The 110,885-nt window shown below is 43.8% G+C and overlaps 4 protein-coding genes and 2 non-coding genes across 7 annotated transcripts in view; 3 read left to right on the forward strand and 3 right to left on the reverse strand.

Moving 5' to 3' along the window:
• The first annotated feature begins 4,853 nt into the window (after window positions 1-4,853).
• On the forward strand, window positions 4,854-24,031 carry Garem2 (GRB2 associated regulator of MAPK1 subtype 2). Of its 2 annotated transcripts, XR_012439627.1 has the most exons (7): window positions 4,854-5,039; window positions 7,829-7,969; window positions 12,859-12,989; window positions 13,663-14,724; window positions 15,943-16,112; window positions 16,541-21,802; window positions 21,921-24,031. XR_012439627.1 is itself a non-coding variant. In XM_074049328.1 (6 exons), exons 1-6 carry the CDS (start codon window positions 4,928-4,930, stop codon window positions 17,517-17,519), a joined length of 2,595 nt encoding a protein of 864 aa, XP_073905429.1. In that variant the 5' UTR covers window positions 4,854-4,927; the 3' UTR covers window positions 17,520-24,031. The 2 variants fall into 2 exon arrangements, 1 of the variants encoding a protein (XP_073905429.1); XM_074049328.1 differs by having other exon boundaries at window positions 16,541-24,031.
• Window positions 20,049-64,400, reverse strand: Hadha (hydroxyacyl-CoA dehydrogenase trifunctional multienzyme complex subunit alpha). The gene is made up of 20 exons (XM_020162878.2): window positions 64,245-64,400; window positions 56,987-57,028; window positions 56,834-56,904; window positions 55,086-55,219; window positions 52,812-52,950; window positions 50,456-50,575; window positions 48,882-48,984; window positions 39,532-39,654; window positions 38,970-39,088; window positions 35,966-36,022; window positions 33,380-33,489; window positions 30,295-30,429; window positions 28,846-29,017; window positions 25,975-26,061; window positions 23,852-23,992; window positions 23,369-23,437; window positions 22,438-22,633; window positions 21,554-21,668; window positions 20,635-20,780; window positions 20,049-20,547 (listed from the first exon to the last, which is right to left on the reverse strand). Exons 1-20 carry the CDS (start codon window positions 64,309-64,311, stop codon window positions 20,402-20,404), a joined length of 2,292 nt encoding a protein of 763 aa, XP_020018467.1. The 5' UTR covers window positions 64,312-64,400; the 3' UTR covers window positions 20,049-20,401.
• On the forward strand, window positions 47,427-47,530 carry LOC141415184 (U6 spliceosomal RNA). The gene has a single exon (XR_012440200.1). It is a non-coding gene; the product is annotated as a U6 spliceosomal RNA (small nuclear RNA).
• Window positions 64,401-64,494: 94 nt separating the features above from the next.
• On the forward strand, window positions 64,495-99,433 carry Hadhb (hydroxyacyl-CoA dehydrogenase trifunctional multienzyme complex subunit beta). Its single transcript, XM_020162880.2, has 16 exons — window positions 64,495-64,644; window positions 70,706-70,780; window positions 70,891-70,935; window positions 74,370-74,469; window positions 79,939-79,983; window positions 83,998-84,097; window positions 88,024-88,111; window positions 89,136-89,323; window positions 90,129-90,309; window positions 90,800-90,921; window positions 92,969-93,048; window positions 93,124-93,171; window positions 95,069-95,156; window positions 95,493-95,567; window positions 96,022-96,186; window positions 98,881-99,433. Exons 2-16 carry the CDS (start codon window positions 70,714-70,716, stop codon window positions 98,914-98,916), a joined length of 1,428 nt encoding a protein of 475 aa, XP_020018469.1. The 5' UTR covers window positions 64,495-64,644; window positions 70,706-70,713; the 3' UTR covers window positions 98,917-99,433.
• Trnat-agu (transfer RNA threonine (anticodon AGU)) lies at window positions 91,045-91,117 on the reverse strand. Its single transcript has one exon. It is a non-coding gene; the product is annotated as a tRNA-Thr (tRNA).
• Window positions 99,434-108,310: 8,877 nt separating the features above from the next.
• Window positions 108,311-110,885, reverse strand: part of Adgrf3 (adhesion G protein-coupled receptor F3) — a 9,614-nt gene continuing 7,039 nt past the window's right edge. Inside the window, exons 10-13 of the mRNA XM_020162879.2 lie at window positions 109,151-110,536; window positions 108,640-108,681; window positions 108,490-108,552; window positions 108,311-108,340 (exon numbers count right to left, since the gene is read on the reverse strand). Of these exons, the coding sequence (XP_020018468.2) occupies window positions 108,311-108,340; window positions 108,490-108,552; window positions 108,640-108,681; window positions 109,151-110,536 (1,521 nt within the window). The remainder of the gene's footprint in view (window positions 108,341-108,489; window positions 108,553-108,639; window positions 108,682-109,150; window positions 110,537-110,885) is intronic.

Below are 110,885 nucleotides of genomic sequence, written 5' to 3' on the forward strand. Positions count from 1 at the left end.
TTGGAATGATTTCTGTGTAAAGAAAAAGTAAAGTGTCCACCTATAAGAACTTAAAAAAAAGAAGAAGAAAGAAAAGAAAAAAGACGACTCATGGGACAGGAGTAAATATTTGAAAGTCTTCTCTCTGATGAGGGACGTCAGCCAGAATATATAAAGAACTTTTGCAACTCAACAATAACCCAACTTAAAAATGGCAAAGTATGAGCTGGCAGAGTGGCTCAAGTGGTAGGGGTGCTTAGAAAGCACAATGTCCTGAGTTCAAACCCCAGTACTGAAAAAAACCCAGCCAATCAGACACAGCCAATGATAGCGCTGCCGAGGAGGAGGAAGAATTGAAACCATGATGTACGTACTGTTGATGAGAATATTACACGGTCCCATCACTTTGGAGAACGTTTGGTAGTCCTTCGGAAAGTTAGGCACAGAGTTACCTTGAGGCCCAGCAAGTCTACCCGTTGGCAGAAAAATGAAAACATGACTTCACAAATGTTCAGAGCAGTGTTAGTCACCACAGGCAAAAAACTCCATCCGTTCATCAACTGATGAGCAGATTAAATTTGGTACTTCCATATTACAGGATGTTCTGGGCAACAGAAAGGAGTGAAGTACTGACACTTGCGTGGACTTTAAAGACAGGCTAAGTGAGAAAAGCCAGCCACAAAAGACCCCAGGGGGCTGGAGCTATAGCTCAGCGGGAGACTGCTTGCCTTACAAGTGTTGGGACCTAGGGTTCAATTTCCAGCACCCCACACATACAAAAAATAAAAAACAAAGGCTGGTGGAGGGGCTCAAGTGGTAGAGCACCTGCTTAGCAAGTGTGAGGCCCTGAGTTCAAACTCCAGTACCACCAAAAAAATAAAATAAACTTCAAAAAAAAAATATAAAAACTCTGCATGTTGATCATTCCATTTATATAAAAATATACAGAATCAGCAAACTCACAGAAACAGCAGTTGGTGGTTGTTTAGGGCTTGGGCAAGGGGTGGGGAATGGGGAAAAGAACTATTTATGGATTCTTTTTTTTTTTTTTGTAGTACTGGGGTTTGAACTCAGGGCATATACCTTAAGCCACTCCACCAACCCTTTTTTGTAATGGGTACTTTCAAGATGGGGTCTCATGGACTATTTGCCCAGGTTGGCTTTGAACCAAGATCCTCCTGATCTCTGCTTCCTGAATAGCTAGGATTACAGACATGAGCCATAGGCGCCCTACTAGATATGGATTTTCTTTTAGGGGAGGACTAACATACTTGAAAATTAGATTGTTGTACAATACAAGGAATATCCTAAAAACACTTTGAGTTTCTTTTTGAGATAGGGTGTTGCTTATAGCTCAGGTTGGTCTCAAACTTACAATCCTCCTGATCTCTGCTTCCTGAGCGCAGGGACTACAAGCAAATGTCACAAGTCCGGCTTGAATTGTACACTTTATTTATTTTGATTTTTTGAGATGTGGTCTTGCTATGTAGACCAAGCTGGCTACATGATCCTCCTGCCTCAGCCTTCTGAGTGTGGGGATTACAGGCATGAACCGCTGCACGCAGTGAACTGTATACTTTAGTTGGATGAATTGCATACTGTGTGAATTATATCTCAACTAAAGTTATTTTTTAAAAAGTTCTGTGAGGAGGGGAAGTAAACAGGCACATAGAAATAAAAGTCAGCCATGTTGAGAAGTGCTGAAGCTGTCACCTTTGCTTTTGTTTACGTGTAGTGCTTTCTGAAATAAAATAAATAAATAAATACAATGTTCCCTAGAATTCTGAGAGGTGCTTACAAAACTGTTCCCTGGCTTTCCCCAGTTAATAGGGCCAGGAAAGACATGTAACCTCTGACTGGGTGGGTTTTTTTTTTTTTTTTTTTGGTGGCACCGGGGTTTGAACTCAGGGCCACACACTTGCTAGACAGGTGCTCTAGCACTTGAGCCATTCCACTAGCCCCGTGGGGTGGGTTTTGACATACAACACGGGCCTGCTGATGGCTTCTGCTGTCCTCTACTCTACTGAACACTGTGTGCCATCCTTGGGCAGCTTAGCCACCTCTGCCACAGCCTGGCCTGTGGGCCATCAAAAGCTCTGCCAGGGCTGTGACCGCGTCCTGCTCCTCCTGCAGACCACTGACTTGGCTAGTCTCCTACTCTTTGGTCAGCAGGGAACTACCTTGTCCTTGTCACTGCCCCCCTGTCAGAGGGAGCTCACATAGAGCAGCTGGGATCTTGGTGGCTTAACCCTTTCCTCTGCTTTCAGTCCTTCCTGTCCCCCACAGACCCTCTTGGAGGGACAAGGATGGGCACAGCTTATCACACTGAGGTCCCTAGATCTCTCACTGCCACACCTGGCTGCTCAGTCCAGCCTCTCTGCCAGCTCCTTCCTCCCTCATGGAGCTCCCCAGGTCTCCCCTCCTGCCAGTGGAAGTCTTCCTGACTCCTTCCTGGGCTCCTGGGGCTCGAGTGAATCAAGGGCTGCACATGTTTGAGCTCTTGTGTCAGGGCCCCGGAGATTCTCCAATAGCCAAAAAGCCCTAGAGAGACTCTGGAATGTTCCACAATAGTGAGGCAGCATAGATCTGCCTTGATGTCTCACACCTGTGTCCCTAACTCAGCTGGCAAACAGGGTCAGGGCCCTGGTATGAGACATAAAGGGGGTGGCCTGGGGAGAGGACCGAAGCCAGGATGGGACTCAACGTTGAGGCAGGGGCTAGTTGTGACTAGCTGGGTGTAGGGTTTGTGAGGAAATATCCAGGTTGCGGGAGCAGGGCAAAGGTGATGCCCTATCCATTGGAATAGGAAACAAGAGGTGGGAGCTCAGGTGCGATTGCTGTATTGGAGGCATCTGGGATGCTTTGGTGGCATGGCTGGAGTTGGAATCTAGTGCTGAGGCCAGTGATGTTGAGTAAGAAAGGCCACACGGTTGTGGTGCCAGCATCCAGGGGTCACAGATAAGGGAACCACATGGCCAGTCCTGGTTTACACCTGCTGCTGTCTGGAGTGCGGGTTATTCCTGTTCTGATCTGGCAGGGAGGCAGGGAGCTGGTGAGCACCTTCTTCACCTGCTTCTTTCATTCCTTCACCCTCCTTCCATTCCTCTCCCTCCCTCGCTCCCTCCCTTCCTTCCTTAGTAGGAGTTAAGCGCAAGTCCTTGTGCTGGCTAGGCAGGCAGCTGTCCACTGGAGCCCCAGCCTCTACTCCTTTCTTAGATGCCTACATTTCTTTCCCCCTTTCTCTTTTTTTGTAAAATAAATTTTTTATTAGGATGTATTCGTTACACGGGGGATTCATAGTCACGATTCTGATTAGACTTATGTTGTACCTTAGTTCACTCCCCTCATCTCCCCTGTCAATCTCTTCTCCACTCCATCTCTGTTTTCTTTGTCTTTGCTGCGGTGTTTCTCCTTCCCACTTTCCCTGGAAGGAGCCCACCCACCCCCAGACCAGGAAGCTTTCCATCTCTTGGGTACCCAGGCTGACTGAAGGGGGAGAAAGACTTCCCCTGTCCCCGCAGGCAAGGGCAGGTATCCACTGGCCCTGGCTGGGGGCAGGAAGTGGCTAGTTAGGCTCTGCTCCCTTTACATGTGACCTTGTTTTTGGAGTCTCAGTTTCTTCCTATGACAGATAGAGATTTTTTTTTTTGGTGGAACTGGGGTTTGAACTCAGGGCCTCCCGGTTGCTAGGCACTCTACCACTTGAGCTATTCCACCAGTCCTGTTTTTGTGTGGGCATTTTCGAGACAGGGTCTCTCGAACTATTTGCCTGGGTTGATCTCAAACTGCGATCCTCCTGATCTCTGCCTCCTGAGTAGCTAGGATTACAGGCGTGAGCCACCCGTTTCCACTACATAGAGATTTTGGACAAGTGACCGGGAAAAGTTGTGTTCATCACATCTGGTGCCATTTCTCAGAGTTCAGACCAGATGGCAGTCACCTCAGAAAAGAGGATTTTGTGTGTACGCATGAGGGGTACTGTTTCCCGAGAACACCGAGGATGGGGACTAGAGTCAACCCTTCAAGGACCAGCCTAGCGGCCAAGGCCCACCTCTTGGTGGCCACGTATGGTCGGCCGGTCCCGCGACAGGCCTGCACCAGCCCCTGCCACCTGCAGAGGGCGCCGCAGGCACACCGAGGGCGGAGGGGGTCTCCGGGTGGGTGCGAGGTCAAGGCGACTGCAGCTTCTGGGAAGGTCTTCCCATGGGGAGCGCCGGAGCCGAGGCGGGGGTGGAAGGAAGGAGGCGATGGGGAAGGGCAGAAAAGAAGTGCAAATGAAAAGGCGAGCATGAGAGAGAAAGGACAGAGGGTCCTGGGACCACCTGAGAGGATGCCGCCGCCACCGGTCACGTGCCGAACCTCAGTTTCCTCATTGATAGAATGCACGCAAGGGTTGGTAGAACCCGGGTAACGTGGTGCCGAGAACTTGGAAAGGCGCAGGAGGGCGGAGGGGGTGGCATGGCAGTAGGTTCAAATCCTGGCTGCCACCTGTCCTCTCTGCGCCTCCAAGGGATGCGGGTTAGCGAGGCACCTTCGCTCCGCACAACTGGACACCTGGAGGCCACGGCCACTGCTAGGATCGCAGCGCTCCGGGCGACAGAGCTGGATCGGGTCCCGGGACTCGGGGAGGCCGCCGCACGCGGGGCGCCCCCAGACTCACTTGGCGGGGCAGAGGAGGCTGAGCCCCGCCGAGCCCGCGGATGTCGCTCCGGGGCTCCGTTTTCTTTCCGGTCCCCGTCCTCCGTGGCGGGCTGTCACCTGGGCGCTCCCGGGGCGCCGCGGGCGGGGGGCGGGCCTAGGAGGCGGGCGGGGCGAGGGGCGGGAGGCCGGCCACGTGACCCGCGGCGGGGTCGGGCTGCCGGGCGGAGGTGGCGGCGGCCGCGGAGCCCCGGCCGCGCGGGACTGGCCGTCGGGGCCCCGGGACGGAGGCCCCGGGGGCGCCCATGCCATGGAGAAGTTGGCGGCCGGGCTGGCCGGCTTGCGCTGGAGCATGGGCGCCTTCCCGCTCGACCTCATCGTCAGCCGCTGCCGCTTGCCCACGCTCGCCTGCCTGGGGCCAGGTACGGGGGTGTCTGGGGGAGGGGGACTGGGGTCTGCGGGGAAACCAGGACCTCCCCAGGCAGGTGCTGCGGGACCGCGGGAGGCTTCGATCCCCGCTGCCCAGCGCTGCGGGCTCCGCGCGGCTCCCGGCGCGCCTCCCCCGGGACACCCGGGGCCCACGAGCCCAGGGGCCGCCTCCTGGGCCCCGCGGACGGGGACAGGGACAGAAACCCCGGACAGGGCCCGGGACAGAGTTTTCCGGCCCCTCTGGAGGCCGCAGCGCTGCCGAGCCACGGCGCCCGCCCCGTCGGTGCGCCCCTTTCCCGCTGCCCCGCAGCCCCCGCCCGGCCGCGCCCCCCTCGGTCCCTTTGTCTCCAGCCTCTCACCTAGATCCTCCCGCGTCCCTTAGGGCTCGGTAGGTCTTCCCCCCACCGCCGCCCCCTAGTCTCTTTTGGGGACTCTTCCAGCACCCTCCTTGGGCGTCCCGGGGAGCAGTCTCCGCTGCTCAGGGCCGGGCTGGCTTCTTTCCGGAGAGGCCCGAGTGAGCGGGCCCTGTCGCCAGCCGTCCCCTCCAGGACTCCCGGCTGTCCCCCACCTCTCGTCCTACTTCTGTGCGGGGCCCAGGGGGCTCGGCTGTTCTGATGGGACCGTGCACGGGGGCCGGAAAGGGGACGCCTGGAGGCGGCGTGGAGCGAGGGGACCGCTTGGGGGAAGGGGGGCTGCTTGGCTGGGGGAGGGGCGGGAGCCGGGGCTGGCAGCCAAGCCGGGGGTTTTGTGTGTGAGAAGAATAGGGGTTTGGCCCGCGTTGGCACACTTGCTTCCCTGAATGCTAATGGGGCTCCTCTCTGCGCGGGCCGCCGGCCCCTCCTCCGACCCGCCGTGGCAAGGACTGGGCACCGCGGGCGTCAGCCGGGCCCGAGCACGCTCCGTGGGAGCATCTGTGCCCGGGCCGAAGGGCTGGGGTACCTGGCGGCTCAACTCTTGTCCCCTGGATCGTCATCGGACAGTAGGCGTGTGGCCCCAAGACTGTGCGAGTCAGCAGCAAGGCTGTGCGTCTGCTTGAGAACAAGATGTACCGCCCTAGGGTCTCCTGGCTGCTTTTCACACATCCTCTTTGACACCCCCTCTCCTGCGGGGTCTTTTCAGGGCTCTCTTTGGGTTCCCTTGACACCTTTGCCACCTCTAGCTTGTCTCCTGTTGTGCACATCATTGAAATGGTCACTTTTTTTGTCTTTCCACGGGGCACCCTTGCCTAACAAAGATTATGGACTGAATGAATGAATGAAGAATGAACGAATGAACAATGGTGAGAGGGCCCAGCTGTCTGTTTGACAGTGTGTGCCTGTGGCTCAACATCATTGGAGTGCAAATGTGTGATGAAGGCCGTGTGTCCTTGAAGGTCCCTCTGTGCCTATGCGTTTGGGAGGGACCCCTTGGTGAGACTGTGCTGTTTGGGTGACAGGCACCTGTCTCCGCTGGCTGTTTTTGGACCATTGGTGGTGACCCATAGCTGTTGGAGTGCATCTGTGTGGCTTTGTCCTGTGTCCCTATGGAAGAATGGGTGGGGCTTAGGCAAGTTATAGAGTGCAGAGTTGGGGAGAGCTTCCTTTGCCCCAGGAAGTGAGGACAGGAAGAAGGCTCAGATAACACCCTCCCTAAACACACACACACACACACACACACACACACACACACACACACACACACACACACACACTCTTCATGGAGCTCCAAACCTCAAAGTAAACCATTTCCCATTTGGTCGGCTGTCAGAAAAATTTAGTAAGTTGTGTGTTGAGGGGCTCCCAACCCCCACCCCACCACCAGCTGCAGCCAGGAGACGCCCATCAGCCTGCTGGAGGCTGGGTTGCGCCCCCCCCCCTCGCTCCCCTGGAAACCGTTGCTGGGGTTGGAGCCTCCAGCACCTCTACCCCAGCCCAGCTTTCTCCAGACTGAGCTCCCCTGCCTGTCTTCAAACCCAGCACTTCCATCCCCAGCTACTGTCACCATGACCTGAGGATGAAGGGAGGGGAGGGAAAGCCCAGGGGCAACTTTCTCCAAAATGGGGTTAGAGGTATCTGGGGGCTCTTCCCCAGTCCTTTGAGGTCCCCTGAATGCAAGAGACTGACTATGGCAGTGGGTGGAGAGGAAAAGCTCCTATAAGCCATTCTCCTGACCAGCACCACCCATGGCTCTGTGGGAGGAGTCACAGATGGGACTCACAAGAAGCGCTGCCTGTTCATTCGTCTTTGCTCCAACAAGGCCCTCCTTGCCTGGCCTGAATACTAACTTGGGGCTGAGGTTTCTGCTGGTATGACTTCACCTGGTCCTGAGGCCTAGCCCCTGTCAAGAGTAAAGTCTCCCTCACGTGACCTGGCCTGCTGCCCCCTCCCCTTGTGTGTCCCCAGATGTCCTCTGCTCAGTGCCTCAAACTTGCTCTCCCTACATCTCCAGGGGCCTGAGGGCGCCTGGAGTGCAGAGAGAGGCTGGCTGGGCTCATCCGCTGGGAGTCCCTAGCCCTAGCTTAGGCCAAGACAGCAAGTGCTCCAGCAGAAAGATGAATGAGGGTCAAGCTATGCTGCTTGCTGAGCCCCATTGGGAGTCCCAGCCCTAACAGGCACCAGTCTGACTCATAGCCCAAAGGCCACAGCTGGCAGCCTGTTTGTCCCTTGGGTATCACTGGCCTGGACAGGGATCATGGGAAGCTGTCCCCAGGCGGGGTCTTGGTGAGGAGGTCCCTCAGTCTGTTCTTTGTGTCCCTCCTGACCTTCCCCTTCCTTTCGCTCCCCTGGCCCCCTTTCCCCTCCAGGAGAGTACGCTGAGGGCGTCAGTGAACGAGACATCCTGCTCATCCACTCCTGCCGCCAGTGGACAACTGTGACAGCCCACACCCTGGAGGAGGGCCACTATGTCATCGGGCCCAAGATCGACATCCCCTTACAGTACCCAGGTGTGTCCAGCCCGGACCAGATGGCACAGAGCCTGAGGGGGCGGAGGCAGGGGGTGCTGGGGCCACAGGTAGAGATGGGGTGTGTAGGGGAAGCTGTTGGTGATCACCTTTGCTTGGAGCTGCAGGGATGAGTGAGGGAAGACATGGTTGGCAGGGTGGTGGTTACGGTTAGAGTTAGGGCCCAGTGGTCCATACCGTTCTGTGGAGCCTTAGGCTTCTGTACCTTGAGCTGGCTCATTAAGTTATTTTGTGCAAAGGGAACATCTACCGGAATCTTCTCAGTAGTGTGCATTTAAAAAATCATCGGGCATGGTGATTCATGCCTGTAATCCCAGCACTAGAGAGGCGGGAGGATTGTGAGTTCAAGGCCAGCCTGGCTACATAGCAAGATCCTGTCTCAAAAAAGAAACAAAACAAAACCCTAAAAACAAAAAATCAAAAAACCATCACTACCACCACCACCACCAAAAAACCCTTCAGAAACCAAGGAATGCTCAGGTTGATTTGTGGCTACCCACTCAGTTCTAATCCTGTTTTCCCATTTTTGTGTTAAACTCATTTTCATTCATTGACCTTATAAGTGGATGTTAAAGTTTTCGGCTTTTAAAGACTATTCTAAATGACCTACTTTTATGGTTTTCAAATGGTGTTGACAAAGGAAATTTTGTTTGAAGAAAGGCTCTGTGGATCATTTCATTTTGCACCTGATAAAACCCAGGGCCTAAGAAGGGCAGTACCTGCCCTCTGGTTGCACAGGGAAGCATGAGGGCGGGAACCCAGGTGTCTTGGGTATTCCTGTGGTATGCTAGGCATACCAGGGCTGTCCCCCACCAGGGGGAGTCTGGTGGCCCAATCCTAGAGATGCCTCCATGCAAGCCCAGGAGATACAGCTAGTGCATTCCAGACATTGGGATGGGCCTCACCATCTCCTCAACTGTGAAAACTTCCAGAGTGAGGGCTTCCAGAGCTAGCCCAGTCCTGTGGTTTTCACTGCTGTGAGACACTCCATCCCTTGGATGGGAACCCTTGGAGCTGGGGAGGCTCAAGTCTCTTCTTTGCAGGTGCCACTGCCCACCCTGGCCTGGGGTTCCCTTGAGTCAGTGGGACAAGGCTGAGGCCTTTCACAGGCTTGGGCTGTTTACAACACTCTGTGGAGTTGGTACCTCCATCTCTCCCACAGGCCATGGAAGCAGAGCAAACTGCCCCAGGCGGCTTCCTGACCTGGGGGTCTATCCTGCTTTACAAAGGCCAGGATTTCCCACTGAGAGTCTGGCATTGGCACGGGGAGAGGACCATGGGTTGGGGAAAGCTTGCGATGATAGAAATGTGACTTTGGGGACTGCAGGGGACCATTTCAACCGTGTCATTAAAACTCTGGGAAACCAAGACACAGAGTCCCCCAGGGAGCTATGTGTCCAGAGTCTCCCAGCCCTTCCCCACCCCCCTTTTTTTTTTGGTGGCCCCTGTGTGAGTGTGTACGGTGGGAGCAATGGGGCGACAGCTGGCCGGTTGGGGGTGGATGTCTTCCGCTGGGCAACTCGGCGGCCTGCGTGGGGGCGGGGAGGACCAGGGCTCGGGTTAGAGAGGAGGATCTGAGCGCAGGCTCCAGGCCGAGCGCTCCCGATGAATTAATAATGGCGCTGGGGGTGCGGCTGCCGACTGCAGACCACCGAGAGAGCCAGCGCGGCCAGGCGGGGGAGGGGAGGTCAGGGGAGGGCGGGCCCGCGCTGGGTGGGGCTGGGGCGCTGGCCGGTGACAAGAGTCTGCAGACGGCGGCCTAGCTAGCGCTCCGGGGTACCTGTCTCCTTTAAGACAGTCCCCGCGGGTACTGCTCGGGGCCCAGCGTCTTCCCCTAGCGCAGTGCCACTTCCCCAGCGCTTGGCAGGTGCGCCCTGAGCCAGCCACATAGGATGCTTCCATTTTACAGATGGGAAACCAAAGCTCAGCGATTGAATAATCAGCCCAGGGGCACAAGGCTGGTTGGTGGCAGAGCTGGGATTCATCCAGGTCTATCCGTCTCTAAAGCCTATGCGCCTATCCCCCATTTTTACAATCTTTTTTTTTCACCCCTCGCCCCCGGCGCTGGGTACCGAACTCGGGGCCTTGTGCACGCAAGGAAAGCACCCGGCCCCTGAGCGCGCTCGCCGCTCTTTGCCGAGGTCTGCTGTGGTCAGGTGTTGAGAACGACCTGCTGCAGCCCTCCCCCTCCCCCACGTTCAGGCTGAAAAGGAGATGGGCGCAGCGCATGTGTGTTCTGGGACGGCAAGGGTGGGGAAGGTCGGGAGCCAGTCCCTAGAACCATGGGGGCCCCTGCGTCTCACACTGGGGGAGGCAGGAGAGAGAGAAACATCACTCCCGGGAGGTCTCCCTTCCTTCCTCCCAGCCGTAATGACCAGCGCTGGGCGCTGAGGGGGGCGGTGCTGGGTGCCATGGTTACATCGATCTTCTCAGCCACAGCCTCCCTCCCCCCCTTAGGCCCTGACTTGGCTCCAAATCTCCCCACAGGGGGCAGCAGGCATTTCCACCCCGTGCTGGCTGCTTGTGGTTGGTGGGAGGGGGAGGGGGGATGCTCACAGTCAGATGATGGCAGATCTGGGACTCCTGCTTCCTGACTCTCTTCCCTCCCCATTTGATTCCAGCTGCCCTCTGGGCTGAAGCTTCTTCCTCCTAATGTCCCAGGAAGGTTAGGGCAGGACCAGGACTCCCCTCCCTCTCTGCTCCCAGACATGTCCCTTCCCTTTCTTGGCTCTCATTTCTCTCCCTGTTCCTAGATGTGTTCCAGTTGTGCCCTTGGCCCTCTACCTGCCTGTACCAGGGGTGTCTAAGCCATATCCTCAGGCTTTGGAGGCTCTAGGGCCCCGTCCTCCACATACAGAATTGCATGTGTTCATGCTGGGAGCACAGTGTGGGGATTTTTCCTCGGATGTGGGTCCCCAAAAGGCTGAGACCCTTGGCTTTTCTTCCTCCCTAAGCCGTTATACCTGCCCCAAAGCTGCTGAGCAGGTGTCCCTAAGATCTGGGTCCACACTAGTGGAATGTCCTGGGAGCAGCACCTAGAGGCTCTACCCTTGACCTCCCAGAATCTGCCCTACTGCACAGAATATTCTCCCTAGTTCCCGGTGTGGGTGAACACCTCTGCCATCTCCACTCTGACCGGTGTGCCATCCTCAGTCTTTCCTTCTCTACCTCCCCTCCTTCAGTCATTGAGTCTGAGGAGTCTCTCTTCCAAATGTCCCTGGCTCTGCTGAGTTTTTGCTGTTCCCTGGCTCTTCTCCAGCATTTGCTACTGCACTGTTTACCAACTGGTCTCCCTGTGTCTTAATAGAACTCAACCTGGATCAAGGTGTTTCCTTGCTCAAAACCCTCCACAGGGTCTTGTTTCTTTTCTTTTCTCTTTTGGGGGTACTGGGATTTGAACTCAGGACCCGAAACTTACTGAGCAGGTGACCTACCATTGCAGCCATGCCCCCATCCCTTTTGCTTTTAGTTTATTTTTCAGATAGGGTCTGGAACTTTTGCCTGGACCTGCCTCAAACCAAGATCCTCCTACCTCCACTTACCCAGTAGCTGGGATTATAGGCAAGTGCCACCACTCCTGGCAAGGGTCTTGTTTCCTGTAGAAAAAAGCCCTATGTTTTAGTATGGTATTGGGTATTGAGAGCTTTTCCAAACCCAGTTGTTGTCTGCTCCTCTTCCTGCAGGCAGTCATGATCTTGGGAAGGCCATCTGCTTCTGTATCCTTAAGGTGCCCAGTGATGTCCGCACACTCTGCCAGGCAGGCTTCTCCTGACCTAGAGGTCCTCTACTTCTTGTCATGAGTCTGCCTTAGCACCTGTCACATCCTGCCATCATTGGGTACTCAGTCGTACCCACTGTAAGTCTGCCTGAAGGGCAGACTGTTTACACAGTTGTCCCCTCTGAAGGGCTTTGTATAGCATACTGCTATGTAAATGTCTGTGGAATAAATAAGAGTGAGCTGTGAGGGGGTAAGCACTAGGAAGGCCACAGAAGCTGAAGTGTCACTTGCCTTTTCTCCAACTGTTCTCGCTGATCCCAGGCTCTTGCTACTGTCTGAAGCCTGGGAAGAGACCATCGCTTCTATGCCACGGTGATTCTCAGCCTGGCTTTGTGCTCACACATGGCCAGTGAGGTGAGGCGGTTTACATTCAGTGTCCGCTTCATGGCTCACCCTCACTTCTGTAAAGTCTGTGTTTGCTGAATCAGCCAAACCATGGCTGGTCCCAGGTTAGGAAGCCTCTTCTGACACAGGTGGCTTTGTGGGATCAGGTCAGAGGCAAAGTGGAATTGGATGTTGGCCCATGGTAAGGTCTGGGAACAGAACTGGAGGCAGAGAGGCTCTACCTGGTCCTTGGAGGCTTGGGGCTGGGCCCTTCTCTGCCTAGGGCATCGATGTGGATCAGTTGCACAGAAGGCCAGAGCCAGGCAGGGCCCAAGCTTACCTGTCCTGGCCTCCTCTTTCCCAGGGAGGAAAGAGACTTGTCTGGGGTCCCAGCTCATGAAGGGCTGAGCTGCAACCAAGCTAGGAGCCAGCATCCCTGACACTACACCCATGCTTGAGCAGCGGCCAGCTGTGTGTCCAAGCACTTGGGGCCAAGCTGTCGTAGGGTGTCTCTGGACAGGCAGCGCAGCCTCACTGCATAAGCTGTCTGTAGGGTGATGGCTGGCTGCGTTGCTCCCTTCCATGAGGCCTGAGCCAGATAGCCAGTCCTTGCACCCATGTGAGTGCACACCTGCCCTTCTGCCCACCTGAGTTCCAGAGGGGTTGGCTGAGATGAGGGTAGCAAGAAGTCAAGCCATGGGGGCCCTTGAGCTGCAAGCTAGGCCCACAGCATGCAGGCCCTCCCAGCATCCCATGTCCCCCTGTGCAGGGAAGTTCAAGCTCCTGGAACAGGCCCGGGACGTGCGGGAGCCAGTGAGGTACTTCAGCAGTGTGGAGGAGGTGGCCAGTGTCTTCCCTGACCGGATCTTTGTGATGGAAGCCATCACCTTCAGTGTCAAGGTCAGTCCTTCCAGCACCAGACACCGTGTCCTTAAACAGCCCCTTCTCTCAGTAACCCTCAGGGTCCAGAATGAGAAGTCTCTAGAAGGAATCCCTTGAGGGCCTTTGGTACAATCAGCCAAGGTCAGAAGAGCAGGGGTGTAGGACCTACTGGGCTGAAGGACTTTCTGGGTAAGGCCCTGATTGGAGACCATTCTGAGTGGCCTATCCTGGCACTCTCACTGCCCCAGCATGCATTGGTGTGTGTTGGGGGGATGGGGGAGTGAGCTCAAGGTGTAACATAGTGCCTTACTGTTTACAAGCCCTTTTATTTATTTATTTAGCATCAGTTCATTTCTTTTCACAGTAGATGCGGATGGGTGGGGCATTTTCATCACTCAAGTAGTCGTCGATGTAATAAAATTTATCATTGTTGAATGCTTTCACAGCACCTCCCTACGAATCACCTATCACATAACCAAGGCCCAGAGGCAACCCACTGAGGGCTGCACAACTGTCACAGGGCCTTTCCAGGTTGAGTGTCCTGGCTCGCAGTTCAGCACTCTTGACCTGGTGTCAGGCCTGGGAGGGCTGAAGAGGGCTGCCCATCTGCCCTGGACAGCCCGGCGGGACCGGTGTGTGGCGTTCCTTGGGACTTCCTGGCTGAGGCGTCCCCTGTCTCTGGGATCTCCAGGTGGTGTCGGGCGAGTTCAGCGAGGACAGCGAGGTGTACAACTTCACGCTGCACGCGGGCGATGAGCTCACGCTCATGGGCCAGGCGGAGATTTTGTGCGCCAAGACCACCAAGGAGCGCTCGCGCTTCACCACGCTGCTGCGCAAGCTGGGCCGCGCGGGGGCGCTGGCCGGGGTGGGCGGCCCCGGGGCGGCGGGGACCGCGGGTGGCGGCGGCGGGGGCGCCCGGCCCATCAAAGGCAAGATGCCGTGCCTCATCTGCATGAACCACCGCACCAACGAGAGCCTGAGCCTGCCCTTCCAGTGCCAGGGCCGCTTCAGCACGCGGAGCCCGCTGGAGCTGCAGATGCAGGAGGGCGAGCACACGGTGCGCGCCATCATCGAGCGCGTGCGGCTGCCGGTGAACGTGCTGGTGCCCAGCCGGCCGCCGCGCAACCCCTACGACCTGCACCCGGTGCGGGAGGGCCACTGCTACAAGCTGGTCAGCATCATCTCCAAGACCGTGGTGCTTGGGCTGGCGCTGCGTCGCGAGGGTCCCGCGCCGCTGCACTTCCTGCTGCTCACCGACACGCCGCGCTTCGCGCTGCCGCAGGGCCTGCTGGCCGGGGACCCGCGCGTCGAGCGCCTGGTGCGCGACAGCGCCTCCTACTGCCGCGAGCGCTTCGACCCGGACGAGTACTCCACGGCCGTGCGCGAGGCGCCCGCCGAGCTCGCCGACGACTGTGCCAGCCCGCGCCGCGCGCGCCTCTGCCTGCCGGCGCCGCGCGCCCCCGCGCCTGGTCCGCTTGGCCTGGCCCTGCCCGCGCCCGCGCCCGCGCTCGCGCCCGCCAGCGACGGCGATCAGGAGTACGTGAGCCCCGACTGGGCCGGCGCGCCCGAGCCCGCCGCGCCGCCCGCCGAGATCCCCTACGAGGAGCTGTGGGCGCACCAGGCGCCCGAGAGCGTCGCCGAGGCCCGCGCCCGGCGGTCGCCAGGGCCCGACCTCATCTCCTTTGCGGCAGCCGGGCCACCGCGGCGCGAGCCCGAGGCGCCACCACCTCCCGTCCCTCCCAAATCCGAGGCGGTGAGTGGGCGCGCTGGGGCTCCATCCTCAGGGGAAAATGGCCCGCTGTTAGGGGGTTCGTAAAGCCCCGGCGCCTGGTACGTCTGGCAGCCGTTGGCAGAGGAAGCGGAGAGGGAAAAGGGCAAACACACAAGAGCACTTATAGGGGTACCCGTGGGGGTGGCGGCATAGGCAGTTCTGAGGGCACAGAATTTGGGGTGAGCGCAGATCCAGCGTTACCCACAGTTCCACAGAAGTCCTGTAAGTTGTCCAGTGAAAAGAAGGTTCCGTGGTAAGTTTAGAAGATGGTGAGTGTGATTCCAGCGCTCCCTCTCCTATTTTGGAGTTAGAGCCCTGGTTCTTAAAGGCGCTGAGAAATCCTGCACTAAGGACACCTGCCCATATTTAAATTTTTTTTTTCTCAAAGCATTTTTGTTGTCGGGCACCGGTGGCTCACGCTTGTAATTCTAGCTACTCAGGAGATCGGATTAGGAGGATCACAGTTTGAAACCAGTTTGGGAGACCCTATCTAGAAAAAAGCCCATCACATAAAAGGGATGGAGTGGCTCAAGGTGTAGGCCCTGAGTTAAAGCCCCAGTACCACACACACACACACACACACACACACACACAACGAAAAGAAAAAAAAAGCATTTTTATTGGCACACATTAGTTTACCGGAATTCATTGTGGCATTTCTGAATGTGCTTACATCGTCCATTGATTAGGTTCGCACCTCCACCATCTCCCCCCATCCTCTCTACCCACCAAGAAGCTGTTTATCTTTAACCGTTATATTCATCCACGGGACACTTCCCCTCCCCACAACACTATTAACACCCCAGGGAGCCCATTTTGGGGTCCTTGACCTATAAGGAAGGGATCCAGGTAACAAATCCTGTTCCTTCTTTGTCCCCTCTGTCACACCGTTTTCCTCTTCTTTCCTTTTCCTTGGGGGAAGGAAGATTCCTGCTTGTCTGATTGTTTTTGATCCACTTAATTCATAATGGATTTCCAGGGGAATAGGAGACTGTGTTGTAGGCAGAGTGCAGTGGGTGAAACAAGCTGGAGAAGGGGTGGGGAGTGGTTGGGTGGACAGTTAGGGTGTCAGGCCAGGCAACCTCCTAGCAAAGTGGGGCAAAGTGGCTGTCACAGGGACCTCTTGCCTAGCTGCTTAGGACGGGAAGCAGCTGGACAAGAGCTGCCCTGGACAGTGGAGTCATGGCCCTCTGCCTGCAGGTGAAGGAGGAGTGCCGCCTGCTCAACGCCCCTCCAGTGCCTCCCCGGGGTGGTAGTGGTGGTGGCATGCTCTCAGGCAGCCCCCCTGTGCCACCCCGCTTCCCCAAGCTGCAGCCTGTCCACTCTCCCAGCTCCAGCCTCTCCTACTACTCCTCTGGGCTTCAGGATGGGTGAGTCTCTCCCTGGTCCTGGTTGTGCAATTGCACCAGGGGGTGGGTGTTGAAGATGAGGGTTCCAGTCTGGAAGGTCCCCAGGGTGCAGACCCTGTGCGGTCCTTCCTTACCTCTCCTGACTTCCTAAGGGATGAGGATGGAGTGGGAGCCTGGCACTGGCTCCGTCTGCACTGGGACTGGCTGTAGAACAGGCAGCTCTTACTGAATTTAGGGTAGCTTGTTTCCTCCTTGTGTTTTCTGACCTGGATCAGGGAGGCAGAAAGAAAGAACAGGGCTGCCATAGAGCATCTCGGGCCTCGGAGCTGGCATACTGGCTAGTATTGTCGAGACAAGAGTGGTGGCCTCCCGGTCCTGACTGAGCCATGCGGTGCTGCTCTGTCCCTTCCCAGGCTCTGCCTTACCTGTCTGTCTGTCTGTGTTCACAGGGCAGGTTCCCGCAGTGGCAGTGGGTCCCCGTCACCAGACGCCTACTCCCTCTACTGCTATCCCTGCACCTGGGGAGACTGTAAGGCAGTTGAGTCCTCTAGTCGCCCGCCGCCGGGACCCCTGCCCTCCACAACCACACAGCCCAGCCAGGCCTCTCGGGCCCTTGCAGAGCCCCTGAGCGGTCGGGCCACTTCCCTCTTGGGGGCTGACACCCCAGTCAAGACCTACCATGGCTGCCCGCCCCTGTTCAAGCCCTCCCACCCCCAGAAACGCTTTGCTCCCTTTGGGGCTCTGAACCCCTTCTCTGGGCCTGCCTACCCTTCTGGCTGTCCTGTGGCCTCCTCTTCTGGGCCCCCACCCTCCTCAGGTGCCCTGGCTACCTCTAGCCCCACACATTCCCCAGGCCCGGCCTTGCAGGCCCAGGCCTGCTCAGCTGCTCCACCCTCCTCTCCATTGTCCTCTGAGTGGCAGGAGCCAGCACTGGAACCCTTGGACCCCTCTGAGCTGGGGCAGGCCAGTTCTCCTGAACCAGAGCTGCTGCGCTGTCAGGAGCCCAGAGCCATGGGGGCGCCTGGGCCTGGACCCCACCTTTCACCACTTGGTCCCCCCAAGGCCTTTGAGCCCGAAGGTTTGGTGCTGAGGCAGGTCCCCACTCCTCTGTCACCAGCTGCCCTGCAGGGGCCTGAGGCAGGAGGAGGCCGAGTCTTTCTCACCCAAGGGCCTCCTGCTAGTCCCCGGGACACCTGCTCCTGGCAGCCCCCCGCGGACCTGTCTGCACTCTCCCTGGAGGAGGTCTCTCGCAGTCTGCGCTTCATCGGGCTCTCAGAGGATGTGGTGAGCTTCTTTGCCCGGGAGCGCATAGATGGCAGCATCTTTGTGCAGCTCAGTGAGGACATCCTGGCCGACGACTTCCACCTCACCAAGCTGCAGGTCAAGAAGATCATGCAGTTCATCAAGGGCTGGCGGCCCAAGATCTGAACCTCCCAGCCTGCAGCTGCCCAACTGGCACAGCCGCGGCGCCGCCTCAGAGGCCCCGGGGACCATGGGTGGGTCTGCTGGGGGCAGCACTCTGAGAGTGGCAGGTCCTGCTTGTGGGAGGACCTGCTGAGACTGAGGCTCAGCAGCCACTCAGATCCAGAGGAGACAAGCTGGGAAATGTGGTCCTCCGGGCTTGGACCCTGCAGGGGGACGTCTTGCCTTCAAGCAGAACACCTGAGGAGGGGCTGGAGGCACGGCTGTGCACCTGGCCTGGTCAGGGGTTTGCTGCGATTCCCACAGAGGGGTGGTGGTGTGTATGTCTAAAGGTGTCCTTTGGGGTGGCAGAACACCTTCCTGTCTCACTGAAGCCCTTCACAGACACCCACATTTCTCAACCCTGTAGGCTCAGGTTAGTGACAGGGAAGATGGCCTGTGACTTACGCACAAATTCCCCAAGTGCCCTCTCTTTTGTGCTCTGTGGGCTTTGGGCCTGCAGCTGCCCAGGGTCAGGGGTACTGTTCGTGTCAGAGGGATACCCTTCCTTCCTTCTGCTCCCCCGTGATTAGGTGCCTGGACCCTAGCACAGCTGAATCGATTGTAGACCCTTGTCACACAGCACCTTAGAGGATCCACCTCTGGGCTCTGGTTGGTGGGTGGTGACTTAGGAAGCACAGCTTTTCTGTTGGCCTAGAGAGTTAGGAAGGCGGGGGCTCCCCAGCGTCACCAGGGCCTAGCTTCTGCTCAGACTTTGTCACATCTAGCCATCTGACCTGTCCAGTGGGGTGCAGTCTCCGAAGATAGGGAGAGCAGGTAGATTTAGGTCACCTGCTCCTTATTCTAGAAGCAAACAGTGGTCAGTCGCCCTCGCCGAGCCAGTCTCCTGGCCTCAGCATTTGGCTGTGATGGACATTTGATGGCCTTGGATTCTGGCACTGGCACAGGAGGACGCAGGTGGGAGACGGGAGGGAAAACCACCTTTGGATCCTGAGCGCAGTCCTGCAAAGTTCCTTGTTTCAGAGCAGATCTGTGTGTCCTTCAGTCCTGAACACGGCATCCTGGGTGGCACCCGGAGCTCTGGTCATTGTGTATAAGCCCCACCCCACCAATCTTCCCCAAGGCCCCAAACTAGAGCCACACCACCTCTCATGCCCACCGGTGTAGGGCCCAGAGGTGGCAGCCTTCTCTTTTGCCTTACCTGGTCTGCCTAGATATTTATTTCCCGTGGTTTTCTTATGAGTTGCTAAGCCTTGCTTGTGCCTGGGCCCCAATCAGGGAGGGAATCAAGAGTCGAGCACAAAAACTGATGCTGCGACATTTGTTTTTCTCACTGGTCATTTAATGAATCTCCAAGGACTAGGGAAATAAACACTAGGCCACTGAAGAATCATGCGAGTGGAATTCTGGATGTCACCAGCATTCATTTGGAGGGCTATGAGGACCAGGGGCACAGTATGTATGTCTCCAAGAAGGAGAGGGCTTTGGGATGGTCTCCGGAGGCAGATGGCAGCAGCCCTCCCTTGTGAGAGCCCTCACTAGCCCCAACCCTAGAAGTCAAAGCTCAGTGCCACCAGCTGGGGTGCAGGCTTAACTTATGCACTGTACATGCCTGACTTGAGGCACTTCGGTTCCCCACATGTAGACACCTGGTCATGGCCATGGTGCAGAAATCAGATCTCTGCCTTCTCCTATCTGAAAAGCCCAACTCCAGAGCAAAGCCTTCTGCCTGCCAGTCCCAAACCAGAGCTGGGGCCAGGGAGATACCTGAAAGTACCTGCAAGTGGAGCAGAGGCATGAGTCACGGGTACTATCTGAATTTGCCATGCAAAGTGTGATGGGACTTGAATTAGGATTCCACACACACTCGGTGACTCAATGTGGATCTTTCTGCCAGACCCAGTTAGGAGCCCAGTGCTGTTTTACTGGATGGGCACTGCTTCTGTCAGAACAAGTAGGAGAACTCTGCACACCAGGGGCTGGGGGTTGGGAAAGGCTGAGGTCACAGCAGAGTGTGGGGGTTAGGGCTGGATCCCAGGCTTTGCATGCTTCTCACCGCCTCGTCCCCTCATCACCTTCATCCCCTCATTCTGGCACAGGAACCCTTCCTTCATCTCCTTGCTCTGGGGCAGGCACGATGTGCTGGATTCCAGAGCATCAGAGAAATGTTACCCCTCTGCTTAACACCACTGTTCCCACGAACATCCCGAGAAGCACACATGCACAAGGACCGCCAAGAAAACATCGGGTACAGTGGAGCAGTGAGGAAAGCCAGTTTGGGGAGAAATGTCTTTCAGCCCTGTCTCTTGGTTCTTACTGCTCTCAGTCACCAGGCCCACTTCCCCGTGGTAAGCAGTCCAGCCAAAGCACATGAGCCATTACGCTTAAGAGGGCACAGAAAGTCCCACTTTCTGGCATCACAGTCTCTCTGAAGCTGCTGCTTACAGCTTTCCCAACATGTTCCTCCAAGGGCCCGGGGCTTTACTCCTGAAGGAGGGACTTAAACCAGAAGGGCAAAGATGGAAGAGAACGAACTAAGCGGCAGACGATAGTTTTGTTTTTATTGTTAATCCTGTGTTTGGCTGGGTGTTTTCCTGGGAGGAACAGGCAACAGAGCCAGGTGGCTCTTAGCTGCTGCTTTGGGCCTTGAGGCTTATTAAAGGAGCAACAGTGGGTTCTACCTTCCATCATGAAGTACAAACTAATTCACAGTCAGACTTCACCAAAAGGGAGAAATGGTCAGGGCTGAAGGCACTTTAGTCAAGTAGCAAACCCAAGGCCAGACTTGGTCTTCCTCTGCTTCCTGATACACATAGGCAGCACTGAGGGAGAAGCAGCGCTGCCAGCAGCGGGTTAGTGCATGGATGGGGCAGTGTGCGAGGGCCTATTCACTGGTAGAACTTCTTGCTGGAGCTGTTCGCATGGTCAAGGAGCAGCTGGCATGGGGTGAACTGTTTTCCATAGACAGCCTCATACTTCCGGAGCCGGTCCACTACCTTCTGAGCTCCATACAGGTCCACAAAGCGGAAGGGTCCTGAGTGGAGAAACAGGACTTTGTTGAAGAAGACAGCAACAAGAGCACTAGGACAAAGCAAGCTGACCTCCCAGCCCGCAGACCAACCTCCAAGACAAGGTGGGAAGCCGAGCCCAAAGACTGCTCCGATGTCTCCCTCTGCAGGTGTGGCCAAGATCCCTTCTTGCAGGCACAGGACTGCCTCATTCACAAATCTTGTCACCACGCGGTACTGAATGTCTTCATCAGAGGAGCTGCCAACAGGAAGGGAAACTTAGCAAGGGGGAGAACAGGGAAGCAAGTGGGCTGAGGTGCAGGAATGTGGCGAGGTAGGGCTGGGGAGCCCCACGGCCCTTCTCCCGGTTTGCAGAGAAGAGGTAGCCCAGGAGGCCCAGCATTTCCCTTGGACTCGGGGTGTTACTTGTTCTAAGTGACGTGAAGCTGAACACCCACAGCAAGGCCTAGCACAGAATTTTTCTTTTTTCTGCAGCACTGGGGCTTGAACTCAGGGCCTCATGCTTGCTAGGCAGGGGCTCTACTGCTTGAGCCCCTCTGACAGCCGTAAAGGCCCAGTATTTCTTGACGTTACCAACTGCTAGGGGCACACAAATGGCCATAAAGAGCTGGGAGAGAGAAGAGGCCGGGATAATGTGTCCTCCAGCTGCTCTCTGGGAAGTTCACAGGCCCTGCCCTCGTTCACCTTGATGCCTGCAAGACGAAGGGCAAAGCAAGGGATTCAGGATCAGAAAGAAAATGGAAAGAAGCTGGGCGCTGGTGGCTCATGCCTGTAATCCTAGCTGCTCAGGGGGCAGAGATCAGAAAGATCATGGCTCAAAGCCAGCTTGGGCAAATAGTTCATGAGACCCTATCTGGAAAACACCCTTCACAAAAACAGGGGTGGTGGAGTGGCTCAAGGTGAAGGCCCTGAGTTCAAGCCCCAGTACCACAAAAAAAAAAAGAGGCCAGGGAGTTTGGGCTTCCACAAAAACATCCATTTCCATACCACTGGCTACTCAAATTGACTTACACTTCAGGCTTAACAGGCAGCTTCAGACTTGCCAAGATACTGTCCATGTCAGAATTCAAACTCTTGTTCTTTGAGCCCTCCTGATAGATGTAAAAGCCCTTCCCAGACTTGCGACCTAAAAGAAGCAAGAAGAAGCAGAGTTACTACTTGTTCTTTCAGTCCTGGTGAAGTCCTGTCTCCACTGGCTGCTGTGAAGCTCTCGTCTCTGCTCTGCACTCCTGAGCACGTGGATCTAGTCAACTTGAGCAGGTTAGTCCTCATCAGAAGAGATGGCAGAGAACGAATGAAGCTCTTGTGCTTTCGGTGCTTGGGAGTCTGAGTGTCTGGATGAGAAAGGTCACTCTGGTGAATTTTAATGTCCACACAGGCAACACCAGGCCCTAAGAGTGATTTTGCTGCTATTCTGCTGTGAGAGAAAGCCATCTCTCTGTGCCTTCAATTGTGTGCTCTGAATGGAAGTGCAGGCAACATGGTAAAGTTGGGGGTATAGAACTTGTCTTTACAGTTTCAGGACTTAGGCAGGATGGACAGGCTTGTCTATATGGCATAATTTGAACTTGGTAATGGTAGAAGCTCAAAAGCCTAGAGCTCTGCCTTTGTCTATAAACCATAGGCCTAGTCTGAGGATGGTCTTATGAAACCTTATTGTTTTTGTTTTGAGACAAGATCTTGCTGTATAGTCCAGGCTGGCCTCAAACTTATATTCCTCATTCCTTGGCCTCCCAAATGCTGTGATTACAGTCATGTACCACCATGCTTGGCTGAAATCCTTTTTGAAACTCTCTGTTACTAGGGCTCTGTGTTTAGGAAGCACTCTGGTTCTAGGAAGCTGCTCAGAACTTTGTAATAACGGTGCTTAGTCATGTCTTCTTGTGGCTACTCACCCAGAAAGCCCTTGGACACCATCTGTTTTAGCAGTTCTACATTTCCACCTCCAAACCGCTCCCCAAAGGCTTTGCCTAGGTCTTCTGCCACGTGTTGTGCTACGTCCACACCAACTTCATCTGCTAGGGTTGCAGCACCCACAGGAAAGCCAAAGCCTGTGGTCAGGGAATCCAGCTTCTTAGGGTCAACTCCTTCCTGAACAGGAAGTGAAGCAGGGGCTTCAGGGAAAGGCCATCAGACACCCCCCATCCCAGAATGGCTCCCATACTAGCCCCCAGACATTTCTCTTCTGGGCACCCCCTGGCCAGGCCCAGCACAAATGGAAGGTCTGAAACTTCTTTATAGCACTCTGAGGAAGTCAGAATGAACAAATTATTCATTTCCTTCTTGTTTACAACTCTGAATCTCAGTACTAAGGAGATGCCCTGGCTGACAGGGCTGAGAGCACCATGTCTGAAAGAAGAGCCACCAGTAGCCAAGGAACAGTGCTGCAGAGTGCTAGGATCGCTGCGTCAGGGAAAGTGCCCAGCAAGGAGGATCCCCCTTCTTTCCCACAAGGGAATGGCCTGGATGGCCACAGGAAGGGTCTGCATGGCAGAGCAGATGCAGCACCAGTCAGACCAAGTGGGCTCTATCCTGGAAGGTCCCTACCCAAGAGGGGATATGCAGAGCAGCCTATGGAGCTTGCTGGGGCTCAGGCTCACTGAGCAGTGAGGCGCTAAGAGAGAAGAGTTAACATTTTGCCAGCCAGTGCAGCTCCAGCTCCATGACTTCCCATTCCTGTGCAGGGAGGGAGGCACACAAGGGCCCTTCTCGAAGGAGTTAATTGTATTTGGTGGAGGCTTAGTTCTTCCTTGTCTTGATGCCTTCAGTTTGGAGGACCAAGTAAAAGATTCAAAGAGGCCTCATACTCCACACAGCAACACCCACCTGGAGGATTCGTATGACTTCAGACATCATGGGTGCAAGACACCGGGTGGTGTAGAAGCCAGGTCCATCCTGCCAATGGAGAGAAGATGAGCTCACTGGCTCCTTTGGCTGGTTCTACCTGTGTCTGAAACCAGCTTCCTTTTCTAGACGTCATTTCAAAGTTTGAGATGATTTAATAGCTTGATCAGAATGCATTATATTAAAATGCAGAGGAAGCCTTCCTGGCTAGTCTGGCACAGCAGACAAGCTCATAATCACCTCCAAGGTCTGGAAATGGTGAGGAGAACCCTGCCATATCCCCAACGCTCCCCATGCCCACTTCAACACAGTGGTAGAGTCAATACCAGTGCCCAACCTAGAGATGGCCAATGGACAGCATCATCAGAAGTTGATGTATTTGCCCCAGAAGAGTTATAAATGAGCCAGGAGGTTCAAGGAGTCTCTTTAGAACGTTTTGAAATCCATTGCTGTTGTGGCTCTTACCTTAACCACAATGATGACCTTCCCCTGCTTGAGACCAATGGCTACAGCGGAAGCAGTCGTGTCCTTGGATGTCTTCTCTGTTGTGATGATTTCCAGCAGCTGCATCTTGTCCACAGGAGAGAAGTAGTGCATGCCAATCACCTGGCAAGGGGAGCCAAAACCGGCAGATTTATGAATGCTCATGAAGGAACCTAATACCTTCATCTCTTTTGCTAGGAAACAATGCTGAGAAAGGCAGCCGGGACACAGCAGCACTGCTGACACAGTCTAGTGTCTAGTGGTTTGGCTCTGTGGATCTCTGATGACAAGCTCATTATGTTCAGGGTGAATCCTCTTCCATTTGCTTCTAAGGACACTGGACCCTGCTAACAATCAGTGCCAAAGTCACAGCTAAAGGACAAACTAGATTTATTGGGGAAGAACAAATGAAGATTCTATTCATAGTAATGATGCTGATGGTTTAGGTGAAACAGTCCACTTTTTTGGGGGAAGGGAAAGGCAGGAGAATTAGTTAATGTGCTGGCTGACAGAGCTGTATTGGCATCTTGCACAGATTGGTCTCACCAACAGAATACCAGGTTGAAAGAACACTTTCCAGCACTCAAATGCACTGAAGACAGCAAATTACAGATTCTCACAGTGTGACTCCTGGACCCGTCAGCGTCAGCATCACCTGGGAATGAGGGAACTATGGATTCTTAGGCCCACCCAGCCCACATACCATTGGGTAATACACAGACCAACTAAGTGTTATATTTAACTTACCAACCCAAAGGTGGCTGTAACCCCTCCACTGTACTTTTACCTAGGTCTGAAGCATTTAGCACCTGGTTCAGACTCAGTAACCCCAAGCAACAAGAACTTGCCTTTGCTGATGTTTAACTTCTACACAATAAAATGTCTCACTGTGCCCAGTGAGTTCTGATACACCCTGTGACCACTACCCCAAGCACAATGCATTAGATTGCTCAGAAAGTTGTGCCGAAGGTGACCACTCAACCTGGACTTTTGGACTTCCCTAGTTATAGCACCAAATGTCCTGTGTTCTAGGAGAGCCCTCAATCCAGGGGAAACTGAGACAGCTGGTCCTCCTACTCATGTCCCGTGTCCTTACTTTGATATGAACAACCTAGGGCACAGGAGGCTTAGGCTGCAGTGTGCTGCTTGCTGAACTGCATGAGGACCAGGGGAGCTTGGATCAAATCAACACTGGATTCTCCTGTGCTGAGCAGTGTGACAGGGAAGACTGTCCTACAGTCTGAAAATAGCCTTTATACTGTTTTGGTTCTTCCCTCAGGGTCTGACTACAGGCTGCCACCTCTCCCTTTGACCTTTCTGCTGTCATCCCTGAACTGACCCTATTACCTCGACTCTGCTGTGAGCTAGGAGACTAGATTATCCCGTAGTAGCTAGCGTAGAGTAGGAAGAAACAGGCTTGAGTGTTTTTGGTCTAGAATGATTAGCAATTTCAGCTGCTTAAAGTTCGTTTTTCATTTTCTGCCTACGTCTGGCTGGTTCTGGTTAGCTGAGGCAACTTGTCTTCTCCAGATAAGTGAGGTGTTTTATTTCTCCTTATGATTGCACTTTCCTTCAATTACTCTGACTGAGCAAAGGCAGCTTTCTGGGCATCATTCCAAATGCTCACTGGAAATGCTTCTGCACCCAGCCCTTGCATGCTGTGGTTGCAGTAGCAGGTCTAAGCGAGTCCCTAGGTTCCTCACCCCCGATCCTCTACTCCTGGATCTGGAGTTGGAACTTTACCCATTCTAGACAGCCACCAGACTCTGCTCTGAGCCGAACAGATATTCTGAAGCAGCTCTTCTTGTTTTAGGCCCTCTCCTTTAATAATACGTAATTGTAGGATAAAGGTAGGTTTTATACTGTGCACTTGAAAAGTAATACCCAGTGGGGATACACATCACCTAGCAAAGTGCATTTGAGTTTGATCCCACTTATTCTTGCATTTATGGGTTATGGTAGTGGCTTTCCTGTGCCAGTTTCTGGGGATCACACCTATCTACTTCACATACCATACTGGTCCTTTCTTTCTTGGTATTCTAAGCTTTCCTCAGTGAGCCTGAAGCAGTAAAACATTTTGGGGTTTTTCTCTGTTCAGAGTTTACCTTCTCAGGTCTTTTGCTGACAGCAGCGATTTCATTGATTGGGAGAGCAGATGTGTTGCTGGCAAAGACACAGTGATCTGGAGCCACCTGCAGGGAAAACACTCAACAATGTGCCAAGAGTGACACCTGGCCCAGCCCACCCTCCCCACAACAGCACACCACACATTTATGGGTCACCTCAGTGCTTCTTGCTGGGGAATGTCCTGACCTTGTTCTCTTTCCAATTCAGCCTTCCTCTAGTTTGGTCTATCATAAGGGCAGCTAATCCAGGCACTTGGTGAAACACCAGGCCTTAGTAAACACGGAAAAGATGGAGCGGAATCATGTTGCATTTCAAAACCCAGCCTGGGTATCAACCCTGCTTCTTGTTTGGATGTGCCCTCAAGTCTGACAGCCTATGAGCCCCACAGCCCTACCCTTCACCTTTGAAGGAATGACCTGTACCATGTGTGCTTATCTCCTTCTATACAGCATTACTAAAAGGCAGTATACCACCATCATTACATCTATAGCCTGTGAATCGGACTATTAGCTTTCTCAGCCTAGGGAATAGCCTCCACTGCAGACTGTGGCAGCATTCTGTCTGTGATTCCAACTTATTGATGTGTTTTTTCAGATGTGAGGGTAAAAAACACAGAACGCACAAATCTGGGACAGGCCAAAGCAAAACGCCAGATACAAAAATCAAGGCTGAAAATACATTCAACACACTGAAAAACTGAGTATAAAATGCCATCAATTATGCTGGAGATAAGCTAAAGCAATGCATTCCTCCCTCCTGTACTTCCACACTGGGGTTTGAACACAGGGCCTCACACTTGCTGTTACTGCTCAAGCCACTGTGTCAGCTCTCCACACAGTTTTTCATTTTCTAAATACAGATCTGTTCTGGACTTTACTCTTCCTCCTCTTTGGAATGACTTTGTGGACTACTTCCTGGCTTCCACGATGTCACTAGTTTCAATAGAGGCATCTTAGGTGCTGTGTAAACATCTTTCTACCTGAAGCTGGTATTTCTCTCCTAATGTCTGCTAAGATTCCACGATTCCCTGCGTGCTTTCTCCTGGTTCTTCCCCTTGCCATACCACAGGCTCATACAGTCCCTGGTCTTTTTCCTGCTGTTTCCCTCCAGCTCTGCCTCTTCTCTCTGCAGCTTTTGTCTTCACCGGACCTGTCCTTAGCCACCTTCTCTATGATTCTTCTCTTTTCCTTGACCCTGGCTTCCTGGCTTCTAAAACGAACACACTTTTCTCCATTCTGAAGCTCTTCAATCCGGATTTCATCAGGCTATATCCTGTCCTGGTCGGTTAAGTGCTCTTGGCTTCACCATGGCTTAGCCATGCCCTCCGAGCCCTGGGAACATCATCTGAGTCTCTAACTTGAGGAGCCATTTAGCACTGATGGGACACAAATCTACCAAGCTCTTCTGAATTTTCTGCCTAGAGAAAAAGACTCTGGATGTGTCTCCCATGGAGGATCTGCCCCCAGTGTGGCAACTTCTCTTTAGCTTCTAAACCTCCATAGGTCTGTCTTTAGCTGACCAGGGCTGTCCCCACATGGAAGGGCTTTGTCACAGTCAGCTGCTGCAGACACCAGCATATGGCCACATTAGGACCACTTCCTGCCACCATGCTTGGATCTCCTTTGTGTGGATCTTTCTTTTTGGCACCCACTTTTATGTGCTGGCTTTGTTCATGTTGTCACATCTCAAGAACTGGCTGTACAGCAGTTGGGAGCAGATCAAAGCATTTCCACAGAACAAGCATCTGAATCCTGCTCAGAGAAGCCATCTTACTGCCTTCCTCTGCTGTCTAGACCTGCAGAGTTTGCTCATGGCTTGAAGCCAACCAAAAAAATCCCAACACACCTGGATCTCCCATGTTTGGTGGCTGACCTCCCACAGGGGTAAGGCTAATGAATGCTGCACTTAGGGGAGTAAGCTACTACTTTTCTCCACTTAGGATTTACACTTGACCTTTCTAGCATATATAGTATACATGAGCTCACATAAACTTACGTTTGGAAATGAACAGTCCTGGACAAACAACTACAGTTGCCTTTCTTTTTCTTTATCCTTCTTTCTTTTCTTTTTTGTTTTATTTTATTTATTTATTCACTTATTTTAGTGGTATTCAGGGTTGATTAGGGCCTTGTGTTTGCTTTTAGTTATTCTTCACATAGCATCACACAATGGACCACGAGCATCCTGTTTATACTTCTTGTGTAGCTAGGAAGACAGGCACACACCAACATTCCCAGCTATTGGTTGAGAAGAGGTCTCAGTAACTTTTTTGTCCAGGCTGGCCTCAAACTATGAGCCTCCCAATCACTGCCTCCTGAGTAGCTGTGATTAACAGGCATGAGCCACCACACCTGGCTTTCTTCCTTTCTTTTTTCCCTCTCCTCCCCTCTATCCTTTCCTTCCTTCCTTTGTCCCTCCCTCCCTCCCTTCTTTCCTCCCTTCCTTACAGCAGGGTCTCACTACACAGCCCACTTTCAATCCTCCTTTCTTTGCCTCCTGAGTGCTGGGATTATAAGTATGCACCACCACACCTGGCAGAACCATGAATTTCCTATCATTCCTTTAAAAAAACCCTATCTTAGCTGGGTGCTGGTGGCTCAAACCTGTATTCCTAGCTACTTGAGAGACTACTGGGAGGATCTCTAAGTTCAACCTGGGCAAATAATTCCAGAGCAAAATAATGATAGCAAAATGGACTGGAGGTATTGCTCAAGAGGTAGAGAGCCTGCTTTGCAAGGGCTTCGAGCTTTAAACCCCAGTCCTGCCAAGAGCAAAACAAATACCCCTGCCCCAATGTCCTCTATTTACTCCTCTAGGATTCAAGCACAACAGATCCCTTACGTGCGTACCGCTTCTACTTCCTTTAGCACTTTATGCTTAATGTTAATGTCTTCAAAAACAGCTTCGATCACCATGTCGGCCTTTTCAAAACCCTGGTAATCAATCTGCCCAATCAAGTTGCTGAAAATGGTGTCCCTTTCAAATGATGTCAGCGCTTTCTTCTTCACTTTGTCATTCAATCTAGAAAAAACACGTTGCTGGTCAGAGGGGAGGAGGAGACCAGCACTGAGTGTCCAGGGATCGTCAGTTGCTATATGGTTTTCACCTCCTCTGCAAGGTGGTCTTTACTCACGTTCTAAGGGGCTGAGTTGCTCAAAGGGGCTCCGAGGGGCTCTGGTCAAACAGCTGGTTAAGGGAGGGCATCAACAGTCAAACACAGGCGGACCCCCAAATACACATGCTTTCTACTACAAAATGCCTCTAAATGTCTGACTTACATCGCTGTACCCCTCAGAAAACAGTTCAACTTGCCAAGAGGGGTAGCATAAGTAACTCAAGTTATAACTCTGCAATTCTTTACCTGCTCCAGGGGAAACAGCCACAGTGTGTCCTGCACCAAATGGTGTTACACTTGCCTGTGTATCTATCACTTTATGGTGTTCTCTAACTGTGATCTTTCTCCTCTCCCACCCCCAGGGCCTCTCCTGGGTAAGCCACATCACAGTCCAGCATCATAGTATTAATCCAGCTCTCACTTGGCCCCCAAAAACACAGTGCAATGATCACATGAAGCATGAATTCAAGCTTTCTCTTTTCCCACAAGGAGCTAGAAAGGATTCTTGTTGCTCAGTTAACTGAGTCATTTTTATCATCAGGGTAAAAGACTCTCTTAGCCACTTTCAGAATAACCAAGCGTTTTCCTCTAAATAAAAAATGAAATTAAACACCATTCATTAATTTCCTTAACCACCAAAAAATAAAAAATAAAAATCTAAAGCCACAGGTAAGTTCACAGAAGTATCCAATAAAGGTCTTCAAGCTTGGGTTCAAACCTCTTCATTTTTGACAACCATAATAGCAGCCGGCAGCGAAGAGACTTGTCACAGTGCAAAAGATTGTTAGTTGCTCTAATGAAACCAATGCTTCCAAGATGAAAAGGGAAACCCACACCCCAGCATTTCCAGTCTTTTACCAAAGCATGAAGTAAATGGCGCTAACATATCTACTAAGGAAGAAAAAAAAAATCTACTAAGAACATAAACAACAAAACACATTCTTTACTAGAAGAGGTCTTCCCTTCTGGACTCAAAGACTCCAATGCTAGAACAGTCTATGATACATACTACAAAAAGAAGTGAAAGAAGGTATTAGTGTTCTAAAAATCAAAGGAAACCTGGCTTAACTTTGGAGTATCCAGGTACTCATCATGTTCAGATAAAAGTAGTCTATGGTGGCAAAAAACCCAACCAAAACAAAACCACCAAAAAACCTCCTGGCAAAAACACCAAGCAGCTTACCCTTTGAACACTTGTTGCTGACCCCTGCCCAGCCCGGCTACTGTAGTATCTTTAAGTAGAGTCTTCAGCCCCTTATCCACAGAGACTTGGGCAATGCCGGCTCCCATCAGCCCTGCACCAAGAATAGCTAGATGCCTAAAAAGGAAGGAGGAAATGATTTTCATGAACTCTTACTCATTTCAATAACCATGGGAGATTGCCAAGTTAACATTCAATAAACCAACAAAAGCAGGCACAGCTGTAAGGTGCCTTCAATTATTTCTGTCCCTACAAATATAGCTTTAATTAATGATTGATTTATAAAATAAAATGCAAAAATCTATTGGGTCGAAAAGAACTGGTCTTCTCATGAAGGCAGAACTGCAGTAATTTTCAGTCATGCCTGGAGATCTGGAAGAACACAACTGGCCAGCCTAAGCTTAAGTCAACACGAGCACTTCTGCTTTCGAATGAAAGCCACCTGACTAACCTCTCTCCTTACCTGTTAGTGGCTTTACCATTTTCTAGTCATCTTTCTTTTCTCCTGAAATCTTTGTCTCTATTGCCCCTCATCTAGAGTGTTCAAGTCTCCCTGATGGTCACTTTGCTCCAGGCCTCACCTTCCCTCAAACTTTCCACACATGCACATCTCTGCTTTTTTCAAAACAAAACAAAAGGAAAAGCCCAAGTTTACAGCACTGTAGACCTGAGCTAGAGCTAAGTTAGAGGTGTAATGAGGAGTCAAGTTTCAGACTCGTGATCCTCCTGCCTCATCCTCTTTGCCATCAAAACCATCTAGTTTCATTCCTAACTGTTCTGAGATTATAATGTTCAGGAGTCATGTCAGCCTGGCAGCAGCAACCAAGTACAGCTTTGTAATAACACAGACTCATCTGTTGCCCTCTCCTTCCTTTTCCTACCCCCCACAACATTTAGTTCTAAGTTTCTAAATCTTTGATTCTTGGTGATTTCTGTCTTAACTGCAAATGCTTATTAAGGATATTTAATTCAAGTCTGAGAGTGTTCTGGTATAGTTTTCTTCTGCACTGTGGTTGTTTAGGGGAGAAGTTTCATAATTCAAAGTACTTTGATATTCATTTTTCTTTTCTCTTTTTGTATGAGCTTTTCTGGATGGTGCCTCTCCTTTTTTGTGTGTAATACATGCATAGAACAGTAAGAGCTATATGCACGCAGGAGTAGCAGTCTACAGTGGCTAACTAGGTCTCTCTTCCTCCCCCCTCCCCACTTTTTCCCTCCCCTCCCTCTCTCCCACTCTTTCTTTTTTGGCAGTACTGGGGTTTGAACTCAGGGCTTGAGCTTGGTAGGCGAGTGCTCTATCACTTGAGCCACACCCCCAGCTCTAACCAGGTTTCTAAATTTAAAGGTACTCTCTTCTGTACAAGGACCGTTTTGTTTTCTTCCCTCCCTCCTCCTCCCTTCCTTTCTTTTTTGAGATTCTGAGAATCTAATCTAGGGCCCTGCACATGCTAGGCAAATACTCTTAACACTGAACTACTCCCCCAACCCTTGGTTTTTTTGAGTCAGGGTCTTGCTACATAGCCCAGGCTGGCCTCAAACTTGCCTCAGTCTCCTGAGTGCTGGGATTATAGGCATGCTCAGTGCTGAGTTTCTTTAATTGGCAACATTCTTTGTATACATGGAAGGATGGTGAGGAAAAGGATGAGGTGGGGTAGGGGTAGGAGCTGGTTGTCTTAAGAGTCTTGTGATTTTGTAGTACTTTCTTTTCTTTTTTTTATTTTTTATTGAAGCAGGGTCCTACTGTGAAGCTCTGGCGTCAAACTTGTGACTCCCCTACCTCAGCCTCCCAAGTGTTGTAAGAGTGCTAGGATTATAGGCCTGGCTTGCGGTACTCCTAGTATTTTTGTCTCTTGCTTCTTTTCTCTCCGCAAAAATAAAGGCCCCCTCTTAGAAGTTAGCCACACTCTTTGCTTTCTATTTATGCTATATGTGGGGAATAGGGCCTTGTTTTCTTGGTTAATATGTCTGATCTTTGTAGACTATGTGAAGAGATGCATATTTTAGCAGCCATCATTATTCTACTGCAACATGGGAGTAATTTATCCCACTCATTAAATGCAACGTACAGTCAATGTTAGGTGGAACAAGCAGTTGGGGCTGACAGCGATCACTAGATCGCTAGAGAAGGAGTTCAGGTTGTAGTTGAGATTATACTGGAAATCAGCTCTCCTAGCTAGAATCTTATCTACCTCACCCAGGCTTCTTATCCATTTTATTTTCTGTTTTGAGTTACAATCTCATCAAAGATCAGAGGATACAAAAAGCACTAACATTAACTCTTAAATCCCTCACAGTAATTCAGCTAGAAAAGGGTTTTTCACCTACCACGCCATTGATATTCTGGACTGGATAATTCTTATGGGGCTGTACTGTGCATTGTAGGATATTAACAGCACCTCTAGCCTCTAACCACTCGCTGTCAATAACATTCTTTCCTTCCCAGTTGTGACAACCGAAAATGTTCTTAGACACTCAGATGTTCCCAGGAGAGGGCAAAATTGCCCAAATTGAGAAGCACTGAGCTAGAAGGTGAGTGTAGAGACAATGTCAAACTTAAGATGCTAAAAGACTGCCATGCAGCAGAACACTGAAAAGGCTTCTGATGAGACAGACATGAAAGAGATGAGTACAGTGTCCGCTGCTTGTGTTTAAGCTCAAAGAAGAAGGAGACTTTAACAATTACAACGAGGCTTCCCATGTTTACTAGGAAGAAGTATATGTTCCAAGGTGGCATCTTATGCCAGAGGGAGAGGAAGACCACTGAACAGAGAAGAGTGCGTGTTAGGTTCAGGAAGGGGACACTCAGCCAGACTGCTAGGGGACATCAACATGAGACAAAAAGCTGTATAGGAGTCACTAGAAGGACCTAGAGAAAACTCAGGATAGGCAGAACTCTGAAAGCCAAAATATTCTTGGAAAAATTAGTAGGCTGTAATGTGCTCAAGACAGAAGAGGTAGAGGACAGGACCAAATGAAGACACCAATCTAGCTCTGTAGCTCTTCAAAGACATCTCTAAGCTCAGTACACAGTCAAATTCACAAGGGCTTCCCGGGCAGTTCAGCTTACTTAACATCATTCTGCGGAGCTCCGAACTTATTTTTCTTGCATAGGACCTGGCCATTGTAAAGTCCCATCAAGGCCTTAGATTCTCTGGACATTGCAAGCTCTCCAAATTTCTGAAAAGGAAAGGAAAATCAGGTGTCCAGTGCTGTGGATTCCTTCATTTTTCTCTGCAGAGAAGAGGTCATGCACACCATGCCTTGGTTCCTCAGGGCCCTCAGCAGGGCCTGTGTGGCATAAGTCTGTGTTTCTTTTTTTACTGTAGTGGACCGCTTTCTCACTACTGCTGTTAAAGTGCCTGGCTTGCAAATTCTTTACAGCAGAGGGCTGGTAACCTTTGTCAAAGAACTAGCCAAATGGGCCTTTACAACAGTTTCCAATCCCCTGCCTGGGTTAGAGCCTGAGAAGAGGCCCAGAGACACCAACTGCCTCAAAGTGGGAGAACTGGAACTTTAGTGGCTCACAGCATAAGATTAGAGTTGAATTTGACACAATGGGTTTGAATCCTGGGTTTGAACCATTTCCTTATTGTCACGCTTTCCTCACCCTCTAAATGGGAACAAATAATACCTACTTTGCAGTGCTATTGTAGGGATTAAATGGGAAGACTAGTAAAATGACTAGACTGTTAGTTATTATCAACAGTAGTACAGTGTACTGGTAAGATTACACGGCTACAAGTAACATTTCAAGGAAGGAGTCCCTTTAATTATGTTTTGCTGTGCCCTGACAGAACACGAAATGACATTCCACAGAAGCCCTGCTTTACTGATTTGATAGCATGCTCTACCCAATAGTCCAGTTGGTTTTCAAACCACGGGTAAAGACCCCTCAGTGGTCATGAATTTCATGGGCTGTGATAGCATTACATACACAAAAGATGAAGAGCAGCACAGCTGCCCCTTCTTGGTATGTGTTGGGGATTGGTTTCAGGATCCTGAGAATGCCAAATCCATGAGTGCTCAGATCTCGTGGTATAGTACTGCACATCCTTCTACATACTTTAAATTCTCTCTACAGTGCTTATAATACCTAATCAAGGCAAACACTAGGCAAATTTTCTTGTTATCCTGTATCGCCTAGAGAACAGTAACAAGAAAAAAGTCTCTATATATTCAGTACAGGTACATTATGTTTTTCCTAAATATTTTTGATTTCTGATTGGTTGGATTCCGGGACATAGGACCTGCAGATATAGAGGACTGACTGTATGTAGAAAATACTGAGTACAAAGTACACAGCGAGGGCAATTATTGACCTGTGAAAAGTATACTTCAATTGTTTTATACATATGTTATGTGTACCTGATTGTGTTTATTTTTTTTTTTATTATTCATATGTGCATACAAGCCTTGGGTCATTTCTCCCCCCTGCTCCCACCCCCCTGGTTGTGTTTAAAAAAATCAGAAATGTACAATAAATAATCCAGCATAGGAAATGTTTTTCTAGAACCAGTCCTGAGCTCTTCAGATATCTTTTGTCTTATTATCAAATTCTGTGATGACTGCTAAAAACTTAAAAACAACCCAAATCACCAATTTAAATCTGGAACATCACCAACTTGCTAGAAAAGCAAAAGGGGTGCCACTAGCTCACACACTCTTCCTGTCTGTCTTTTGCTGAGTACAAGAAGACACTTTTCATTTTCTGCAGTATTGTTTTTTTTTTTTTTTTTTGTGGTACTGGGGTTTGAACTCAGAACCTCCTATTTAGTAGGTAGGTGCTCTACCACTTGAGCCACACCTTTAGCCCTGAAACCTTTAATTTTCTAATTAACCAAAAAGAGGCTGGGCTTCAATGTTTCATTTCTAGGCCCTAACAAGTAAAAATATTTCTCTATCAATATATGCATTTTATCACAACAAAATCAGCCCAAGTGCAGTAGAAAACAATCCAAATGATTCATTTTAAAAAAATTATGAGAGGCTGGGGATATAGCTCAGTGGTGGAGCACTTGCCTAACTTGTGTAGGCCCTGGGTTCAATTCCTAGCACTGAAAAAAGAGAAAACAAAAAAGACAAAGTAAAAGAGCCAGATGTAGTAGCTCACTGTTATAATCCCAGCTACCTGGGAGGTGGACATCAGGATGATCTTGGTTTGAGGCCAGCCAGGGCAAAAAGTTAGTGAGACCCCATCTCAACCAATAGCTGGGAGTGGTGGCAAGCATCTATTACCCCAGCCACGTGGGGAAGCATAAATAGGAGGATTGTAGTCCAGGCTGGCCCAGGCAAAAATGCAAGACCCTATCCCCAAAATAACTAAAGCAAAAAAGGCCTGGAGACATGGCTCAAGTGACAGAGTGCCTGCCTTGCAAGCACAAGGTCCTGAGTTCAACCCCCAGTACTACCAAAAAAAGAATTATGATTCTGTGCCTGCTCTTCCTAGTTACAACCTCATTGTTGAGAACAAGTTCAAACATCTACAGACCACCATCTTTTTTTCAGCATTTACTTGTTCACTGGTATTAATCATAAGAAATAATATCCACTGGAAGAAAAAAAGGTTTGGGCCATATTTTTTCTGGCTTTAAACAGAGCATTGGGTCTTTAGTTTTCCTGTAACATATAATAAAAAGCTGGAAGGAAATTTTACCTGCGACTCAGCGAGATAACCAGCATCACTGCCTTGCTCGATTCCAGTCTTCACCACCTAAAAGACATAAAGCTCTTACTCAGTGTTGGGACAGATTAGTGAGAGATACAATAATGTGGAGTAAAATCCACGTTATTTTGTCTGCCCATTTTGTCTGCCTTCAAAGGTGGGTCACAGTCCAGACTGATAATAAAGAGTGGAGGCTTGAGTGCCTGGCTTCTCTAGACTGACTCAGGTCTTCATCTCTGAGTCTCCCGCTGCACCTAGAGGAAATGGGTGCAGAAGGAAAGACATCCTAAGTCACTCTTCTCATGTCCCTCCTGTCTCCAATGGTTGTCAGAGCCTCAGCTTCCACTTTCAGCAGCTTTCTCTCCCTATGTGCTCTTCCGCAGATGTGTCATCTAATTTATCAATTTAATCATGAACTCTAAGAAATTAAACTTCACATTTAGGGTAAGTGCTACCCTAAGTACAATGGCAAGTAAGAGACAAAACAACAGCAGCAAATGGGCAGGTGGGGTGGCTCAAGTGGTAGGGCATCTACTTAGTAAGCACAAGGCCCTGAGCCCAAACAAAGAAATGATCCTGAAACCAATCATCATAAGTTACAGGAATGACAAAACAACAGAAGAAATCTATGCTCCTTAACCCTCGCTTCTCCTCCTAAACTGCTATTGCTTGAATTTCCTGTAACATCTGAACTCAACACACATCTACACTTCACTCATAGTCTCTCTTCAGCAAATTCCTTGCTACCTTCTTATTTTTACTTTTCCTATCATATTTCAAATTTCAAGTGTCCATTATCAAGACACCTGGCTAAACTAAATGACTGCTCTGCATGGCGTTTCTTTCTAATCCAGCTTTACTACTATGAACATAAGACAAAGGGAAAATCTGTCAATTCATTCTATTATTGCCAGCCTTCTAAAATCTAGCTTCAATCTTCCTTTCTGCAGGCTGACACCTCACTATCCCCCTTTAAATGCTTCCACAACTGCTCACATGTCTACCCCATCTGGCATGACTTTCTCTTCATCTACCCTCCACTCATTTTTAAGGGCTTAGGTCAGATCCCATGAAGCTTGTCCTGATCTCTCTGGCACAGTGACTGTTCCCTCCTCTGTGCACTTGGCCATCTCCCTGTCCTGATTATCTGGTGTTTATCTTATGCTGCCATTTATTTCTTATCTGGCCATCCACCTTACCACATATGTATGTCTAATCTCCCCAGCCCACTCTGTGAGATGAACAGAGGTAGGGGAATGATGTTTCTTATTTTATATTTATTTACTTACGTATCTATTGACTGATTGATTGCAGTGATAGGAATGAATCCAAGGCCTTGCACAAGCTAAGCAAGCACTCCACCATCTATCTATACCCCCAACCCATGTCTTCTGCTCAAAATATATTTGTTGACTGATTCATTCTCCAATTCTGAAGTCTTTGAATATATGCTTTCTCTCTCTCTCTTTTTTTTTTTTTTTGGTGGTACTGGGGTTTGAACTCAGGGCCTAATGCTTGCTAGGCAGGTGCTCTATCATTTGAGCCATTCCACCAGACATTTTTGTGTTGAGCATTTTCAAGATAGGTCTCTTGAACTATTTGCCCAGGGGGGCTTCGAACAATGATCCTCTTGATCTGTGCCTTCTGAGTAGCTAGGATTATAGGCATGAGCCGCAGCGCCAGGCTTACATGCTCTCCTAATCCTGAACTTTCTTGACCAAAGAGTTCTAAGTGTTAAAGTCTACCATTTGAGAGGTTTCTTCAACTCTGTGACCATATTATTTTATTTATTAATTTACTGGTTATTTATTTTGCAGTACTAGGGATTGAACCCAAGGCATCACATTTGCTAGGCAAGTGCTCTACCACTTGAGCTACGGCCCCCAGCCCTTTTGATTTTTCAATTTTGTTTTAAGACAGATCTCGCTAACCTTGCCTAGACTGTCCTGGAACTTGCAATCCTCCTGCCTTTGCCTCCTGAGTAGCTGGATTACAGCAGGCACCACATGCCTGGCCCTGTGGCCACCTTAATTATCTTCCTTAATCTTTTTCATAACTGTTCTACATCATTACTTTTTCTTAATAAACACAGCAAGGAATTTTAGGTACTGACAATGGTTTTGACTAAGGATAGAATAGAGTCATCAGTTTTGTCTCAACTACCTTTTTTTTTCCTTTTCTGTGCCTGGGCTTCATGCAAGCTGGGCAAGCATTCTATCACTGAGCCACACCTCTTGCCTCAACTACCTTTAAATTAATGCCCAGAATTTTACTTCCCTTGTTATACTGATATGACTTAGGTTCTTTTCCTCTCTCTCTTTTTTTTTACAGTGCTGACATTTGAACTCAGGACCTGGTGCATACAGACAAGCACTCTACCACTGAGCTATACCCCAGCCCCCTTTTCCTCTTTTCTTACTGAAAACTTAAACTCATCAATGAGTATGTCTAGCACTGTTTTTTCCCCAATGTGTCATCTTATATGAATCCTTAAAGCTTGCTATGATATTTCCTTATTTTGGTAAGTACTTTAATAGCAGAATTAACAATTAAGGACTATAGGCCAGGCTCAGTGGCTCACACCTCCCAGCTATTAGGGAGGCAGAAATTGGGAGGACTGTGGTTTGAGGCCAGTCTGGGCAAAAAGTTAGTGAGAGCCCATCTTACCAAATAAGCCAGGTTAGTGGTACACACCTATGATCCTAGCTACCGGGAAGCCCTAGGTAGGATGATGGCAGTCCAAGGCCAGCTCTGGGCAAAAACTTGAGGCCTTATTCAAAAAATAACTGAAGGAGAAAAGATCTGGAGTCATGGCTCAGGTGGTACAGCACCTGCTTACTAATCACAAAGCCTTGGGGTTTGGAAACCCTAGTACCACCAAAAAGAAAAAAGAAAAGAAAAGAAAAATGGTACTGACATACGTGGTTCAGAATAGCAAAGAGAGTATTGCTTGGGATCAGGGGAGGAAGTATGAGAAAGGCTGGGGAAGACTCACATCGATGATTTTCAGAGGTGCAGGATAAAGGCCTTTGGTCTGCTTTTGTACTCTTTGTTCCACCGTTTTGTAAATTTGTTGTCTGACAAATGGAATAGTCATGGCGTACGATGTGAGTTCTGTAAGGTAAAATAACTTTTAGATACTCACTGGAAAGAGTCTAGATTGTTAGCTCATTTTGTTAACTCCATAAAAATGCAGTCATTCTAGCTGTCAGAGAACTGCTATTTACTCTGATGCACACTCTAAATGCACTAACTGCACTGCTTACACATACTTAATTACTCGATGATTGTTCAGGCTGACCTTGGGCGCTTGCATGTTTGTTACACTGTTACAGTGTTCTACTTTTGTATAAATGTTTGAAATTTTCCAAACTAACAAGATTTTAAAAAATGGTTTTGACTGGCCAGTGGAAGGTTGAGGACTTAACCCTAGAACAGAGTTGTGACATCCTTAAGGGTGATCTTACACTTAAGAGTAAGCAATTCATCCTGAATTGCAAATAAACATAGCTGCCCAGGAAAGTACCTCTGTGCTGGCTCTTTAACGTGACACTCACTTTCCACCAGTCCCTTGTTTCTTTTTGTAGAGATCTTCTTATCTGCGAGTCCTTTGGCAATAGTAACCGCAACTTCTTCTAGATACTCAATCGTCCGTTCCTCTGGGGGTTTTATTCCTGGCCCTGTGATAAAACGATTACAACACACTGGAATGCAAGTCAGGCTTAGACATTCCAGCGATGGAGGCAAGTCAAAGCCAAAGGCTCCAGCACAGTTCTCCATTCCAGCCCAGAGACTGCAGGTGGCCGAGTCGTGAACTACAGGCTCCAAGAGGGGACATAACGCTGAGCAAAGGTGCAATGATGAGTCGTAGGCAGAAAACAACCTCTTACGCCCTGTCAGTCCACCTCCCGCAGTGCTAGACATACTCATAGATGTAGGGTGTCTTGTGCGGTCTGTACCCTTTTAAAATAAATTTATTAGGATACCTTCTATTATACAGAGGGGATTCATATGACAATTCTGATTAGACTTATATTGTACATTTATATCGCCCTACAGTCTCTCCCCCTTTGCCCCTCCCCACCCCAGTGCAGTCTGCACTCTTGCTGCAGGAGTGGAAAAAAATGAGGAAGCTGGAAAATCATTTGTAAAAACACTGGGAGCCATGGAAGCACGAGGACTATGTGCACTACAACTGCAGAGAGGGAAGAACCTATCTTAGGTGAGGCCAACACTGACTGCTGGCCATTTTCTTTTTGGAGCATGGGCTGAAAACTGGACTTGGTTCAAGCCGAAGGATGCTAATAAGGGAAGTGAAACCACCAGACTTTCTATGTTGCATACAACAGCTGAGAAGCTAGAGGAAGCCAAGTGCACAGCCAGTTTTCCCATGGAACATTTTTGGAGTTCTAAGGTGGTGCCAGAGACTTAACGGTTGAGTCAGAAAGACAGAGTGGAATCTCTCACAGTATCATAATGTTTAGTAAACAAAGTACCTCTACCTATGCAGAAGGAATGATCAGGAAACTGGAATACATGGCATTAGAAATGGCCAGAATGGAAGCACAATGAAAACAAACAACCCAGAACCTCATTTTCACTGGACAATATCAAATGATTTAATAGGGGACCTTTTTTTTTAACCAGAAATTTTACAAGCCACAACATAATGGACCCATCTATAAAGTACCAAAATAAAAACACAGGCAATCTATAATTCTATACCCAGCAAAAATACCCTTGAAAAATGAAGTTGTAATAAAACTTTGTTAGACAACAAAAAAACTGAGAGAATTGCCAGTTGGCCTACATTACAGAAAAAGCTAAAGGCAATTCTTCAGGTTCAAAGACAACAAACCAGAAGGGAATCTGGATTTATAAAAAAATAAAAAGTGTCCAGAAATGGTTACATATGAAGGTAAATATTTTTAAAAAAATACCACTTTCTCATTTAAAAAAATTCTTTAAAAGATAACCATCTAAAACATGTCACATACAGAAGCAAACTGTTTAACAACAAAAGCATAAAGGATGAGGCAGAATGCAAGTGAATTCTTTTAAGGTTTCACACTATATGTGAAACGATAGGTCATTTGCAGAGAGACTGTGGTATGTTTAAGCTACATGCTGAAAGCCTGAGAACAACCATTAAAAGGGAAAATGAAAAGGGCCAGTAGTGAAGGTAAAAAATGATAAACCCAAAACAGAGCAGGAAGAAGAAAGGAGTGAAGAAAGATGGGACAAATAGGAAACAAGTAGCATTAAATAAAATTGTTGTGTACTTTGGAGGAAGATATCAAAAGACTTAAAAGAAACCGAAATGCTAGACTGAATTTATCACCTAGGACCTACTTAGCTACCCTCCAAGGATTAGGGCACACCTTTCATCACTGCTTGGAGAAATCAGTTTCAGAGGGTGGGTGTGCCTAGCACCCTTGAAAGGCTCTGCTTGCTATTCTCAGTAGGTCATTAATTAGAGTGGGAACTGCTACCATCAACAGGGATCCCTAAATACAATGGGGACAATGAGATCCCAGGGAGGAAGGGGCCAAGTAACAGCACTGACTGCCAAATCAAGGTGGGTTTGGTTGCTGTCACAGGTACTGGAACCAAGCAGTAACCAGAACTGTCTGATTTGTGGATATCTCTGGCTTTGGCTAGTTGATCAAGGTGTCCCTAGAAAAGAAATAGACTACTAAATTCTTACTTGCTTTATATAAGCAGAATTCTAGGTTTAGCAAACTGAAGTTTAACTTGAATCAAGAAAGGTTCAGGCCCTTCAACTAATTCTCAAAAATGAGCCAGTTCACAGAGCCAGAACCTTTTGAATAAAGGGGAGACTGCATTCCCTGCCTTTTTCCTAGGCTTCCCAAAGGCACCTATGGTCACTTGTGTTGGGAACAGGACATAATCAAACTTTTGGGGGAAGACTTTATACTAGCTCTGAAGTAATTCCAGCAGATACAAACATCACTGTGGTCCATCAGAGTATGAGCTTCTGATGTCAAGTAATCACTGGGGTTTAAGCTCAGATCTTTCAGTGAGCCTAGTGGGTTCCCGTGCCCATCCTGTGATGATCCTTCCAGTTCTGGAATGTGTAAGTGGAATGGACATACTCAGCAACTAGCAGTGTCCCCATGTTAGTCCTTGACTTGTGGAATAAGGGCTCTTGTGATGGGAAAGGCCATGTGGAAGCCACTACAATTGCCTCCGCCTAGAAAACAGAAAACTAAAAGTAACACTATACAATGCTGGGTCTGTTGGGTGCCACAACGAGGATCTGAAAGTAGCATGGATGGTGATTTCCACATGTCCCCATTCAACTTGTTCATTTTTGTTTTGGGTTTTTGAGAAAGGGCCTCACAATGTAGTCTAGGCTGGCCCTGAACTTGCTATGTAGCCCAGCCTGGCCTCAAACTCACAATCCTCCTCAGCCTCAGCCTCCCAAGTACTGGGAATACAGATCTGTATCACCATGCCTGGCTTCAACTTGCTTATTTTGCCCTGAGTAGAATGCAGATGGATTTGGTAGAATGATAATGGATTGTTGCAAATGTAAACCAGATAGGGATGCATAGCAGCTGGCATTCCACATGTGGCTTGACTGCTAGAGCAAATGGACATCCTCCTTGTACCCGGTTACGGCTGCTGATCTGGCAAGGGCTTTTTCACTTGATATTTGTTCATTTTCACCTGGCAAGACCTGCAATGCACTTTCACTGTCATACCCTAGGGACATACATCACAACCTAGTTCACAGGGACACTGTCGGCCTTTCCCTCCCACAGGACATCATGCCGGCTCATTATATTGATGATATTACACTGAATCAGGATCAGTGATCCTGGTGAGAGGGAAGTACCAACTGCTTTAGACATATTGGTAAGACATTTGTGTGTCAGAAGGTGGGAAATAAATTCCTCAACTATTTGGAGCTTTATTCTTTTGTGAAATTTCTAGGGATCCAGTGGTACAGGGCACATCAAGATATCCCTACTAAGGTGAAGAATAAGTTTGTGCATCTGGCCCTCCTACGACTAAAAAAACAGGTACCACACCTGGTTGGCCACTTTGGATTCTGAGACAACAAAGCAGTCATTTGGATGTGTTACTCTAGTCCATTTACTAAGAAACTAAAAAAAAAGCTACTAAGTTTGGTAGGCATGGTGGCACACACCTGTAATCCCAGCACTTGGGAGGCTGAGGTAGGAGGATCGTTAGTTTGAGGTCAGCCTAGAATACATAGTGAGACTCTGATTCAAAAACCAAAGCAACAATAACAGCAGCTGCTAGGTTGTGTGCAGCCTAGGATGAGAGACACTCTCCTGACATTTGGATCCTATGATTTAAACCTGATGCACTTAAAGTGTCAGTGCAGAGTTATGTGTGGAGTCAGTGCAGGATCCTATGAGTGGTCACAGTATGGATCTGTAGGATTTTTGGGAAAGAACTACCATCCTCTGTGAATAATTACTCTCTTTTTGGGAAACAGTTTTTGGTTTGTTAGTGAGTCTCAGTACAAAGTCAAAGCTTAGCAACAGGCCATCAAGTTACCAGGTGACCTAAGCTGCCCATCACGGAATGGATATCCTCATATCCACTAGGCCATTAGGCTGGGGGTGCACAGCAGACTCCATTACCAAGTGGAAGTGATATACAGGAGATGGCTTGAACCAACTCTGCAGGCAAAAATTGTATGAGGAAGGGCCCAAAATGTCCTTGGCCCATCCTTCTCCTCTCCCCTCACCTGCACCTGTGGCCTCATGAGGAGCTCTCTACAAGTTGACTAGGGAGGAGAAAACTTGGGCCAGTCTGTAGATAGTTCTATGCCATATGCAGGTTCCTCCTGGAAGTGGACAGCTGCCATACCACAGTCCTTTTCTGAGCCATTTCTGAAGGACAGTGGTAAAGGGATAGCCTCCTAGTGGGTAGAACTTCAGCAGTACACCTGGTTGTTCATTTTGCCTGAGGAAAAAAAAGGCCAGAGGTATGAGTCTACACTAATTCATAGGCTGTGGCCAAAGGTTTGGAAGGTCGGAAAATTAGAAGGAAGCTGGATATGAAACTGTGACCAGATGTTGTACACTGAATTGTGCCTCTCAAAAGTCAGATGTTGAATCCCTAGTCCCAGTATCTCAGAATGTGACTATATTAGAAGATTAAGCTTCTAAAGAGGTGATTAAGACTAGAGGTATGGCTCAAGTGGTAGCATGCCTGCTTTGCAAGTGTGAGGCACTGAATTCAAGCCCCAGTACTGCTGCACTCCCTCCCCTGCCACAAAAAAAAAAAAAAGAGGTGATTAAATTAAAAAAGAGACTATTAGGGTGAGCCCTAATCCAATCTGACTAGTATGCTTCTAAGAAGAAAACTGGGCATACAAAAGATACCAGGATGTGTGTGAACAGGAAAGTCCATGTGAAAACATGGCAAGAAGGCAGTTATCTGCAAGTCAAACAAGGAAGCCTCAGAAGAAATGAAACCTGTTAACACCTAATCTTAGATTTCTAGCTTTAGAACTATGGGAAATAAGTCCATTTGTGGACTCATGGAAGCCTTACCCACTATCGTGGCATTCCACACAGAATTGGTTCTGATTGAGAAACTCACTTCCCAGTAAGTGAAGTGCAGCAACAGTCCACGAAACACCGGTTCACCATGTACCCCATCATCACAAAGCGGCTGGCTTCACAGGATGGTGGCATGGACGCTTGATGGCTCAGTTGCAGTGCCAGTTAAGTGGCACTACTTTGCAGGGCTAGGTCAGTGCCCTCCAGGATTCTGTGCAAAAGTCAGCCTCTAATACATATCGCCATTTCTTCCACAGCCAGGACTCATGAACCCAGGAACTTGTACTATGATGACCTGTAATTAGTCAGCCAAAAACTCCAACAACCAAATTCACACAGGACTACCAGTGGCCAAGTCTTTAAGGGCTGAAGATCACTCCAGCAGGCAAAGAACCATTACCAGCTGGGGTACTTCCTGAGAGCCAAGGGCAGACAGCACGAGTAGTGGAACTACTGTCCTTCTCCACACTTGGGGGGCAGCCAGCACACTGCCATCCCTAAAGGAGGTGCAGTCAAGGACACAGGTCTCCTGAGCTGGCTATGCTCTCACACATATTTCTATTCCCAGCCCAGACACTTTCATCCTCTTTTATATGGGGACCTTACCTGAGGCCTCCTTAGTCCTGGTTCACCTTCCTCCCTTCCCCCAGGGTCATAAAGCTACAGGAGCCTTTTCAGGGCTTCCTCACCAGTGAGATGACCCCCACGAATGTATTAGCCCACTGATCCTCTGTCCACTAGGAGAATGGAATAGGGAGGAGCTGGTGCTTTCTTTAGTTTTAGCCTTTTGCATAAAGTTATGGAAGTAAATGCATAAAGGACTCACTGTTACTTTCATTTAGCTTGTGGCTTCAATCAGTTACTCTGCCACTTCACAGCTCAGCCCTCCCTCTATATCAGCTGAGCTGATAGAAAGAAGCACTGAAATGGTCGTATTACTTTCTTATTTGGTTATACATGTTTACATGTAATTAGCCAAATAACTTGTGTTTTCTTCTCTCTCTTATCTCCTTATCACCTAACATAAGACATATGATAGTAACAGTGGTCACATTGTGTAGTATGAGAGAAGAGTAAATTTACCCAAAGACTTTGTATCCTCTTCTGGGGAAAAGATCGGTGTGTTTTTGGTTGTAGGCAGAGCAGTTGCATTACATCAGGTTGAAGTAAGACTGAGTTTGTTAAAAGTCTTAATTGGGGATTAAGTATAGTTTAAGAGGGCATGCATGGGTGTCATGTTAATAAGGGATGGACTGTGCTAGTCATCTGATGTGTCAACTTGGTCAGACCACTACTCCCAGTTTTTTAATAAATGCTAATCACTGCTATGAAGGTATTTTATAAATGGCATTAAAGACCACAATTGGCAGAGTAACTGATTGAAGCCACAAGCTAAATGAAAGTTATCAGAAATAAAACAGGAGACATAATTAGAGCATAAAAATATTAAAATGATGAAGAGCCTGAATAGCTCTATTAAGAAAATGTAACTGATAGGTAAAAACTTTCCTTGTAAAGAAGATGCCAATCTCATATGTTAATTCTATCAGGCAATTAGGTAAGAAGTAATGCCAATTCTATACAAACTCTTCCAGAGAAAAAGGGACTACTTCCCAACTTGTTTTATGAGGCCCTGATACCAACACAAGGCAATAAATAAATAAATAAATAACTGTAAGAAAATAAAATTATCCCTGAAACCATTAGCCCTCAAAACTAGAGAAAAAAAGTCATTTTAACTGATCAAGTCAGCAATTTGTAACAAGGACAACACATCATGTCCAAGTAGTTTATTCCAGAACCAAAAGCCTTGTTCAACAAAGTCAGCATAATTGACATTACCAATAGAATAAAAAAGAAAATAAATAAGCCACACTATTATCTCAGTAGATGCAGAAAAGGCACTTGACAAAATTTAGCATCCATTCTTGGCAAATTATAAATAAAAGGTAACTTCTTCAACCTGATAACTGGCATATCTGAAAAATCTAGAGCTGACATGGTACTTAATGGTGAATGCTTTCCCCTAACTGGGAGCAAGTTAATATCTGTTTTCAAATTTCTATCCAATACTGCAAAAGTCTTAGACCTTGCAGTAAATAAGAAAAAGAAAGCCAGGCACTGGTGGCTCACACCTATAATCCTAGCTACTCGGGAGGCAGAAATCAGGAGGATCGTGGTTCAAAGGCAGCCCAGGCAAATAGTTCCTCGAGGCCCTATCATGAAAATCCCAAAACAAAAATAGGGCTGGTGGAGTGGCTCAAGGTGAAGGCCCTGAGGTCAAGCCCCAGTATTGCAAAACAAAAAAACAAAACAAAACAACAAAAGAAACAGCATTCAGATTGGAAAGGAAGATGCTCAGCTGACTCTCTGTAGACAGCATGATTATCTATGTGAAAAATCTTAGAAGTCTACAAAACAGCTACTAGAACCAAAAATGCATTCAGCAAAATCACAGGATATAAGGTATACCCAAAACCATTATATTTCTATATACTAGTAATTAATGAGAAACTAAAATACAAAGTATTATGTCCTAAAAGCCATGAAATACCTAGGAAAAAGTTTAACAAAATACATGTAAGAGCTGTTCACCGACAGACTGACAGATAGAAAACACTGCTGAGAAATTAAAGATTTAAATAAACAGCTAGCTCTGATGAAATGATATTTTAAAGATGTCAGGTCTCCTCAAATCGATATACTGATGCAGTGTAATCCTGATCAAAGCTTTGGTATGTATTTTTGTAGATATGGACAAAAATTGTATTCAAAGTAAAGAAATTATTACAAACCAAATATTTTTGAATGAACACAACCAAGTCAGAGGATTATAATGCCTGACTTCCATATTTATTTAAAAAATACAGCGATCAATATAACGTGTGCTTGCTTTGGCAGCATGTATACTAAAACTGGAATGATCTAGAGATTAGCATGGCCCCTGTTCAAGGATGGCATGCAAATTCGTGAAGCATTTCATATTTTTTTATTAAAAAAAGACAACATAATATTGGTTTAAAAAACACAGACAACTGGAAATAGGAAATTCAGATTACAGACCCAAACAGATAGGGTCAATTGATTTTTGGCCAAGATGTCAAAACAGTTTGCTAGGGAAAGAAGAGTCTTCTTAACAAACAGAGTCAGAACATTTGTAGACAACATCTATACAAGTTAACTTGAAATGAATGACAAACCAAAATGTTAAGAGCTAAAACTGGAATGCTTTCAGAAGCAAGCAGAGGAGAAGATCTTTGTGATTTGAGTTAGAATAAGATTCTTAGAGCCAGGTGTGGTGGCACACGGACCTGCAATCCCAGGTAGGTAGAGACAGGAGGATCACAAGTTCAAGGCTAGCATGAGCTACACAGTGAGTTCTAGGACAGCCCAGACTATATAGTGAGACCCTGCTTCAAAATAAAACAAACAAACAAATCTATCTTACATACCACACCAAACAGCATGATCCACAGAAGAGCAACTTGCTAAACTGGATTTCATCAAAATTAGGAATTTTTTAAAAATAATTTTTAGACAATGAAAGGTCATAAACTGGGAGAAAATATCTGCAAATTCCTAAATTTTTGCCTAGGCTAGCTTTGAACTGTGCTCCTCCCCATCTCTGCCTCCCCAGTAGCTGGGATTGCAGATGTGAGCCACCTCACCCAGCCCTTTTATAAAGAACACATTTTTTTTGTATGTGTACTAGGGTTTGAACTCAGGGCCCTGCACTTTCCAGGCAAGCACTCTACCACTCAAGCCATGCCTCTAGCCCTGCAATGTGCTATTTTTTGATTGTGGTGGTATTTACATAACTATATTTGTCAAAACTCAAACTGCACATGACAATTGGTAAATTTACTATTATGTAAGTATGACCTTTGTGATGCTGATTATTAAGCTGTATAGAGGGTGATGGAGCACACAATTCAGGACAGTAGTCTCTATTTCTAATGAAATGTTATGAGGAAAAGCAGCACCCACAAAAGCAGATGTCAATTACGGCTATCAGTCTCAGGTTGGGGGTTTCATGTGTTTATTATATTACTAAAACACAAGAAAACTGAAGGAGACTTATACATGGATAATGATACAGGTAATTTAAAAATAAGAGATAATGACTTGATTGAATTCTGTATTCCTGATATCCAAATGATAAATAAAATAAAATGGGAACAGTATGAAGTTGAAAATGATTTGGTATTAGCTCTTTTTATCACTCTTCAAAAAATTATGACTTATTTGTTAAAATTTCACTCTAACCAAAATTTAAAAGATAAATTCTAAGAAAAAAAGTAACTTGAAGAGGCCCAACTCTAAAACATGCTACCACTTACCCAGGGGCTCCACCAATTGGTCAACCAGTCCCATTTTTTTTGCTCTGTCAGCACGGATGTTTCTACCAGTCAGCATCATGTCAAAAGCAGCAGGTATACCCACCTACCATGCAAGCAAGAGTCACAACATGGGGGAAATGAGGGTGACAATTAGAGCTTATAAATCATCCAATGAGCAAACACTAAAAGGAGAAAAGTCAGACCAGACTTTTATACATCCTATCAGTAAGTTAAAATTTACATACTGAGACTAGATGCCCCCAGCTGAAATAAAAATGTCTTTCTCTCTTCTTTTAAATTCACTAGGACTGAATTTTTAAATTCAGTAGGGTTTCCATCATATGGAATTGATGAGGTGGAGAATTAATTTCATGTTAAAAATTATACACTTATGTCATTCTGAATTTGTTCTCTCTTATTTACATAATGTTTAAATTTTCTATATTGGACCAATAGTGGAGACTGAGAAACATGACAGTTTTGACAAAGTCAAAGAGAAGTTCAGGCTTAACAAAAAAATGTAACTCAGCTTATGTGGGGTATTGGAAAACAACTAGCAACATTCAAATTTTTTATAGCTAAAAAATAAAAAGGAACTCAGAAAATATTTTCTACACATATTCACTGCTTCAAGAAACCCTTTCTTGGCACCCCTCCAATTCTGGGGGGCTCAATTCTCCCATTTTATACTTTTCTATCTCTGCTTTACACTTAAAAAAAATCCTTTTGACATTCTTACGAAGAAATACACATTATTTATCATTAAAAGACTTGACACCGCAAACCTTCCCCTTCCCCATTTTCTGTGCTCAGTTCCTATCACTTCTCTGCAGAGCATCTCCGCTGAGCCTGCTTCCACTGCGGAAACAAGGAAGATGCGCAGGTCAGTGACCCCTCACACTTGGGATTAAAGTTACCCTGCAGCTCCCACGTGTGGCTCTCCTGTTCTTTTGGACCTACTAAATACAGTGAGGAGATGCTCCAAATCAGGCAATGAAGGAAACGGCCTGCCTTATATTTATCATGAACTAGGGCCCATGGCTTTGAAAAGCTATTAAGATGGTAGGTATAGTGCAAGCCAGGTGCCAGTGGCACACACCTGTAATCCTAGCTACTCAGGAGGTAAAGATCAGGAGGAATGCAGTTTGAAGCCAACCCCGGGAAATAGCTCACGAGACCCTATCTCGAAAACCCTTCCAAAAATAGAGCTGGTCAAAGTGGCTCAAATGGTAGAGCACCTGCTTAGCAAGCCCTGAGTTTAAAACTCAATACCACACCAAAAAAAAGATGGTATAGCGCAAAGAAAGAACAAAAAGCTCTGGAAAAGCAAGACATATATATTATTTATCTTTATCCTTCAGGGACTAACAAAGTAATTAGTCAATAATTTTGTGGAAATGAAAAAAATATTAGGAATAAAATTTGTAACTGACCCTTAATCCTTACAATCTGTCTGGTTTCTAAATTCTACAGTGAATGTCTGTATTACACATGTTGTACAAGAGGTAACAGATCTGAAAAGCATTTATGTACTGAGGGGCCAAGTTCACAGGGTTGGGCAATCTTAGACTCACCATTTTAGGCAGCCTTTGGGTGCCTCCAGCTCCTGGTAAGATCCCCAGCAGGACTTCAGGGACACCTAATACTGTTTTTCTGTCTTTTGTTGCTACTCTGTATTGACATGAAATGGCAAGCTTCAAACAAATGAAAGAGAATTAGAATGTTAGAAAATGTAACCCCTGTTAGAATAGCCATCATCAGCAACACCACCAACAACAGGTGTTGGCGAGGATGCGGGGAAAAAGGAACCCTTTTACACTGTTGGTGGGAATGTAGACTAGTACAACCACTCTGGAAAAAAATTTGGAGGCTACTTAAAAAGCTGGACATCGATCTACCATTTGATCCAGCAATACCACTCTTGGGGATATACCCAAAAGACTGTTACTCCAGAGGCACCTGCACATCCATGTTTATTGCGGCACTATTCACAATAGCCAAGTTATGGAAACAGCCAAGATGTCCCAGCACTGACGAATGGATTAAGAAAATGTGGTATCTATACACAATGGAATTTTATGCAGCCATGAAGAAGAACGAAATGTTATCATTCGCTGGTAAATGGATGGAATTGGAGAACATCATTCTGAGTGAGGTTAGCCTGGCTCAAAAGACCAAAAATCGTATGTTCTCCCTCATATGTGGACATTAGATCAAGGGCAAACACAACAAGGGGATTGGACTCTGAGCACATGATAAAAGCGAAAGCACACAAGGGAGGGGTGAGGATAGGTAAGACACCTAAAAAACTAGCTAGCATTTGTTGCCCTTAACGCAGAGAAACTAAAGCAGATACCCTAAAGCAACTGAGGCCAATAGGAAAAGGGGACCAGGAACTAGGGAAAAGGTTAGATCAAAAAGAATTAACCTAGAAGGTAACACCCACACACAGGAAATCAATGTGAGTCAATGCCCTGTATAGCTATCCTTATCTCAACCAGCAAAACCCCTTGTTCCTTCCTATTATTGCTTATACTCTCTCTACAACAAAATTAGAGATAAGGGCAAAATAGTTTCTGCTGAGGATTGAGGGGGGGAGCGGGAGGGGGTGGAGTGGGTGGTAAGGGAGGGGGTGGGGGCAGGGGGGAGAAATGAACCAAGCCTTGTATGCACATATGAATAATAAAAGAAAAATGAAAAAAAAAAAGAAAAAAAAAAAAAAAAGAAAATGTAACTTTGTAACATTCAGGATCTGTGCAGGAGTGTGTAAAGATTGATAAAGCAGGAAAATGCCCACACAGAATAAGTTGAAATTCCCTAGGCTGGCATTTGATACTTTCTACAGTTTATCTTTTGAGACCCTTTTCAAACTTTCCCCCTAATTTTTCATCCTTTGGGTTGCAGGTATCCTAAAAAATCTGCTGTATGGGAACTAGCAATGGAAAAATGCAAGTCAGGCATGGTGGGGCACACCTGTAGACACAGCTACGTGAGAGACTGAGGCAGGAGGAATGCTTGAGCCCATAAAAAGTTTGAGACCATCACAGACAACATAGCAAGACCTGCTTCTCAAAAACAAAAGCAAAAAAGCAACAATAACACCTCACAAATTTTAGCCAAGTACAGCTGTATTCTCAGCTACTTGGGAGGCTGAGGCAGGACGACTGTGTATTCTCATTCAGCCTGGACAACATAGCAAGACCTCATTTCAGAAAAACAAAAACAAAACCCCTACAATTAATCTTATATGGAGCCCAGGTTAAGAAATCCTATACTCTACAGCAATCAGGCAGATCTACTTAAAGTTTCCTAATAGGCTTTGCTTATTCTTGCCCTTGTTCATACTGTACTAGATGTGGAATGCTCTTTCAATCATTTTCTGTTTACTCAAAGTCTACCCACCTTTTAGGATAAGGCCCAGGTTTCCTTAATGAATTAATATATATACAAGTGTCCAGTATAGAACCCTGCAAGATAAATGCTCAATAAACGCTCTTTTTTCCCCCTCCTTCTTTTGCTACATGTTCCATTGTGGTAAGAATCTCTGCTCTCCAGCCTTTTATTATTTACCATCTTTACTCCTCACAAAAAAAACCTTAAACACATATATTATACTTTGTGAGTCTCAACTTAAGAACATGACATAGGCCACACTGAATCTTTACCCTGCAAACTTAACTACAATGACCTTTGAGATCCAGTTCAAATCTTCTCAATTTATAAATGAAAACATCACATCTGGTTCACTTGTTCTGTGCCACATGGATTAAGGATTAAAATCTACTCAGATGTTTGATAGCTAAAAAGAAAACTGATTCTCCTCTGAAACCTTTTTTCAGGCACAATGATAGCCTAAAGAGTCACAGCTGGTGAGTCCCACCAACAAGCTAACCAGTGTCTGAATGACTGTGCAATACAATGCATCTGTACCTCAAGTCCTCCTCCCAAGCAGGATCCACTGATGGCAGCCACAATAGGCTTTGTGGACTTTTCAAGTTTCCCAAACAATCTCTGTCCTTCCTGTGATATTTGTGTTCCTTCCTGATGGGTCTTACAAGAGGCCAACATGCTGTAGTAAACCATGAAAGTGAAGAACAGAAAAGAAGGAAAGATGAAACTGTAGCCTTTGTTTAATACTTCACCTGCCATATACTTATCCCATCACATATCAGTAATGACTCTTCAAATAGAAAATGAGACAAAACACGTTATACAATTTATTTTGGCTTCTATAACAAATCATTAGATTACAAAGCTCTGTAACGTAAGAATTTCATCTAGTAAGTACTTTCATTAGATGGCTGCCAGATTAAACAGCAAAATGATAGGGAAAAAAAGCTTTTGAGTTATTTAGAGGGATCTAAAACTTTTTAATAGATCCCCTGTGAGTAAAGAAGTTCTCATACAGTAATGTATCAATGTCCTTTAATTTTAGTAATTGATGAGCTGCTTTGTTTCTGAACACATCTAAATGTGGATTTTGTTCTTTTGACCGAAGATAACTAGTATTTTCTGTCATTTTATACACTTAGAAATACTAGCTAGACTTATAGAAGCTGCACGTATTTTCCTATAGATATAGGTATCTACTGCCAGGTACATTAGTGTCTCTCTAGGCTCAAATAATTGAGCTAGAAGAAAAAGTACTTGATAAAATTTTTTTCCCTAAAAAATAAGCATTAAGCAGAACATTTGTAAATTCTAATTATTATACATAAGCAAAAAAAGATGTAAATTGTGGAGCAAAGTTTAAAAATACACAAACGTAGGTACAAATTACTAACCTACAATTCTGGTTACCATTGCCTAAAATACAAACAACAAATACCCTTACTTTAACAGAATTAACAATTGTTAACAAGTAACCTATTTAGTAACACTAAAGTATCATTTCCCAGCCCAGCGCCTGTGGCTCATGTGACAGTAATTCTAGCTACTCAGGAGGCAGGATCAGAAGGGTTGCAGTTTGAGCTAATCTGGGCAAATAGTTTGTGAGACCCTACCTCGAAAAAACAACACACAAAAAACAGGGTTGGTGGATTGGCTCAAGTGGTAGAACGCCTGCCTAGCAAACCCTAGTCCTACCAAAAAAATAAACTAAAATGTCATTTCCCTTCCTTCTACACTTTAAAAAATTGCAACAACTTATATACAACCATACATTATGTTATTTAAAAAAGGGAAAGAAAATACTGGTTGTATCTGTGAGTTTGCTTTGACAAGATTAGGGCCTACCACTTTTTTCATTTTCTCTGAAGCAACCATTTCCATGTTCGTAGTGTATCCTTCCAGACCAACTCTTAAGTTTGTATCCAGACTTGCTTTGTTTAAACTTAATTATGTTTTTTAGTTCTAAGGTTATGAATCTAGTGAATTCCCATGAACTACTTTGTAGCATTCTCCCTATCTACTTCCCTGCTAACATTATGCTTCTTTCAAATGCTTCATAATTTTAAGTTTAAAACATCCTTGTACACTGGTCCTATGACCAATGGGTGAGATTTCTTCAGCATATACGCCTTGAGGAAGAAGTGTGGCGGGACCAGATGGGCATTTTCAATTTTAATAAGTGCTGTCAAATTGCTCTCCCAAATGGCATTCCTGAAAGTTACAGATTAGCGATTGCATTTCCCAGGTCCTTGCAACCACATATTTGCAAACATTTAAATGTCTGTGGTCTGCTGGGTAAAAAAGAGGTACCTAGTTAACTTTATAGTACTAATCAGTGAACTTTATCTATTTTCATTCTGTTCAAAAAAAATTGCTTTCAACTTCTTTTCTTTTTTTTTTTTTTTTGCGGTACCAGGGTTTGAACTCAGGGCATACACCTTGAGCCACTCCACCAGCCGATGTTTGTGATGGGGTTTTTTGAGATAGGGTCTCATGAACTATTTGCCTGGGCTGGCTCTGAACCTCAATCCACCTGATCTCTGCCTCCTGAGTAGCTAGGATTACAGGCATGAGTCACTGGTGCCTGGCTGTGCTTTCAACTGTAAGAAAAGGCTACATGTAGTCTGACATTATTTAGGTAAGCAACAAGCCCCTCTGTATCATCAGCTTTATTATATTCATGAAAATAAATATCTTTAAAAAACAAACTTTTGGAGAACTTCCTTTTACTTTCTTTTAAAGGAGGAATTATTAGATCTGAGAAGCATTCTACCAAACAAGGTAAAAGTTGACTTCAAGATTCCTACCACTTACTTGATATCGGCACCTGCAACAAAGCAGCCTGGCTTGGACGAGATGAGGACAGCACTTCTGATTAGGTCATTAGCCCAGATCTCATTCATTACATCTTCAAACTCTGACTGTACTTTTTCATTCAGTATATTTACCTGCCGAGGGGAAATAGAGGAGAACAAAAAGTTGAAATTGGAAGTGCCAGATGTACACTATTCACTGTCAAATGCTATTTTGATTATAGGGAATATGTTTATCCAGTAGAAATATACTGCTCAAAGCAAGAAAAAACAAACAAATAAAAAGCAAACCCAGTAGTTTTCTGTTTGGGTAGCTTTAAACAACTACTAGTGCCCTCCCCTTAAAGATAGGCCTCTGCAGTCAGTTGTGGTGGTGCATGCCTGCAATCCAAGCACTTGGCATGTACAGGCAGGAGGAAACAGCAAGTTCCAGGCCAGCCTGGCCTACATAGTGGGACTGTCTCAAAAACAAACACCAAAAATGAATCTACTCAACAGGAGAACTTGAGGTCATATTCCTAAGAATCTGAATCATACATAGCATATAAATAAGTCTATACATTTATTGGCTTGGAAAAAAAATCTGTACACTACAGAAAAAAAATCAAAATTAGATAGTCTGATTTTCATTTGGTAAATATTATTTATTGAAACTGGATTAGATTATCTTTGGGCTTAGATTATGAATGATGATTATATTCCTCATTATAATTTTTTATCTAAAAATTTCCCGCCATTGGCACATATTATTTTTATGTTCAGGGAAAACACTCAACTTGAAAAAATTCTGAAAAAAAAATCTTAGGCCTGAATCATTAGTTAGTAAATTCTAAGATTATTCTAGTGAAAGGAATGGCTCCTTATGTCCTTAATTTGTAATAGCTGTCAACTATTTTCATCTAAATCCTGCTATTTTATCTAGGCCTCTGGTTACAAATTTTTTTTTTTTTGGTGGTACTGGGATTTGAACTCAGGGCCTCATACTTGTTAGGCAGGTGCTCTACTAGTTGAGTCAGTCTGCCAGCCCTTTTTTGTGTTGGGTATTTTCGAGATAGGTCTCAAGAACTATTTGCCCTGGCTGGCTTCAAACCTCAATCCTCCTGATTTCTGCTTCCTAAGAAGCAAGGATCATAGGCATAAGTTACTGGCACCCAGCCTGGTTACAAAATTTTTAAAGTATGAAACCTAAACCAATTTGAGATGGGCTCCTGACATAAAGCTCTTCTTGGCAAAAGACTAGAGTAATGCTACATGCTTTGTTGAAGTTGCCTAACACAAACCAAGTCCACTTTGAAAAGAGTTTGATTTCCAGTAAGTCATTCAGATCTCTCAGGAAGCTTAAGAGCCGAGTGTCCACATTCACTGGCCAACTCAGAATGAATAATAACTTATGTCAGGCAGGTAATTATGAAAGTGAATTTAATAACCTCATATTTAAGATGGACAGATGAGTTTCAATTCTCATAAACAAAGATTATACTTTAACCCTTACACTGTAATACAAGGCTAGTCGTATTTATCCTTGATATAAATCTGACACCTACAGTCAACAAGAAGGAATTCCTACACAATTCTTACTCTGCTTCAGAAAGTGCCCTCATTGGGCAATCTGTCAAACTTCAATTTAACTATCAAAATTATAAATTTATGCTGCAGGATTACTGCCAGATTGGTGTTTTTTTCCCTATTCAAAACTGGATTCATAAATGCAGATAATAGAAACCAACTGAAGAAAGTTACATTAGGTACCTTTGAATTGGGTGAGTTAATTCGAACAACTGCGACATCCCCTTTGATTCCATAGTTAATATGCGTTCTGGCTAAAAGGAGAAGGAAAATTTATTTGCATACATATTTATTACAAAGTAAATCCAAAAAACAATATAAATATGTTAAACTTACTTAACAGAGCAGAAGACGCTGTAAAGTTACGGCAAATACAACCTGCAAGGAGAGGGTATTTCAAAATTATTTTGCAAAACAGAATTTATATAATTTCTGTTAGATATACTAAAGCTGGAATTTACAACAAAACCCCCCAAATCAAAATAACATTTTGCAGACCATTACTGTGACCACTTCCATATCTTTTTCCAATCAATTATCGGATCATATGATTATTCAGGTAGTAAATAATACAGGTAGAAGAATGCCCCTCCAACGATGTCATATACCCAGAACCTGTGAATGTGTTAGGTTATATGGCAAAGGACTGAAGCTGCAAATGGAATTAAGGCTGCCAGTCAGTTGACCTTACCAGGAGAGGATCACGGATTATCCAAGTGGGATTAGTGTAATCACAAAAGGGAAGAGGAAGGCAGAGAGAATCAGAGAGATGGCAGCGTGAAAATGACTTGCTGCTGAAGAGGGAAGCCCATGAGCAACAAATCAAGACTGCAGGTAGCTTCTGGGAGACAGAAAACATAAGGTAATAGGTTTTCCCTTAGAGCACCTAGAAGGAACAAAGCTCTGCTAACACCTCTGATGCTAGCTTGGTGAGATCCCTTTTGCACTTCTGACCTCTGTAACTGTAAAATAAATTTTTATTGTTTTATACTCTAACTTTGTGGTAATTTGTTACAGCAGCAATAGGAAACTAATACACTAAACAACAGTAACTTCAAAATAATCCAGAATATCACTTCCAAATATATTCTGACTATGTTTTCCAGCCACAGTCTTGTAATTTTTCTGGAAAGATGGCTTTCTAGTGTTATCAAAAGTGAAATCAGGGTTGGGGATGTGGTTCAAGTGGTAGAACACCTGCCTAGCAGGTGTAGAGGCCTGAGTTCAAACCCTGGTACCACCAGAAAAAAGTAAAATTAAAGGCCAACAGAGGCTACTATAAAAGAAACCTTCCACATTACACTTTGCGATTTTGAGGATTTCTAACTGAAAATGTCTATACTGCACTCCACCAAGAATATTCCTACTCTCTGGGGAACAAAGACTGGCTCGTCTCCTCTTTCCTATTCACTTCACTAATTTAGGTGCCCCAGCAGCGATCAGCTGAGGGTTGGGAATGTGGATCAGTAGAGCACTTGCCTAGAATGTGTGAGGCCCTGGGTTCTAGTCCTAGCACTGCAAGGGAAAAAAAAAAAGCCTAAAGACCAGCTTAACATGACTCTAGCTATCTTGGTGGTAACTGCTGTTTTACTTCAGGTCATCCTGGCAAGTATCCCAAACCTCACAGGACAAACGAAGTCCTTAAGATAGTCATCTGAGGGTGTCCTGCTGGTCATTGGTACCCAACTTTTCTTTCCTTTTTTTTTTTTTTTGTGGTACTGGGGTTTGAAGTCAGGGTCTTGGGCTTGTTGGGCAGGGTCTACCACTTGAGCCATACCCCAGCCCCAACCATACTGTTTCTTAACTGATGCTGGACATATTAATAGTTTTTGAGAAAGGCCAGGTACATTCTGCTTGGCTGTGCCTCAGCTTTGTCTGTCTTAGCATATAATCCTCTTCCTCCTACCTTGGGGTGGGGAGATCCCACTTTCTTGTGGCAGTCCAAGTGTGCTTTTGTCAATTAAGTCCCTAGAAAATTGCACTTTGTGTAATCCTGAACCTGTCTGAAGACCGAAGACCTCTTTCTTCAGTCTTATGGCCCCTTCTGCCTTTAGAAGCGAGTGCTCATAACCCAGGACTGTTTTCCCCTAACAACAATGATGATATGATTTTTGGAGCATGAGTCATCACAGGAAAAGCCCCAGTGGGGCTTCAGAGACAGTCAGAAACATTGAGTAATTCCAGGTAAAGATTCCAAATTTGTTGTGAGCATCACTCTACATTTTTTTAACCATTAAATGTTCACTTTTAGCCTGCTCTCATCCAAATACCTTGCTCTCAGCGCTCTGCAAACAGCCCAGAGTTAACATCCCTAATTACAACTTAGTCTCTTGTCTTTTATTCGTGGTTCACCTCAAACCATTTCTCCCATGGACCTCATTGATTCTGTACCATTTTTTCCTGCCCACATCTTCCAAAACTTGCCCAATTATCTTAGAAAAATGTTCTCTTTTCTTGGTTCTAAAAATGAAATCAAAGCATCCTTTAACTGACTAGGTGTACACATGAAACACCTGTACCAGCAAATGGCAGAAATGTTGTTAAGGTAACATCAAATGTAATACAGAACTAGTGCTTTACAATAACCAATGGTTCCGTCATGCATCTCTTCTAATTATACTGCCTTTTCCCAAGTATGTTATCTAATGATTAGTATTAAAATTTTTTTTAATTTCTAATATTCATTGAAATACATAGCATTCAGGCTTTATTAGTGGCTATACTGTTTTCAAATTCATAAACACATTTTTGGAGAGTGTACAGTGCCTACCTAATACAGGGATGCTGGTTTAAAAAAAAAGGTTAAAATCCCTAACAGCTTCTCAGTGGTTGTACCTCTCACTACTCTGTGACCATGTGTCTTTCTCTGTATCTACTCTCCCATTGGCTACATCCCTTTCCTTTACCTGGTTCAGAAGTTGAGAGCTATCAAGCAAGAGTTGAGGAGTTTTTTCCCCTGGCTTACAATGATAATTCAATCAAACCATTTTGGTTTCGTGGATATTTTCAATACAATTTTAGTTGGATGTGGTGGTACATACCTGTAACCCTAGTGGTCTGGAGGCTGAGGTGGGAGGACTGGGAGTTTGAGGCCAACCTGTGGTACATAGCAAGACCGTGTCTCAAACAAACAAAAATACAACAAAAAGGCAAGGAAAGGCAAGTGTGTGAATGCAAAAATGAGCCCTGTTGAAACTGTTCCAGGAATCCGAGGAGAGGGGACAAAGGAGAGCAGTGGAGGGGTGAATCAAGTGTGATATATTTGATGCATTGTAAGAACCTTTGTAAATGCCACAGTGTACCCCCACCCAGCACAACAATAAAGGAAAAAAAATAAAAGAAAGAAAGAAAACTGTGTAGCTGGCATCAGAATCCGAGTAGGGTGATCTTAGGTTCTGTCTGCATTTGTTTTTAAAGTAATCTCAGTCAGTCATCTTAGTACAAAGAAGAAAGGACTTAGGCTCAGTCATCAGGCTTATTTACTAGTTGTGTGACGGTGGAAAAGACTCTTGGTGCATTTCAGTATTTATGACAAGAGAAGCTAGTTATCACCTCAACCCCCAGTGCCTCTCCTTCACTCATGACGTACTTTCCTTCTTGGCTTCTCCACCATTTGAAATCTGCCTGACCTGTACTGAACACTCTTCCTTCTCTGTATTTGCAGCATGGCTCCATCCTTTCCCACAAAACCTCATCTTCAGATTTCAACTACAACAATCTTTCCCTTCCTGGCCTGCATTTTGATCTTTATTACTCACTGTTTTATTTTCTTAATTGTTGTGCCTGTGGCAGGTGTTTTGCCAACAAAGGTAGAATCTCCTCCAACATCATTCCACAGTCATCAATCGATAAAAAAATTTCTTGTGTCCTGACACCATTCTAGGCACTTAGAGTGAACAAAAAAATGTCAAAAATCCCTATCTTGGTGGACCTTACACTCCAGGGTAGCAAGGGATGTAATGTCTGTGGAGGATCAGTTCCTACTCATTAGAGAGAGATGAGAGATGAAAATGAATCTGGCATCAAAAGGAGTTTGTATGTAAAGTAGAAATTCTAGTGAGAAGGGAAGGAGGAAATAAGTAACTTTAACTAGAACAGGGTAATATATATTGGAGTGGGAATGCAGGTTTAGAGGGATGAGGTGGAAAGACAGACAAAACCAAGAAACACAAATATGTAAATAAGAATGAAATAGAAGCTGGGTGCCAGTGGCTCATGCCTGTAATCCTAGCTATTCAGGAGGCACAGATCAGGAAGATCATGGTTCGAAACCAGCCTGGGCAAATTGTTCTCAAGACCCTATCTCAAAAAAACCCTTCACAAAAACAGGGCTGGTGGAGTGGCTCAAGGTGAAGGCCCTGAGTTCAAGCCCCAGTACTGCAAAAAAAAAAAAAAAAAAGACAAATGATTAAAAAAAATGTAGGTGTAATCATGGATTATAATTTTATTTCATTTTGAGCCACAGTCTCTTTATGTAGCCCAGGCTGGCCTTGAACTCCAGATCTGCCTCAGTCCTGGAGTGCTGGGATTACCATGCTTGGTGCTGAAGATTGGTGCTCATTAACCTACCTCATTTTAGTCTCTTAGACATTTTAACTCTAGCCCAACTAGCCTATCTTTGTTGCAAACACATACACAAAACCTCTTCTAAATCAATAAAGACAAAAAGCAAAGAGAAAATCAGTAAATGTACAAACATATTTATAAAAGAATTCTAAAACACAGTCAACTAAATCAAGTCGAAGTACAAGGTAACTTTGCTTTTGGAATCCAGCCTTATCCAATGCCTAAGGGAAAAGCTTACTCTATAGCAGCCATGTGAACTTTAGCCTACTTCTACTGTGCCAGCAAAAGAGAAACCTTTGTCCTACTTTTTATCATCTTTGTATGTAACTCCAGAAACCACCTACAAGGCCACATAAAACATCAGTGGAAAGAGCTGGAATGTGCTGAAACAATTTTAAATTGGAAAAATGTTACTTTGGTTACAGCAATCAACAGCTTTTTTTCAAAATTCAATCTGGAAGAGGGAATGGGATTAAGGAGGTGAGAGTCAAATTAAAAAATACTACATTGGGCTGGTGGAGTGCCTCAAGCAGTATAGTGCCTGCCTACCAGGCACAAGGCCCTGAGTTCAATCCTCAGTTCTGCAAAGACCAACCAAACAAAAAAATTACATCCACCTACTAAAGCATTTGTCTTTAATTCATTTCTGGAGAAATTACTTACCACTTACATGATTAGGAACTTGGATTTAGGAGGAGTGGGGATTAGATATTATGGTTAAGATGTAATTTTTATTTTACCAGTCATATTCAGAATTATAGCACCTATAGAGCAGGAATGCTCTAAAAGAACTACATATCACTTTCAAGGAAATTTACTAATTTTCAAGTAAATGTCAGAGTTTCATTAACTGTCTGGCGATGCCATGGCACAGATTTCCAGGATCAAGGATCCATCTCTTGAGTCTATGTGGTAATACAGGTAATTTTAAATGCACTTTTCTATAAATTTTTTCAAAATTTATAAATTTCTATTAAAAGAAGCAGTAACCAAAATAAGCTACATTCTTATCAGTAAAAACACAATGCAAAACATATATTCATGAGTGTACAGAAATACAGAGAAAAATTAAGCTGCTTGTTTTCTATTACAAATGTAACATGGATAAATTACTTAAAAAATTTCTGATATATAGAGTCATTGTTCTTCAGGGCTGAAAAGAGTTAATATTTACTGAGCACTTATACCATGATAAACGTTTATACTTAATTTTTTTTTTTTTTTTTTTTTTTTGCTGTAGTGGGGTTTGAACTCAGGGCATAGAGCTTGGTAAGCAGGTGCTCTACCACTTAAGCCTAACATAACTGCTTTAGATTTCCCAAAGGGATAATATTCTCCATTTTACAAATGAGAAAACACATACTGAAGTTAACTGCCCAAAGTCACCAGAGAGTAAAAGACAGAGACAGGTTCAAACCCAGAAGTCAGACTCCACACGTAATTGCTATGCCATGCTAGTCTTGTGCCAAGGAAAATTCAGTCTCGTTCATTTTACAGATGAGGAAATAAAGACCACTTAGATTAAGAAATCTGTCCAAAGCCACACTGTGAGGTAGTGACTAGACATGTGACCTGACTACCACTTCAGCATTCCACCAGCTGCCAATCCCAAGAAATACCTTACAACAAGTGCAGGAACAAATTTAAAAACGTACATGATTTTCCAAAAGCGTTAAATGACAAATGTGGAAATTAAGTAAAAACATAAACTGCAAGGAAACACAGACAAATGTTGGTGGAAGGAATGTAAGGAGTAAGAGAGTGGATGGCTCCCTTTTCTTTCATATAGCCTATGTATTAATCTTTTATTGATTAGATAGGTTGCAGACATCTTTCACAATATGTCTTTTTACTATTACTTATTTACTTATTTTGGTGCTGGGGATTGAACCTAGGGCCTTGTGCATATGGTAAGTAAGTGCTCTACCACTGAGCCATATCTCCAGTCCAATGATTCCTTTGTCTTAATCTTTTTCCCCAGTCTTTACAGCATTGAACTTTTCTGGAATATGCAGAATCACAATGTATATTATGACTGGGACACACTGTACCTTGTGGAGACTTAAAATAGTCGTTGAACAAAGAAAGCAGAAAAATATCCAATCATTCAATTAATCCCTAACAGTAAAAGTAGACTCCAGCTACCTGTCTTTAAAAAAAAAAAAATTCTACCCTATTCTTTTGAGAGGAGAAAGGACAGGGAATTCATATTGCAAATTAAAGTTTGGAATTAAGTAACTGGTATTAAGTACAACATGCAACGAAAAAGTCACACTGACTTTACAGATTTGGGATGGAAGGAAAATGCTGGTTTTTTACAACCACACTCTCTAACTCTTTCACTGGCAGTTTGACAACACGGCTAATATTGGGAATTATTAGCTGGGAATCCGCAGAAACAAGATTTAGAAATAGTTCTTAAGATGACCTGACATTTTATTCCTTAAGATAACAGGCTTTTGCGTATTTTAAAAAATGTCGGACCTCGCATGTTAAGGTTCCATACGTTCACACTGAGATTATCGCAACTCCAAGAGTTGAGGTCCTTACAGAAGGCCAAAAACCGGCTTGGACGGGAAGGAACAAGGAGTGGCAGTGATCTACAAGGCTGGTTAATTCCACCCGAGGGGCTTGTTAGGCAGTTCTTGTTGAGAGTAAGGTGCGGTGGAGCCGGAAAGATATAACAGACCTGGTCCTGGTTCTCGCGATCTAACCCCAAGGCCAGCACTAAAGAAAGAGCGTGAGTTCGGAACTGCGACAGGGGAGACCTGTCTGACTGCATGGAAGGACTTGGAAACGTTAGGGGCTATGGGCCCGAAATCGCCGCAAGACTCGGCATAGTGCGAGAGAAGTGACAGTCCCTTAGCAAGGTCATAGGAAACGGGCCCCAGGACAGTATCCCTTCTTTCCCCCGGGGTCCCGGACCGGGGGTGCGCCCGGCGACAGCGAGGGGTCGACGCTGCTTCCTGGCCGTCCCAGTTCCTGCACGGTTTAGATTGAGATTCCGGGCGCCCTAAACCAGGCTCACCTCGGGAGCGGAGGATCCTAAAGGCAGTGAAGCGGCTGAGGCTGCCAATTGCCCGGGACGCCACCATTTTGAGCAGAAGAGGACGAAAGTAGAGAGCGCTTCTAGTAGGGGCGACAGAGTAGAGGACTTTCCTTTTCTTGGACTGAGCGGTCAGGTGCCCGATGCACTGCCTGACTAAAACCCCCGACGCTGAGTTGCGGCCCGCCCTTTGAGGAGGGGGTGGAGTTCCTGGTTTTCTAGTCAGGCGGTTGGTGGACAGCTACGGGGGCAGATAGCACGCCCGGACCGGGTAGGGGTCCTTTCCAGGAAGGACCCGCTTCTTGGTCTGGCAGAGTCTTGTCATTCGCGAGCGAACCTTGCTGGGAGCGGGGTCTGTGCGGACGCGACCTGAAGTGAGACCGTGAGTGCGCTCGGCTGTCCGCCTGGCCTTTCCCTCAGGCAGACCCACTTCCTCTCCGACTCGCTGAGCGGTTGTCTGCGGCCGCTGCCCTCCCGGGAGAGTCGACGTCCAGAGAGCGGAAGGACGTTCCCGGGACAAGGCCTACAGTGCCATCCACGGGGAGGGCAGTGGCTGGGACTTGGTTGTAGCTGTAGTTCCTAGCAGCAGTGTCATTTGTCTTCATTTATCACCACACGTTGACGAACCGTTTGCTTGTGTGTTTAAGACGCTGGGCTGTGTTGCGGTGTTTGTAGTTTCACCAGCTTTATCTGTAGCCAGTCAGCGACTGTTGAGGTTGAGAACGGCGCCACGGGTTTATTTTCTGTTTTTAAAAATCGGAGTTGGGTGGGGGGAAGGAGGTGGTACAATGCGCTCAGGGGCTTTTATTAACCGAGGAAGGGACCCGTTGATCACCTGGTCATTGATACCCCTCACTTTATCATTAAAGAAACGGAAGCCGTGAATGACTGCGTTTACCCATGGCCACAGGTGGGAGAGGGAGATCTAGATCCTAAGTCTATATTTAATCAAGAGCTATGCGTTGCACGATAGTTTTTGTGTTGGAAAGATGGGTTCAAGTCCTGGAACGAAGTGATCTCAAAAAAAATAACATTGAGGGCCTACCGTGCCCTTGGGCATCTTCGCATCATTTTGTTTAATCTTCACGATTCCAAAATTATAGTTTTCATTTTCTAGCTGAAGTTGGGAGGCTCAGAAAGTCATACAAATTTTCTTGTCCACGGCAAAGCCAGGATTCAGAGATACATTTGACTTTCCCTGTTCACGTTGACCGTTCTCAAGAGGAAACAAGAAATGGTAGGGAAGTTAAGACTGAAATGAGGAGTATTGAAAGAGTGAAGGGAGCTTTCTGTTGTAAAACTCATCTCCATTACTGAGAACATTTCTGAATAAATTGCAAAAATAGTCCTTTTTTTTTTTTTTTTTTTGGTGGTACTGGGGTTTAAAGTCAAGGTCTCAGGTTTGCTAGGCAGGTGCTGGTGGGACACTCCACCAGCACGCAGAAAGGGTTTCTTTAACTCATAAGATACTTACCGTTTACCCAGCGCCCGGTGGCTCACGCTTATAATCCTAGCTACTCAGGAGGCAAAAATCAGAAGGATCAAAGTTCAAAGCAAGTCTGGGCAAATAGTCTGCGAGACCGTATCTGAAAAAAACCAAAACAAGAAAGGCTGGTGGAGTGGCTCATGTGGTAGAGCGCCTGCCTTGCCAGCAGGAGACCCCTGAGTTCTAAACCCCAGTGCCCCCCTACCCCCAAAAAAGAAAGAAAGATATTTTTTAAAGCCTGCCTCCTGCCCAAATATGCTCTTTTGTGCACTTAATTACATGTAGCATATGTTTAGATCAGAGGTGGCAAATTTTTGTGTAAAGAGCCACACACTAAATAGTTTCAGCTTGTGGGCCTACTTTAATGTCTGTTGACTATTCTTTGTTTTGTTTATAACCTTTTAAAAATTAAAAACCGAAGTTAGGAGTGTTGCTTAGTGGCAGAGCTCTTATCAAGCATGGGCAAGACCCTGAGTAGCATCCTCAGCACTGCAAAAAAAAAAAAAAAAAGGAAAAATATATTCTTAGTGAGGACTTGGTTCATAGTTTGCCACCCCCTGATTTAGATCACCCTTTTGGCTCCACTTTTTATTCTCTGCACTCTCAACAAAATTTTAAGTTCACTAGGTCAGAAATGTTACATCTATAATGTTTTCTTTGATCCTTGATACTACAAAGGTTTATATAGAAGGGAACTAAGTACATTTATATCACTACCTGCTAATAACAATAGCAAACACATGGTTTTATATATAAAGGTTTATGTAAACCTTTATTTATTTATTTATTTATTTATTTTATTATTCATATGTGCATACAAGGCTTGGTTCATTTCTCCCCCCTGCCCCCACCCCCTCCCTTACCACCCACTCCGCCCCTTCCCTCTCCCTCCCACCCCCTCAATACCCAGCAGAAACTATTTTGCCCTTATCTCTAATTTTGTTGTACAGAGAGTATAAGCAATAATAGGAAGGAACAAGGGTTTTTGCTGGTTGAGATAAGGATAGCTATACAGGGCATTGACTCACATTGATTTCCTGTGCGTGGGTGTTACCTTCTAGGTTAATTCTTTTTGATCTCACCTTTTCTCTAGTACCTGGTCCCCTTTTCCTATTGGCCTCAGTTGCTTTTAAGGTATCTGCTTTAGTTTCTCTGCGTTAAGGGCAACAAATGCTAGCTAATTTTTTAGGTGTCTTACCTATCCTCACCCCTTCCTTGTGTGCTCTCGCTTTTATCACGTGATCAAAGTCCAATCCCCTTGTTGTGTTTGCCCTTGGATCTAATGTCCGCATATGAGGGAGAACATACAATTTTTGGTCTTTTGGGCCAGGCTAACCTCACTCAGAATGATGTTCTCCAATTCCATCCATTTACCAGCAAATGATAACATTTCGTTCTTCTTCATGGCTGCATAAAATTCCATTGTGTATAGATACCACATTTTCTTAATCCATTCGTCAGTGCTGGGACATCTTGGCTGTTTCCATAACTCAGCTATTGTGAATAGTGCTGCAATAAACATGGGTGTGCAGGTGCCTCTGGAGTAACCTGTGTCACAGTCTTTTGGGTATATCCCCAAGAGTGGTATTGCTGGATCAAATGGTAGATCGATGTTTAGCTTTTTAAGTAGCCTCCAAATTTTTTTCCAGAGTGGTTGTACTAGTTTACGTTCCCACCTATATAAACCTTTATATATAAGGTTTATATAAACCTTACTAAATATCAGACACCATGTGCGTGAGTGTTTAATGCTCGAACACCTACCTCAATGTAGAATTGTCTACATTTAACCAAAGGTCCTAAAACAGACAAAGGTTAAGAAATTTGCTTAAGGTCATAAAGCTAGGGTGGAGTCAGGATGAACTCAGGTTTTAGTCACCTTGATATTGTGTCATGATGTTATAATAAACTAGAAGAGCTGCTCCAACTTCTTTCATTGCCTGCCTAGACCCTTCTTTCTTTGCCTCCCAGGTGCCTCTAGCTTCATGCTACTTAAGTGTATATCCCACCCTGCTGTTTCCATGCTTTGAGTGTCTTGGAATCAAAATTCTCTTTTCTGAAGCTTAGCAAATGGCAGTTAAAAATCAACCCTCTCATGGATAGTTTGCTTAGTGTCTCACTTAAAAATCTCTTATTTTTTTTATTAATTATCAAAAGTATGTAGTTCATGTACCTTTTTGCAGAAACTCAGAAAAGTGTAAAGAAATTGAGTACTGCTCTAATTCCACCAGATAGAGATAATTACTGTTAATATTTTGTTGTGTTTTGTTCTGGAAATTTTTATGCATTTTATAGATGTGCATTTACATATCTATAAAAGACATTGATGTATAAATAGATCTTAAGTAGAATTAATACTGTTGGGTTTATAAAGAAAGAACAAAGAGAAGTTAAAGGGTTTTGTATTATCTGTTGCTGTGTACCAAATTATCCAAATTTGTGTATCAAATTTAGCAGCTTAAAACCATACATATTTGCTATCTTACACAATTTCTGAGGGTCAGAAAATCTGGGGAGACTTAGCTGAGTTGTTCTGATGTAAGAGTCAGCATGTTGGCTGGCGCCATAGTCATCTGAAGGCTTGCTTGTGCTGGATGATAGATTGCTTCCAAGTTCACTCACATGGTCATTGGTCCCCAGGAAGTGCAGCGATGTACCAGCTGGCTCCACTGAAGTGTGATCTGACAGAGACTGGGACAGAAACTGCAGTATTTTTTATAGCTTGGTCTCAGAAGTAACATACCATCACTTCCTGACATACTCTTTTGTTTAAGCAAACCAACTGAGTGGTGGCTCATGCCCATAATCCTAGTTACTTGGGAAGCTGAGATTTGGGAAGATTGCAGTTCCGGTAAATAGTTCTTGAGCCCCTATTTGCAAATGGCCTGGAGGGTAGCTCAAGTGGTAGAGCTTCTGCTTTGCAAGCATGAAGCCCTGAGTTCAAACCACAGTTACTAAAAAACACACACACACACAAAAAAAACCCCAAAACAATAAACAAACCAACTGTGGCACAGTGTGGGGAGCAATCATGTGGGATATGAATACCCAGAGGTGGAGATGACGGTGGGGGCCGGGCTCAACTTGGAGGCTGGCTGCTACATCCTTCATTTGCAGATCTTTTGAGTTTGTTCTTTTGTTGTTGTTTTAATGTAAAAACGTTTCAAACAGGAGAAATTATTTTAAAAAATGTACAATGACAAGTCTTCCACTTCTGTCCCCTAGTTCTTACTTTTCTTTTTTCTAGCTTACAGTTTTTATCACTTTCTTTGTACTTTGAGGCATATTTTATACTGATCTGGAAATGTAGATATTATTTCCTCTTTTAACGTTGAGTGATAGCTGCCTCACACAGTTTCATACCTTGCTTTCTTCTGTTAGTAAAATAGCTTACAAATGGTAAGCTGGTACTTAACTATTTACTTATCTTTTACAGCTACATAGTAACAGTATTTCCCTGGGTTGTTAGAGCATGGTTTACCCATACAACTCCCTATTTGTTGGTTATTCCAATCTTTTGATCTTTCAGTGACAGCACAGATCATGTGTGTAATATGCATGATCTAAGTGCATGAAAGTACAATTGCTGGATCAAAAGTTAGGTGAAATTAGGCTGGAGGTGTGGCTCAAGTGGTAGAGTGCCTATCTAGCAAGCGTGAAACCCTGAGTTCAAATCCCAGTACTGCCAAAAAACAAAGTTTGGTGAAGTTGACAGATAATTACCACATTCATGCATTGAGATGGCTCTGCTTTATGCCCTTGGTTGACAAGGGTATGAGAGAGTTTTTATATACCCTTGGTGCACACAGTGTGTATCAAACCTCTGAATCTTTGCTAACCTGACAATTATATCTGTGTGCTTTTAATTTAAATTTTTCTTATTAGTAGAATTGAAGATCTTTTCACTTTTTTTGGAGCGGAGGGGTGGGCTGGGGTTTGAACTGAGGACTTTGTGGCTTGAGCCACATCCCCAGTCCTCGAAGACCTTTTTGTATATTTAAGAGTCATTTAGAGTTGAGCACCATGGTTCATGTCTGTAATCCCAGCACTTAGGAGGCTGAAGCAGGAGGATTGTGAGTTAGAGCCCAGCCTGAACTACATAGCTTGATCCTGTCTTAAAAAAAAAACCCAATCCTCCCCCCCCCCAAAAAAAAAAAACTCAACCATTTGTATTTCCTTTTCTGGGAACAGTCTATATATAACCTGTGCCCTGTTTTTTGTTTTTTTTTTTTTTCATAGTGAGTTGTAGGAATTTAGCCTATTTTTAAAAGTTGCAGGTAATAGTACTGCGAAGTTTTTTTTTTCATATTTTATTAGGATGTATTCATCGTACAGGGGGATTCATTGTGCCAATTTGAATAGCCTTACATCGTACATGGGGTTGACTGCCCACATTCCCCCCAATCCCTTCTCTGGCCTACAGCAAGTTTTTTTCTAATAGCATTTGAAAGTTGCTGATGGGATGCTTCCCTTTAGTGTATATCCCTTTCAAATGCAGACTTTCCACAGTCTTCTAATGATCACAACTCAACCTTCAAAATGAGGTCATGCCCAGCAGTCTCTCTGCTTCTTTGGCCTGAAGAAGAAGAGCACAAACTTGACAAGCTAGACTGTCAGGGTTCAAATCCCAGCTCTGCCACAAGTAATTCTTTTAACAAGTCACTCAATCATCTGTGCCTCAGTTTCCTCATCTCTTACAAAGGGTATAGTAATCATGCCTACTTCATAGGCCATTGTGAGGATTAGGTGGTTAATACTTAGGATAGTGATTGGTACAATATGAAAACCCTGTCAATATAGCTATCATAATATTATTAAAAGCATAGTTGATAATGGAATAAATTTTTCGGTACTTTGGTATTTATAATAGTGAATGAGATTGTCAGTGATTACAGATTACACATAAACTACAAACTGATCAGGTAATCCAGGATATTCTTTGTTCTTCTCTTTTTAGATATCAGAATGACTTCCATCTTGACTTATACTTTTAAAACCCTTCCCAGTTCATCAAAATGGGCCCTCAGATTTTGTAAGTTTAATTTTTCATTTTTCTTTGTTTATCAGATTTGGGATTTATAAGAATTTTACACAGACATTGAAAGTTACTGCTTTTTGTAAATAGTTTATTTTGTCTTCCAGTTATAAGACCTTTGAGCTGTTCCTCCCAGCTACAAGCTGCCCCAGGTACAGTAATTATGAAATAAACATTTCTCCTTTAAATGTTAGACTCTATATTTGTGAATTCTGAATAAAAACCAAAACTAATTTGCTAATTCTCCCCTTTTTATGAGCAACGTGAACATCACTATTGTCTTCAGATTAAAAATTTATGGGGCTAAATTGGTAACCATATTGCATTACTTAAAATTGGGCTTGATGGACTGGGGCATGGCCTGAACAGTAGAGCACCTGCCTTAAAAAAAAAAAAAAAAAAAGAAAGTTGGGTTTGACATGTTGGCAGGTGGCTACTTTCTGGGCTTTGGAGTTGGATGGAGTCGTGAAGGTTCCTTAAACTTTGCTGGCCAGTTTATTTACCTCCTGACCATTAGTCCTAGAGACGGTTAACTTCATACACTCTGGAGACTGGTGGAGCCAAAAGTTCGCTTAAGATTTGCAATTACTAATAGGCTTCTCTACCGAAGATCTTCTTGTTTTATATGCAAGAGGACCCATTCCTGAAATAAAGGCCAATGGGGAACTAGTTAATAAAAGAAGATTATTTAGCCAATATGAAATGAAAGAGTAAGAAAGTATGTTAATTTGATATGGTCATTTAGACCCTCAGTAAACTCAATGAATTAGGCTCTTAACTGTTGAAAATACACTTCTGCAGTACCTGGGCCATGCTAAAAATACCCTGACAAATTCTTAACCTTTTTCTCCTTGTGCAGATTTTATATTGATCTATGCCCTGATTTTAGTTTCATTATGATATTTCTACTTGGATAATAACTTAATAGAAAAAGTATCTTCTATTTAGCTCTAGACCTCTTTCTGGCAAAGTGACCTTGAATTGGTTGCCTTACTTGTGTTTTAGTTTCCTTCTCCAAAAAAGAAATGTAATAATTCTGATAGTCAATTTCATATAGTATCTCAAAGCCCTTTGAAAACTCTTAACATCAATGTAATTTCAAGATGGTATAATTACATTTTCACATTGTATATTCTCAGAGCTCTGTTGCCTAACTACAGAAATTTCATGTTGTAATAAAACAAATATATTTCCGATAGCCTCTAAATTCTAACTAGAATATAGATTTCTGTTGTCCCAAAAGAATAATTCTTTTCTGTCTCATGTCACCGACACCTTTGCTTTGCAGGTCACACAAATGGACCTGATCCTTGCCAAGTGGGAGAAAGTCATTCTGAGTGCCAACATAGAAGGCATTTCTCTGGCATTTGATGTTCTTTATGTTGTCCTGTAAATTAAGTTTGCTGTTTCCTCTTCCCAACTATGTTGTAAGCTCTTGTGAGACTTTAGCTTTTTGGGTTCTCAGTGTCTCACAAGTGTTCTATAAGTAGTTTCTGTTAATAGTGATTCAAGAAGGCACCTGATAAGACAAAGGAATGTGACTTGAGGGCGGGAAACAGTCCTGTGCCTGTGCCAAACAGGTTTTAGGTTGCAGTAGTTTTATAACTACATAATTCCTTTGGAAACTCATGTGAATAGCCCTGCTTGGCAGGGCTATTAGGAGGAAGGAATTAGAGTAAAGGAGTACAGGATTACTGATACTTTCAGTCATCTGGTGAATATGTCTATAGGAAATTTTGACTGTTTTGACAATTACATCTATATACCTCTCTCTCTACCAGAGTAGGGCCTACAACCCAGATATCTTTTTTTTTTGAGACAGGGTCTTACTAAATACCCCAGGCTGACGTGGAACTCAAATTTGGGATCCTCCTGCTTCAGCCTCATGAGTGCTGTCCCACCATGCCTGGTACTTAAAAGTGAAGAACCCCAGTATCTTAATTCCCAATTCAGATTCTTATAACTCACTGCTACCCTTATCACTGTGGAATATATATAAAGAAGTTGTACATTTGTCCTTGAGAAAGTTTTAATATAGCTAGAAGCCAGTGTATACATGAAACAGAATGAAAGTTCTTTGACTGCTCAATACATAATGAATAACATACTCTTCTTAAAATATGATTGTAGTATTAGTTTGGTTTAATTAATTTATAATAAGCTAAGTTATTTGAAATGACCATTTTTTTTACCTTAGAAGTTCAGAGGCAGAAACTTCAGATAACTGGAGTTATCAGGGAAGGCTTTACTAGGAGGGGGAATGTGAAGTAAGCCTGAGAGACTTCGTAAGAATTGGATGGAATGGGGCCATGCACATGGAGGGGCCCTGAATAAAAGCAAGGAGGTCGGACTGAGCAAGGCTACTGGGGACTGCTCATCTGGCTATACTTGGAAGAGTTGTAGAAAATACTTCTGGGTAGTTAAGGTGCAGCCAAGTAAAGCAGGAAATTCATTAGAGGAGTGAAGAATTTAAATTTTGTCTGGAAATGTATAGAAGGAACATGTGGTTAGTTTTTAAAAAGCACAGTGTCACCTAACTTTTATTCTTATCACTTTATTCTTTCCAAGGTTGGTCATGGTCATTCAGGGGACTGAGACAGGAGGATTGTGAGTTTGAGGATGGCCTGGACTACATAGCAAGTTCAAGGCCTACATGGAGAATCCTGTTCTTATTCCCAATCCCCAAAAGGGGATGGGAGGTATAAAGAGGAATTTTAGTTTTTAATCTCCGTAGTTTATTATTATTTCTTTTTTTAAAAATCCATCCACATGCATATTTTTACATTTTATTCTTTCATTTAAAGCAATTAACTGGATGTGTGGTACATGTCTGGAATCCCAGGCTGTGGCAGTAGGATCAATAGTTTGAAACCAGCCTGGGCTACCTACTGCGATCAGGTTTCAAAAAAAAGAAAAGATTGCTTTTTTGAGGTTAAAAAGTATTTAGACAGATTGAGTCAAATAGTGCACAACAGTGCAGAACAGTGGTGATCATCAACCAAGTAGCCTTTATTTCTACATAGAAAGGCAGGAGCATCAAGCTACGTGGAGAGTGGACAATCTCATTGCTAGGATATCTCACATTAAGTTTTATGTGTAAAGTTGGTTGCTTTCAGTGCAGCAGGTTGTCAAACACCTAAAATGAACAATTCTGTTAATGGCATTAATACCTTTATTGAGGATCATTTTTGCATACCTTAAATATTACTTAGAAACTTTTAATTTAGCTTTAAAAAAGATACTGAAATAGTTTATTAAATGACAAGTGCAACTTGACACTGAATGATGTAATTCTTCCTAAAATGTCTATCTTCAAAAATGTAAAAAGATGGAGGTGTAGCTCAAGTGGTGAGCACCTGCCTAGCAGGCATAGGGCCTTGAGTTCAAACCCCAGTACTGCCAAAAAAAAAAATTAAAAAGTCATCTTACTTCATTTTGTTTATTTATTTGTTTGTTTGTTTTTAGTGGCACTACAGATTGAACCCAGAGCCTCACACATACTAGGCAAGAGCTCCATCACTGAGCTGCATCCTTAGCCCTTTTTTCATATATTTTAATGAATAGCTCTTCGAACTTTGTCTTAAAGCTGTCCAGACCAAGTCAAAGAAGACCTTAGCCAAACCCAATATAAGGAATATTGTGGTGGTAGATGGCGTCCGCATCCCATTTTTGCTGTCAGGCACTTCGTAAGTATGAAATGATGGTGTTAATTTGCTCCTTCTTTTAAGGCTTGTCCAAAGTGGTCTTCGTAAATGTAGCCAGTAGGTAATAATACCGTTAGTGGGCAATATATGGAGAGCACCTCTGTGAATTAGTATAGAATGAGTCAAGCTAGTGATGGAATAATACGACAAAAGTCTGGTATAGTGTTAGCTTGAAACAGCCCTATTTGAAAGCTAGTGTTGGTCCAGATAGCTTGTTTCCAGTAGAGCTGTCCTTTCCTTTTCTGGAGACAAAGGGCATTGTTCCCATAGCTCCTCAGAAATTGGAGTGCTGAGGATGTTGGCCCATGGGTATTGCTGTGGCTTCCTGGAAATTCTTAGACTTGGAGTAGACAGAGGTGGTCCAACTGTTGGCATAGCACAACCCCAAGACCAGAATGATCTAGACGAACTTAAAATTTCCTCAGAACCAAACAGCTATTTTCCTTAGCCTTTTCTGTCCCCAAGTGAGGCTCAGTTTGTCCAAAAGCTAATATTGGGAGCAGGTATGGTAGCTCACATCTATAATCCCAGCTTCTTGGGAGGCAGATATCAGGAGGATCAGGGTTCAAAGCCAGCTTGGTCAAAAAGTTACTGAGCCCCCACCCCCCTTCTCAACAAAGAAGCAGGGTATGGTGGTACATTTCTGTAATTCCAGCTACATGGGAGGGTAGTTAGGAGGATAGAGGTTTGAGACCACTCCTAAGCAAAAAGTTACAAGACCCTATCTGAAAAATAACTTAAAACAAATGGGCTGGAGGCGTATCTCAAGTAGTAGAGCACTTGCCTAGCAAGCACAAGACCCTGACTTCAAACCCAGTGTTACACCACCCCTCCTCCCAAAAAAGAAAACTGGTCATTAGGTTGAAATAATTGTTTTATCTTATTTAAGTTGTTTTCAGTGTTTATATTTTTAACAGGTAGTCACTAACTTAACTTGCTGGGGAAAGTTATGCACCTGTTAAAAATAATGTGATCTAGGTTCTTACTTACTTATTTTTTTGGTGGGAATGAGATCTGAACTCAGGGTTTACACTTGCAATGCAGGTGCTCTACAGCTTGAACCATGTCTCCAAGTCCACTTTGCTCTGGTTATTTTGGAGATGGGGTCTTGAGAACTATTTGCCCAAGATGGCCTCAAACCACAATCCTTCCAATCTCAGCCTCCCAAACAGCTAGGATTACAAGTGTGAGCCACAGTGCCTGACTGTCTTTATGTGTTCATATGGAATATCTGAAGTCTTCAGAATACATTAAGTGTAAAAAGCAAGGTGCAGAGCATTGTGTATGATATGCCATCATTTGTAAAAGATACACACTATGTGCTTGTTTGTACATCTGTACACAGCCAACCAACAAGGTTCTTTTTATTTTATTTTTATTTTATTCATATGTGCATACAATGTTTGGGTCATTTCCCCCCCCTTCCCCTCGCCCCCTCCCTTACATGCCCCTCCCCCCCTTCCCTCTCGCTACCCAGCAGAAACTATTCTGCCCTTATCTCTAATTTTTTTGAAGAGAGAGTATAAGCAATAATAGGAAGGAACAAGGGTTTTTGCTAGTTGAGATAAGGATAGCTATACAGGGAGTTGACTCACATTGATTTCCTATACATGTGTGTTACCTTCTAAATTAATTCTTCTCGAACTAACCTTTTCTCTAGTTCCTGGTCCCCTTCTCCTATTGGCCTCAGTTGCTTTAAAGTGTCTGCTTTAGTTTCTCTGGGCAACAAATGTTATCTAGTTTTTTGGGTGTCTTACCTATCCTCATACCTCCCTTGTGTGCTCTCGCTTTCATGTGATCAAAGTCCAATCCCCAACAAAGTTCATTTTTAAACAGACCGTTTAGGACCTAGAATGTATTTTCTAGAAGTTAAGGCCATAAGTAAATGGCAGCGAAGTTTCTTCAGTCATCCTATTTTTTCTATGTAGTATCTGGTAAATAGAGTGTTAATAAAGTTTCTTACTATAATCTCTTTCATTCCTGACAAACAGCAGTAAAAGAATCTGAAAGCTGGGAATGTTAATATAGAGTTTCTTACTCTATTTTCTTTCATTTCCTGATAAACAGCAATAAAAGGAAGCCGGGTCCTGGTTGCTCATGCCTATAATCCTAGTTACTTGGAAGGCAAAAATCAGGAGGATCGTGGATCAAAGCCAGCCCTGACAAATAGTTGTGAGACCCTATCTCAGAAATACCTAACACAAGAAAAGGGTTGGTGGAATGACTACAGTGGTAGAGTGCCTGCTTAGCAAGCATGAGGCCCTGAGTTCAAACCCCTGTACCACCAAAAACAAACAAAAAGAAACTGAAAGCCTTAGAAGCAGGAAAGAGAGGTGTTGGGATCTCCCTTGTACTTAGCAGTAATAGGGTAGAAAGAAAAAGTTCCATCAAGAGAAGAAAGTTCTTGGCTGGGAAGACCATTATTTTGTAAGGGCTGTTTGTATGCTGTGTAGGTGTTTGATTCTGGCTGTTTTATTAGTTTAAAATATTAGAAATATATTTCACTATTTCATTTACTTGTTACTTAAACATTTTCTTTAATAATTAGCATATGCATAATGTTTGATTTGCAGTATTTAGCATGTTAGTATATGGTCTCTTCCTTTTGCTGTTAGTTATCGTTGTGCTTGAGTTTAATTCAAGATCCTGATTGAGAAAGAATGTAATTCTTTAATAATTTAGTGGTGCAGAGAAAGAAAAAAGTTGAGTAACGTAACAAATGATAGTTAATAAAGAAGAAAGAGTGAAAAGTATTTTATGGCAGTATTCATGTAAATAACAAAATTGAAAAATACAAAGGGATAACTTTAAATGATTTTAAAGTGGAAAAATTTTAATTTATAAATAAAAATTTATAACACTTTAGTCATTATTAATGCTAAGATTAAGGTGGCAAATAAGTCTTCTATAATAGACAATCATTTTCTAGGTAGAAAAAAGGTCTTTTAATTTGAAGAAACTTTGCTTGCAACTGGGGTATCATTAGTAAGACCAGGTAGAGTTGTTTGGGAAGCACTCCTAGAAAGAGACTCCAGCAATGGAATTTGGGAGTTTCAGTCATTCTGGTAGAGGAGTGTGGAGCAGAGGAATAAAGACTGTACATGATAAATAATCTATGTTTTTAAGTATTTTTCAAATTGACACCTAACTTCCTCAAATTATTCTGTTAATGCCAAGAAACTGGTTTTACCTATGAAAAATTTGGAAACCAGTGATGATTCCGCTCTGATTCAGAATGAAAACAAAAGCGATTTTGGATTTTTAGGTTTTAGTTTTCAGGAACTTAAAGAATGAGTCTTAGCCCAGTGCCAGTGGCTCACATCTGTAATCCTAACTACTTGGGAGGCTGAGGTTGGGAGGATCACAGTTCAAGGCCAGCTCAGACCAAAAAATTTGTGAGACACCATCTCAATGGAAAAAAGCTAGCCATGGTGGCGTGCACCTGTCATTCCAGTGATGACAGAAAGCTTAAAATAGGATCATTGTCCAAGCCCACCTGGCCAAAAAGCAAAGCAAAACCAGAGCATAATGGCTGGAGAGGTGGGTCAAGTACTAAGAGTGCCTGTCTTGCAAGTGTGAAGCCATGAGTTCAAACCCCAGTATTGAGAAAAAAAAAAAAAGTGAGTGTTCTTATTAAATTAATTGTTTGGCTTAAGGGAATTTATTTTTGACATTTAAACAAACAAATAAGTAGCATTCACATTCAGAGCTTAGTTTTAAATGATGTTTTTCAATAAAAGGTAGCAGGATTCCTTAGAAGAATGGCTAAGGCTGGGCCAGAGAAAATTCAAGATGAGCCAGGAACATCTTGTAGATCCAGAAATTAAAATGATTTCCCCACAAAAAAAGGGGAAAGCAAGGAAGGAAGGAAAACTGGCTCATGTCAATCATCAAAGGCAGAAAAATGTAAGTAGCAAAGCAAATTACAATAGTATTGGATAAAATATTCAATGGATATAAAATATCCGTGAATCTGATCTCATGTAAAGAAATGAATGAATAAATAGATGAAAAGGGAGAAATCTTACAGAAGTATTTCAAAGAGTAAGTATAGAAGGAATGAGCGAAAATAAATTGCTATTAGAATACCACAATAATAATTGTTTAACCAAGATCCACAAATGAATGCTGAACTACTGGGTGAAAGTAGCTAGCATTTGCATTTGTTGCCCTTAATGCAGAGAAACTAAAGCAGATACCTTAAAGCAACTGAGGCCAATAGGAAAAGGAGACCAGGAACTAGAGAAAAGGTTAGATTAAAAAGAATTAACCTAGAAGATAACACCCACGCACAGGAAATCAATGTGAGTCAATGCCCTGTATAGCTATCCTTATCTCAACCAGCAAAACCCCTTGTTCCTTCCTATTATTGCTTATACTCTCTCTACAACAAAATTAGAGATAAGGGCAAAATAGTTTCTGCTGGGTATTGAGGGGGGGAGCGGGAGGGGGTGGAGTGGGTGGTAAGGGAGGGGGTGGGGTCAGGGGGGAGAAATAAACCAAGCCTTGTATGCACATATGAATAATAAAAGAAAAATGAAAAAAAAAATAAAAAAAAAGAAGAAACAGGATGGTTACATAATCTATTCAATTTCTTTTTTTATGCTTGCTAGGCTGGTGCGCCCTACCTCTTGAGCAGCCTCCAGCTCCTTTTAGCTTTTGTTATTTTTCATGTAGGGTCTTGTGGTTTCTTGCCCAGGGCCTCCCTTGGACCTCAGTGCCTCTACCTGTGATCTCCTGCATAGCTGGGATCACAAAGGTACACCACCATGCCCAGTTTATTGACTGAGATGGGAGTCTCACTAACTTTTTGTCTGGGTTGGCCTTGAACCATGATCCTCCTGATCCCCACCTTCTAAGTAGCTGGACTTACAGGCATGGATCACTGTGCCCCACATGGTGATTTCTTATTTTAGTAAGTTTTTCATAGTTATGTTGGATGCTAGCGTTAGAAGAAGCCAAGTAAAGGGCATAAAGAACTCTGTTCTATCTTCTCAGTTCTTCTGAAACTCTAAATTACTTCACAAAGTTTCTTTAAATGTCCTGATACATCCCCTATATCCTGTTTGTCATTACTCAATAAATAATGTGCTTTAATATTTAACTAAAAACCCCCCTCAAAAGTTGAGACTTAAAGAATATTTAATACATGTCATGCTGAATAATAAAGTTTAGGGCATGGTTTTTGTTAGATTCTTAGCAAGTTCTGTAAGGAGGTAAGGCTTGCCAGATTTTTAAGGATGACAAAAGCTAAGTCACACTTAGTCACTTGAATTGATGGGACCACCTTGGATGGCAAGGTTAAGTGCATTTTCAGCAGCATATGTTAGATAAACTCGGGTATTTCAAATAGAATGAAAAAACTTTTGAAGATCTTGGGTATTTCAAATAGAATGAAAAAACTTTTGAAGATCTAGGTTTTTGGTTTAAATATTTGTTTTCTTTCCCCAGGTATAAAGACCTGATGCCACATGATTTGGCTAGAGCAGCACTTTTGTAAGTAAATGCAGTTTCATTTTAGTTCTTATTTCTTTAAAGGCACTTTCTCCTATTTTTGTACTTGAAGTAGCATGTTCCATAGAATTATTCATGTCTAGGATATGTTGATTTTTATATGGTAAGAGAAAATACATATTAGCTTTTGTAAGATTTTACCCATATATACTAACTAAATTTGAGCTGCCCATGAGTATTAACAGTCTTTATTTTGTAGGCTTATCAGTGTCTTGGCATGACAGTGTTCTTCAGTGAGTGCCCCCAGCACTAGGCTGATCAGCCTACGCAGTACATGATGGTTGTCTCAAACAGGAGCTTAATTATTACACAAGGGTAGCCGAACAGATTATGTAGTTATTTTTCTAGAAAGAAAATGGGTTCTGGTAAGAAATTAAATATTCATGTGTGAACCAAGTAAAAATATAAAATCAGACTTGAGTAACTGAGTTGAGGCGGTGAATAATTTAGCAAGGGTCATAAAATGTATGGAGATATCACATGAGGCATTATCTCATTCCGTTTCCAAGAACGCTTTGCCTTACCATCTTCAGGCAGCCACAGGTCTTTTCTAGTTGGAAAAAGCCCTTCAGTTGACCTTTGTACCCATTCTCACTTTAGTTAGTTTCTCTCTTCCTCCCAGGTGACAAGAGTGAGTGCATGTAGCAGTTACTTCTTCACTTATTTGCTCTGTGACTTCATAATAATCATTTCCATTCCCGTTGCTTTGTGCAGTCTTACTGTGGAAGCTTCTCTCAGCCAGTGGCTGTGTGTTCACTAACAACACCTTTCTTTCTCAGGCCTCTGTGCTTCTGTACCCTACAGCATTTGACATTCTCAGTCATACTTAAAACTCTAAATACTCTCTACTAACCACAATAACATTATCATAGCTAGGATAATAACAGTGACTCCATACACAGTCACTACTTCATAGTCAAGTCCCCTCACTTGTTCCAAGAATGATGTTTCTAAAATTGTTTTTGAACCAGAGTCCCTTTAAAGTTCATGTTAAAAAGGGATATTTAGTCTGTCTGTCCGTCTCTCTCCCTCTCTCTGTTTAAGACAGTCTTGCTTGTAGGCCAGCTTTTGCCTTGAACTTAACTATTCTCCTACATGAGCTTCCTGAGGTGTGGCGTGAGAGACTGTGCTTAACTCTCTTCAGTTTTTCCAATTTAGAACGTTTTCTTTCTGCTCCCTCTCCCCATGATACTGAATTTTTATAAAGAATGTTGCAGTGTGGATGTTTCCTCATGATAGTATTTGACTATCCTGAATTTCCTGTAAATTGGAAGTTAGGTCTAGAAGCCTGACAGATTCAGGTTAAAAATTTCTTTTTTGATAAGAATGATTCATGAGTAAAACCATGGATCACATCCCGTGAAGGGAGTGTGTCACGTGATGCCTAAGCCTAACTATTTGGTCGTTGTGATTGGGTTCCAGATCTTTTGATTGTAAAGGTACGCTTTTCCCTTTGCAATTAGTGGGTAGTCTATGAAGTGATACCTTAGTACTGTGCAAATATTCTGTTCCCCATCAACCTTTTATCAAATGGTTTTAACACTCACCTTAATCAGTTACTAGAGATTACAAATTAATGATATTTGTCATTATAGTCTTCCTACATTCATTGACTGGCATTTTCTTTAAAGAATGCTTTTCTTTTTATTTAACTGATGAGGACTTAAGGATTTTTATTTATAGCCAAGTTTAGTCATTACTTTTTGAATCTCTGATTATCACACATGTTATCTGTAGGAACTCCTGTAAGTTAAATTCGGTATCCGGTTTGTTTTTTAAGATAATATTCCTTTTTGAGGTGTAATTTGTTTGTGATAAAAAGCATAGGTTTTAGTGTAGACTATTTTTTTAATGTTTATACTTGAGTTTATTTTTTACAAGATGATAACACCCAAACTAACTTCTTTTTTTTTTTTATTTTTTTATTATTCATTTATTCACATGTGTGTACATTGTTTGGGTCATTTCTCACCTCTGCCCCCCTCCCCCACCCTTAAGTGTAGACTTTGATGAGTTTTGACAAATAGTTATACCCGTGTTCCTGTTTTTGATACCATCCTATTCAACTTGAATGCTTCCTTACCTTCAGCACAAAAGAAGTGATGAGATTCACTTTGTATTTCGCTTCAGATCTGTTACCAGTCATTTCTTCAAAAAGCTCTTTTTGCTTTCATGGGACATGGCATTTAAAAACCAAGTCTGCACTCAAAGACATGCTCATTCCTCCTGGAGAGTTACTGCTCCTGGTTTATGCACACACATTATTTCAGTTGTGTGTTTATTTTCATATTTCAAATTTAATATTCTGGAATTTTGCTTCATATCTTTGATCTTACATTTAGGTCTTTTCTCTTTTTACTGAAAATTTTGGCTTTTACTAACATTGTGTTTACTTATCTTCTCCGATTCCAAATGTTCTTGATTCTTCCTAATTTCTTATTATCAGTTTAGCATCAAATGGTAACTTTTAAAATCACTCTTTCATTCATTTCTTCTTTGGTAAGGTGCCAAATGCTTTGTCAAATTAAGATATAGTCTCTATCCTTTTAAATTCAAGGCTTACCTTTTAATTTTTATTTTTATTTATTTTTCAGCAATACTGGGGTTTGAAATCAGGGCTTACTAGACAGGTGCTCTACCTCTACCACTTGAACCACACCTCTAGCCCCTATTTTAATTTTATTTATTTTTTGTGGTGCTGAGGATTGAACCCAGGGCCTTTTGCATGCTAGGTGAGTGATCTCCAACTGAGCTGTATACCAGGCCTTTTTATTTATTTATTTATTTATTTTTATTTATTTTAAAAGAAGACTATTTTTATTAGCTCATAGAAATTCTGTTTTGGTTAAATACTCTACTTAATAAACAAGGGAGGTAAATGTCAGTTTGTTGAGAGACATCAAACACCTTACATTTTATTGTAAAGTCATGTGAATAATGATCACGCACACATCAGGCTTTAAATAATTCAGAATTAGCTGTCATAGGCATCCCATTACTAATATCAGCCACTGTCCTGGATACTCATGGACTTCTTTTGGTCAAGGTCAGGAAGTGATGAATGAGAAGAACAACTGGTAATTAGATATAGGAATTAAGTGAAATGAAATGACTACAATAAAAAAATGAGGTTCGTAGACATTTTGCACCTGCATCTCTATATTAGCATGCTAATGCATCTTACAATTAATTACATCTATAGCTACCTTCTGTGACCCTTGTTCCATCCATGAATCAACAAATAATTCTGCACACTACTCAGGGCTACTATTTTAAGAAAAAATAAACATCTAATCCTGTAAGTGTCCTTCATAAAATGTCTTAGTAACATGATTGCATTTCAAATAAAGCATTACAAAGTGTATTATTATTATAATTAATACAGATAACTTTTACATACTGAAGAACTAACAATTCCTTTTTTTTTTTTCTTTTATTATTCATATGTGCATACAAGGCTTGGTTCATTTCTCCCCCCTGCCCCCACACCCCCCCCCTTACCACCCACTCCACCCCTTCCCTCTCCCCCCCATCAATACCCAGCAGAAACTATTTTGCCCTTATTTCTAATTTTGTTGTAGAGAGAGTATAAGCAATAACAGGAAGGGACAAGGGTTTTTGCTGGTTGAGATAAGGATAGCTATACAGGGCATTGACTCACATTGATTTCCTGTGCGTGGGTGTTACCTTCTAAGTTAATTCTTTTTGATCTAACCTTTTCTCTAGTACCTGTTCCCCTTTTCCTATTGGCCTCAGTTGCTTTTAAGGTATCTGCTTTAGTTTCTCTGCGTTAAGGGCAACAAATGCTAGCTAGTTTTTTAGGTGTCTTACCTATCCTCACCCCTTCCTTGTGTGCTCTCGCTTTTATCATGTGCTCATAGTCCAATCCCCTTGTTGTGTTTGTACCAGGCCTTTTTAAAAGAACAGTGTTTTCGTGATGATCTCTAGCACTGCCTTAATGTGTGAAGTTTCTTTCCTTTGAATTTCTGCTTTCAGGGGTTTGTTGCATCGGACCGATGTTCCAAAGAATGTTGTTGACTATCTCATCTTTGGCACAGTTATCCAGGAAGTGAAAACGAGCAATGTAGCTAGAGAGGTGAGTAAAACAAACTTTAAAAAGTGATTGATAGGGGAATTAATTTGCATTTCAACAAATATAATGTATTTATTCATTCATTTATTTATCTTTTGCTGTGTTGGGAATCCAGCTAAGGTCCTCGTGCCTGATGGACAAGTGCTGTACTGCCGAGCTACATCCCCAGCCCAGAATTTACTGTTTGAGAGCCTTTAAAATCCATTAACTAAATGTACATTTGACTTAAATTGTAATTTGACAACTTAATAATCGTTACTCAGTATTTAAAAGAATGATACTATAAATCAAATGATGTACACTATTAGTCCATAAGCCATATTTTACTATAATCAAATTGGTTATTTGAGCTGGTTTAGGAAATGTTACTCTGTCCGTCTCTCACGTTATGAAAACAGAGGTAGGACAGTGTGTGGTTGATACTATTTTTGTTAGACATCTTCTAATTTTCAACATTTTATAGCTAATTTCATAACTTGGTTTTTGTAGTTGGAAGTGGCCTTGACTAGATAGCAAGTACCCAGCTTTTTTTTTAATAGCCATTTCACAAAGGTTTACTTTTACCCTAGTTGGCACACCTCCATGTCGTGTTTACCAGGCAACAGAGATCATGATAGGCCTTTGGAACGAACGTCTGTGACATGTCCCACGGGCATTCAGTGACTACTTCAAACACATCTTCAGTTTGAAAAGTGATTATTTGAATATACTTGGCTCCAAAACACATTTCAGTGTGCTAAACATTTACATTTCATTATTTCTGGTCCCTGCTTATGCTGGTGATAGGTTATAGCTGTGAGGGTATAACTTCCGTTGTTAGCTGAGAGAGAAAGGCAAATGAACAGGATCCAAAGTATTTGTTCTACTTTACCATTTCACCCATTGGTAAATGTTAAAACTGCTGAAGGCCTGGCACTGCTCAAGCCCACAAAAAGCAACTGTATTGCTATTAAGGAGCAGGGCTGGATGGAGAATAGGAAGAAGTTTTTGTTTCTCTCCTAAAAGTTTTGCTTTCCTCTACATCTTCACCTTTTTTTTGAGACAGGATCATACTTTATAACTCAGACTTGCCTAGAACTCCCTATGAAGTCAAGACTGGCCTTGAACTCGTGATTCTTTTGCCTCTGGCTCTTCACATTCCTGAATATATCAAATGAGACCTGTTTATGAGTGCGTAAAGCCATCAAGCTGTTCATAATGTCTTTTCAACTTTCCTATTCTGAAAATAAAGTAACCTTTATAAGAGCACTTCAAAAGTACATGTTAAATTTGTTTCAGTTTTCTCTGTATTTCTGTTCTTTGTTAATTGAAAACATGATGTTCTTTGCATTTTTTCAGGCAGTTTTACATCCAGGTGCAGATCTCAGCTACTGATTAGCATGATGTAGTGTCTCTGTGCCCCACTCTAATGCCAGTTATGTTGCACTGCAGGGAAGGGTTGAGCTGAGGGGATTCTTACAAGGATGTTACTTTAGTTAGGGTTTTTTTTTGCTTTGCTTTGCTGGGGTTTGAACTCAGGGTCTTGTGCTTGCTAGGCAGGTGCTCTACTGCTTGAGCCACACCTCCAGCAAGGATGTTACTTTAAAGTCATAATAGAACCTGAAAACTGACAGTGTCTAGCTAAAGAATTTCTTTAAGACCTATTGGTATATTAATATTAATATGAAATCCTAAAGGCTTCCTGACTTTGCTGAAAGACCACAGCATATCTCCCTGCTTTCCAGCTGGACTAATCAGCCTCCTCTTCCTTTCTCCTTAGTGCTTTGAGAACTATTCAAACTTTTAAGTAGAAACATGTGGTCACCAGCTACACTTCTATTTAAAGCTCCTTAGTCCTGAGGATCAGCTGGGGCCAAGGGTAACATGTGTTAGAAAGGCCCTTGTGAGGACGTGAGGATCCAGCCATTCTGTCCTGAGTGCCCTTACCCTAGCCCCACTGTGGAGCTCTTCTCTCTGCCTCCTGAGCACCTGCTTCTGCCTCCTTCCTTCCCAATTGTTTTAGCTGAGATGTTGACATGCAGTTGTCATCAGGCAGTAGTTTTTTTTTTGGGGGGGGGAGGGTTTTTTTTTTTCTTTCTTTTTTTTAAGCAGTAGTTTTTAGCAAACTCAGTTGAATATTTAGTATTAGGCCACCTGTAAACACCAGAATAAGGTCCTACTGATGTACATTATTATAACACATTTCTCTTTCATGATAAATAGTATAAAAGAACAATTTAAGTATAAAGGTAAAAAATAAGAAACATGAAAACTCTTTCATCTAGACTTTGGAAACATTTATGTTGCCAAACTATAGGAGAGTTTGTATTCTGAGGATAATTAGATAGATTAAGGAACGATCACTAAAAATGAATTGCTTGGACTAGGATTCAGAATTTCCTAGTAAAGGGTGGGGGTGTTGGAAACTTATTATTTATGTATCTATTTTGGCAGTGCTGGGAATCAAACCCAGGGCCCTCCAACCTGAGCCACACCCTCAGCCCTGGAGTTTTATTTTTAAAGTGAAGCTTTAATATTTTCTTAAAAATAGTAATTGTAGCTGGGCACTGGTGGCTCACCACCTGTAATTCTAGCTACTCAGGAGGCAGAGATCAGGAGGATCATAGTTTGAAGCCAGCCCAGGCAAATAGTTCCACAAGACCCTATCTCAAAAAATCCTTCACAACAATTGGGCTGGTGGAGTGGCTCAATGTGAAGGCCCTGAATTCAAGCCCCAGTACTGCAAAAAAAAAAAAAAAAAAAAAGCCTTGCAATTGTACTTATGCATTAATTCCTTACATAAGTAAAAATGGAACCATTCATGTTTTTTGCCAAATTAATGGAGGGCCTCAGTTTTTCTCAAGGTCCCTCAAACTACAAATCATTCTCTTTAAGTCACCTTTTGTGTCATGGTCCTGGCCAGTTTCCTCTTTCTTAGTTGTGAACTGGTCTGACCTTCATTTGTCAGACACTCATTTGTGACTTTGCAGTTCTCCAAAGTTTCTTCATTGAATTTTGCGTCTCTTATTTGGCAAGTTTTCCAGTTCTGTGTTGCTTGGGCCAACAATGTGCTGTCTGAGAGAGAAACTGACTGGCAGAGGGGAAAGCTGGTGGAAAGTAGGCAGGGACCTGAGTGGGAACTCTGTTTATAAATGGCCAGCTCTGGGATGGCAGAGTGGGTCAAGTGGCAGGCTGCCTGCCTAACAAGCATGAGGCCCTGAGTTCAAACCCCAGTACTGCCAAAAATTAAGAAGAAAAAATGATCAGTTCTTCAGAAACATTTTCATGTGTGTTGGCTTTTACTTTGTTACTAAGCTTTATAATTGCAGAGGCACGTCATGAGAACCCCACCCTATAATTTATTTCATCATTTTATCAAATGTGTTTGACATTTTAAATAAGTTAAAGTCAAATGATATCCTTGAATGTTCTGAGCAAAGCATTGCTAAGAAATTAAATGAGCTAAAGAGTATTTCAGTCTTGTGTACCACACTAGAAACTGGCTACCACGTGGCTAGGCCCAGTTGCTGTTCATTTATAATCTCAGCTACTTGGGAGGGGAAGGCAGGAGAATTGGAAGCTTGAAGCCAGCCTGGGTAACTTAGTGAAACCCTGTCTCCAAATAAAAGAACACAAAGGACTGGGGATGTAGCTCAGTGGTAGAGAGTTTGCCTAGTATGCCTGAGACCCTGGCTTCTATCCCCAGTGCTGCAAAAAAAGAAGAGAGAAACTGGCTACTAGGAGTTTTTCAGAGTGTCTTTCAATTAATGGCTAGATGAAAAATTAGTAAACCACTTCTGTGGTTGGCTTTATTTTATTTTAAACATTACTTTATAGGATATTAAAATAAAATCCCTGTCTGATTCACCATGCAAAGTAGTGCTCAGGGCATTCCTCACATGGTGTATTTTCCTCATAAATGATCACTTCATTCACTGTGTTTCCTGAAGGCTGCCCTTGGAGCTGGCTTCTCTGATAAGACCCCTGCTCACACTGTCACCATGGCATGCATCTCTTCCAACCAATCCATGACCACAGGTACGTTTAAAAAGCAGCCTAAGGTACATGTTAATTTTCCTTCTTTGCCTTTTATATAATTTTTTAAAAAAAGTAATCTTAACAGAAGTAAATGATTAGCACAGGTATCTTAACCTGTGGGTGTGTGTGTTTTTTTAAAATAAGGTCATATTAAAAATTTGGGATTTTAACAGTAATTAAAATTTTTTCTTACTCTCCATGCCTAAGGGACACAGCCGCAAAGATAGCGTCCTTCTGCCTCCATTGCTAATCCCTGCTTTAGTTTTATTTATTTGTTGTTTGTTTGTTTTATGGCACTGGGGTTGGAACCCAGGGCCTTAGGCCTTACGTTTGCTAGCCAGGCACTGTACCACTTGAGCCAGTCCACCAGCTAATCCTTGCTTTAGGTGGCACAAGTAAGTGTTCACTTTTCCCCAATCCTGACAGAGTGCTTATCAATCACTGTGGCTTCTAACAAACTTCAGTAAGTGGCAGAGAATGATGCCAGGGGCAGCAACTAATCTCTAATCTGTGCAGCATGAGAACGACTCCTAGTCAGAGCCACAGAATACCTGCCATAAAGAGAGAGGCAGGCTGCCTTACATCTGAAAAGGCAGAATTTCTATGGCATATAGTAGAAATTAACATTCTTTCTAGGGAAGAAACCTTTCTGAAAACTAAAACTGGAAGCATATAAAATATGCAAGATATCCTGGTTTAAAATATTGTTTGCTTGAGTTGATCTAGTGGTTGTATCTAGAAGTTAATGTCCCTAGGTCCTGAATGAAACTAGTGTGTTGAGTGTGTGTTTTGGTCATTTAAAAATTATCTTGGTGCTTACTTACAATGTGTGCACAAGGTTTGGGATTCAAACCTAAGACCATAAAAAAGTTCTCTAAAAAGATGATAATTTTAATTACAGATGTCCAGAACTGATAACTACTACACAGGTTTTCTTTCTTTTTTTTATCAAGAGGCCTAAATTTCAGTGGTTTATTATTTTCTATAAACAGATGTTCATGTGTGTATAATCTGTGCCCTGTAGCTGTTGGCCTGATTGCCTCTGGCCAGTGTGACGTGGTCGTGGCTGGTGGCGTCGAGTTAATGTCCGATGTCCCTATTCGTCACTCAAGGAAAATGCGGAAAATGATGCTTGATCTCAATAAAGCCAAGACCCTGGGCCAGCGACTGTCTTTACTCTCTAAATTCAGACTGAATTTCCTATCGCCCGAGGTAAGACTGTGAACTTCATGTGAATAAAGACTGGAGTTTCCCCAGCATCCCTGGCATAGATTAGAACTAGATAAGACTTCAGGGCTCAGGCATGTTCAATAATAGTAGGTTCTGTTGGTTACAGGAAAGGGTAATTATTTGGTCAAAATGGAAGAAAAAAATGAGTGGTTAGAACCCTCTTTAATGATGCCTTGCTCACAAAGGCTTTTCTGTCTAGCTCTTGATTGATAGATGGTGAACAAATTATTTTTATTTTCTGTGTTTTGGAACATGATCTGTGTAGCTCAGGCCAGCTTAAACTTGTGATCTTCCTGCCTCATGCTCCTGAGTGCTAGGATTATATGCATGCACCACCACACCTGGCAAACAAATGGATTGTAAGTTTTCTAAATAACACCAGACAATCTGATGTGTCATATAACATCTCTCTCTCTCTTTTGGTGCTGGGGTTTGAACTCAAGGCCTCATGCTTTCTAAGCAGGCACTCTACCACTTGAGCCAAGTTCCAAGCCCTTTTGGTTTTAGTTATTTTTTGAGTAGTGTCTCGTGTTTTTTGCCCAGGACAATCCGGACCAAGATACTCCTATTTATGCCTCCCATGTAGCTAAGACCACAAGTGTGTACCACTGTGCTCATCTTATTTGTTCAGATGGGGTCTTGCTAGCTTTTTGCTCAGGCTGGCCTTGAACTGAGATCCTTTTGAACTCTGTCTCCCAAATAACTGGGATTATAGAATGAGCCACCATGCCCGTTCTCATATAACACCTCATAACAGTGTACCGTTCTTTGTTGTCTGCTTTCCTAGCTCCCTGCAGTGGCCGAGTTCTCCACCAGTGAGACTATGGGCCACTCTGCAGACCGACTGGCTGCTGCCTTTGCTGTTTCTCGCTTGGAACAGGATGAGTATGCACTGCGCTCTCATACTCTGGCCAAGAAGGCACAGGATGAAGGACTGCTTTCTGATGTTGTACCCTTCAAAGTACCAGGTAAAATGGTGATACTTTGTGATACTTACACATATTAGGGAATTCTGAATTGTTCCAGCTGCTCCTAAAACTCAAAAAATCTTAAGTGACTTTCAATAAGTATAGTGATTGTTTCCAAAATACTCAGCCTTTATTCTTAAACATGAACTCACATTTGATTTTCATTGTGACACAGGTAAACGTTTAAAAATATTTTTTATAAGAGCCTCCTTTTAGATCCTCCTAGTCTCTTTTAGTTCTTATATGACTCATGACTTCTGTGTAGAACGACCAAATGTGAACAAATATAAGAAAATAGGATGTTTTTTTTGTTTGTTTGGTTTTTGGTTTTGGTTTTGGTTTTTTGAGGCTATGTGCCCAGCCTTCTGAGTGCTGGGATTATAGCTGGTTTTTATTTTTTTGTTTGCTTGGTTGGGGCTTTTTTGGTAGTACTGGGATTTGAACTCAGGACCTCTGCTTATAGTTTCTCATAAAAAGTTCATGTTTTTAGGAAAGGACACAGTTACCAAAGATAATGGCATCCGTCCTTCCTCACTGGAGCAGATGGCCAAACTAAAACCTGCGTTCATCAAGCCCTATGGTACGGTGACAGCAGCAAATTCTTCTTTCCTGGTAACTATCACTGCCATTTGTGCTTAATAGTGTCTTTTATATTTCTGTACTCAATGGAAGAGCTTAAATTATATTTATTTATATGTATTATGAACAGAGGCTTATGTATTCGCTTTCTTTTTTTGGTAGTACTGAGGTTTGAACTCAGGGCCTCCTGCTTACTAGGCAGGTGCTCTACCACTTGAGCCACTCCACCAGCTGAACAGAGGCTTATGAGGAGAATGTTAAAATAGAAGCATTAAAAAAATAAATAAATGCATAGTTTTAAGGCCTTAGACATCATCTAATCCAGCCACTATGCTAATGCACACACTTCTCTTCATGCACTTAGGCAGCCATGTACCTTGCATTGCATGTGCAGGGCCTGACTGTTGTAATGAGGTGAGACGTGCTGTGCTGGCTGTCAGGATAGACCACTGGAGAAAATAAATAGGTAGAAGGGTGACTTAGGGAGGCTTCTCAGACAAGGTAGCACTTGAACAATGAATCTTGCAGGAAGAGTAGAAGCTAATTCAAGAAGTATTAAAGGGTGGAGTTGAAAAAAAAAGATTAAAAAGGCATTGTGGGCAAAGCAAAAGGCAAATGCAAAGTCAAGGAGTCAGAACAAGAGCCTGTCTGAGCGAAGCGTAGGATATGAATTGGAGTGTCAGAGGTGTGAAAAAATAGGCAAAAAGAGTGACGAATACCTCTTTTAATTCTGAAAGTTAGAAAACAACTTTGTTCTGACCCACAAATTATTCCCCTATAAGCATCATAAAATAAATCTATCACCGTTTTTGTTTTGTGTTTTTTAGTTATCTGCTTTTAATTATATAACTTTCATATCCTTCCTTTCTTTTCTATCTCCTCAGTTAAACATCCCTATTGATTCTGCTGTTTTAATATGTGGTTTCTCTTTTCTTACTACCATGGGTGAGGTCTTCTGAATGTAGTCCAGCTGGTCAGTGTTTCCTTCACAATATAACTCTATCTCACCATTCAGTTTGGAAACACAGGCGGGTGCTTGGCAATCTTGCCCATAGTAAGTGACTAACAGCAGCAGGAAGGGTGCCTGGTGTGGTTCCAACAGAATGATGTACCATCCTGTTAAGCCTGGATAGTAAAGGGCTGGTTAGATGGTTGTTTCCAAAAGCAAATTAGATGATAGGACCAGGTGACAGGGGCTTCTACAGTATGCCAAAGATCCAGGTCTGTGCTCCCAGACTTCATAGCTACCCTAGTGATAGACACATGCTGGAGGTGTTGCTCAAGTGGTAGAGGGCCTGTCTTACAAGCTTGGAGCACTGACGTCAAAACCAAGTATTTCAGTAAATGAATGAATGATTAAATAAAGAAAGTACAGTGTGCTGGAACTTACTATCATTTTGCATTCTATATAGAGAAATTTCCTTTTCTTTGACATTGTGGATTTTAGTGGGAGCTTTTTCTTTTTTTTGATATAATAGTAAAGGACTACAAAAAAAAATAAGTGGTACCTGTTTGTCCCCCATCTTTTTTTGGGGGGAGGTGGTACTGAAGTTTGAACTCATGGCCTTGTGCTTGCTAGGCAGGCAGTCTACCACTTGAGTAATGCTCCCAGCCCTTTTTTGCTTTATTTATTTTTTGGATAGGTCTTGCATTTTTGCCCTGGCTGGCCTCAAACTGTAAGCCTCCTGATCTCCATGTTCCAAGTAGCTGGGATCACAGGTATGCCCAGCTAAGAGATTGTTTTAATTCATAAAATTCTTCATTTCTGTGCCAGTAGCAAAACCTGTGGCTTAAGTTTATTATGGATACATATTTATAAAGCTACCTCTTTATCCATTTTGATAATTATGATGCTATTTGAACAGGCTTCCCTACTTTGGTCTCACAAAATGGGTCCTATATGTATATATATATTCTTGAATTGTGATTTAATGATGAATAAAATGAAGTAAGTTTGCTGCGTGGAGTCTCTGTAAATATAGGGAGTGAGCAGACTTAAGAACAGGACTTAGAAGATGGCTGCCCAAAGACCTCCAGAAGGCTAGAGAATTTCACACTGTTGTTTTGGTTAACATTTCAGACCGATGGTGCTTCTGCAATGCTCATTATGGCAGAGGACAAAGCTCTGGCCCTGGGTTACAAGCCAAAGGCGTATCTGAGGTAAAGTGATGCTCAAGTGAATTGCCTGACTGCCTTATCTCATCATGGAAGCTAACCCCTCTGATTTTTACCTAGGGATTTTGTGTATGTATCCCAGGATCCAAAAGATCAGCTTTTACTTGGGTAAGTAGTGTATTTCTGGACCTTTATCGAAAGTAATTTGATTGCCCACATTATTATATGGATTTTAAAGTGCAGTAAGCCCTGAATTCCTAACCGGTTTGTATGAATTTAAAATTTTTCCATTTCTGGGGTTGAACTCACTCAGGACCTTGTGCTTAGCAGGTGCTCTCCCTCTTGGGTCTTTCTTCTTCTTGGTTTCAGATAGGGCCTCACTTTTTTGCCTACGCTGGCCAGGACCATAATCTTCCTATTTATGCCCCTCACATAGCTGGGTTGATAATTGTGCGCCACTGTGTTTGAGATGGGGTCTCGCTAACTTTTTTCTTTCATTTTTTGTGGGGGTTGGGGGTACTGGGGTTTGAAGTCAGTGCCTTGCACTTGTTAGTCAAGTGCGCTACCGCTTGAGCCACGCCTCCAGCCCATTTTTTGCTAATTTTTTGCTGGGCTGGCCTCACATCTTGTCCTCTGTGTGCTAAGTAGCTGGGATTACAGACATCCCAGCTTTTTTTTTTTTGGTGTATCATTTTACAGTTTTGGATTATTTTTCCTATATATTCTCTCTTAAATGTACATGTATACAAATTTATATTCTTTTTCTTTTTTTATGACAAACCTGGAGTTCAAACTCAGGGCCTCATGCTTGCTAGGGTGGCACTGTTACTGCTTGAGCCACTCTGTCAGCCCTGTTTTGTGATAGTTTTTTTTTTTTTTTTCTCAAGATAGGGTGTCTTGAACTATTTTCCTGGGCTGGTTTTGAACTGTGATCCTCCTGATCTCTGCCTCCTGAGTGGCTAGGATTACAGGCTTGAGTCACCAGTGCCTGGCCAAGTTTATATTCTTTTTTTTAAAACTTATTTTTAGTGGGTTTTTTGTTTGTTTGTTTGTTTTGTTTTGTTTGTTGTGCTGGGGTTTGAACTCAGGGCCTTGAGGTTGCTAGGCAAATGCTCTACTACTTGAGCCATGCCCCAATCCTTTTTAATTTAGTTAATTTTTAAATGGAGTCTGACATTTATGCTGTGGCTGACCTGACACCACAGTCCTCCTGTCATCGCCTCTCATGAGGCTGGGGTGACAGGCATGCATTCCTGCCTTATTTGTTGAGGCAGGAGGATCATAATCTTTTATCTGGGCTACTCTTGAACCTCGATCTTCCCATACTGTGCCTCCTGAATAGCTGGGGTTACAGGTATGTACCACTGTGTTCAGCCTTTTTTCTTTTTTTCCATAGAGATGTCAAAGCATTTTTTTCATATTGCTACATGCTGTACTACACAATCTTCTTTCTTTTTTCTTTTCCTTTCTCTTTCTCTCTTTTTTTTTCTTTTTTGTGGTGCTCAGGATTGAACCCAGGCCTGACTTATGCTATGCAAGTGCTCTCTCACTGAGCCATATCCCCAAGTTGCACAGTTTTTTTAATGGTCTTTCATAAAAGCCTCCTGATATTTAGACTGTCTTCCCCTCCTTCACAAAGTGCTGGCCTCTCTGGCTTCCAGTTCTGACCTGGAGATTAGCTAAGCCCTTTCCCATTTCTTGCCTTTTAAGTGCTGTTTCTTTTTCTCTTTACATTATTAGCTTGAATCTTTCCCTTATTGTTTGCTTGTTTATTATCTATTTCCCCAGCTCTACAATATGAACTTAATGAGGACAGAGAGGGCATTTTTGTTCAATTTGTATTGTATCCCCAACATTTAATCATTATTTGTATGGTAGAATCTATAAGTAAGTGTAAAATTCAGTTTTAGGAAGATAACTGGGCGTGGTGGTATGTGCCTGTAATCCCAACACTTGGGAGACTGAGGCAGGAGGATCATAAACTCCAGGCCAGCCTGGCAAGACTCTGTCTTAAAAAACAAAAAGTATGAAACTTGTAAGATACTACTTTTTTTTTTTTCTTCAGACCAACATATGCTACTCCAAAAGTTCTAGAAAAGGCAGGATTAACCATGAATGATATTGATGCTTTCGAGTTTCATGAAGCCTTCTCAGTAAGTCATTTAGAAGATGTGTGAAGGGACTGTACCCATTTAAAATGCAGTCCATGTTTGGGGGAGGGGGTGAGGCTTAATTTAAATTCTGAACTGCATTGTGAGGAGGGCACAAGGGTTAGAGAATCCAGGGCCACACCCATGGTGCTGAAAACGTACCTTTCGAGGCTGACTCTTAGAGGCCCTTCAGAAGTACTAGATTGCTTACTTCTGTAGGATATTCTCACTGAAAACTTATTTAAAAGATGTGCCTCACTTTAAAGTTACAAAATCCATGCCTGAAAAAAGCCTCACAGAGCATTAATAACAAGGTTCTTCAATTATTTTCCCTCCTAGGGTCAGATTTTGGCCAATTTTAAAGCCATGGATTCTGATTGGTTTGCACAAAACTACATGGGTAGGAAAACCAAGGTAAGTTTATGATTAAAAAAAAACCTGGAATTTCTAAAACACATTAATATTTTAGTTACCTACTATTAATATAATATATATTAGTTACCTACTAATAATATAATATAATATTAGTTACCTACTAATAAGAATATGAAGGGGAAAGCTTCTTCTTAGGAAGAATTTTATATTTTATTAAATTTATTTCTTAAAAATAATTCCTGGAAATTCTTTAGCAAGAATAGTAAAACTTTATGTTGTCTTTTGTTCTTCCCTTTCAGGCATTAGATGAAAAATAGATTGACCTTGTCTTTTATACTAACATAGACTTTGTTTTGCAACAAAGTTGTTTGTGATGTGTCTAATGTTAGTAATTTCCCTCTGTGTCTATTGCTTCCTGTTACTAAGAGCCTGGCTGACTCATGTGTTAAGTAAACTTGCCTTTACATTTTGTCTTTATTTTCATGGGAGCCAGGTTGGATCGCTTCCTATGGAGAAGTTTAATACCTGGGGTGGATCGCTGTCTCTGGGTCATCCATTTGGAGCCACAGGTTGCCGGTTGGTGATGGCAGCTGCCAACAGATTGCAGAAGGATGGAGGCCAGTATGGCTTAGTGGCTGCCTGTGCAGCTGGAGGGCAGGTATGTCACAGCAGCTTTTAGGAGCGTCCCTCTTCCCAACAGTGTTTGCTTTAGTTTAGTTTCAAGTATTCTTAAAGCAGCATATTTGATGACAGACAACAGAAAAAAGCAGACTTTTTTCTCTAAAATAATATGTACATTTTTTATTTATAAAATTAATACATGCTCATTAAAACTTTGGAAAATATAAAAAGTATATAGAAAAAAATTAGAATCACTTGTGATCCCTTTATCAAGCAGTTGTGTTATGAATAGCTGATATATATATTTTCTTTAATGATAAACTTTCATTCATTTATGTAATCAACCTGAGACCCTATCTATAAAATCACTCCAAGAACTCTCCAAGAGGTAAGCTTTCTTTCTAGAGAACTGAATTATACCCTCACTGGGGAATTAACTCAGATAACCTGTAGGTACCTTAGTGCTTTTCAGCTGGGGAAAGTATTACTCTGACAGATGTTTTCCTGTCTTCCTCACTCACATTACAGTCCCAGCCTCCTACCTGTGACAGGTAGCATGCATTTCATTCAGAGAATAAAACGCAAAAGGAAGACTCACTGTAGTCTGTTGTGTTTAATCCTGCTGTGAACAACTTTTATTTTCCCACAGATTATAGAAACTTTCTGTTATTGAGCAAGATGAGCAAGATATTTATAAGTATAAAATCATTCATTTAAAAGTCTTTATGGCTTTTCCTGAAGGACTTTGAGGAAGTAAGAGGTCAGTTATTTATAAGTTAGAACATTTCAGATTCATGATCAGAAATTTTTCTTTTTTTTTTTTTTTCTTTTTTTGAGATGCTGGGGAATTGAACCCAGGGCCTCTACATGCTAGACAGGCACTATACCACTGGGCTACACTCCCAGCCCAGAAATGTTTTTTAACCTATGTAGCTTCACCTACTGAAAACCCTGGTCATTTAGGACAAGAGCCTCTCCTCTTTTCTCTCTCTGCCTGATTCCATGAAGGAGGCACCTCATAAACTGCACTATGCGCAGTGTGTGGGCCAGAGTGTACTGTCCTTTGGATTTGAATGAATTTTTTATCTAGCACATAGAGTGTAAATAGTTCAAGAGGCTTTTGTGGGTGAGTGATAAATACTACCCATTATCTTTCTCCTATAAGATTTATTATATGTTGAGGAGTGAAGAGATGATGCATCTGAGAAACTAGATTAAGCTCAACGCTGGTTTATCAAAAGCCACATAAGGGACACCACATGACTAGGAAGTCAGAGGAGGAGTCCATTGTGGTGCACCAGAGCAGGCGTTCTCAGTTTGGGCACTCCTTATACATTGGGCCATATAATTCTTTGTGCTGTGTATTGTAGGATGTTTAGGATAGCCTCTACCTACGAGATGCCAGTAGCAACAAACTCCTCCACTGTGGCCGCATAGGTACACATTGCTAAAGCAAACAAAAATTTCTCCAGACATTGCCAAATGTCCTTTGGCGGGGGAGGGGGAAGTTGGGGTGCAAAACCTCATCTAGTTGAGAACCACTCATGTGGGGTTTTTGTTTGTTTTTTGAGATAGGTCTTGCTATGTAGCCAGGCTAACTTAGAACTTACTCCATACTCCACCTTCCACTTCCCAAGTGCTGGGATTACAGGTGTGAACCACCACACCTGGCTTAAAACAGTGCATATTAAATAAAGTTGGAGGAGTGTTCTACCTTACTGTGGGTCCTTGGCAACCTCCAAGTCAATTAAGCCTTCCAATCCCTGTCAAAGTACTTACCTGCCTGTTTTGTGTTAGAGTGTATGCAAGATTGAGGATAGAGACCGTGTAGCAAATTTTTAAGCCTATACAGTGCAACTTGGTAGCTTGTAAATAAAAATTTCTTAGTAAATATTTATGGAGATTAAACTAGAAACTGGAAGTTTCTTTAGGCTGTTTACTGTTTTCATGGCTGCTTAAAGGTTACAATGGCTGTGGTTATCACAGAGGTTTTAGACTCATGAAATTGTAAATGTCTGTGCTAGGTTTATATCAGGGACATAACTGATACATAGCCCTGTGCACAGTGCTGCAGAAGGAACTTTCTTTTTGCTTTTGTGGCCCTCAGATCATCTCCTTAACCTGTGGAGATTAGTGAAGAAAGAAAGAGCCCAGGCTTGGGAGTCATCCAGATCTCTTTCTAATGCTGGCCTGTTACTAACAGCTTTGTGATTTAGATGAGTTACTTCATCTCTCAAAGCTTCAGTTTGGCCTAGCATGGTTGAAGCCCTGTGTTGGATCCCTCGCACCACAAAAATAATAAATTAATTAATAAATGCAGCCATTTATAGAGTATCTACTAGGAATCAGACTCCACTAGATAGTCCAGAGCCTGTGTGTGTCCATGTATATGTGCGTATATACTGTATGCTACATAATGCTCACAGAACTTTCTCTTTTTTTTTTTTTAAGTACTGAGGTTTGAACTCAGGGCCTCACGCTTGCTAGGCAGGTACTCTACCACTTGAGGCACTCCACCAGCCCCCAAAAACTTTGTGAAGTCGGCACAAAGTGTAAAGTGTTGTTGAGGTTCAGTGTGGCTACTAAACTTTCTGATGGTCTCACAGATGTTGAATGAAAGAGTCAGGATCAAACGTCAAAGCCTGTACTTTAACCCCGGTTCACTGCTGCCTCTGTACTGGCTGGGTTCATCACCTTTCGTTACTCTGATTGAACTTTTTTTCCTTTACAGGGCCATGCTATGATAGTGGAAGCTTATCCAAAGTGATTGATGTAGAGGAAGTGACCTGATTTCTGTGCGGCACTCGCAGTGGGCAATGCCATTTCAATGCATTACTAAGCGACACCTGTTCCTAGCTCCTCTTAGGAAAACAACATTTGTGGCCTTCTGTTAAATACTTTGCAATTAACCCTTGCCAGTGTTGTGAGCTTTTCAATAATCACAGCTAACTGCTCTTTCAGGGATTTCTAAGTACCAGAATACCACACAGATAGGTTTAAGCAGTTGCTTTTGATCTCTTGTCATTGAAGACTAAGTAAGCACTTGCAGTTTGGGAAAGAGTTTAACTGAGATTTGCCATCAGCTTTGTAATATTTGCAAATTATACTTGTTCCTATCTGTGTCCTAAAGATAAATATTTTCTCTGAAATACAAACCAATGTGCCTAAATTAACTAATTATAAAAGTAATTCATAATCTAAACATCACTGAAAATTAAGATAACTGTTTAGATGCATGAATACCATGGTAGTCAACCTTAATAAAGTAAGGAAGTATTGGAGAACTCTTTGCCTCGTTTTTATTACGGGGAGAAGGTGGTTTTCTTGGTTTAGGGGCAAATTTTGACTTCACACTCATTTGTAACTTGAACTGTTTTAGTTAGCCATGAAGCTGCTAGGACTGTAAGCAGGGTCCTGCTTTAGAATAGCACCTTCCCCCACTGTTTGATTGAAGTAAATTGATTTCATTGTTTGGAGATGTTTCTGTTTGCCAGGATTTAAGTGAAATATAAAGATACTTTTAATTTTATTAGAAGCACTGTCATGTTTTTGACAAACACGTTGCACTAACAACACCTGTGCTCTTGTTTTGAGGAAGCAGAAGGATTAACTGTGGCTCTTTGTTGGAATGTTGCTCAGTTCCATGAAAGTCACTGGCAGTCAGAATCACCCTGTACTTCAGGGACATTAGGCAAGTGCCACCCTCTTAAAGAGGCATCTGAGGGTCCCAGCATCATTTCCCATCACTTCCTTGATAATTTAGACATAATTTTTTTGTTTTGTTTTGTAGTGCTGGAGATTGAACTCATACATGCTAGGCAAGTGCTGCACCACTAGGCTACATCCCCAGCCCATAATGTGACAGGGCTTTTTTGTTGTTTTTTTAGGTTTTTCCTGAGTCCAACCTGTTTTCATGCAGTAGTATTTAGTAAAATTTGTTCCAAAAGGCTACATTTTAATTCATTTATAAAAATAACAAAAGTTTATCATTCTGTTGCTGGTCTATAAGAAAGGAAAAAAAAAACTTGCTAGAAATAAAAAATAAATAATTTTGCACAAAAGGCCAGATGACATAAGGCTACTATATTAATCAATATTTTTTCTTTGTATTTGCAAAGAAATACTTAATACTATGGTAGAAAAAAAGACCCCACCTACATTATGCAGTAGAGATGGGCTTTGAGGATGGTCCCATTTCTCAGTGAAAACATGCATGGGTTTCTCATGCTGTTACAGGAATCTTGAACAGGACATGGGACACCAAGGTTTTTCAGGAAGCAATATTTATTAGCATGCTGTCAGTGGCTCAGCGGATTCACATCCAAAGGCTGAGCCCCGAGAACAGAGGTCTTATCTTATATACTCTTGCAAACAAGTTACAGAAGGAAAAAGCAAACTTTAACCCATGTATGGTTGCATGTAACTTTGTTGGCTACTTTACCCCCAGTGCTGTGTGACCTTCTTCATGTTTAGATTCTTTAAGTTTCATCTCCCTGCTATGTCATCCCCTCCCCCTGCTACATTATCAGAACACAGACTTGCTTATTTTATTTTGTTTTTGGCCCTCCTCCCTGCTACAATGCTGCTAAAAGGGTTTTCAACATCATGGTGGTCTTGGGGTGAAGGTAAAACTGAGAGGGCATTTTAGGTCAGGTCAGAGCTGTCCTAGAATCAAGGAACCATGGGTATAACACTAACCAAGAAAAAAAGACCCGACCCACATTATGCAGTAAAGATGGGCAGCAACAGGCAGTTTTTCCAGAATGATGTAAATGCAGTCATTACCACATGAGAAGCTAATTTTGTTTTGAGATTTAGAAAAATAAAAAGTCCTAAATTGGGAAAGGTCATTAATCAAAAGCAGTCCCAAACAAAAACCAGTCATCAATAGAAACAAAACCAGGCATTCTCACAGATGTGTCATGCATAAGAGGGATAATTATATTCCTTAATGGCCAGATAAATAAATGGGGTAAGTTTTACAGTCATCGGGATAACTGTATTTAACCACTAGTGCTGTGCTGCCATTGTTCCTGTTTAAAAATATAAAAATTGTACAAGTGTTTGCTTTTTAGATCACCTTTTGAGGTATTAAAGAGACACCAACAAAATAAATACACATTATCAACACCAATATAAAACAGTTATCATGCAATCCTAATTTTATGAATATATAGTGTAAAACCTAGAAAACAGGATGAAAACTGACAGGCCAGAATGTAAATTACTGGAATAATCCATGATAATAATCTAGAACCAACTGGGTGCTAGGCTCTCGCTTGTAATCCTAGCAATTCAGGAGGTGAAGATTAGGAGGACCATAGTTCAAAGGCAGCCTGGGCAAAAGGTAAGCAAGACCCCCATATCAACCAATAAAAATCTGGGCATGGTGGTACCTGCCTGTCCTCCCAGCTACATGGGAAGTGTAAATAGGATCAAGGTCTGGGCTGGCCTGAGTGTAACAGTGAGGCCTTATTTTAAGAAGCAAAAAGGAGCACTGCAGCTCCATTTGTTCTTTCCAGATACTCAGCTGAGTCATGGGAAAATACCAGGCAAACCCAAATTACGGGACAATCTACAAATACTTGACCAATATTCAAAACCATCAAGGTCATGAAAAGAAACCACTGAAAAACTCATAGACTAGGAGGTTGGGGATACATGATATCTAAATGGGTTGGATTCTAGAGCAGAAAGACATTATGGGAAAATCTTAAGTCTGGAGCCTAGTTGGTAGTTGAAAAAAAAAAAAAAAAGAGGCTGGCACAGTAGATTATGGTTAATCCCAGGTACTTGGGAGGTGAGAGCCAAAGGATAATGGTTTGAGGTCAGCCCAGGCAAAAAGTTAGCGAGACCTCATCTCTGTAAGCCAGGCAGTGGTGTTGTGCGCTTGTGGTCCAGCTATACAGGTTGCCATAGGTAGGAGGATCGTGGTCCCTGGCCAAAAATTAACCAAAGCAAAAAGGGCTGAGGGTGTTGCCCAAGTGGTAGAGCACCTGCCTAGCAAGTGCAAGACTCAGAGTTCAGACCCCAGTACTGCCAAAAAAAAAAAAAAAGCCCAGAAATAAACGTGCATATATGGTCAAATAATTTTCAGTCAGGGTGCCAAGATCATTCAAGGGGAAAATGACAGACTTTGAACAAATTGTGCTGGTAAAATTATAGCTACCTGCAAGGACCTAAGCATAAAAGCTAAAACTTTTAAATTTTCTAAGTCTAGAGGACTCTTAGAAAATACATTGCTCTGGGTTTGGCAGTGGTTCTTCAATGTGACACCAAAAGCACAGGCAATAAGAAAAACAGATTGGCCTTCATTAAAATTAAAAACTCTGGCTGGGGTTGTGGCTCCAGTGGTAGAGCACCCACTTAGCAAACTCAAGGCTCTGAGTTCAAACCTCAGTACTGTCAAAAAACCAAAAATCATCAAGGGCACAATCAACAGAGTGAAGAGGCAGCCTGGAAAGGAGGGAACATTTGCATATCACATATCCTACAAGGGGTTAAGATTTAGAATATCTAAAGAATTCTACAGTTCCCAATCAGAGAAAACCCCATTAAAGATGAGCAAAGAACTTGAATAGACACTTCTCCAAAGACACACAAATGCCCAATAAACATGTGACAGGATGCTCACTGTTACTAATCACTAGGGAAAGGCCAATCACAGCCACAGACTAGCTACTATCAAAGAACAAAGGCCAGGCCTGTGGCTCCCACTGTAATCCTCGCTGCTCAGGAGGCAGAGATCAGGAGGATTACGGTTCAAAACCTTCACAAAAAAGGGCTGGTGGGGTGGCTTAAAGTGGTAGAGTGCCTGCCTAGCAAGTATGAGGCCCTGAGTTCAAACCCCAGTACCACAAAAAAAAAAAAAAAAAGCCAGACCTCGTGGCTCACATCTGTAATCCTAGCACTTGGAAGGTGGGGATGGGAGGATCACAAGTTCAAGGCCAGCCTGGGCTTCATAGTGAGACCCTGTCTAAAAAGAAAAGAACAAGGACTGGTGAAGATAAGGATAAGGAGAGATTGAAACTCTATCTCCCTCCCTCCCTCCCATCCTCCCTCCCTTTTTCTCTCTGGCAATGACTTAACAGGTATTTATTTTGTATATTTTAATGATTTTCATACATGTGTATATGAGACATTGGAACTGTTGCATCTGGAGACCTAAAAGGCAGATGAGTGAGTATCCCATCCCCCATGGAGAGCACTGCATTCCTGCTTCCTGAGGAGTTGTAAACCTGCATTCCTGCACCCTGAAGAGGAGGTACAGGGTGTCATAGATCTGCCACAGGGCTGATGAGCAAAATGCTGTCAAGATGGTTTCCCCTCCCCAATAAGGGGCAAACAAACCAGTTCACCTAAGAAAGTCCACAAATCCACGGCCAATGAAAAGAGCTCACCTAACCCAGAGTTAAAATGTCCATAAAAGCCCCAGCCTTCGCCTGAGCAGGGAGCCACTGGTTTCTGAACTCCACTGCACTGCTTTAGCACTGGTGGCTCATGTCTGTAATCCTAGCTACTCAGGAGGCAGAGATCAGGAAGAATGAAGTTCGAAATCAGCCCAGGCACATAGTTCTTGAGACCCGATCTTGAAAAAAAAAGGGCTGATGGAGTGGCTCAAGGTGAAGGCCCTGAGTTCAAACCCCAGTACTGAAAAAAAAAAAAGTTTGCCCTTATCTCCCCAACAGTTTGCCTCTGACACTCTCATTCTGAGTGACAGTTCATGTTCTTCCTGTGGCCTGTGTAGTTCACTCATCCACCAAATACGCATTGCATGTCTGCTATGTGTCAGGCACTTACTCTAGATGTTGAGGCCGTCGCAACCAGTAAAAATGAAAAGTTCCTACTCCCAGGTTCCCATCTTTCCAGAGAAAAGAGTTCTAATTCTTTTCAGCCTATCTTCCTTACTTAGCCTTTCCCATGTTCATTGTGGTTGTTTTGAGATAGGGTCTCATTGAGGCAGGAGAGATTACGGAAAATGAGTGTGGGAGTCAAAAGCCAGAAGTGAAGAAAAACACTTGATTAGTGATTAATGGAGCATGCACTCTTTCTCTTTGGTCTCGGGCTCTCTCACTGAGTTGCAGCATACAGGGAAAAAGAAAAAAAAAAAAAAGCAGCTCTCTCCTTATGACCTTATCCACTTGCCCAGAGGACAACGTGCTCTGGGAACTGAGCAAGAATATCTTAAAGACACTTATCCTGGAAAAAAAAAAAAAAAGATCACAGAATAGTTTGCAAAGGAGAAAAAAAGATCCCTGGTCTCTACCTCAAGATGTGTCCTAAAATTCTTTTTTGTGACATCATGAACCGAAGTTTAAGACCTCTCCCTCTGGGGACCTCCTTAGCCCACCTTGTCCCCAGTGACATCGCTGTGTAGCCCAAGCTGCTCTCGACTCGTGATCCTTCTGCTTCAACCTCTCCTGCACGCTGGGATTCCAGGTGGGCTCACCACACCCATCCTCTTCTCAGTTTTATCTGCTTTCTCCAGGCCTCTCAAATTCTGCTCTTTGTCAAGGAATGAAAAGCAGGGAGGGTTCCCAGTGGCTCGGAAATACTCTGCCACTGGTTTATTTGAGACTCTCAACTGGTATACTCTGCTTTTTCAATGAAGAGGAATCCTTGGGAAGATGCTGGAATGAGAGGACAAGAATCGTAGGTAGCATTCTATTTTTAAAGAAAATAAATTGTTGTTAAAGAGGACAGGCACCTAGACATGTCAGCGATGCTTGTCACTGCAATGAACTCTGCTAAGGAACTCTTTTCCCTTTCCCAATTTAAGGACTGTCTATGATCAAACAATTGATTCCCAAAGCACAACTCCAAATAGGAGTTCAAAGCTTCCCCAGGAATACAGGAATGCCTTCTGTACAAAACTAAATTCCAGGAGGTATTTTGTTGGTGTTTCTTGGCTTACCAAGTTTTTGTGTTTCAATATGCACAATATTCAGGAAAACATTTTCAAAGTAATTTTATTTTATTTCTGATATAAAAAGACAGGCTCATTGCAGTTCTGCAGGGTGAGTCTACTCTGCTGCAGGGTGAGTACAGCAGCAGAACTACAGTCAATAATATTGTGTTATCTGCCAGAAATTTGCTAAGAGAGCAGATTTCGGGTGGTATTATCACAACCACATACAAGATAACTCTGAGATGATGGATGTGTTAATTGGCTTGACTTTAGTAATCATTTTACTGTGTATATGAATATAAAAATCATGTATACCTTACATAAGTACAATTAAAATTAACTAAAACAATATAGAAAGAAAACGAAAAATCAAGTAGAAATATCCATTGTTAAAATTTTGCTAACCCTCCTTTTTAGTGCATATTTATGTGGACCAAAATTGCATAGTGTAATGCCATCCTGCCCAGGAACTCTTTTGCTCACCTAGCTAGGCAGCCTAAACGCTTTCCCACAGCAGGGGCAGCTATACACCGTCATGCTTAGTGACCACGTGACATTTCTGCACATGGATATAGCCTCATTTGTTTTACCAGGTGCCTCTTTTTTGGGGATCTGTTCACCTGTCCACTTATCTCTGTAAGCCATCTTAGAAAGGGAATTACTGCTAAGTGTGTTTTCTTATATTTGTTTCCAGAACCTTCCTTGATGGTCTCACTTTTTTCCCATGGTTAAAGCTGAACAATGGCTTAATATCATTTCATCTACCAAGGCTGAAGACTGTAAGTATTAAGAAGGTGAATGTGTGATGAGGGAATTGAGACACTCCTGTGCTTCAAGGTCCAGTAGCTCTGGCCTCGCACAGACTAGGACAAGTATGAGGCACACGAACGTGATAGTGGTCCCAGTTAGTATCTTTTACTTGAAAGCATGATTGGATCCATCAATAGAAATATTTGACCCAGTTTATCACACTGGCCCAAATCATTAAGAAAAAATATTTTCACGGCATGTGATTGCATATCCATTTTTATTTTAACAGAAAATGTTCCCATCCCATTTTATTAAAAAAAAATCCATGGATTATATAATTTAAAAAGACTGATTCATCAGAATGTTGTCATTGATCTAGTTTAAAGTTTTCTCAGAAGCCTGTCATGTTCTTCTTACAAATTCACTGAAGTTAATTCAGCCAGATGATGATGAAAGCTTTTCTTAAATCTCACTTCTCTATATCTCTATCTATTCTTAGCTTGATCCTATCACTTTTAAATGTCACTGTATGTAGCCTGGGATGGTGAGGCAAGCCTGTAATCCCAGCACTTGGGAGGCTGAGGCAAGAGGATTGTGATTTTGAGGTCAGCCTTTGCTACATAGTGAGATATCACCTCAAAAAAAAAAAAATTAGTGCTCACATCTGTTCTTCTTAGGTCTTGTCAGTCAGTGGTACCTTTCTCACCACTTTAAAATTTTATAATGAGGACTGGAGCATGGCTCCACCTACCTAGCAAGCACAAGGCCCTGAGTTTAATCCTCAGTACCACCAAATAAAATGACAATGAAATTCCTTCAAATGTGCTCATGTCAGTATACATACATATATCCCTGAAATTTATATCTTATATTGATTTTTTTTTTGGTGGGGGACAGGGGTTTGAACTCAGGGCTTCTTGATTGCAAAGCAGGTAATCTACTGCTTGAGCCACACCTCCAGTCCATTTTTCTCTGGTTATTTTGGAGATAGGGAGATGGGGTTTCACAAACTATTTTTCCAAGCTGGCCTCAAACTACTATCCTCCTGATTTCAGCCTTCCAAGCAGCTAGGATTATAGGCATGAACCACCAACACCTGGCCTTATATTGGATTTTTTATTTTTTTTTTTAGTTTTTGCGGTACTGGGGTTTTACTCAGGACCTACACCCTGAGCCACTCCACCAGTCCTTTTTTGTGAAGGGCTTTTTCAAGATAGGGTCTTTCGGAACTATTTGCACGGGCTGGCTTCAAACTGCGATCCTCCTGATCTCTGCCTCCTGAGTAGCTAGGATTACAGACATGAGCCACCAGCACCGGGTCCTTATATTGGATTTTTTTAAAGTTTAAAGAAAAAGGGACTGATTAACTTTGCCTTTTTCTAAACCTTAAAAAGAAGCAAACAAAATTACATCCTTCTTCTCCAATGTTTGGACGATCAGAGGTTCCTGTCAATTAGTCATCTTTTCTTCATAACTATCAAAAAGAAATAATCAGAAAAGAAATCACTACTGGTTATGATAAAACCATTTTATCCATTCTATCTGGAACATATACTGTTAATGAGTTAAAAACTAACAGTATTTTGCTTGCAATTATTTTGAACTCGGCTGCTGACTTTTTTTTTGCTAAGATGGATTTATTCACTGAGTCATTTGGTGGCTTTAGCTAGTTTTTCATGCTTTTCTTGCTTTGATACTTGAGGGGTGGGGACAGATGAGCTGCAAGAGAAATGACTGTGACTAATGGACGTAAAAGCCTGCCTTTCCCAAGGGCTGAGCTCTGGGAGGGGAGTGAGTTCACAGTACGGCCAGGACTCATCTGTGGTTTCCAGCCCAGGACTTCATCTCCCTTGCAGGAACGTGGGTTGGTGTGTGGTTCACCTGAAGTACCTGTCTCCCTGTGAAAGGACTCACCCTGAAGCTCCGGGCTGATGATAGGACACCTTGCCCATTTTGTAACTTCTGGACATTTAAGGCAAGGGTGTCAGGATAATTTAAAATTTGGTAGTGTGAAAAGGGATTTTCAGAGTGAATTGGACCCAGGTTTGTTGACGCTATGACTTCTGCTCTCTGGGGCCCATCTAAGAAGGGCCACGCTTGGGGCTGTGGCAGGTCTGTGAAGAGGAGCCTACTATCAAGAACTTGGCCTTCACTAGGAGGCCCTTTGCTATACTGTCCTCCCTCCATGCTGTCCACATTGCTCCTGAGAAAGCTGGTTCTCACCTCCTTTTCACTTCTCTCTGTTGCTATGTTCTGAGACGTAGGTTTCATTTGTGGCCTAGGAAGGAAAGGCTCAATTGCAAGGCAGTCATTATTATAGTCAACCCCCCAGGGAAGAGGCTGTATTCATTTTGACATTCTCTCCTGCCCCCCTCCTGGGCTATAGTCATCCTATGAATTTTGTTTTCTGCTACATCCCACCCATGGGTACCCATTCTACCTTCTCCCTTCAAATGCTAATCTGAGGTAAAATTTTAGATAGGGGAAACCAGGGACAAGAGTGTCACCAGGCATCCAGGTAGTAAGCAGGAACCTGAGCATCCAATTTGGACTGCTCTGACTGGTCTGACTCCCTGTTGGAGAGCTTGGACCTGAAACCTGCTCGTTCTAAAAACCCGTAATCTTCTCTCTGCTCCTAGCTGTGCTTTCAGGGAAAGCTGAGGCTTTGCAGCCAGCACTCACCAGGGAGATGGTGGAGTTGGGAGATTGGGTGTGACAGAAGTGTTTGCGCAAGGCCTCTTGTACCTGCAGGAGAGGTAAGGCCCTAGTTATGTCAGCCATGTCCCAGCCTTCAGATGGACAGCCAGGGAGGAGGTTGCTGGGCAGACTCACCTTCTTGTCTGCAAGGCATCCAAACACGAAGATGAAGACACCCTGAGAAGAAGGACATGGCAATAAGCAGGTCAACCAGAAGGGGACCAATCCAAGTCAACCTCCTCCCTCTCTTCTTCCTCCAGCTTCAGACCCTTAGTCTAATGGACATCCTGAAATTTCCTGTCTCAATTTTCTGCACATTAGCACCACTCAGGTGCATAATCCATTTTAGGGGCTATTCTTATTGTTACAAAAAAGAACATCAAAAGATTGGAGTCCTGACCTTTCCTAACTTCTTGAACAAAATCAGCTACTATTTTACTGATAAGAAAACCAAAGCTTATAGAGGTTATGTAATTTGTCCAAAGTTATCCAGCTAGGTGGTGGAGAAACTGGAATCTACACCTGAGCCATCTAAAATCCCTGAATCTATGGTCCTGCTCTGCCACTCTGCCTCCTTGAGAAGTGATTGGCAGTGACTTTCATGGTCTAAAAGGTCAGCCAGCACAGCCACCCCCTTACCACCTACCTGGAGGGTGTTGAGAATGGTGAAGACATAATGAGGGACCATAGAGACTTCCTCTATAAGAGTGGCCACACCCAGTCCCCAAGTAAGGCCAAAGATGGGTGTGAGAAGGAGCAGAGCTTTGAGCACGCCCAGAAAAGCTTGCCGCTTCTCCTCCGCTGGGGGCCCCTCTGACAGTGAAGGTCTCAGCAGCTTCAGCACGACTATGGCTAGGACGATCCCATTCACACACACGATGGTCAACACTGGCCCCATAAAGGTGTACAGCGCCGCTTCATTTCCATTAATGAAGCATTTATCTTCCCGCAGGTATAGCCCTTGGGGCAGGTAGACCCCCAGGGAGACACCTACAAGCCCCAGTGGGCACAAGTAGCCAATGGTCACCATCAGGGAGAGAACTACATGCCTGGACAGATGATGGAAGACAAAAAGCAACTGGTGAGCCAACACCAGGGCCTGCGCCAACATCCAGAAAAAGGTGGCCAGGTAGAAATAATGCCACAGGAAGGTAATGGCAAAGCAAAGTGGGCTTCTGTGCTGAAGAGGAAGGAAAAGGGCTCCCATGAAGCTGGTATCTGCAATCAGCAGGCAGATCACCATGTTAAACAGGGCAGTGTGGCGCAAGAAAGCAACCCTGTTCCGTACCACCACTCTCCACACCAGCCTGTACACAGCCAGGCACATGAGCAGCGCCAGTATGGAAGCTCCCAGGCCCAACCCACTGAGCAGCTTCAGGACAGGATCTTTTGGAATAACATGTCGGGACATAAGGATGGAGAAGGCAGTGAGATGCTGGCAGATGCACTGAGTGGTGGGGGTGGTATTGGTTGCTTGTGCCTGGCACCCTTCATCTGACCAGCCTCCCTCACCCTGGAAGAGATTGTGGTCCCAGAAGACACAGTGCAGGGTGCCATTTGTGTCCCCAAAGTCCATGATGATCTCTGCATTGGTGAGGGCCTGGCCACCTGATGTGATGGACATGATGAGGACCATGCCAGGAACGGCATACGGGGAGCCCCTCAGCCCTTGTCCATAGTTTGGGGGCAAAAGGTGGGCCAGTTTTTGAAGCACCAAGCTAGTTATACTGATGTTGGTTTTGTTATGCATCAGTGAAGCCAGCGAGTGCCTGGGAATCTGTGCCTGCAGGAGAGGCGGAGTGGAGAAGGATATTTGGTAGTCACCAGGAAATGTGGGTCTGAAGAGCTGGCTGTGCAGCAGCACATTGGACGAGCTGAAGGAGAAGGGGTGATCCCATGGACACAGTCTGCGTACCAGGGCCTCCACAGCCCACAGGAAACCCGAGACCATCGGGGGATTCTGGGCCTTGGCTAGGGTCCACAGGGAGCTGATCTTCACATCTAGGACCTTGTCAGTAGTGGTCAGGAGATCCTGTGGCACCAACAAATAATTAAGTCTGATCTGCCAGAGCCCACAGACTGAGCTACAGACCCCCTCCTCTGCCCGGCCTAGTCCAGGGAAAGACCCAGGACTGGAAAGAAATTGGGACGGGAAGACAGGCCTTCCTGAAGCAGACTTTCTTGGTGGGAAGAATGGGGCACTGCTCAGCCAACCACCTGGGGCATATTCATGTATGGCATTTCCTGATCCACACTCAGACACTATGATGACCCTTCTTCTAATTCCATCCTCTGGGGTCATCCAGATCTTAAGAAGACCCCTCTTCACTACCTTGACCCTTCTAGTTCTGCAAAGCTAGGAATGGTGGCCAGTGGCAGGG

This window comes from Castor canadensis, chromosome 12 (genome assembly GCF_047511655.1).
Source record: "Castor canadensis chromosome 12, mCasCan1.hap1v2, whole genome shotgun sequence".
Taxonomy (NCBI): Eukaryota; Metazoa; Chordata; class Mammalia; order Rodentia; family Castoridae; genus Castor; species Castor canadensis.

Coding starts and splice junctions, on each gene's coding strand:
- Garem2 (XM_074049328.1), top strand. CDS start 4,928: ATGGAGAAGTTGGCGGCCGGGCTGGCCGGCTTGCGCTGGAGCATGGGC. Junction 5,040..7,828: donor GCTCGCCTGCCTGGGGCCAG/GTACGGGGGTGT, acceptor TTTCCCCTCCAG/GAGAGTACGCTGAGGGCGTC. Junction 7,970..12,858: donor CATCCCCTTACAGTACCCAG/GTGTGTCCAGCC, acceptor CCCCCTGTGCAG/GGAAGTTCAAGCTCCTGGAA.
- Hadha (XM_020162878.2), bottom strand. CDS start 64,311: ATGGTGGCGTCCCGGGCAATTGGCAGCCTCAGCCGCTTCACTGCCTTT. Junction 36,023..38,969: donor CACCTCTGAAAATCATCGAT/GTGAGTCTTCCC, acceptor TATGTCTTTTAG/GTGGTGAAGACTGGAATCGA. Junction 30,430..33,379: donor GCTCCGCAGAATGATGTTAA/GTAAGCTGAACT, acceptor CTTCCTTTTTAG/GCATCTAGCTATTCTTGGTG.
- Hadhb (XM_020162880.2), top strand. CDS start 70,714: ATGACTTCCATCTTGACTTATACTTTTAAAACCCTTCCCAGTTCATCA. Junction 84,098..88,023: donor CGAGCAATGTAGCTAGAGAG/GTGAGTAAAACA, acceptor TGTTTCCTGAAG/GCTGCCCTTGGAGCTGGCTT. Junction 90,922..92,968: donor CAGCAAATTCTTCTTTCCTG/GTAACTATCACT, acceptor TTAACATTTCAG/ACCGATGGTGCTTCTGCAAT.